General features: G+C 41.0%; 1 protein-coding gene across 1 annotated transcript; it reads left to right on the top strand.

Moving 5' to 3' along the window:
* The first annotated feature begins 46,503 nt into the window (after positions 1-46,503).
* On the top strand, positions 46,504-138,318 carry LOC118009548 (microtubule-associated tumor suppressor candidate 2-like). The gene is made up of 4 exons (XM_035003620.1): positions 46,504-48,699; positions 54,629-54,869; positions 103,059-103,256; positions 138,280-138,318. Exons 1-4 carry the CDS (start codon positions 46,612-46,614, stop codon positions 138,291-138,293), a joined length of 2,541 nt encoding a protein of 846 aa, XP_034859511.1. The 5' UTR covers positions 46,504-46,611; the 3' UTR covers positions 138,294-138,318.
* Positions 138,319-144,179: the final 5,861 nt, after the last annotated feature.

Below are 144,179 nucleotides of genomic sequence, written 5' to 3'. Positions count from 1 at the left end.
GAGGGAGGGCAGAGGGAGAGGGAGAGAATCTTAAGCAGACTCTGTGTTGAGCACACAGCCCAATTCAGGCTCGATCTCACGACCCTGAGATCATGACCTGAGCTGAAACCAAGAGTTGGATGCGTCACTGACTGAGCCACCCACGTGCCCCTACTGACACATGCTTTAAAAAATTAGGCCAAGCAGACTATATCTGAATTTAGTCTGCGGGCTACTGACTTGCAATGTCTCTTTTGGGGGAACAGAACTGTGAAATGGCTTAAAAATTTTTTAAATCATAAAAAGGAAGGTTGATTGCTTATGGCCTAATTTGTCATTTTCCGTGTTTCTAGCTGGATGAATGGGTGTTGAAGGATGTGTGAAATACTGAATTACATTTGTCCTTGTTCTTTAGCAGCTAACAGTCTTGTGTAGTAGGTTTGTCATAAATGTTTGTTGAATGAATGAATAAATGAATAATGAAAACATACAGCTCCTATGTTCTTTTAGAACTGTCTTAAAGTTAAAAGAAGATGTAGTCACTGTTTGTCAGTTTTGTGTTATTTTCTGAGGTTTAACAGCAAAAGGAAATTTCTGCTACATGAGACTCTGCACATGTCACACCCTGAACAGTTTTACTGTTCACCAAAATGCCACATAGCTAATTCATGATTTATAAAGAAAGCTCAGCACATTAATAGATTAGATAGTCAGTAGAATGAATAATAAATGGCAAAGCTATGTATACAAAGAAAATATGCATAGCTCTTGGAAAATCATATAATGGGGATTGGCCCATCTGGAGTCTTTGCTTCCCTAGGGGAAATGAGAGGCCTGAGTGATAATCCTTCCGTCATAAAAGAAGAAAATGAAGTTCCATATGGGGCATTTGATCAAGCCCAGGAAATTGCAGTGCTGAGGAAATTCTAGAACAATTAACACTCTTGCGCACTTAACTCAGTAGGCAGCCCAACTGGATTGGGGGCAGCAGGATGTCACTGAAATTGTTAGTGTTGAGTTTGGAGTTTTCGCCACAGCCCTTTCCAACCCAGCAGTGAGAGCCACCAAAATATAACATGTAAGTGCCCTGATTCTAAAATGAATTCACAGCCATTTTTAGTTCTTTTTCGTCCCCATTCCCCAGTCTCCCCTCCCCCTGCCCGTCCCCAGGACCTGATCCTCCCTGCAGCAGCCTCCAGCCGCTCCTCCTGTTAGCTCAGTTCCCTGCCGGCCTGGGTCACAGAGGTGCCCATGTGGCCAGTGGGACCCTTGCCATCACTGTCCAGCCGTCCTGTCGGTCTCCTCCTGGCTCCTTCCCGACGATCCACGGTGACTTCTAAAGGCCATCCCTCAGCAGGAGTCTCTAGTCACGTGCCCAGCACCACGGCCATCCCTGCAGGCTTGCCTTTAGGCTGGGAAAATTCTTCAGAGGACCATGGTCACAGTTTGGCCAACCAACCTGAAGGTCTTTTTCCAGTCATCCTTCTTCTTCTTGACACCATAACAACATCTGTCGAGTGCTTTCAGTATGCCAGGGACTGCCCAAGTAGTTGATGCATCTTACTTTATTTAGTCTTTATCACTACTCTGTGGGGAAAATGTCATTATCCCCAGTTGTTGCAGTGAGAAAACTGAGGCTCAATAATATCTTGATCACTTCTGCCATTTTGAAACTCAGCTTCTCTCGTTTCCCTGCCAGCTCATTGCAGTGAACATTTCAGTGCCTGTTGCTCTTCAGTGATAAGGTGCAGGGTTCCTTCCTTCCCGCGTCGGACAGTGGAAGGAAAGGTGGGTGGGTAGTGATTTCACTGTGACGTCACACAGCAGAAGACTGAGGAAGGGGCAGGCAGCTACGGAAGCTCTTTGGCCATTCTGAGCATTCAGAGGCGTCTTCCTGGGGAGGTGGTGCTAGCGCTGTCTTGAAAGTTCATGAGATAGATAAGATGGGAGCATGTTCCAGGAAGAGGGCACAGCATGAGCAAAGGCAGAGAAGTGTGAAGCAGCCTGATGTTGGATGTTGTATGTATCAAAAACAGTTTGGTGTTACTAAGCTGATATGACTATGGTGGGTGGGACACGGGAGAGTGCTGATTAGCTTGGTCTTCATGGAGTGCGTAGTGGTGGCTGTTGAAGAATCTTAAGCTTGGAATAGAAATGCACAGCACTGTAGTTCAGTAGCTTGTAGTTCGTTTTGGAGGAGAAATGTGGCTGAGGAATGTGATCCTTGAGTAAGAATCAAGGGGCATCAGTGACATGGTAGTTGGGATAGTAGGGGGCAGGAGATTGGTGAGGCACCGAATAAAAAGTCGGTGGAAGTACATACAGTGAGATGATACAAGAAAGAGTGGATATGAGAAACATTTAGAAGTTAAAGTCTGCAGGGCATGTTTAATAACTCCAGCAGATTATTGGAAATAATCTGGATGACTGTTGTTGAATGAGTGATTAGATTACATTACATATCCACAATGGCCTACATCGAGCTGTTACAAAAAAAAAGGCAGCTTTATATGGACTAGGACAGACCAGCTTCCAAGGTAGTGGAAGAGGGTATGAGGAGAAAGGTGCAGAAACTATTGGCATACTATGCTGTCCTGATTGTGTAAAAAGAGTATGCCTAGACTAACTCTGGAAGGAAGTACCTGCCTCTTTCAGGACAAGTATATGGTTGGGGGAAGGGAAGGAGGAGGGGGACTTGGATTTCGTCAATGCCTGGTGGATCCTTCCATGTTTTGAATTTTGTGCCATGGGCATAGATTTCCTATTTTTTTTTTTTTAAGATTTTATTTGTTAGAGAGAACACAAGCAGGGTTAGGGGCAGAGGGAGAGGAAGAGGGAGAAGCAGACTTCCTGCTGAGCGGGGAGACCAAGCGGGTCTTCATTCCAGGACCCTGAAATCATGACCTGAGCGGAAGGCAGAAGCTTAACCCACTGAGCCACCCAGGCACCCCTAGATTTCCTATTCTTAACAAATCTCTGGTTGTGAATGGGGTCTGAGATGTGAGAGAGAGGAAGAAGTCAAATGTGACTCCAGGTTCCTGAATGCAGGTGAGGAAGCAGGTTTATCAGGTTGGGTTGTGGGTGGAGGAGGGGTGAGGAGACAATGAGTCACCTACCAGGGTATGTGCTATGGTGAGTGCTGTGAATTGTGTAAGACTGTTGAATCACAGACCTGTATCTCTGAAACAAATAATACATTATATGTTAAAAAAAAAACAGTTCCTTCCACTGTTATATGTTAAACATATAACATATATGTTATATGTCATATGTGTTATATGTTAAACATATAACATATATGTTATGTTAAAAATACATTATATGTTAAAAAGATCTTTATGATCAAAAAATCTCATTACTGTGTCTTTTTCATTAAAAATCATGCAATGTATTGTTTTCAGATGTTTCAACCCAATAAGTTGACCTTGATTCACACAAGCTTTATGAAACTAGGAGTTTTAGCTTAGTGAGATTCCTTTTTTTGCAGGACACACGACAGCTTGCAGGGCTGCTCTTTTAGCTGCAGTAACAGAACCAGCACCCACCCCTCCCCGACCCTGCCCCCTTGTAAACTCTGGAATTAAAAGCCCCTCTCCCCATCTTCTCTCTTTCACCCCCTCCTTCCAGAGGTTCTGTGCCCCCTTACAGGCTCTTGTGAAACCTGTAAAAGTTTTTATCTGGTCTGTGAGTTCACAGGTGGAGAGGGGTGGTAGCTGTGACTAACAGTGCTTCCTTAGAAGGGGTGATGCTGGGGCAAACTAAGGTGGTGGCAGCCTGCTTTTGTGGGGGTTCTGAGTTCAAAATGTCTCATTGTAGATGGCTTAGATGTTTTTATTTTTTGTTGCTTATACTTCCTGGAATTCCATAAATTACATAACCCTTTGGGTTAATAATCAATTTTTTAAAAATGCAGTTGTCCTTGGATAGATTATGAATTGATTAGGCATGCTTACATTGGTATGGATTACTTCCGGGGGAGTAAGTTCGGGGAAAAGATTGTATCAGAGGTTCTCTAGGTCCCTCCAGCTCCAGGGTTCTGTGAATCAGGTTCCTGAGGTTGGGATCAAGAAGTTTGAGAAATGGGCCATTTGGCACATGGGCCAGTTTAGGGAAGATGGACTGCCATGGATGGGAGGGCTACCGTGGGTGGTGGAGGACAATGCCAGGAATGGAGGGTGGGGAGGTGCACTTAAAAGTGAGCTCAGAGGAAAACAAAGACACTTGATGCATTTCTAAAAATTTTGCTCAAGGTTAACACCCTTTTTAGGAGAAGGGAAGGAAAATCTTAATAACCAGAACTCAAGCAGTCATTATAATCAGTCAGCTATTAATGAGTTAAATTGACTCTGGGGAATTAACCTGGAAACTTAAAACACCATCTATCCTGTTTTTTATGGGAGACCATTTTCTTAGTTCCTAACATCTTCTATCCAGAATTTTGGAGTATAACCTATTTGGCAAGATGGCAACTATCTTTACTTGCTTTCTGTTAAGCGGTTACTTGACAGAACAGCTTTTGTGAGTAATAGACATTTATGGACTGTTCATAGCTTCACATGAATATCATTCATCGTAATGTTATTTTGCTATCTTATCAGGTGGAGATGAAAACCTTTATTATAATCAAAATGATAAATAAATGCTTATTTCCCTTCACTGGGTTGCAGACAGAGAAAATATAATTAGAACAGTTACTTTGCTGCTTCAGTTGATGAGCGGGTGAAGTTCAGGATTTATTTTTTTATTAATGGTAAATTCAAACATTACACATCAGAAAGTTATCATCTTTGCCTGTTCACTGTTTTTAGTTTACAAATACTAATTTAGAAACCTAGCCTCTCAGCATCACACTTTAATGGCAGTCATAATGTGTCTGCTACCTTTTCTTGGGCTGCCATGCCCCCTGTGGGAGATTCGTGGGGGAACAGTGGTCATGATGGTAGAAAGATGACTTCTAAATCACAACACTGCACAAAGCATGGTGACATTCCTTCATAATGGGGAATTTCTTTGCCACATTCAAGAACTGTATTTTCTCTATTACATTTCTCTTGCCACATCTGCTCTTTCTTTCTTTAAGCATTCTTACAGCACTTGACATTCATTAGAGTATATTAAGAACATAGAAAGTTTAGTGAAATAGACAAATTAGCTAATGTACTAGTGAAAACTCTCCCCGTAGTTTAAAGATCATACATCAAGGGGACTTTCCTAGTTCCACAGAACAGTTTGGACAAAGATGAACTAGACTGAGCCCTGACCCCTCACTTTGTAGACACAGTTTGATTAATAACAAAATAGAATATCCAAGGAAGCCGACTTAGGAATACAAGTTTTGACTATTGGATTAAGCAACATAAAACAAAGAGCTTAACATTATTTGCAGGAAGAAATAATGGGAAGGGGAGCATAATTTATACCTTTGTTTCCTCCCTAAAATGTAGAAATAATATTCCTGGGTTTGTATGAATCCTTATGGCATTCTTGTCTGCTTTCGGCAGGCATGGCCTTCTTACTTTGGAACTTGATGGAGAATTATTGCTCTCGCCTATTGGAAATTACTGTGATAGGAAGGTTGTGATTATAGTCTGTTTTAAAATGGAAGCTCAGGTGTATTGTAGGAATGTAGGTCCTGCGGAGTGTAATTACTCATGATACTATCCTTTTCTTGTAAGATAGCAGCACATCCTCTGGCCCCGATGACCTAATGGGCTCCATTCCTGGTTCTCCAGCCTTGTTTACCAGCCCCCCAACACCCCCCCTCCCATGACTGGCCACATGAACTCTGCACCATCTGCCAAAGTCTTTGCCAGCGACACTAGCAAAGGCTGTTAGGCTCTGAGATCACTGGAGGCCAGCCAGCCAGGGTGGCACCATTCCTGGTATCTACCACCTCAATATGACCTTTCCAATGTGACTGCTTTTCCTTTGGGCTGTGGAAAGCAGCCTGCTCATTAGTCCATGAATCATTCAGAAAGGTAGCAGGTCCCTTCTTCCCCTACTCCCCAGAGCTTCTGTAGATGCTGGATCAGACATTGCCAAGAGCACCAGTAGGCATTTAGGATGACTCCAGATTCCAGGAACTGAGGTTAGAGATGTTATATCCAACTAATGAATTGTTGAACACTACATCAAAAACTAATGGTGTTGGCTAATTGAACATAATTAAAAAAAGGAAGAAAGCTTAATCGAGAGAGACTTTTTTTAGGTAGTTGGATGACCAACCATGGTTGAGGACTTAAAACCTTTGTTAAGTACTCTAAATTGAGAGGTATGACTTCTGTGGCCAACTTGTTACTGGCTTATATTTATTTTTATAAATTCAATGAGAATACTGCCTATTTAGAGCTGCCCTATCCTCTTCCAAAAATCACTATTATAAGCAATAATTATCACTGAAAATTAATAGTGCCTTCTCATCCTGAGAACATTATCTGGCCCTTTCCATTTTAAAGAATAAATTATGAAAATTAAATAATACACTGGCTTTTTAAAGGTATACTGTTTTTTCTAAGAAAATAATCCTTTTTATTTTTTAAAGAGAAAATTTAGTTCTATTATCTGGAGGACAAGATTTAGAAATAAAATTTGGAAGTTAATAGAAGAGTCTAATGGTAAAACATATAGTCACCATCAATTTAGTTTTTTTTGTGGTGATCTTGGGGTCAGCCCTGTTGGGTCCAAAGTGATTCCTGGATTCAAAACGGAAAAGGAATCTGGAAGAGTAGCAGGCTTGGATAAGGCTCTGAGTTTAGTGCCTTGGAAAATGCCCATTTCTCAAATCCCCTGTAGCATAACTGCCCAAAGGATGAGAGGCCTGGGCACAACGATCTCTTCCAGTGGCCTTGTCAGTAGGTGGGTTTTGAACTGGGGGCTTCAATTTTGGCTTCAGCTTTGCAATTCCTGTCTTGATTCCCTTGACCTTATTTAATTGTAGATAGTTGTGGTGACTTATCTCTTGGCATTCATTTCTATCCCATAACCACTGTCTTGACCAGTTGACTCAGTTTAGCTTGGTTTGTGAAGTCTCTCCCCTTCTTGAATTCTCTCTAATGTGCTGGAGTCACCTGTAGAGTTGCCAGATGGTTTTAACAAAATACTGGACACTTGAAAAAAGTATAAAGTATATATAAGTGTGCGCATGTATGTCTATACCCATTTATATATGGTTGACGCACGCATATATACCATACACACATTTAGAGTGCATTAGTGACAACCTGTGTCCCGCCTTCTATTATTCATTATATTTACAGGTTTTCATCACATTTGCATTTCAAAAAATTCTTTGTGGGAAAGTGGAATGGCCCCTCAGAGAGGTACCCCTGAATATGCCGTGTTACATGGCAAAAGGGACTTTGCAGATATGATTCAGGTTATGGACCTTAAATTAGGGAGAGTATCAAGGTGGGCCCAGGCCAATCACATAAGCCCTTGAAAGCAGAGAACTTCCTGTGGGTGGGGTCAGAGATGCAGAGGAGGAGAAATCAAAGATTTAATGCAAGCGAGGGACTGACCTGCCCCATGGAAAGGATGAGGAGGAGTATGAGCAGCCTGTAGGAGCAGAAACCAACCCCTGCTGAGAGCCAGCAAGGAAACAGGACCTCAGTCCTACAACTGCAAGGATTTTAGTTTGGCCAATAATCAAGCAGATGAGCTTGGAAGCTGATTCTTCTCCAGGGTTTCCATTAAGGAACTCAGCCCTTGATTTAGCTTTGTGAGGTTCTAAGCAGAGGACCCCTTTGGGCTATGGTATACCTGGACTTTAGCCGGTACACAGTCCTACAGAACTGTGAGATAATAAATGTGTGTGTGTGTGTGTGTGTTCTTAAGTTGCAAAGTTTGTGGGGGTTTTGTTGTTGTTGTTAAAATAGCCATAGAAAATTAATACATTCATGTTTTACACCCAAGCATACTTAAAAATTAGTTTAGGTCTTATCAAACATTAAGCAATCTATTGTGCTCATCACTTCATAGAACACTCATGATGTTAGAAATTGATTTCATGGTAACATTTAACGCACAAACTGAAAAAAACTAAAGACATGTTTTTAAGTTTGGAGCAACTTGTTGAAAGCCTTTACATTGATTTCATTTATCAAGAAACATTGCTTCCTCAAAAGAATTGAACATGGCATCTAGAAGAAAATTAGGCAAGCAACCTTTTTCTTTTGGGGGGACATGTTTAAATTTCAAGCATATCATCAGAAGGAACTTTCTTGTGCTTAGCTGAACTACATGATGGATTTTGAAAAGGGAGTAATTTTTTAGATTATTTGAGGCCTTTGAGGTACATTCAGTGTTTAACAGGCCAACCTATTGACTTTGTGAATATTGGATATACATTGATTATAACAAACAGTCCAGGCTGTCAAACTTAGTTCTCTTCCCAAGGGACATTTTACCCTCTGTTGTTGTTGTTGTTGTTGTTGTTGTTGTTTTCCCCCGGCTTTTTTCCTTTTAATTATTTGAACCAGCACTACTCTTAGACTACTGAAAAAATTTAAAGAGATATGAGAAGAATTACTGCCACCCCTGTCCTTGCGCTCCATCCTGTAGATAGTTGGGTCAGTGTCTGTCTGTGTATACTCCCAGGATCTTTGGGGGGATTTCTTTATGTGTATGCAAACAAATGCAAACATATATTTCCTACCCTCCTCTTTACACTAAAGGTAGCACACTATACACATTGTTCTTCCTTGTTTTCCTCACGTAAGGGTATTTTCTAGAGCTCTTCCCATATCACAGAGGGTTTCTGCATTTTTGTATAGTAATTCTTTTGGGGTGGGGGGTTAGAGTCTCCATAGTTAATGTGATCTGCTTTCTATGGTTGGCTACTTGGGTTGTTTCTGGTGTTTTTCATTACAAACACTGCTATAATATTGCATGTGCATCTGTAGGATAAAGTCTCAGAAATGCCATTATTGGGTTGAAGGTAAATGTATTTGTAATTTTGATAGTTGTAATTTGATAGACCATAACATTGTTATTTAAATTTTTTCTTTTAGTTTCTCACCAGGAATGTCTGAGGGAAATTATTTCCCTATGGCATGTGTGGCCATGTAGCTTATCGTCCATACTTTTACGAGGGAAAGTGACTCTATTAATAATCGCACTGGGGAAACAGGCATGAGCCAGGACTTCTCTGGCAACCCGGGATATATCTTGAATGTGCTGTGAAACTTTCACATTTTTCTCCAGGGGCCTTGAATGGAATTTAAGTTCAAAAATAATCATTTAATGAGACCAGCCTTTAAAAGTAAAGTTACCAATGATGGCTGGGCAACAGTGTGAATGTACTTAATGCCATTGAACTGTGCACTTAAATGTGGTTAAAATGGTAAGTTGTAGGTTATGTGTATTTTACTGCAATAAAACAATACAAATTAAAAAGATACTGATACATGAAGCCACGTGGGTCAATCTTGAGCAGTTATGCATAATGAAAGAAAGCAGTTTCAAAAGGCTACCTGTCGTATGATTTGATTCATAAGATACTCTGGAAAATGTGAAACATTAGAAACAGAAAATAGATCAGTGGTTTCCAGGAGCTGGGAGAATAAGGAGGGTCGACTGTAAAGAGGCAAATCTTGGAAGGTGACAGAACTATTCTATATCTTGGTTGTAGTCATTGCTATGTACGTACATTATACTGTGTACCTGTTTGTCAGAACCACTCAACTATATGCTCACGGGGGTACATTTTACTGTATGCAAATTATACCTTAATAAAAACAAATAAAAAAAGAAATGGAATTTAAAAAGCAAAGCTACTCAGTATTGTGTCCCTTGAGCTTCGGCAAAGATGTCATGCCCAGTTTGGCATTCTGCTCTGAGCAAGGGTAGCGTGACCTGAGTGGCATTTGCCGCTGGGCCTCCTGCTCAGCGGCCACTTGTGTCTCTCGTAGTTTTCTGGTTGGTGGTGGTCCTGTGCCTCCAGGAAGCCTGGCTCTGTGTGGATTTGTCTGGCCTGCTCAGGGATCTCGCAGATGCCAGTGTCGGGAGTCTAGGGCTGGCCCGGCCTCTGAGTGGGACATTGCAGTGTTCACATGTGTACTAACAGATCTCGTTCTCTGCTCTACGTAGACGGGATGAGGAAGTCAGAGGACTGCTTTCCAGCGCTCAGCCTTTTTTTTTTTTTTTTTTTGCATGATCTGAGGATTCTATCTCATTTCTTCTTGGGGTCGGGAAAAGATTCTTGTGCAGTGAATCAGTCTAGGCTGAGACAGAGGGTGCCTGTTGATGATCAGGGTGGAAGAGGGGCGTGAGGAGTTAGTATGTGGTGGGGACAGAGTCTCAGCTTGGGAAGATGAGAAAGTTCTGGAGATGGATTGTGGTGATGGTTGTGTAACAGTGTGAGTATACTCAATGCCACTGAGTAGTACACTTAAAAATGCTTAAAATGGTAAGTTTTATGTTAACATAACTTAAAATGGTAAGTTTTATGTATATTTTCCCATAAAGAGAATCTTAAAAAAACAAGGCCTAGGGGAGTAAGCTGAAGCAGTTGGGCCTGCAGCTTCACTCAGGTGGTCATGAGGAGGCCACCAGCGCAGTGATGAGGGCAGGTTCCACACCCGTGCAGATCGCCTCTCACTTCCTGCTCGTAGAGGGTCTGGGCTACCAAAGGCAAATGAGCCGCAGCTCCATGAAGGTGGATGTTCTTAGTATCGTGCGTGCTGTCCTAGGAGTGAAGGTAAAGCCAGTGTGCCGAGAGACCTGGAGCCTGAGTCAGTGTCTGCTGGCACGTCTGTCCTTTTCTGTTTCTCTAGAGAGCGGTGATTATCACTTGGTCCTTCTCAAACCCTCCTAATCCCCGCCCCCCTCCAGGGAGGGTCTTGTGAATTACAGATGGTTCTGGGGGCTTTCCTGCTCCTGCTCAGTCAGGTCCTAGCTGGCCGCAGCATGGGTCCTGCCACCAACGCACTCACTCTGGTCTGAGGCTGGGAGGAGGTGAGGAGCCCCAGGCCCACCCCATAGCCATCTAGTCCAGGCCATCCCCCTTGACTTTCCCAGGAGGGAGGAGGCAGCAGCGAGTGGGTTGGGCCTCTCTTGGCTACATGGATCACCTCGAGGGGCTTCCTTGATCTCCTGCTACTTTATTTAACAAAGCCCCTGTTTTAGGGTTTCCTCACTCTCTAGCATAATGCTCTTTCCACCTAGGACTTAGGCAGAGGCCATGGCTGAGCTAGAGAACACTGAGTTGTTGACTTCATGAGGACCCAGGGTGTCCTCTCCTGTCTCACTGAGCCAAGTGTGAGGACCCCCACTCTTGTGTCCTTTAGGATCAGTTTTCCCAGGAGATCCTGTCCACCTCTCCAACCCTTCACCGATGTCTAACTTCTCTCATACATCGGGTGACTGGCACCTGGGCTCAAGCTAATATGCCCCCCCAGCCCCCCGCTGTGTCCATTGTTACTCACATACGATGTCCATCTTCTATGCTGTCCAGTACCTATAGCCAGAAGCCATGTGTGGTTATTGAGTACTTTCAGGTGGCTAGTCCAAATGAGATTTGCTGCAAATATAAAACACATACCAGATTTTGAAGTCTTAGTATGAAAAAAGGCATGTAAAATGCCTCCTTTATTTTTATATTGATATGTTAAAATGATAACATTTTGGGTATATTGGGTGAAGTAAAAAGACATTATTAAAATTCATTTCACTTGTTGGATTTTACTCTTCCAAATGTGGCTGCTAGAAAATATAAAATTACGTGTATGGCTCACATTATCATTCCATTGGTCAGTACTTTTCTAGAGTAGCAGCATCCCTGGAAGCGTGTGAGAAAGACAGATTCTTTGGCCCCATGCCACGCCCAGGAATTCAAACTATGGGATGGGACCCAGGGAGCTTCACTTCACAGGTGATTCTGGTGCATGCTCAAGTTTGAGATCTATGGCTCTAAAGCCATTCCCTCTCAGTGCATTGCTAGGTCACTAGTTATTTTACTGGGAGCATTTATGATGGAAGGAAATGAGTAAGAAGGAAGAGCCAGCCAGGGTCAGCGAATGGTTCCTGGGGTGTTTGTGTAACCACTGTAAGGGAGTGACTGTTTTATCAGCACTGCTAAACACATTGGCCTTGAATCGCAGCTCAGTGGCCCTGAGAATGGCAGCAGTGGTTTGGACTCTTGCTTTGCTCTGGGCTCTCCCCATCTTTCTCTGCTCTTTTACCCATCTAGCCTCTGACCCACTTTGCTTCTTTTCTGTGTCCAGCCCTGTGTTCAGGGGAACTTGACGACAGAATTTGGCTTTCCCTTTTCATTCTTCCTTGAGACAAAGCCTTCCGCTCATCCCGGGCTCTTCGTGCTACTTGTTGCACTTGAGTTTGTGATTGTTGAGGAATCATGTGAATTTGCTGGATTCTGAATGGTGCCTTTGTTCTGCTCAGACCGAAAGGAAGAGAAGACATTTGGAAGACTACATTAGGGGAAGGGTGGGAGTTTGTGGTGATTTTTGAAATCTTACATAGTTGAGTCTCTTGGGGAAAATCAGCGCCCCCTCCCCAATATTCCACCTTCCCTTCATTTCTATTGGGAAAATTTGGTTTCTTCCTAATAAAAGGGGTCTTTATGAGAGTTCTGCCTCTGGTTTTGATGAGACCACATGTATTTGAGCAAATCATTTGCCTTTTCAGTGCTTCTAATCCCCAGTCCACCCAACAGATGAAATGGTTTCCAGTGCTGCATACAGCTTGCCCCTCACTTCTGGATTGAATGTAGAAGTGCATCATACATACGCTACAGTGGTTAAGAATGCCCGTACTACCTTTGACCTCTAATGAAGCTATATTTGGGTTCTTGTTGAAACTTGGTGATCTCATTTGTAAAATGGGGATCATGTAGTAAAATCCTTGGGGCCAAATATGTGCAGGAATTTGCATTTTTTTCAGATTTCTGGATTGTGTTTCTGCTATATAAAACATGACATTTCAGTAGGGCCTCGGGCAACATCCTGCAATCAGATGCATTAATAGTTCTGAAATAAAACATATGGACATCTTCGCTAAGTGGGATCGAAAAGAAGACTATATATAGCTTCATATCAGTTTAGGTAATGTTTTGCCATCAAATGATTTATAAAAACAACGTTTCAGTTTTCAGATCTCTTGGTATTCAGGTTTGTGGATAAGGGGTTGTGGACTTTGGTAGTGACTATGTTGTCTGAAATAACGAAATATGCTCAGATTAGCAAATGCACAGCTTTGGTTTATTTTGGAATGGTTGAGGAATGCCCTGGATTGGGAGGGGATTCCAAAGAGCTGAGGCGTATGTCAGCCTTTAGTGGTTAATACTAATACCAGCAACCTAAGAATACTGTACTTTAGTGTGCAGAAGGATATATGGACGTTCCCAGATATCGGTGACTAATGTTGTGGTTCCCATCTTTAGAAAAAAAAATCACTTGAATTCATCCTTGAATCTGGCTATACATGTGTGCTATGCAAAGTTTTACTTCTATGAAAATATAACCCAAAGTTATTATAAAACACACAATGATGTGATAGGTTTGCTGCGATGATTGAATATGATACCATGTGTAAAGTGGAGCAGAGTGTATGGCCCTTAGTAACTCAATAAATGGTAACTGTGTATAATTTTGTTATTATAATAATAGATGTTCATAATAAGTTACACTGCTTATTCTTACGCCAAATCAGATTATTTTTATCAAAATTTGCTTCTTATGTTTTTAAATACTTTTAGTGAGGAGGAAATGATATTCTTGTATTTCTTAAAGCTTATCTTAGATTTTCCCTGGATTTTAACTTTGTGACCTTGGCAATTTTATGTGCCAACGTAAATGATGGTTAATTTTGTGTGCCAACTTGGCTGAGCCATGGTGCCCAAATACTCGGTCAGACATTATTCTGGATGTTTTTGTGAGGGTATCTTTTGGATGAAATTAACATTTAAATTAGTGGACATGGAGTAAAGCAGATTGCCTTCCCTAATGTGGGTGGGCCTCATCCAATCAGCTAAAGGCATGAATCAATTCATTAAAAGCAATCCATAATCTCTCTTGCTATCCTTCTCCACCTGCCTCCCCCTGCACAAGCACACACCCACACACCCCATTATCCTGTTGGTTCTGTTTCTCAAGAGAACCCTGATGAATATACCCTCTCTTAACCTCATTTGGTTTCTTAACTTATACAATAAAAGGATAGAAGATGATTCCCAAGGTTTCCTTTAACAGTGTGAGAAGATATTTGGATCTAAAGCAGCTGGATTTGGTGTTCGGAAGGTGTCCAAGATGGCTCAGGCCATCAGCTGGGAGGATGGGGCAGGAAAGGGAGTGGGTCTTGGCTGGGGGACAGAGACACTGAGCTCAGAGTAGAGCTAGAGTTGCCTGAGGGGAATCCACAGGGAGGTATCCAGAGGGCACTTGGATTACGGTTATCACAGGATGATGGTGAGTCACAGAGAGATGTTCATTGACACAGGACGTAGAACCTTACCCTACTGCACAGAGCACAGCTCCTGGTGCATGCTCCAGGTGGGAGGAGCCAGGTTGCCAGCCTCAGGCCCCAGAGGGGGAACTCAGCAGCGGGGGCCTCCACCTGATGGATTGTAGTGAAGATGCCATTCTAAGTGTTCTGAAGACTGTGGCCACAGGCCTGCCTCCTTACCAGATGGGAATAACCGGGACAGAACAATTCCTGTGTGTTTACTGTGGCCCCGATGAATGCCGGTCACTTTCCTGAGCGTAGGCTCCTCAAACAGGACTGGCCTCAAGTGGCCTGAGGTCAGTTCCTGCAGAGGCTGGCGCTCAGCTGGGAGGTCTGAGCTGGAGAGGGTTTTTTTGTTTTGTTTTTTTTTTATCATCTTTCCCCTTGTTAATAGTGGCAATAATAATAGCCATGTTTACTGATGCCTGTTTGGTGTTTGGAGCCAGACTGTCCAATAGAGAACCACTGGCCCCATGGAACTATTGAATTTAAGATTAATTACTATTGTAGAAAATTAAAACTGTAATTCCTCAGCCACACTGTCCACATTTCAAGTGTTCAGTAGCCACATGTAGCAGGTGGCCTCCGTGTTGGACAACACAGATAGGGAACATTTCCATCATCACAGAAAGTTCTGTTGGACAGTCATGTTCTAATCTAGAGCTTTGTACACATTCTTTCATGTGTTTTAATGTGGGAATTATCCCTATATATATATATATATATTTTTTTTTTTTTTTGGATGGGGCTTGAGCTGAATAACTGGCCCAGAGTGACAGCTCATAAGTGACAGAGCTGGGAACTCACACCTGGTCTCTCAGACTCTCCTGGAGCCCCTGAGTTTGGATTCATCAGCCTCTGGGTTGTGGTGAACTGCAAACATGCAGGAGTCTTCCCTTGCTGTGGGTCAAGGATGGAAACCTGGGTGAAAAGGTAGAGAAGAGGGGAGAGAGAGGAGGAGAACATAGGAGTTCGAGAAAGATGCAGTATCTGAGACTATCCAGCGCAGCACAGGGGATTAGGGCGGATTGCGGTGTCCCAGGGATTTGGTGGCGTGAGGTCATTGATCTTTGCCAGAATGGACTCAGTGCAGTGGAAGGGAAACAAGGTGGATCTCAGGGCTCTGAGGGATGAATGGGGGATAAGGGAGAGAGGAGAAAGAGACAGAGGTAGCTGGAGAGAGACATGGGATCAAAAGACACAGGGCATTTTTAGGGCTGAGAGGGCCTGGCCCTATTGATAGACCGACTTAAAGCCTGTCTTTAGGAGCCAGGCTAGGAGTAGCTTCAAGGGGATCAGTGGGGACGCTAGCAACCCCAAGACACATGCCCTGCCTAAAGGGGCGGCAGTCACACTATCCCAGGTGACTATTGCTGGGAGGCCATAGTAACTTTCTGCTGCCAGATTCCAGACATCTGGCTTTTTACGTGAAGTGTCCCTAATTCTAAGCACATAAAAATGTGATAATAATTTTTTCCATAAGAAAACATATATCCCATTGCTGAGAAATGTGAGTGTACTTAATGACCCAGAACTGTATACCTAAAAATGGTTAAATTGGTAAATTTTATGTTCTGTGTATTTTACATGCCCCCCCCCCCCCCCCCCCGCCATGTCCCTAGGCCATTTTGACATATAGGCTGGAGTTTGTGACTTTTGGACTAGGGAGAGAGGTCAGTGGAGAGCAGGGCCTCTGTATTTTGGCTGAAGAGTAGAATCCTACAGCGCAGGCCATGCCCTGGGACAGGGAAGTCAGCACTTCTAGGGGTGGGACCCGGGCATCAGCCTTGTTTCAAATGAGCCAGGTGGTTTCTGTGTATAACCAGCATTGAGAGCCTCTGGCATAGAAGATGAAATAATTAGAGGATAAAGACCCTGAAGAGACAGGAAGGGATAGCCTAAGAGCCCAGGTAGAGGGACCCCTCAGCTTCTGGGACTGCAGGGACAGCAGTGAGGATATGTGCACATTGTATGTAAGATTAACAGCCATAGGCTCTTGGCGTAAGAGCACAGAGACTTCCGTTATGTCCAAAATGGGAGTTCAGCTCTTGCTTCACTTCTCCAGTTGCGAAGTGGGATGAAAGATGCACCTGCCCAGCCACATCGTCCTGTGTCTTCGCATTCCTGCAAGTCCGTTTGCTACCTCAGAAATTGGCTTTGGACAAATGTGTTGTATAGCCAAAGTGTTACAGCTCCGCGTGACCACCTTTTAGGAGTCCCTTTACCTTTCAGCGTCTATTGGCGCCACCAAAAAGAAGCTACAAATTCATTTTGGAGAAAACAGCAAATTTGAGAAGAGGATTTGTGAGCAAAGAGATGAATCAGGAAAAAGATTAAAGTCTAAACATAGAGAGCCACTAACAGAGCTCTTAGTGAATGGAACAGTGGAACAATGGGACAAAATATTTATTGAATTTGGACAGTTATTTAAAAAAAAAAATAATTATCACTTTAAGTACAAAAACATTAAATGGCCATTAATGATCAAACATTCAAAGAGGTGCATTAGGAGTAGACAAAGACCCAAGGTGTTCCTCAGAGAAAGCATTTTTATTAAGGGGGAGTATATTTATGTATACTAAAAATTAGAAAAGTTTTTGGATAATTCGGGGGGATGGAGTTGCATTTACCCCCTGAATGGAATGTAGTTTTGATGTAAGCTCATGCCTAAAATACTAGTTTAATATGAGACACAAGTCCCTTTACAGCATGAAGATATTGCTCATTCAGCTTGCCTTGTAATCAAAAGCAATTGTTTGTAGAACAGCTTTGCAGTACTTTGATTCAATTGGTTTTGGACCAGATTCTAATCAAGGGATGCAAATGCTTTCTTGTCAACAGTTTCATCGGCTTAGACGTGTCTGCGAGGGAGATTTATATTGATTCCCTGTAATTTAAGATGCTTTGTCAGGCACGTGTTATAAAATTCTTGAGGCCCGGAGAGCGCGGGGAGCTGGGATTCTGCGGGCTGGGTTGGCTGCTGGTATGAGGAGTCCCAGAGTCTTGGCAGCGAAGGAAAATCCTTGCTTGATAATCAGGGCCTCTGGGGATGAATTCTCATCTTGCCCCAGACCTACCCAGGGAAAGAAGCTTATGGATATGAGGCCAAGATAGTGACACACTTGTAGAAAAGGGGTAAGTGTAGGCAGAAATTTTAGGCAAACACATACAGTTCAGATACACAGCTAAGAAATAAAAAAAAAGGTCTCATGTTCGAGTCCATCAGTAGCTTCCCACACCCAGGAAAATAACCCCTCCTCCCCCCAGCAAACTCTAAGATGTGGATGAGGCTTAGATTTGGCTATTAGTGATAAGACTGGAGGAAGTCAGTGAATTGGAGTCATCACGTGATAAGGGTTGGGTCACCTGCTCCAGAGACCTCTGTGTGGGTGCCTGCAGGGGCCAGTCGGGGTCCACATGCAGGGGTCTGGCTGGGAGGATGAGGATGGGCGGTTGCCACCTTTCACCTTCTGTTGAGGGGATAGTGTGAGGGTGAGGATGGGTGGGCTGGGGAGCGATACTACTCCTAAAGAGGGCTGCTGTGCAGGATCGCTGGGCCTTCCGTGCCTCTTTGCTTTATTTCCAATGTAAGTCAGGAATCTGGATGATTTATGGAGAATTCCCTGATTTATGCTTGTTGATAATGACTTTATATCATTACATTGTGAGAGTCAAATAAAACACCTCTGTATGACAGAATTGGCCCATGGTCTGCACCCTCCGCCCCTGCACTGCTTCTTAACTAGGGGCTTGTGTGGAAGGAGGCTACTAGAATGTTCTGCCCATGAGGCACTGTGAACTCACTGGGAGATGTTTGGTGGTTTGGGGCTTCACTGAGCGATTCATTCATTTGACATTTGTTGACTAACCATTCTGTGCCAGGCACAAGGTGGGTTGGAGGCATGGGGATTCCAGGCAAGGAGATTATAGAGTTCTAGGGCTTTGGAAGGAGCAGGTATGTTCATAGAGTGATGGGTTTCTTTGTGATTAGAGAAAATGCATATGGGAGAATGGAGGTAGGGAAGAGGGGAATGATTGGCAAGGTAAATCGTGGCTTGAGAGTGAAGGGCTTTATGGTTCGGGTTGTGCTGTATGGGCAAAAGGGAGCCCTCCGCAGAGAAGTGACATGATCCCATTCACGTATTTAAAATGGTGCTGGGCAGAGGAGCCAGATGAGACATGGGGCCTGGCTGGCAGTCAGCAGGTGGGCTGGTGCATGCTCAGTTTAAGGGCTCGACTTAAAGATTGGCTTTTGGTTCATTTAAGACTGCAACTATGTTAATATGCACAGTTGGGTTCTGGGGGGCTGTTGGTCATGCAAGATGTCGTGAATATGGCAGAGCCCTGTGCGTGAGCCAGACTTGCCTGTGCTGTCCAGCACAAGCCGGACACGTGTTTTACTTGACTTCTCATGTGTTTTCTCTGGTTTACGTCTTTCCAGGTGGTATACCAGTTATGACACTCAGCTGTGCCTCTTCATTTTCTGTAATTTTGTTTTGACTCTGAGCACCTTTCTTTCTTGCTCTGGCTGGCTGGAGGTTCAGTCTTAGCTCATTTTTTACATTTTCTTCCCTCTTTCCTCTTTGTGCAAATGTCTTGGGGTTGGAGGGAGCACCCAGGCAGGAGGGACATCCCTCTGGGCATGGGTCTCGGGTCCTCAGCAGTCACCTCCGAGATGGTGCAGGGTCGCTTGGGGTTAGCCACTCTGCTCTTTGTCTTCTGCCCTGGGAACCTGTCAACTGGCGGGCCCAGCCTCGGCCCCGCCAAAGCCCTTTCTCCCCGGGCTCTGCTGACTTTGGAGCAAGGCCAGCACAGAGCCCAGCCTCTTCCAGGAACTCAGCCCTCTCTCCTTCTCATGCCTGAGAAATTTACTCTGGGGAAAACGTTCAGTCACCCACCCCCCTTGGCTGTAGATCTCACTGGGGGCTTCTCCTCTGCCTGAAACCTTCTTGCCTCCATGGGTTTAGGATTTGGAAACAGAAGCCAGGAAGGGGAGTGTCTTACAGGCAGCACCAGCTCTCCTCCTTCCGAGTCCCAGACCTCTCCTGAGATAGGAAAGCATAGAGCCAGTGACCTGCCCAGGGGAGGCAGGCAGAGAAAGGGAAAACAGAGGAAAGAAATGCTTTATTTTGACAGTTGTATTTTCTGTGGCATATGGATGTAACCATTTGGCTTCAGATCCAAAAGGGAGTAGATATGAGGACTGTGGAAAGGATGGAGAGGCAGAGGAAGAGGGGGATTCAGGACCTGCCTGGCTGAGCAGCCCTTGCCAGCAGGTGGAAGGGGCAGGGAGGGGAGTGGGCAGAGGGGAAAGGGACAGGAGTGGGGAGAAGATTTGGCCTTGCGCATGGTTGCTCATTAGGAGCACTGGTGTCCTGGGCTACCCACCCCAGTAAGGAGATTTCCTCCCCTTATCCCTGCCCCCCACTTCTAGGGCTTCTGGGAGGGGGATGTCAAGCTCTGAAGGACAGTGTTCATAGCTGTGCATGCTGCCCTGCTCTTTTCTTGAGGGTGAGAACAGGTTGTGAGCTCCCATGGGAGGCAGGAGAGGAATGAGGGCCTTGATACAGCCACCCCCTAGGCTGGGAGTGATGAGAACTGGGTGTTAGCAGCATTGAAAGCTGTAAACAGATTCCATGCCTGTCACATTTCCAGGAAGGTGCTAATGGATATTTCTTTCATATTTGTATTTTCAGTAGTTCATAGCCACCCCACAGCTTGGCTTATGCCTGGATGGCCCCAGGACTCTGTCTGGCTGTCAGCCCCTCATCCACTCGTGCCCCCCTGGGCCTTTGGAAGACTCTAGCCCTGGCTGCTTTTATCACACTCCTGCTGCCCCAGCAGAGCACTTCCCACACTGTGTGTGACATGTCAGCATTACTTGGTTAAGTGGCCTCCACTCCCCTTAACAGCTGAAAGCTCCTTGAAAGTGGAGGTAGGGCATCTCGTTTTCCATTTTATACCCTACGCCTTGCACAGAGATGGGTGAGCTCTTTCACAGTGTCGGGGAGTGGCTTTCTGACAGGGTGGTACTTGGGTAGAGGCCTGAAGGTGACTTTGCCTGTCCATGTTCTGGGTCCCATCTTCTCTCCCCTCTTCAGAGACCTCACACATCAAAGATCTCCTGTTTTTCTCCTTGATAGTTTCCTCCCATCAGAATTTAAACATGAGTCACATTGACATCTTAGAAGCAAGTGAGGAAGAAAGGAAGGAAACAAAGAAGATGGAGGAAGTGAAAACCTCCTTGGACCATTCCCCCCACCCCTGCCCCGTTTTTCCCTGACACTGTCTGATGCCCCCTCTCTCCTCCCGGCCATGCCTGGTGCACAAGTTCTTCTTTTTTGCTTTCTTCCCTTCTCCTTCCATTCCTTGCAGTCTGGCCTGAACTCTGAGAAAACTGCTTTTGTCAGGTTTTGATGCTAAACCCAATGGAACATTTTCAGGACTTTTTTTACTGAGCTTGTGGGCAGTATCTGACCCTGGTGAATGCTCCTCTTACAAATGCTGATTTCCTTTACATACAGCCTACAACATCAGATTCTACTATTTTCCCCATAACCCTCCAGCTGTTCTTTCTCAGTTTCCTTTGTGGACTTCTCTTCCCCTTCAAGAGTTCAGTACTGAGCCCTCTTCTCTTTTCCTTTTATAGGCTCATCTGGGGTGGTTTTATCTATTTCCATATTTAAATAAACTGCTGCAAACCAGAGACTTCCAAATACACATTTCCAGCCAGTATTTCTTATTACCAGATTCCATATGGCCATTCACCTTCCAGCATGTTGACTTGAACATCTCCCACACTTGGTCTCCTCGTGTCATACCCATTCAGTCATGTCAAGACCCACAGGTCATCTCTGACCTCAGATCCGAGCTTCACCACTGTTTGACCTTTGACCTCCTAAATGGCCATGAATCTGCTCTTGCCCCCTTTTCTCTGCCATCACTATCCTCTGCCATGTTCGCCCCAAATCCTCCCTCCTTCTTGCCCTACTCATTCCATCCCATCTCAGGCTGCAGCCAGAGCTGCCTTCCCAAATTGCTGTGTGCCAGGGCTCTGCTGAACACCCATCACCAGCTTCCCATGGCCCTTAGTGTAGAGTCAGGCCACTTAATGTGGGGACCAGACCCAAACAGACACATAGGTCAATGGAACAGAATAGAGAGCCCAGAAATGGACCCTCAACTCTATGGTCAACTAATCTTCGACAAAGCAGGAAAGAATGTCCAATGGAAAAAAGACAGTCTCTTCAACAAATGGTGTTGGGAAGATTGGACAGTCACATGCAGAAGAATGAAACTGGACCATTTTCTTATACCACACACAAAAATAGACTCAAAATGGATGAAAGAACTAAATGTGAGACAGGAATCCATCAAAATCCTTGAGGAGAACACAGGCAGCAACCCCTTCGACCTCAGCCACAGCAACTTCTTCCTAGAAACATTGCCAAAGGCAAGGGAAGCAAGGGCAAAAATGAACTATGGGGACTTCATCAAGATAAAAAGCTTTTGCACAGCAAAGGAAACAGTCAACAAAACCAAAAGACAACTGACAGAATGGGAGAAGATATTTGCAAATGACATATCAGATAAAGGGCTAGTATCCAAAACCTATAAAGAACTTATCAAACTCAACACTCAGAGAACAAATAATCCAATCAAGAAATGGGCAGAAGACATGAGCAGACATTTCTGCAAAGAAGACATCCAGATGGCCAACAGACCCATGAAAAAGTGCTCAACATCACTTGGCATCAGGGAAATCCAAATCAAAACCTCAATGAGATACCACCTCACACCAGTCAGAGTGGCTAAAATTAACAAGTCAGGAAAGGACAGATGTTGGCGGGGATGCGGAGAAAGGGGAACCCTCCTACACTGTTGGTGGGAATGCAAGCTGGTGCAGCCACTCTGGAAAACAGTATGGAGGTTCCTCAAAAAGTTGAAAATAGAGCTACCGTATGGCCCAGCAATTGCATTACTGGGTATTTACCCCGAGATACAAATGTAGGGATCCGAAGGGGTACGTGCACCCTGATGTTTATAGCGGCAATGTCCACAATAGCCAAACCATGGAAAGAGCCTAGATGAATTCATCGACAGATGAATGGATAAAGAAGATGTGGTATATGTATGTGGTGTATGTTTATATATATATATATATATATATATATATATATATATATATATATATAATGGAATATTATGCAGCCATCAAAAAATGAAATCTTGCCATTTGCGATGTGGATGGAACTAGAGGGTATTATGCTAAGCGAAATAAGTTAATCAGAGAAAGACAAGTATCATATGATCTCACTGATAATGAGGAAGTTGAGAAATAAGACAGAGGCTCATAGGGGAAGGGAGGGAAGAATGAAACAAGACAAAACCAGAGAGGGAGACAAACCATAAGAGACTCTTTATCTCAGGAAACAAACTGAGCATTGCTGGAGTGGAGGGGGGTGGCTGGGTGGTGGACATTGAGAGGGTATGTACTTTGCTGAGCACTGTGAATTGTATAAGACTGATGAATCACAGACCTGTACCACTGAAACAATACATTATATGTTAATAAAAAAAAATGGGACCAGACCCTTGCCCAAATGCACACAGTCGACTATCTCTCATTTCCTCTCTCATCTTTGCTCAGGGCACTGACTGGTGTTCAGTTCCTGGAAAACTGTGCTTTCTCACCTCTGAGCCTTTGCTTGTGCTTTTCTTTTTTCCTGAAATATTTGTCATAAGGCCTTTGGCTTTTACTCTGAGTGGGATGAAGAGCCATTGGAGGGGTTTGAAGAGAGGGATGACATGATCTAATTTGTATTTTAAAAGTCTCCCTCTGCTTGCAGGGTTGAGATTAGACTGTAGGGCAGGATTTGGGAGACCTTGTGGGAGGCTGTTCCAGGGATCTCATTGAGAGAAGATGGTGGCCATGGAGGTGGGGAGAGGTGGTCAGCTGCTAGAGCTGTTTTTGAAAGGATACTTGACAGAACTTGATAATGTAGCTGTCTGCAAGTTATCTGTTCTAAGCCAACTGGATGAATGAACATGCTGTCAACAAAAAGGCAGGCGGGCTGTGAATGATGGAGCAAGAGGTGGGCAGAGATGGTGGGGTTGGATGGGAAGAGCAGCAGCTTAGTTTTGTGTGTGTTAAATTTGGGATGTATTTGACACCTCTCTGGATGTGGCAGGGAGAATAATGGCCCCAGGGATGCCTATGTCAAAAGGTACTTTGCAGATGTGATTAAGTCAAGAATGTTGAGGTGGAGAGGCTATCCTGGGTGATGCAGGTGGGCCCTGTGTCATCACAAGGGTCTGTGTAAGAGGGAAGCAGGCATGCCAAAGTCAAGGAGGGAGCTCTGATGACCAAAGCAGAGGTCGGGTGAAATGCTTTGAAGGTGGAGGCAGGCGCCACAAACCAAGGAGTGTGGGTAATCTTTGTGCATTTTCTGAAATCTATTTCCCCGGCTTCTAGCTGGAGAAGGCAAGGAAGTAGATTCTCTCCTGAAGTCTCCAGAAGGAGCACAGCTCTGCTGACACTTTGATTTTAGCCTGTAAGACTCTGACCTCTAGAACTACAAGGTAATAAATTTGTGTTGCTTTAAGCAATTAAGTTATGGTCCTTTGCCTCAGAAGCAATATGAAACTAATACAGTGGGGATGTGGAATAGGTAGCCTTCCATAATGAATCTGGGGCTTGAGGATGCTTGCCTTCCCTACCTTCAGTCGTCACTCATCACTAGTCAAACCCACATGCCCTTTTGGCATCCTCAGCTGTTCTGAACAGTAAAAATCCAGGAGCAGTTTTTAGTGAGTAGGCTAAATAGATTCCACACAATCTACAGTGTAAGTTTCCTGCCTATCGTTGGAGTCTCATGCCCACACCAGAGTCAATGGACAGTGGACCCATTTTGCTTTATACATACCTTTAACATCTATTGCAGTATGGTTGCAGATTGTAGAAAAGTAGGAAAAGTTATATTCTGAGGCAGGAATAGTGAGAGCTGCAAGACATAATTTTTAAGTCATAGCAGGGAAAGATGCAGAAAAACTTAAAGTAAAAGAGATAGTTTTATTTGAGATAATAATTTAGGGGCAAACAGATCTTTAAACCGCGGTGGTTAATCCGTAACACCATCACTGTAATACAGCATTAGCCCAATGACTGATGTTCATTTAAAATGATCAACCGAAGTCCACATGGAAATACTAAATTATTTTTGATGCACTACTTGAAGAAAGTAGGAAAGTATACCATATATTTTACAAGCCGTTAACATAATTCAAACTTTTATGTGCATTGGCTCTTAGATATGCTTCAGTTGCTAGAAAATTAACTTATGTGGAACACCTAAGTTCCCCAGTGATGCCAGGTAATAAGTGTCACTGAACTTTGGCTCTGGATAAATTCACAAATGATAATGTGAGTAAGCGAGATATTTAAAGATTAGGTTCTAAATCGTCCATAGACCCTGCTGTGAAAGCCTTTGCCTACAGAATTTCAAGTAACTAAAAGTAGAGTGAAGGTAGCCCAAGAAGAACAACATACTAGAAGTTCACTCCCCAAATTAGACCCAAAGCAACAGCTTTGCTATAGCAGTTGGGTTGGAGAGGACTTTTTTTTCTTTAAATTGTTTTCAACAAACAATCCTGCTCTGCTTACTGGGTACGTGGCATTTTTTAAAGCCCTTTGCATATATTTGCTAATTTAATTGTATCATAACAGCAACTCTGAGTTAGGTACTATCATTATTCCTGTTTTACAGATGGCAGAACCGAGGCACAGAGAGATTAAATAACTCAGGTTCACCCAGCAGGTCAGTCTAGATTCAAATCCAGAGAGTCTGGCTCCAGAGTTCATGTTCTTAACCTTGCTCTGAGCTAGTCTCCACTGGACCTTTTCAGCTCGTTTTTGGATTGCCTGTCTCATACGCTTCTGCCCCTCTTCCATGAAGTTCATGCAGAAGGTGTCCATGGGATTTGTTTTTTTTTTTTTTAAAGATTTTATTTATTTATTTGAGAGAGAGAGAATGAGACAGAGAGAGCACATGAGAGGGGGGAGGGTCAGAGGGAGAAGCAGACTCCCTGCTGAGCAGGGAGCCCAATGCGGGACTCGATCCAGGGACTCCAGGATCATGACCTGAGCCGAAGACAGTCGCTTAACCAACTGAGCCACCCAGGCGCCCCATGGGATTTGTTTTTAACACCTTTTGTCCTAGTTCAAATCCCGGTCCTTTGCCTGTTCTGGGCCAACTGTTTATTCTGCCCCTGCTGTAGCCCCAGGCACCACCTCTGCTCCTGCAGCTCCTGCTCACAGGGCTGTGTCACATCTGATCTCTCAGTCATCTCTGTCTTTGTGTATTGTGCTGAGATTCAGAGTCCCAAGTGAGAGTGTCCATTTGACCAGGCCTGGCTCACTTTCCCGGAGGTAGCGGGATGGGGAGTTCCCTCCTTTTGCCTCTTGAATGGGATGGAGATTCCCTACCTCCACCAAACTGACAGCACTGAGAATTACCCAAAAATAGGAAGTTGGTTTGGTTCCCAGCAGGCAGAAACAATGACAAATACCACTACAACGGTGTTGCTCAAACATTTTTGTCTACAACCCAGAAAGAATATGCATGCACACACACATACACACGTAGTCTTAACTGAAAAAGTGTCCAGGAAAAAATATTTACCCATGGCTATTACATTCTCATTTTTTAAAATGTAGGTCATGACTTACTAAATTAATTCCACCTTAAAAATCTTGCCCTACAGTATTTTCTGTGCAGTATATTCAAAATACTCCCAATGAGTAGCTTTATGCACAAAATGCTTATTTATGTACTGGACCTTTTTTACAATTGTGGTCTTTAAGTGATTGTCAAGTAGATCCTGGAAGAATGACACTTACTACCTTGACACCAAAATAGGCAAAAAAGAAGAAAGTATGAATCTGTTGTGTAATGAAAAGAAACACTTTGTGGTTTACAAACAGAGTATCCAATTGTATCATCGGAAAGAACCCAATGTAATAGTTCAGAATGTTTGTTTATATAGCTTTCCAGGGAAGTTTAAATCCAGGACAGTTGCTAGAAAGTAGCAGGGCTTTAATTTCTCACACCTATTAAATAGGAATATTCATTTCAGCAAATATGCCTGGGAGCCTGCCCTGGATGAGGCCGTTTACCAGGTGTTTGAAGGACACAGAGATGAGCTGGGTGGGGCTCCTGGTCGCAAGGAGATGAAACTCTAGTAGAGAAGAAAAGACAAGGGTGTAGAAAATAGTTGTACCAGGTAGAAAGCTATCCGGATCATGAGAAAGGAATTAAGAAAATGTGTAGGGATTCAGAGGAACATGGGTGCCTGGTTCCCGATAGAGGTTCCAAGGAGCAAAGGAGTTGGAGTTCAGAGGGTGGGAGAGGGATTTCCCTGCCACCCAGTGTGCCCCTGGGTGCGGTTGATTAGGTCATGGGGACATGGGGACAGCACAGACTTACAGACCGGGAGGGGGAAGGGCATTCCTGCAGTGAGGATGCCCCTCTTTGCCTGTTCCTAGCATCTGTGTGGGCTGAGAGGGATGTGGGAGTTCTGGGCGGGGGTGGGGGGGGGTGGGGAGGAGGGCACAATTCACAAACACAGCCTGGTGGGCAGTGCTCGCCCATCCCCCCATCAGAAATCACAAACTTTATCTGTGATTCAGCAGAGTTTGATGGAGTGCCTATTCCTCAAAAGGTTTGGTAGATGTCTTCTTTGGAAAAATGTCTGTTCATGTCTTCTGCCCACTAATGATGTAATGTATGGGGATTAACATAAAAATAAATAAATAAATAAATAAATAAATAAATAAATAAATAAATAAATAAATAAATAAATAAAAAAGGTTTGGTAGAGGGATTTCCAGATGCTGAAAGGCAAGGACCCTGCCCTACCAAGCCACCGGGTCTTGAGAACAAAGCAGGGTGGGGAGGTGTAGGAGGTGGGACACACCAAGAATTAACTATGCACAATCAGGACAGAAGGGGATAAGTGCCCTGAGCAAGGCAGTGTAGGCCCTTGGCCTCTGGCCACAATCAAGCAGGGAACTTGGCTTTGGCAGGGGCGCATCGGGCATAGTATGGTCTACATGTTACAGTTGCCACCCTGCTTCTTCCTAACCAAAATTAACCTAGTGCTTAGTATATACTGTTCATCAGAGTGCTTGCAGGTACTACTGAGACTCTGCTAAGCACAGAATCTGCTCTCCAGGAATGTGTGCCATGGAGATAATGTTGAAAAGGAATGGTATTATGAAATCTGTTCTTTCAAAATGACACTATTTCTCTGTCCTGGCAGATGGTCCATGGTACCAGTTCTTAATCTGATTATAGCCAATCATTTCAAAGATGGGATTCTGCCTAAGGGACACTTTCACCAGTGCCTTGCTGTACAGGGAGCTAGTCTGTGGAACAGAAACTTAATGTTCACCCTGTGTTGATGGGCTGTGTAAGTTCTAGAGTCGGGGGGGAGGGGGGAAGTGACAACACAGCCAGAGGGTGGGTGGAGGTGGGAGCAGCTCTAGAGCTGAGGTTGAGAATGGGCAGAGAGAGGGAAGAGCAAAGGGAAAAGGGAGGATGCTCAGAGCTGCTGCAAAAGTTAGGTGTGAACCCAGGGCACTCTGCCCAGGCGCTGATAGGAACAAGCAAGAGCACACAGCTCCCAAACTTGTTCTCGTACCTGTGGGCGTTACCTTTTCTGTTGCCTAGGCAACCGCGTAGCAGTGAGGCTGTACGTATTTTTTTCATGCGGTGCGGTAATACCATCATTTCTTTAATCCTCACCCATGTGTTACATGTCTTACTTCCAGCTTCCTGAGAACCTGCTACTACTAGTGGCTATTTTAGGTGACATTAAAATGCAGTTGAGGAAACGGGCTGAGATTGGCGAGCGATGAATGACATAGCCAGAGGATGGCAGAAGCCTATCCAAAGCACAGGGTTCCACACTCCAGAGGACCTTATTCCTTATTCTGGAGGACCTGAGTTATGTTTGTGGTGGTCACATGGCATTCTGACAATAGGCAGATATTTATTATCTTTCTAAGTAATGATGCAGGGGGACTGTGTCTTCTAGGTGGCATGACTCTGATAGAACATGCTGGTAATTCAGAGACATTCTGAGTTGCCACTCCACAGGCAGCTGGAAAATATTAAAATTTGATTTAGATGTATCAAAATCTATCACTCTCTTCTGAAATTCTGACTTCCTCAAACAAGCTGAGCATTCCTTCAAAATCCATCTGTTGAGCTCACGGACAGAAGGAATGCCATCTCAATTCACCTGTTCAGGTCACTAGTGAATCTAGGGTCTGCTGTTCTGTGAGCAAACCAGAATTTTGAGTGTTTTTCCTCCTGCTGACTCAGCTTCAGCTTCAGCTGTCTTGTCATTTTGGTAAGAACAGCCAATCTGTTGGTTTCTGGGCATCCAATAGAGTGATCGCCTTAGATCACTTAATTTTAAATTTAGATCAAAACTGAAAAGTCACTCTGTGGATCTTTTCAATGAGTGTATAACTTTAGTTCTTGATTAAAATGTTCTAAATCTTCACACTTTGCTTCCGTTTTCTTTAAATATTCCATAAGGAATCAGTGGTTTAAATTTTTTTTACTTTTATTATAATGATAAAAAGCTTATAACAAGAAATAGCAGTCCTCTTTCAAATCCTACTCCACAGAGGCTACAGATTTCAAATCATTTTGTGGTTTCTTCTGATCTCCAGCCCCACTGTTACCCAAATATGCTCTACTTCTGGATCTTTTCTTGGGTATCATCCATTGGTTTCTCCTCACAGCAGTGGGGAGTTCATCTCTCCTACCGCAGACTCCCATGCTTTCCCTTTCCCCAGCCTTCCAAAATTTGCATAAATCAGCAGTAACTCTGTACATGATTGCATATAATTTACTGATGATCCCATTAGTGTACTATGATGAGTCTTTTATTTTCTCATGTCATTTTTGCCCCCTCAGATTAATACTTGCCACATGGGGGCTTTGCCAGTTGCTGTCCGACAACCATGTCCTCTTCCTCCTTGCTGGCTGGAGCCTTATTTTGTTCTGATGTTTGCCCCTTTGCACTTGACTCAGTAATTTCTGATATTGCCAAGCCAGTCACCATGGCCCACTTCCCTGCCTTGCAAGGGGGAGCCTGTAGGGGTTGTTTCTGGAGATTTCTTTGTTCTTAGACAAACAGAGAAGAAACGGCCTCCCCTGTCAATTAGAGAAAAGAGTTCTAAGAACCTGCAGAATGCTTAGTAAACACAAATATCCAAACACAACAGGGCCACCAGTTGCATTTTTCTTATGTGATCTGCCTCCTATACCCTTGTGTTGTTCTGTTCCAATCTGAACTGGTTTATCTCTGGACCTGGGTACCCTTGTCTTCTTGGGGCTTCCTTTTGGTCCCCCTCTCCTGGATCCCCTGACTTCTTCACTTATCTGTTCAGTTTTCAGAAGCATATTCTTTAGAGGTTTGGGCAATAAATGTATTTGAATTATTGCATGTTTGAAAATGAATTTATTCTGTACTCACACTTGATTTGATAGTTTAGCAGGATATAGAATTCTAAGTAAAATCATTATTGCTTGGAGTGTTAACATCACTCCTCTGACTTTAGATATTTGTTATTACTGTTCAGAAATCTGTTGCCAGTATGATTCCTTTTATCTGCGATCTAGTTTATCTTTCTGGAACTTCCTTTTATTCCTGGGGCACTAAAATTACATGATACTGTGCCTTGCCACATGCCAATTTTTATTTTCTAGGCTCTTGGTGAGTCCTTTTAAACTTGTGTTCTTTGGTGCCGAAAATTTTCTTATTCTGTTTCTTTGGTAATTTTCACTTTGTGTTTTCTCTGTTCTTCTTTTTTCTTTCTTTCTGCATTTCTATTAGAATTTAGAACTTCTACTTTGGTGCACTAATTATTCTATCTTTGTTAGTTTTTTCTTTTTGGGTTCTAATTTCTGAGAGATTTCCTAGATTTTGTCTTTAAAGTCTTCTATTGACTTTTAGATTTTAATTGTCATATTTTTTTCATTTCTGTGGGCTCTTATTTATTCTCTGTCCCTTTTTTGTTTTATAGACACTCATATCTCTGAGAGAATTAACTAGAACTCTGAGGTGTTTTCTTCTGTTCTCCACCTGGTGAATGGATAAATTGTGGTACAGCCATACAGTGGACTACCACTCAGCAATAAAAAAACAAACTATTGACACATGTAATAATGTGGATAGATCTAGAAAGCAATATGCATCCTATATGAATATTAACAATATTCATATAATCACCACAAATTATATTAATAAAATACTACTATTAATAACATAGTAGTGATGCTGTTATCTACATTCATCCATATTAAAAGCTAAAGAAGCCAGACTTCAAAGGCTACACGCTTTATGACTACATTTGTATAAGATGTTGGAAAAGGCAAAACTACAGGATTGGAGAATAGATCAGTATTGGTGGTTGAGAGGCTGATTACAAAGGGGTGACATGAGAGAATTTCGGGGTGATACAACTGTAATGTATTTTGATTGTGTTGGTGGCTACTCTGTACATTTGTCAAAACTTAGAACTATACACCAAAAAGTGGGTTTTATGTAAACTAAATCAAAATTTTAAATGGTTTTCTTCTGCTTTTGGTATTTCTTAAATGCCTTGTCTTTTTTATCATATGCTTTCTTACATATTTGGTAATTCCTAGCTGCTCATTAATATTTAGGAATGAGATGGGCATCTGGAGCCATGCATTATGTGTTGTATACCTTTCTTGTAAGCTGAGGGTGTTGCTGTAGAATGGGGATGAAAAGCTATAAAACGTTTACAAATGTGGATACACACACACACACACACGGGATTCCAAGCAAAGAAGTAGTGAATCACTGCTCCCTAAATTTTCATTTTCTCCTTTAGTGTCCTTTGGGTTTTCCTTTTCTTTTCTCTTGTCTTTTCTCCTCTGGCCTCCATGGCAGGGAATGGAGAATTGGCAGGGAATGGTGAATTTGTATCAATTGTCCAGTATTACTTTATTTTTTCTCATTAATGAGAGGACCTGTCATAGAGGGGTACCACTCTCCTTGCCTCTTTCCTGACTCAGGCTGCAGAGCTTCGCCTCCTCGGGCTAGTGCCACTCTAACTTCTTTCCCTTGGGGTCGGGCAGGTCTGCTCTTAGGAGCCCTATGCCCAGCCTGTCTGCATGGTCAGGAAGCTGCTGGGGAGGGGTTTTCTGATTTGCTCACTGCATCATGGCTCCTATTGAGGTCAGAGAGTGCTCCCATGAAGAGCAGATTTCTTGTTTTCTCCTCCCCTTCAGAGCTCTCTCCACACTTTAGTTAGGAAGGGGCCCTACCAGTAAAGTTGGAACACATTTCTCTGGTCAGGAGGAGGCTAGTTCGTGCATAGACATGCTAGTCCCAGAAACTGGATGGAGGACTGTCTGGGTTGCTTCTACAGCCTTGGAGAGCTGCTCGGGTCAGAGGAGAAGTGCCCAGGGACACGGGGACAGGGGCCTTTCTGGAAGCTGTCAGGACCATGAGTCAGGGAGGGCATTTTAACACCTTGTTCCCTTTCCCATGCCACACAGGTCATACATAGAAGAGGATGTGATTGTGGATCAATAATAAGCTTCTTGGCAGTTTTATTTGAAAGATAAGCATGAGACTTATGGCATTTCTTTGAAAGTCTTTGATTAAAATAGGTTTGGGGGGGTCTCATGTTATTTAACAGTGAATTTCTTAAGATTTTATTTATTTATTTGACAGAGAGAGACACAGCGAGAGAGGGAACACAAGCAGGGGGAATGGGAGAGGGAGAAGCAGGCTTCCCGCGGAGCAGGGAGCCCGATGCGGGGCTCGATCCCAGGACTCTGGGATCATGACCTGAGCCGAAGGCAGACGCTTAACGACTGAGCCACCCAGGCGCCCCTAACAGTGAATTTCTAAACTATGACTTTAGATCTTTAAAACATGCCCGTTAAAATTCTGCTTATTCAGGTTGGTTCTTTCTGGGAATGTTTGATTTTTGTGCTTATGAAATTTGTCTGTTTTGATCATTAAGATGCATGAAGCCTGTGCCTTATCCCGGAAATGCTAGCAAGCCAGTTTTCCACCCTGGGATTATAGGTTGGGTGCTATTCAAATACACACTGACATGTTACTCTTTAAGAAAGCAATCTTGATTTTTGTTGGGAATATGGGTTTTTTTTTGTTTGTTGTTTTGTTTTTTGTTTTTTACTATTTTTCTTCAAGTTCTGGTGAAATGGAGGATTCCTACAAGTTAACAAAAGCAAATCATTCCTTTACTTCAATTGTATAGGAAAACTACTCATTCTCTTCTGCATATATCATTTATTTCTCTTGCATGTTTCTAGGCCAAATCTGTTCCAAACTAAGTGATATATTCTTTCCTTTTCTGTTTATCTTCATTTCTTTATCTCTTCTTTAAAGATAAAGACATTCCAAGCACGGTCATCCAAAATGCCTTGTTCATTACATAGTGTAATTAATGAAAATACAGAGGCTTCGAACAAAAAGCCCTGGGATGTGAAAGTAAATACCTTTTCATTCAGCTGAAGGTTTTTGCAGTTCACCATGCAGTTGATTTTTTGCTTTCCAGTTGTTTGCAAACTTTTTTTGCTTGGGCTGCATCAGGGTGTTAAATTTTTAACTTCATCATTCTAGCTCTCTAGATCATATGGTAGAAGATAGGTTATGTGCTTCTGATGAAAGAAAAAAGAAATTCACTTTCCAGAAAGAAAATGATTTGAAAGAGCCCCGTTTTTAGTGACCCGGTCCAGGCTTTTGAGCTGGAGGTGATTCTCACTTTATCCCTGATGATGTTAGAAAGGTTTTTTGCTTCCTTTCAGATAGCCAACATTCTGAGGTTTACAGCCTGCACTCCTACAGATAAATGAGGGTCATGTGCCATCCCCATCATAATGCTGACATCCATTTTCAGGGCCTAAACACACACACAGAAGAGAGTCAAGGATGTACAGCTCAGGCGTGCTTACTGGTTTGAAATAAACCCATTTGGAGAAGCTGGGTTGAGTGGGGCCCACCAAAGGAATTTGAGGAAATACCTGTATTGCCCTCTCAGCTTGCATGAAGTCAACTCTCCCCTCCCCCCACCCCTCCTCCAGGAATCAGCCCCACCTGCTCAGATAGATTTAAATATTCTCCTGTAACTCTTTGGCCCATCATCTACATTATAGAAGCAGATTGGGCCATAAGACTAGTGGTAGGAAAGAACGAAGGGAGTGGGTTTGTGGAGAATATTCACATAAGGTATTTGTGGTTAGAAATGAAGCAAGAAATACATTAAGGAATATCACAGTGTTATATCAGTACTTGGGCAGGTAAACAAGAAGAGATGCTCTAAGAGTAGGTCTTCAGTTGCCTTCTGGTGCCAGGCAGTGAAGTAACCAGGTGTGAGTTGAAAGGCCAGATAGCCACTGGAGAAGGAGAAAGTGCTTGCATTGCAAGCATACGCTGGAACTCAATTTTTAAAACACTTCTCCAACAAGACTATAACAAAAACCCTTGTCTGACTGAGCCCTTGGGATGCCAGTGGAAATGCCCATATGTAAATACATTTCCATTTTCTTAAATCAAAAAGTATTTGATTTCATCTAGATTTAATGTCTTTGTCTCTTTTTAGTCTCCTATTAATAAACACCAGTACCTAATAATGTTATTGCAAGAGTTTGGATACTATCTAGTATTTTGTAGATAGAATATTAGTTTTCAGTATATCAGCTTTTCTCAGCGGTCTCAAAGAGCAGCCGAGAATTTATCACCAACTCTTGATAGTGAGATTCAGTTGTTGTTGCTACCTTTTAAACTGCTAGTTTTTTAAACTAGATGACATCCTTTTCTTCCTTCACCAGAACAGATAAGTCCCAGTTTTTCTGGTAAGCAGATAGGAGATCCATGGATAATCCCCTTTCCTCATGAAATCCTTTTTGGAGCAAGCATATTTGAGTTTCATAGAAACTTCTTTTTCTTTTTCTTTTTTTAGACTTGGAATTCTTTTATTTTTATTTTATTTTATTTAAATTCAATTAACATATAGTATATAACTAGTTTCAGAGGTAGAGTTCAGTGACTCATCAGTTGCATAGAACACCCAGTGCTCATTACATCAAGTGCTCTCCTTAATGCCCATCACCCAGTTACCCCATCCCCCGACCTACCACCCCTCTAGGACCCCTCAGTCTGTTTCCTGTGGTTAAGAGTCTCTTATGGTTTGTCTCCTCCTCTGATTTCATCTTATTTTTCTCTCCCTTCCCCTATGATCCTCTGTTTTGTTTCCTAATTTCTACATATGAGTGAAATCATATAATTCTTTCTCTGATTGACTTATTTTGCTTAGCATAATACCCTCTAGTACCATCCATGTAATGGTTGCAAAGGCAAGATTTCACTCTTTTTGATGGCTGAATAATATTCCATTGGGTGTGTGTATGTGTGTATATATACACACACACACACATACACACACACACACACCCTGCATCTTCTTTATCCATTCATCTATCGATGGACATCTGGGCTCTTTCCATATTTTGGCTATGGTGGACATTGCTGCTATAAACATTGAGGGTCCATATTCCTTCTTGCTTTTATGTGGTGCTTAGAATTTGTCTTTGACAGCGTGTTTTATTACACTCTGCCTTGCTTTTATGACCACAGTTATTAGCTGTCTTACGTTATATCCCCTTTCCCTCAGACAGTTGTGGTTTCTCTGAGGATTTGGACCTTTCTTTTATTTATCTTTGATTTCCTGTTGTTCTCTGTCCTGTGTTTTCTATCAGTTGGTGCTCAATCAGTTGGATGTGTCTCAGAGCCCTTTGAATCCTTGTCCGTGTTGCCTTTTTTCTCTCACTTTCCTCTCACCTGTTTTGGGGAGGCCATGGTCTGTAAGAGGGGGACGAGTGCTAGCCTGGACATGGGGAGCCCAGCCCCCACATGGCTGTGACAGGTCTCAGCTGGTGGACTTGGACTCTCTCTGGGCTGCAGCTTCCTCATGTAAAATGAGAGGTTTGAACTAATTGGTGTCTCTGTTTCTTAACATCTCAAATATTCAGTGATATTCTGTGATGGATACATGCTCAGCAAGGCATTACCCAAAGAGCTAAGTAAGTTAGGAAAGATTCCATTATGCTACCATAAGTCAAAAATACTTATTGAGTGCCTACAGTGTGTTGGACACTGTCCTGGTTATTGGGGATCAGTGGTGAGCAGGGTGGATATGATCCTTGTCCTTGTGGAGCCTATGTCCTATTGGGAGAGGAACTCAATGAACAAATAAACACATAGAATAACTAAGGAAGCCTGTGAAAGAAGCAAGGACTATGGCTGTGGGCAAAAAATGAACTTCTAGGAAAGCCTGTCTGGGAAGGGCACATTTAAGACCAACCTGAGGGGCACCTGGGTGGCTCAGTCGGTTAAGCGGCTGCCTTCGGCTCAGGTCATGATCCTGGGGTCCTGGGATCGAGCCCCGCGTCGGGCTCCCTGCTCGGTGGAGAGTCTGCTTCTCCCTCTCCCTCTGCCTGCCTCTCTGCCTACTTGTGCTCTCTCTCTATCTCTCTGTCAAATAAAAAAAAAAAAAGATTTAAGACCAACCTGATACGTAAGAAGGGTCCAGCTGTGTGGAGAGCCAGGCATGGAGTGTGTAAGCAGTGATGAGCCATGCAAAGCCTGTAGGCAAGCTGCAGGGCAGGAGTGTGAGGTGGGGAGAGGTTTTGCAGGGCCACAAAGGGCCACACAGGTCCAAGTGAGGAGGCCATGGGAGGGTTTGTGGCAGTGAAATGACCATTCACATGCCAACATACCACTCTGGATGCCTTGTGAAGGGGAAATGTCTCATTAGAGAAGCAAGATTCGAAGCCAGGAGATCTGGTAGGAGATTTGTAAGTGGTTTATGTGGGAGACGTGGTGGCAGAGAGGGAGAAAAGTCGATGGGGTGATGACCTTGGGAAGTCCATCTGATAGCCCTTGCTGATTGGTGGGGTGTGATTTAGAGGAAAGGGCCAAGGAAGCTTTTAGGTTTCCAGCCTTGGTGATGAGGTGGATGATGGCACCAATAATCCAGAAAGGGGGGGCTTGGAAGGGCTGGGGATGGGCATTGGGAGGTGGGAGGCAGGAGGCAGTCAGGAGGTCTTCTGTGTGGACAGGTTCTTAAACATGACTATCTCATTCTCTTGATAAAAATCAGAATTCTGGAAAGAGCTTATCTCCCATATTTGCTGTTAAAAATAATTTCACTTCAGGGCACCTGGGTGGCTCAGTCAGTGAAGCATCTCTGTACCACAAACTGTGGTACATAGCATGGAAACTTGTTTAGCTATAGAAAGGAACAAACTGCTGATAGACCAACACCGTGTTGAATCTCAGATGCATGGAAGAAGCTAGACACAAAGTCTGCATACTGTGTAGTGACGTTTAAATGACATTCTGGAAGAGGTAAAATCATCAGAACAGGAACCAGATGATTGGTTGCCAGGGGCTGGGGAATCACGGAATGGTTGACTTACACAAGGGCTTGGGGGAGGTTTTAGAGCTTGTGGAACTGTTCTTTGTTTTGATTGTGCTGGTGTTGATCACAGGATGGTATACGTTGGCCAAAATTGCAGAACTGTGCAGTAAAAAGAGTGAATTTTACTGTATAAACATGATACTTTAATTTAAAAAAAATCGAAAAAATTCCTAAGCAAGAAAAAGGTGTCCCTATTTGAATGATAAATGATCTGGTCATTGTAGTTACAAAGGTTTTTTTTTTTTTTAGTTTTTTTTTTTTTTTAAGATTTTATTTATTTGTGTGAGAGAGAATGAGAGACAGAGAGCATGAGAGGGAGGAGGGTCAGAGGGAGAAGCAGACTTCCCCCCTGAGCAGGGAGCCCGATGCGGGACTCAATCCCGGGACTCCAGGATCATGACCTGAGCCGAAGGCAGTCGCTTAACCAACTGAGCCACCCAGGCACCCCGTAGTTACAAAGTTTTGAGAGAGAGGAGATGGAGCAAGAAATAAAAAGGGAGAGGGGTAGAATGAAGACTGAGACTTTTTTTCTTGAGAGCAGTATATATTCATTTCATTACAGGGCATCCATTATGTGCCAGGCCCTGGCATATAGTCTAGGCACAGGAGAGGCAACTATAAAGAGAACAAAACCCCTCATGGAGCTCAGAGTTGTGTATTAAAATGCAAATATGCATTCATGTTTACACAGTGTTTCTACCTTTAGGAATAGATGCTAAGATAAGGAGGGCACGTGATGAGCACTGGGTGTTATGCACAACTGATGAACTGTTGAACACTACATCTGAAAGTAATGATGTACTGTGTGTTGGCTAATTGAATTTAAATTAATTAAAAAAGGAATAGAGCCTAAGAAAATAAGGGATTCAATAAAGATAAACATTCAGCAATTTTCTGTGAAAAATTATTTTAAAAGACAAAAACTGAAAACAATGTAAAGTCTAAACAATAGGGAGATTGGTGGGTAAATTATGGTAAAAGTGACCATTGTTAAAAATGATAAAGAATATTTATTACATGTATTTATGTGAGGAGGTGTCCATGACACGCAAAGTGAAAAACTGGAGTTATAGAACTCATTCCCTGAGTATAAAAAAAAAATCTGGGATACTGAATGTCAAACTCTGTTTTAGGGTGGGAGTAAGGGACTTTGGTATATTTAACTTTTTTTAAAATACAAGATCCATTTTTTTTTTTATAATTGGCAACGTAAGTTTTCCATTTTGGAAAAAAAATCATTTAAGAAAAAAACAAAACAAAATAATTATTAAGCATAATAGGCAAGAAATGAATACCCTATATTTATTGGGTGAAATTCTGTCGTGGAAGGGAAGGATTCATTTTTTTAAAAGAGAAAACAAATACTTTTTGTTGGCAGATGCAAATGAGGCTTATTGTAGAGAAACATGCAAGGTTTTTATTGGAGAAACTTTAGATAACAATTTAATGTTCTACTTAAATGTAAGAATGATCTAACCAATGAAAAGTCATGTTGCCCCCTTTTTTGGCTCTCTATAAAGGGGCACATAGCAGCATTTCATTTATGTGTATATTCTTCTTCACTCTTTTTACTGAAGTAAAATAAAAATAAAATAGCCTGTGCTACTGAAAAAAAATACATATATATTCTTTCTGAGCACAGTCTTGTTTCTATATTAGAATAAAATGTGAAGTACTACTCATGTCATGTACGTAGATAAGCCATGATTCCACAGGCTTTCACAGAATTCAGCACCATAGATAGCTACAGCATCCCTGAACACGTATTTACCATCATTCCTCAACCAGTAATTCAGCTTTTAACCATATTGTAGTGAAACAACTTGTAATGCATTTGGTCTGCTGTGCACCACCTTTTAGGATACATTTACTTGTGCCTGTTGAAAATAAACATAGCCTTATGATAGGACCAAGAACCTGGCTATTGTTAAGGAATTACAATTACAGAAAATGTGGAGGAGTGATTACCACAGAACTTTCTAAAGCAGATGAATATATTGACATATAGGTAAGGATCTGCAAGTAACTTCACATAAAATTAGCCTACTAAATGTGGTGGAACATTATAGACCCCAGATATATGGTCCATAAAAATGTCAAATGAAATCTGAAATTTGGGATTTTGACTTTTTTGCATTGTTGTTATATTTACTGTTAAATATTGGGTTCCTATCTTATATGCTTCTCTGTATCCTGAAGTTCTGAAGGATAATTTATCGCATGGTAGGAGTTGCAGCTGGAGCTTCTTTGGCAGATACATTTTATTAAGTTGGATGGAATTGCATTTGTATTCAAAGGCACAGCGCTTGAACATTTATATGAAAATTCACACACTGATAAAGCATTCCACAGCAGACCTGGCAGCTAAAGAAGGCTGGGTAACACTGTTTTTCAATCTTTTAAAACCCAGCCCCCTTTTTAATAACATGAAAATCCCCTGAACTTTATTTTCAAATTAAATATTATAGCAAATATAAATCAGATAATGATGATCAGAATGTATTTTTGTACATAATCTCCCTTGAATATTCTGGTACAACCTTCCTGGGGTAAGAGTGCCTAATCAGTTACTCAGCTGGGAAGGGTGGCTTTAGAATCCCCATCTTAGAAGACTGAAAAGAAAAAAAAAAAAAAAAGTAGACCCTGTGCTGTCCTGAAAGTGATTTAGACATTTGCCATTTTGAGCTCCAGTTGAGAAGAGATTGCTTCATCCCAAGTGCCTACTACGTGCAAAGTCCTGTCCCAGACACTGCATGGGAAATAGAAGTGTCTGAGCTGTTAGCCTCCAACCTAGTAAGAAATTAGGCATACAGGTGTAACTATAATAAAAGTAAGACACATGTAACTAATAAAAAGGCACACTTAACTATAATAAAATAGGATATACATAACTATAATTTAAAAAGCATAGTTTAATAGTGCTAAAAGGAAAAGATCTGGGGATTCAGGACATGGAGAGACAGTATCTAGCCTCTTCATCTTTTTGGGAGGGGAATGGGAGAGAAAATTTAGGAAAGTCTTTATGGAGGAGGTGGCCCTTGAGCTCAGAAGGTGAAGCTGTTGGGTGCGAGTATAATTTTACGTAGAAGAGTAAGGAGGATTTAGCATATATATGGCTTCATCAGACCTTGAATGTCAGGCTGAGAAGTTTATCATTCAGCCAGGTTCACTCCCGATCATGTTAGTGGGTGGCACAGAGGTGGTGGGTCTACTGAGTTTCTCTTTATCTGAGAATGCCTTTCCTGCTGTGCTGGACAGAACAAACACACTATCAGGAAATTGAAGTGCAAAATGGATGAAGAGATTGCAGATGAGGATGAAGATGTTATCAATAAGTCCACTTAATGATTCAGAAATGATGTATCTGCATTCAACCAAAAGAGTCCTGGATGAGATGGTCAAACCCATCACTGGAGACTGTGAGCGGGGGAGAGCTAAAGCCATGCCTGACTGATAAAGATGGGCAAAGACATTTTGTTTGTTGGCAAGGGGACAATGTAGTGCTCAAACTACATGCTGGTGTACCTGATGCTGAGCCCATGTTGTATTTTAAAAAGCACTGGTAATTGTTGAGTTACGAGTACTGAGAATAATGAACAGTGGTCCTTAGGAAGAACACTGGGTAATGTGTAGAACAGGCTGCAGTAGATTTCTTCACTTTCATTTACTCTCTTTCTCTGTTGGAGAGAGGCAATGTTATAATTATTTCAGCAACACGTTTGACCAAAGTTTCTCCTCTTACAACATTCTTGTGGACAGCGTGGAGACATGTGTAGTAACTGCCGGGCCCAGTGGGTGGGGGGTGCCTGTGTGAATGTGCCCATGGAATGCTGATCAGCAGATGAGGACCCTCATGGAGTGACTTCTCCCTGGTGCCAGGTGCTGCTGCTTTGTCCCCTGCCCTGTTTCGCTGACATTGGTATCAGTGAAATGAATGATAATCAGGAAGGCACATATACCTCTTCAGAGATGGTATGCAAACAGAATGGATTGCAAATATTTTGGATGAAAAATTAAGGATGGGCCCAAAAAGTTTTAAATAGGATAGAACAATGGACCTAGACCAACAAGATGAAGTTCCAGAGGTACATTTTCATGGTCCTACCCGTGGATGCTGAAAGCCAGTTACAGATTTCTAGGATTGAGTCTCTGTAGTTTACCAGTGACTCATATGGTACTTTGGCATTTTAATTGATGATACGGAATTAACAGGGTGATTCATGTGGCCATGGATGGTCACTCTTAGATCATGTGGTTAGAGGTATAACTAAGTGAATGGAGGTCTTGCTTTCACAGGACCCTGGATGATGCCCCGAGAGCTGGAGTATTGTGTGCAGGTGTGAGTATCCTGTTTAGGAGGGACTTCAGTCTCCCTGGGGTGTGTATTTAGATGGTGGGAGTTTCTTAAACCTGCTCCAATAGTTGGGAGAATCTGAGTTCTTTAATAAGGAGAATAAGTTTGGAGGAGGAAGGGAGCATAGTAGTTCTTTACAGATAACCTGCAGGGTTGTTTCTGGTGGGAGGAGAATTGTATTGTACTGCTCTAAAGAGGTGGATCTCCACTCTGGGCTAGTCTGATGGTGGCTCTGCATGGAGGGCTGATGGGCTGTCAAGAAAGCTGACGGATCTCCTGACACTGGGATTTTCACCCTAGCACTAGGAGCGGTACTTGGAAGGCTATTAAGCCTCATATAGCCTATGAACCTATAAAGTCTTTAAATTCCTTTTGGAGTTAATTAATGGATTTTTTTCCAAGCTAAAATACCATCTACCTCTAAGGTCATCATTTGTAACTTTTTATAGTAACAGATGTGAAGCACAATGAAAATTGCATGCCTCACTCTGGGAAAATGCACCTCATGGGGGGCAGTTAACACGGTTGGTTGACATATTTGTATTTCTTATTTAATCATACAGTCCTGTATTATGAGTCTGAATTTGTAGGATCATGTTTTGTATTTTGGAAAAAAGTCTTTATCTTAGGGTAACCTGGTTTGAAGTCCAGATCCAGAAAAAAACATAAATAAAAACTTGTTCATATTGACCCTGTGACTGACTTCTGGCCATATGATGGAACTCTAGGAGGAAGGTGTGAAGCCTGAGAAAGAAGGGAAAGAAACAGGAAACATTACCTCCTGTACATAATTTCGCCTTCTATAATTGGAGAAGGTTTTTAAATGCTTTTCTTTTCTTGTGTGAGCTTTCTCTCCTTTTTTGGTTTCTGGTTTTGCTTTTCTATTCTTGGTCTTTATGATAGTGTCTTTTCCTTTTATTCTTACTGTGTGATCTGTACAGTTTCACCAACAGGCAGCTTTTCCTTTTAAAGCTTCCACTTTCTGCATGGATTTTACTTTCCTATCTCGGTCCCTGCCCTTCCACTTCTTAGCTGTGTGACCTTGGGAATGTTACCCTCTCTGTGCTTTCATGTCCTTACCCAGAAAGAAAAGAAAAAGCAAGGGGATGTTAAGGTCTATCTCTGGAGGCCACTACAAATATTAAATAGCCTACCTTAAATTAAAATTAAAGGCTAAACAAAAATATAATTTAAAATTTAAATTAAAATTTACAAATATGTATTCTAACTGAGAATAATACTTGGTCCTTAGAAGGTTCTAGCTTTCCATTCCCTTACCAATGAGTAACATTTGCTGCTCACTGACAAAGAAAAAAGCATCTATTATGTAATTCATTAAAAATTAAAATACAACTCTTTCTAGCAAGACAGGGATTTGACACTTGTTTGTCAGTCTCTAGCAATCACATTGTGAATTGCAGTGTACCATACTCTGGTTTTATTCGTCATTGTTGAGAAGAATTCATTTCTTTTTTTCTCCCAGCCTTGATAATTCAAACCTGGGAGCTCTTGGTCTCATGCTTATAATTCTGCCCAAAGAGAATTAGAGGCACTCCCTTTCTGTGGATGGCCCATATTTGTGGGATCTCTTGCTCTCCCTGGCTTTCTGGGATACCTGCTTTCTGATCCAGAGTGCACAGTGTTCTTTTAAACTGCTGTCTTACTGATTTGCCTACATGCTTTTTATATCTGTGCCCAGAGGATATGTATATCTTCAAGGAAAACACTTTTTAACTTGAATAAAGAAATAAAGATAGGTTCACTGAGAATCTCCTCTGTGTCAGGGAATTGAGGCTGTGACCAGAGTATGAGCATCTTGGTTAGGCCTGAGGTCTGTATTGGGGTGGGGCTGGACTCAGGACACCCCTGGCTTACTGAAGACAGGCCTAGAAGAAGACAGAGAAGGAGAAGAGGAACGTGGGAGATAGGGATGAAGGAGAGGAGGGGGATGGAGACAGTGCCACAGGGATGGAACAGAAGAGCAGTATGGCAGGAAATGAAAGTGCCTGCTCCTGTGTGGGTGTGTGTATTTGGGTGGGATTAGATGAACGTGGGGAAAGGAATAGAAAGACCCAGATCAGGATGTTAATATGTCTTTGGGTGAGCGGAGAAAGGGGCAAATAAAACACACAAAACCCCCAGCTTATAGGAAATGATCTCATTTATGTAAAAAGTACATGCTTGCATAATAGATGCAAAAGAAATGAAAGAAAAAGAGCTTTATCTGCTGAGGTTCTGGGGGATGCCAATGGTAGGGTGTCCAATGAAAGGTCACATTAGGAGAGGAGGGGGCTGGGCTGGAGAGGAGCATGGAGGTAGCTGCATATTACTGGTGATTTTTCAGTCCTTTGTTCTCAGGTGTTCATGATGTCATTCTGTGGGTCACATCCATCCATATATATGTATGTGTATGTATATACACGATTATGTCTGTATGCATGCACACATAATCTTTTGAATAGATGAAGTTACATAGTAAACAGTGATGAAGGGAGACCAGTGGGTTGCCACATAACCTACTTCAGCAGAAACATAACAGCAGCCTCCCAGGTAATGTGTACATGTGTATTCATGTGTGTTTGTATGGATGAGGAGGAAGGTGTGGAAGACTTTAACGTTGAATCCGCCCTGGGGGAATTGGGGATGGAGCAGAACCTTGTTACTTTTAAACTCTCCCATCCCCAGTGCCTAATAAAATACACTCACAATAGTAGATAAATCAACGTTAGCTTTGAATTGAGTGATTTACTGATGATCCGTGAATCTACTTTGATCAAAATTTAAATACTATATTAGATTTAAGCTCTTTGGGGGCAGAAATAACATTGATCTTCATCATTCATTCATATAGTCATTCATTCATGCTACAAATACATATTAAGTACCCAATACATATGCTAGGTATTGAACAATATTTTCTTCAGTGTCTAGCACATTTAAAAGTTTTTTTTTTTTTTAAGTAAAAATATAGGATGTTGTGACAGTTCATTATAGAAGGACCTAATCTATTCTAGTGGGCCAGGAAAGCTTCCTGGAGGAAGAGGTATTCATACTGCAAACTTAAGACCACAAAGGAGTTAGGTAATGTTGGGAGAAGAGTCCACATTCTGTGCAGATGGAAGAGTATGTGCAAAGGCCCCAAAGCAGGGAAGGAGGTGCCCAGTAATGTAAAGAATGAAGACAGTGTGCCTGCAGCATGGAGAGTAAGAGGATGAGTAGTAGGGGGTGAGGCTGGAAAGGTGTTTGGGGGCTGGACCATGCAGGACCTGAAGGCTGGGATAGGATTTCCTCCAACTTCCGTTTTGAACATTTTCAAACATGTAGAACAGTTATAGGTGTTGTAGAGTGGATCACTGAAGTTTGCAAATTATTATCTTTTGGCACAGTTCCATTCTCTCTCTCTCACAAACACACACACACACACGTGCACAGTTTTCTCTTTGCTGAACCATTGGAGAGTAAGTTACCATGTGCCATGTCTAAAAGCATGTCATGTTTAAAAGCGTGTCTCTTCCAAGAACAAAGAATATCTCTGATATATTCATAATACTATTATACACCTAAGAAAGTTAACACTGATAAAATACCTTGACCTAATATACAACCCATATTAAATCTCTAATTGTCCCAATAATGTCCTTTGTTAACTTTTTTTTTTTTTTTTGAGAGAGAGGGAGAGCAGGGGGTGGGGAGGGGAGAGGGAGAGGAAGACAGAGACTCTTAAGAATTCCACACTGAGTGTGGAGCCCGATACTGTAGGGCTTGATCTCACCACCCCAAGGTCATGACCTGAGCCGGAATCAAGAGCTGGATGCTTACCGGACTGAGCCACCCAGGTGCCCCTAACTTTTTTTTTTTTAATCTAAGATCCAGTCAGGGAGCACACATTATATGTAGATACACATTGGCATTTTGGAGGTAAGTTTAGGCCAGTTATTTTGTAAAATGTCCATCTATTTAGATTTGCCTGATTATTTCCTCATGATTAAATTCAATTTGAACATTTATAGCAAGAATACTACATAGGTGATGTGAAGCACTGAGAACTACCTAACATCAGGAACACATGGAATCAGTTTCCATTATGGATGTTAAAATTGACCACTTGGTTAAGGTGGCTTCTACCAGATTTCTCTATTGTAAAGGTAGAATTTTCCTTTTGTAAGAAATAAAGTAATCTTGGGGTGCCTGGGTGGCTCGGTCAGTTGGGTGTCTGACTCTTGATTTTGGCTTAGGTCATGATCTCAGGGTCTTATGATTGAGCCCTGCATTGGGCTCCATGATGAGTGTAGAGCCTGTTTAAGATTCTCTTTCTCCCTCTCCCTCTGCCCCTCCCCACCCCCAGCTCCCGTGCACCTGTGCTTCCTCTTTCTCTCTCTCTCTCCCCCAAAAAATAAATAAATAAAAATAAAGTAATCTGGAGAATGGTACCTTAAGATTCTGTGAATATCCTATTCCCTAACAATCTTTCACCTGGTGTTTTTAGCAACCATTTGTTGCAAGATAATTATTACTTTGGTGATTGCAAAATGGTGATTTTTTTCTAACTGTATGATTTTTGTTAGGTTAGTTGGTATTATTCTATGAAGAAGAGCTTTTTCTTCTCCTCCAGCCTTTTAAATCAGTATCAACATGAACCTGTGGGTTTTTAAAATTTGAATTTAAGATTTAATATGTTTTATAATCCATTTCTAACATTAATCATTTTTATGTTTTAATTTCCCCATATTTGGCCAGCAGGGACCCTATCAGAAAGGTTTTTGAGAAATTTAAGGGCTGAGTGAATGAAATAATAATATGAAAGTGATGAATAAATCTGTGTTTTCCATGTTTTTTTCCCCTAAGAATCTCTATTTGTCAGTGCCAACAACATGATTTTATTTTTATTTCTCTCTAGGTCTTATGGACTAATTGGCTCTCATTCAGCAGGAACCTAACAGATAAGTCATCCCGCTGTATGTCAAGACAATGCTTGGTTTTAAGACTGCTCTGAAAATGATTAAAGTAGTATTGCAGCGTGACATTGTCAGGGGGCAACGAGCAGCTTGAGAATTTCCTATTAATCAAGTAGCAGCTTGAAGGAAGCTCCTTTCCATTAAGTGGGACTGCATGGCCAGCAGCCCCCACTGAAGGGTTGAAAATGAGTGTCCCAGGGGCTGCAAAGAAATCATGTTACGCTCAGTTGCGGGACAACAGAAATGGAGTGAAAAATAATAATGAGAGTATCCTAAGTCTGGGAGATACAAATGCCAATCAAATCATGTTGGAGGTCAGTTCCTCTCATGATGAGTCTGAGACACGTGACCGGACAGATGAAATTGGAAATGCAAATTCAAGCGAGCCAGAGAATAGTACCCATTTCAATAAGGAATCTCACCAACTTCAGGGCTTTGGGAAAGGATCGCAGTCTGGCCCCACCAGCCTGAAAGATTTTAAATTTTCTTCGACCGTCCATGGAGGACTAAATGAAGAGCACACGGTGGAGAGAGGCACAGATATCCTACAGACCCCTCGCAGTGTTCAGGGACCAAGTCTGTCAAGTTGGAGGAACGTTATGGCGGAGGCCAGTCCAGAGGTTTTGGCTAAAAGGGATGCTGAACTTCCCCGGCATGCTCCTAAGGATAAGTTGGCAAAGACCCTTGACAATGAGGAATTGAGAAGGCATTCTTTGGAAAGAGCAAGTGGCTCTGCTGTTGTCGTGGACATGCCCACAAGGGAACGTGGCGGGAGCCTGACCTGGCAGCGTCTGCAGCCCACGCCACTCGACTCCCCTGAAGCCCCGCGTCATGAGCTCAGTGGCGGGGAGGGGCCGCAGAGGCTGTTGACCGCCCCCTCTCCAGGGGCAGCTCTTCCTCCAGCTGACAGTACCTCAGAGGGAAAGAGTGTGCGTCATCCTAAACCATCTACCTCAGCAACCAAGGAGACCACCCCCTCAGAGACCCAGATGGAGGGGGGACATGGACCGAAAGTCAGCAGTGAGAGCACATCACATTCGGCCCTTCCAGAGCCTGGTCTGGATTCAGCTTCAGCACTGAAGGGAGTCCTGAGTAAGCCAGAAGCACAGTTAGGTCAGGGAAAGGGAGAGCTCAAGCCAGAGCTGAAATTTGTCCCACCCCAGGCTGGGCAGGAGTTAAAGTCAATCCAGGCCGAGGGTCTGGGATGCCCCAAGGAAGGTAGTGTGTTACTCCTCGAGAGAAAGGAGCCAGGTGGGAAAGCACAGCAGGAGGCCGCCACTGGTGCCCTTAGCCTGTCACACAGCAGTGGCCACCACACTCGTGGGGGAAGAGGCAGGAGTGAGCAGGACAAGAGAGCAGTCCACCTAGGTGAGGAGGGTTCTCTTCAGACCAGCCCCACACAAGGCCCTGCTTCCTTGGAAGCTGCCGAGAAGCAGCCCACTGGCAAAATTTCATCAAGTGCAGCTAGGAAGTTGGGCGTTTCAGCGGGTGATGGGCATGTACCTTTCATTCCTTATGACCCACCAGACAGCAGGCCCTCAGATGTCAGTGAGGAGAGCGCACTGGACAGTGGGAACATGGACAGTGTGGCAGTTTGTACTTTAGATCCTTCTGTTGGAGAGCTCAACACTGGGGTCCCTGAGCCCCTCGGCCCTCAGAGCAGCAACTCAGAAGTAGGGGACAGCAAAGAGATCACTACATCTGTCGCAGAAGATAGGAACCTCCTAGAAAATACAGCTAAGACTGAAAGCACCCCAGGGGGAGCAGGTGCTCTTCTCAGTGGCCTGGCACCCCTCCATCCAGAGACAACTGTGAATGTGACCCACCAGCCTCCACCACCTAGTAGCAGTGTTCAGGACCTTGGCGCGTTAGGTGTGGATGCCAGGTCAGCCTCGGCTGCCACACCCCCCACTGATAGTGTGCGGTTGTTGAACACACCCCCGAAAGTGCCTGACAAGAGCACCTGCCCCAGTGGGATCCCCGAGCCTGTATTCCCACATTCTGAGGATACCCCTTCCTCACAGGAGGGAATGGAGAGCCACCAGGTTGAAAAAACAGAAGAAAGGACAGAACCCAAGCCCATCATTCTGCCCAAGCCCAAGCACGTGAGGCCCAAGATCATCACCTACATCAGGAGGAGTCCTCAGGCCCTCGGCCAGGTGGACACTTCGCTGGTTCCGGTGGGCCTTCCTTATGTTCCGCCCACATGTACCATGTCTCTTCCCAAAGAGGAGAAGGCAGCAGGTGGTGAGCTGAAGCCATCTGCCAACCTCTATGAGAAATACAAGCCAGACTTGCAAAAGCCACGGGTCTTCAGTTCTGGGTTGATGGTGTCTGGGATCAAGCCCCCAGGACACCATTTCAGTCAAATGAGTGAAAAGTTTTTGCAGGAGGTAAGAGAATGTCATTCTGATATGATCTTTAAGTCAAACACTGTAAAGTTTGTTATGTGTTTTCAGTGTGAACTGTGAAAACAGAATATCCTCTGTTAGCAAATTGCAGATTTTGATGGATCCATGTGCACAGAAATGGATGTTCTTAACTAGAGGAGTTTATAGACAAGTGGACATTTTTGACCGGAAGAGCTTGCCGGTCATGATGAGATGTAGCTAACATCTAAGGAGACTCATTTAAGTTCCACTCAGTGTAATACATGAGAGGTTAGATAAGTATGCATTTAAATTGGTTTCTATGCTTAAATAAGTCAGCATAAGTCTTTTATAAGCCAGATCAACAGGGGGAAAAGTCCAAAATAAATACATTGTTCAAATTGGTCTGACTTCATCCTCTCAGGGGGAGTATTTTCCTTATGGGAGAATCTCATATTCATACATGGGAAAACCACAGTGAATAGCAAATAATGTGTTAGGCATGGGCTCCTTGAGTCAGAATAATAATTACAACTAACATTTAGTTGAGCACCTACTATGCCTTGAGCCCACATAACATAACATTTCGTCTTTATCAATCTTTACTAGTCCTTGCAGTATTTTCTGGAGGTTGGGATTACAGTTTTTATCATTGTATAAACCACTTTGGAGGGATTTGAGTAACTCAGTTAAAGCCACAGAACAAGGACAGTGCTGAGATGCTCCTCTCGCCCTCCCAATTCCAACACTGTGCTGCCCCTTTCATTTCTGGGTGTGATGGCGAGTTGTCGTCCCAGAGCTCAGAAGGCAGATTTATCTCCTGAACCAGTCTCCTCATGGCGGCCACAGTGATCATTTAAAAGCTGGGGTCAGATCACTCCTCTCCATAACATCCTTCAGGTCTGCCCAGGCCATTTAGAACACAGGCTTAAGCATGTAGGATGGCTCAGCTTTTAGGATGGACTCAATCTGGCTCCATAACCTCCCCAACCACCTCTCCTTCCTCTGCTCACCCTCTCTCCTTCTGCTGCCTCGGGGTCTTTGCACTTACCTCTGCTTGGAATGTTCTTTTTCCATAGACCCCCAGTGGCTGTCTCCTTTACTTTCTATCTCTGTTCAAATGGCACTTCATTGGAGAGACACTTCACCTTCCCTGAGACCCCCTTTCTCTGGTTTATTTTTTTCTTAGTGCTTATCTCCATCTGGGGTATATACTTTTTCTGTTTTTGCGGCATCAACTAGAATGTAAAATCCATGAGAACAGGGACTTTTTTTCTGTTTTTGTTGTTGTTGTTGTTCTCTGCTGGGTCCCCAGAGTTTACAGTGCTTGACATAACGATGTTGTCAGAAAATGTTGAATGATGGCTGAATTATGAACTCATATATGTTGGATCCAAACAAAAGTCAACCAAAGCTTCTTAGAGATAGAAGGGCTAAGTCCAACGTTGGACCTTAGGTTGACTGAATATATTGACATATTTGCTGAATGTACTGATCAGAGTGGAAGTTGTCAGCTTTGGCCCAGCAAAAGAGGTGAATCTATCCTAAGCAGCAGACCTTGACCAAAGCTATCACTGACAGGTGCCCCAGCAGCTGACCGTCTGTTCTGCCTTGAGGCAGGCTGTTAGCTCCAAGTCACACAGCTCGGTCACTGTCTTCTGACTCTGGGCCTGCTTTCCCACCTCACATCTCTACAGAGAGAACACCAACTAGAGAGTCTGAGGGTCCAGTCTTTTCAGCAGGGGCTCATTTCACTGTTCCGGGCTGCGTTCTGTCCTGTTTTAGGTGGGCTTCTCACACAGAGGTCTGCAGCGAGAGGATGTTCTAGCCAAAGGACATAAAGAGTCTGGCCCTAGGCCGTGGCATCTCACTAACAGTGGACAGATTGCCACTCTGGTCTTATACATCAGTCTCTGAGCTTGGTTAATGTGAGTCTTTCTCAAATTTCTAAAACCTTATCCACCTGGGCCTCCAAGGCTCAGGATCAGGCTCTGACCTTAAGCTCCTTGCTAAGGCAGGGATGCTCCTTCTGAGGCCTCTCAAAGGTAGCCCTCTGACCCTCCCCAGGCTGCGGATACCAAAGCTGTTTAAATAACCAAAGACTCTTTTTCTTCTTCTTCTTGGGTCACTGCAGAAGTAAGCAACTTGTGCATGATTGGGTCCCCAAATCTGGCATGGCAGAGTATCTCTTTGACAAGCACACTCTGGAAGACAGTGATAAGAGCTCACCCTTGGGCTGGTTTCTCTGTGGCCACTGGGATGGCTGCCCTGGTCACAACACATGTTGGGGTTACCTTTACCTTGTCTGTAAGTCGTACCAGCGCATCCACTTCAGTTCATTCATTTGTACCATTTCTTCAAATAGACTAATTTGGTTCCCCACCCACCCCAAAAAAGATCCCCCAGACTTTTCTCTGCAAGAACACATTCATGAGAGAAATTTTATGTGGAGAGGTCGGCAAACATGCTGTTACTGTCTGCATTTCTTTCTCTGTGACCCTTACTGATTTTGGTTTTGTGTATGTCTTTTCTGCATTGCTTTGGCTCCCTCCATAAAATATAACTTCTAAATTATATGCACATTTCCCCCCAAAATAGTTCCTATTCTTAATCCTCTAGAATCCACCCTGAGTCTCAAGGAAATGGGATAGCATGAGTGTTTGTGTGGTGTTAGTAGTTCTGAGGGGTTTGGAGAGGCCCCATTGGTGGGGGACAGCAGTGCCACTGTGCACCAGCCCCTCTGGGGACTGTTTTCTGCCATAATCAGGTGTCCAAGGCCCTGTCTTCCAGCTACAAGACGGGGCAGAGAAGCCCCAGGTGTTGTACTGGGCCAATTTCTGCCATAATCCTCTTTTAATCAATAGGCTGGCCCTTGGCCTTTGCTCCTAGAGCTGCAACTTGACGAAATCCAGTGGGTTGCCTTCCTGCATTCTGGCTTGGTGCAGGGAGGTCCCAAGGCCACCTCCCCTGCCAGTGAGCCCTGCCTTGCCACAGGATGGCTTCAGCCAATCTCCAGGGAAAGAACACATTTCTGACCAGTTGCAACAGAAGTATTTTTCAATTGTAGAAGTCCTATATCTTTTTAATAAATGGGAAAGTCTTAACAGTACAAACCCAAACCAGCTTCAGACTCTTTCATCATTATTGACAGATTCCTGCTGGGTTAGCATTAGTAGAAATGAAGAAGTCAGAGGAAGGGCTCTTCTGAGAGAGGGCATCCTTTCTCCGTTGACAGGAACAGTACAGACATTTAGAGCTTCCGGAAGCGGCTTTGAAGATCATGGCAGGATGATCAAATATGCTTCCTGGTTTAGACTGTTTTCTCCTTGCACCTATCCTGAGGTCTCTGGGACACTTCTTCCTACTGATGCCTTGGGGAATCCCTTTGCATTTTTAGTATAAGGAGGTGGGAAGAGGGGAGCAGGGGGGAGAGGACACGGGTGAGGTCGTGTACTTGCAACATACAGATGTCTGATCAGGGCTGGTCTCCCTTCCTACTCCCATAATACAGGGACATATGTATGTATTATGTAAGTATCTATCCAGACTTGAAGGGATTGGCCGGTGCAATTGTGGAGGCTGGCAAGTCCAAAGTATGCAGGGTGGGCCAGCAGGCTGGAGACGTAGGGAAGAGGTGATGCTGCAGTTCAAGTCCAAAGGCCACCTGCTGCAGATTTCCCTCTTCTTTAAGGGAGGTCAGTCTTTTTCCATTAAAGCATTCAACTGATTAGGTGAGGCCTACCCACATGATGAGGCATAATCTGCTTTATTCAGGGCTTACTGATTTAAATGTTGATCTCATTTTGAAAACATAAACATCTAGAATAGTCTTTGACCAAATATCTGGGTACCATGACCTAGCCAGGTTGTTAAGATTAACCATCACAGGTCCTCTGCCAGTGGCTATCTGGATCAGTGACTTCTCAATGAAGCCTCCACATTTACTGTGTGTCTGCCCAGTTCAGCCCATTCCACTGAAAGCAGGACGGGGCAAATAGGAAGAGTGGCAATTTAGTAAGAACTTAACCTGTTTGTATACCTTGATTGACTTTTAGGAGTTTGAGATCACAAGGATCTTTTAGTTTGCTTTCAAAATTATTTCTCTAAAAGTACTCCATTAGAGAAGGAGGGGAAAGAGTCATTTGGGGTTCAGTGCTATGTGTTCGTAGCTGTCAGTGACACCTGCTGTATTGTCAGTAAAGATGAAAGAAACGAGTGTGGAATTTTTTTGTAGGTGCCCTTGCCTTATCAGAAACACCAATTAGGCATACTTTTCACCGTCTTAAAGAATTTGTTACATCTTACCAGAGACAAACCACCCAACAAAGTGACAGGCATTGCAGTGACTGAAATCCTTAAGGACACTTCCAAGTGACAGCATGTTGGGTTTTGGACTCTCCAGTTTCAAAGGACTGAGTAATTACTGAGATCAGCATATTGCAGTCCTGAAAACCTGACAGATGTGGGATAGAAGTCTTTTCTTCATGAGCACACTTGCTAGAAGCAGTGAGCAGGGGCACCGGAATTTTAGAAACTGCAATGAAAAAATAGAGGAACATAAATATAATAGAAAAGCCAAAGGTTGATAGTAAGAGGGTAAGCAGGGAATGGTAAAAATTTTATTAGAGAGCAGGAATAGAATGTCTTTCACAGGAATATAACTTGCTGTGGCCTGAATTCAGCCTGTCTACTAGAGCAATCATGCATATGTTACAATGTGATTATGATAAAACTTTAAAGGCCTAATCTTTTGTTTGTTTAATAATGTCAGTTTAAGGAGAAAACGTTAAACATTAAAAGAGTATCACATTGAGAGTTTTTCTCTTCAACAGCTTGGATCAAAGCTTTATAGCCCCTATTAAAGAATATTGTTAAATGCTTGTGATTCCTGAATAGATAAATGTTTGACACATAAAATTGTGAGTTAGCGCAGAGTTCACAGATGTATCTTTTCGTTCATAGCCTCTGGCACTATTTTTTTTTTTTAACTTAAAGGAAATAGAGATAATTTAGTTGTCTTATTTTTTTCATTTTTAATATGAAGAAACACTGATAATATGAACAGGCTTTGTGAGTATAGAATTACCTATATAAAACGCATATAGGTTGTGTTCTAGCCCAAACTTTAACTATAGGGGAAAGTCACAGGATTATTCTGTTATTAAATTTAGGTAAGAATGGAAACATGATTCCTTTATTGAATAAATATTTATTGACTTTATGTACCAGACACCATTGTAGGTGCTATGGATTTAGCCGTCAACAAGATTCTGCCCTAGAACTTTCACTGTAGTGAAACTTATCAAACATTCCTGGACACCCCACCTTACTAGGGGAGACAGATGAGGAGATTCACAGTCTCTCATTTTTAATTATGTAAACAGATTGTAGAGGCCTGAAAATGTATTTTTCCATCAACTGCTTTGTTCTTCCAAACAGCCTTTTCTCCCACATTAACAATGCTTTTTTATTGCCTAAGTAGCCCGGTAAAGACTTAACAGAAATTGGTAAGGTTCACCTGCTTATCTTAAGAGTAGGTTACCATAAACATTGTGCCTTTTCTCATTAGGAAGAACGAAACTTTCATAATTCTATGAACATTGGCTAAACTCTTTTCCTGCTTCATTGAAATTATGTATTTATAGATTGGCTACTCACACAGATTCCAGTGATTTTGTAGCAATCAAATTTAAAAATCTTGTACAGTGAGTTGTTTTCCCAGTGAAATGTGGATTCTTAGTGCATTAGAACTGGAAGAGACCTGAGAGGTCATCCAGTTGTATTGTTAACTTAGGGATGAAGACCCTGGAGCCCAGAGAAGGTAAGTGGTCAGTGATGGAGCAACTCGGTGGGGTCAGAGTGGCCATTGCTGGAGCCTTGGTCTCCTGACCACATTCCATGCTCATCCTGTGATGGGAGCTTCTCTGATTAAGCTTCTGGTCATTTATCACAGGTTACAGAACGCCCGGGAAAAGAAGAATTTTGTTCTCCTTCCTATACTCATTATGAAGTTCCTCCAACTTTCTATCGATCGGCCATGCTCCTTAAGCCCCAGTTGGGATTGGGTGCAATGTCCCGTTTACCATCTGCAAAGAGCAGGATCCTGATTGCGAGTCAGAGGTCCTCGGCGAGTGCCATCCACCCGCCAGGACCCATCACGGCAGCTACCAGTCTCTACAGCTCTGATTCTGCGGGTAAGTGACCCAGCTGTTACTGTTTTTTCCTGCTGCACTTGTAAATAGTAATTCTCTAAAACGGCAGTAACTGTCTACTACATGAATGCCTTACTCTCTGAGAGGAGCCTTTTTCTTCTCTTCCATCTGACTGTCAATACAGATACTTGTCAAGACTCCTCCGTCTGCACCAGTCATCCTTCACGTTCCCTTTAAAAGGGTGGCCTTTGCAACCACCTCCTCAATTCGTGCGATTTCTCCTTTCTCTGATACAGCCTGTAGACCAGGGGCCAGTGGGGTTTTTCTGTAAGGGGTCAGATGGTAAATATTTTAGGCTTTCTGGGCCATAATGGCCCGTGTGGTAACTGCTTCGCATGAAAGCAGCTGCAGACCGTACATCAGTGAATGAGTGTGGCTGTATTTCAGTACAGCTTAGTTCACAGAAACAGAGAGGGGGCTGGGTTTGGCCTGGGGGTTGTAGTTTGCCAGAGAGATCTTTCTACAGCCCGGCACTGACCATATCACTCTTCATCTGCTCACAAATCTGGACCACTCCATAATTGCTTATGAAAAGGCTCTGCTGCCTCTCCCAGCCCTGTCGCCCTGCTCCGCCATGGCTGGCCAGTGTCCCCTCCTGAGGTTCTCTGCACTGGCTTGTTTGCTGTCTCCAGTCTTCCACTCCTGTGGTTTCCTCTGGGCTTTATGTATGATTTTATTATGGACATAATACATCCCCAGTGTAAAACATTTTGAACATAGAAAAATATGGAAAAGGAAGTAATAATACTTAACATATTTTAACACCCAGCCAGAGTTATTATTATGGAGTTTTATCTTCCACTGTGATTTTTTTTCTGTGCATGTTTCAACAGTTAAAATAATTTTGAATGTGAGTTTTGTGTTTTTCTATTAATACATTGTAGACATTTCCTAGGTCATCCGTGTTTCAGAAATATTTTAATGGCAGCATAATATTCTGTTTTGTTCACTTATTCATTTATTCAACACATTTTGGGTGGTTATTATGGGCCAGAAGTTGTAAATTAAGGACTGCAGCAGTGAACAAACCATAGAGCTCCTGTCTTTATGCGTCTTACCGTCTAATGGATGAAATAGACCAAAAAAGCAAAAAAATAAATACATAATTATAAATATGAAAGCAAGGAGCACAGTGTTTTAAGAAATTACAGCCAGAAGAATTATATGGATGGGATGGAGGCACTTCAGGGGCAGCCTCTTGAGGAAGTGGGAAGAATGGGAGAAGGTGGAGAATTGTGTCAGAGTTGATTCATTGCCCAATCACTGGCAGTTGAGTTCTGCTTACTCTACACTATTTTCAATAGTGTTGTGATTTGAGTCTTTGTGTATACTTATTTGTCTTCTTTCTTATGTTTTCTTAGGCTCGATCATTTGAAGTGTAATGATTGGATAAAAGCATATCCAAACATTTTTTTAAGGCCAAGGAATTTTCTAGAAAACGTGTAACAATTATTTTCATACTAGTGTTTCTTGGAAGTGTTTCTTCTTGCCATACCCTTGCCAGTGTTGAATATTATCACTCCTCCATCTCCTCCTCCTATTATTATTATTATTGCATTTCTTTTATTATAAGTGGAAAGGAACTTTTTAAAACCTATTTTCCATTACATTACTTCATGAATTGTCATTTACTGAAATAATTATTGATGAACAATAACTTTTTAAAAAGATTTTATTTATTTATTTGACAGAGAGAGAGATAGAGCAGGAACACAAACGGGGGGAGTGGGAGAGGGAGAAGCAGGCTTCCCACCAAGCAGGGAGCCCAATGTGGGGCTCAATCCCAGGACCCCGGGGATCATGACCTGAGCTGAAGGCAGATGCTTAATGACTAAGCCACCCACGTGCCCCGATGAACAATAATTTTTAAATGTTTTTTCTTAGTTTTTTTTTGACAAGCACTTCTATAAAAATCAAATTATTTTTGATGGCTCTCATGATATATGTATATTGTGATGGACCTACATGTTATTATCAAAGCTGCTGCAAGGTAATTAGGTGATTCAGTCCCTCATTTGAGAATTATTACTGAGGGACTGTTACATATCAGCACTGTTCTAGGTGTGGGGGATAAAGCAGTGACAACAGACAAAAATCCTTGCCCCCATGGAGCTTGAGTTTTAGGATGGGGGTAGCCTTTTTTGTTTTTTAATGAGCAAATAAATTACATCATGTGTTGGGAGAAATAACTAGTATTGAAGGAAATGAAACATAGAGGAGGAATATAGGACATCTGGGAAAGAAGGAAGGAGATTATGATTTTTAATAGGGTGGTTGGGAGGTCCCCTTTAAACCAATCCCCCAGAGGAGGTGAGGGAGGGAACCACATGGATATCAGGGGTGGAGCATCCAGGCAGAGGAAGGAGCCAGGAACAGCCCCTGAGGTGGCAGGAAGGCCAGGAGGCTGGAGCAGAGTGAGCAGGGGAGGTGGGAAGCTAGGAGGTTGGTGGGGTGTGGGCGTGTGTGTGTGTGTGTGTGTGTGTGTGTCGGGGAGGGGGGAATTGCATAAGCCTTAAGAACCATTCTAAGGATTTGAATTTTCCTCTGAATGAGAAAAACATTGAAGGCTTTGGAGCCAGGGCAGCGTGATCTGGCTTTTGTGGACTCAGGATCCCTCTGAGTCTACAAGGACAGAGGATGAAGCAGGGGGAGCAGCCAAGAGGTGAGGCAGTGTCCGGGTGGTGATGGGACACAGTGAGAAGGTAGAACACATCGGGGCTCCTGACTGACTGCGCATGGGCTCTGAGAGAAAATGTGCAGTGGAAGGTAGACTCCTTGAGAATGGAGTTGCCACTCAGAGAGTAGGGGAGAAGCTGGTTTAGAAGGGGAGGATAGGAGCTAACTCAGGATGTGTTGCAGTTGAAATGCCCTTAGCCATCCTATGGGATGAAGCGCTACATCTGGGAGACCAGCGTTGAGAGGACAGGACTGGAGATCTGAAAGTGTTAGTTGTCAGCAGATGGCTGGTCTTTAAAGCTATGATGTTCCCCTCCACTGGGCCACCATTCTCTCCAGCATGATTTCACCTTCACCAGTAACTTATAAATTTGATGTGGATTTGAATTACAAGCTTTGAAATAGCATGATGTAACAAATGTTAATAGTTTTACTTTGGAAAAACTATAAAATAGTTTTAATTTGGAAAAACTTAAAATTACTAAAAATGAACTTAGCTGAGATTTATTTAACAGTAGTCAAGTTTTGGGTAATGAAAAGTCTTTAAGTGTATCCCACGTGCATAAAAATACCACTACCCAGAAGAGGCAGGCAGTTCGAGCTCTTTCTGAGGATGACTTGCTTGTGTTCACACATTTGTGATGAGGGTGACACTTCTTTACAGATCACCTCAGCCCCCAGAAGTACACATATAAGGGACTCCTCCACCCCTGCTCCTCCAAGACTCCCAACTATTTTTCTTGGGCTCCTGGGTATCTTAATTTAGAGAGATATGTGTTCACATGGGTAATCATTAGGGACCTAACAAAGCCTTGTGACAATGGTTGTCACTCCTACAGGACACTGAGAATGTGAAATCCTTTCTTAGTGCTGTTGGAAGGACCACTTGGCATAGGCTTTGAGACCGACAATGAGACGTTCTTATTGCAGAGACTGGGGAGCTTTGGTGGGATGGCTGTGCTCCCACTGGCCCTTCCCTGGACCCAGGCCCGTGGCCCTTTGCTTGGCCTGCTTGACTTATTCCAGGCAGCAGGCCCTTTCCCTTCTGAGGCAACTTTGCTAGAGTCCCCCAGGCTACCAGGACCTGCTCTGGCAATATGCCGGACTCATTTATCTCTTTTCTTTCTGCAGAAATCCTTCTGGTTTTCTTCATGTTTTCCTAGGACATACTACCGTTCTCCTCAAACACTATCATTTTTTAAATTTCATGAACGTCCATTAAATGCAGAGCCAAAGTCGTTATCTGCCAAAAAAACTACTGATAGCATCTCTTAACTTGAGAGGCAGGAGGGCTTAACTTTCAGACTCTCCCAGGAAATGCAAGGAAATAGCTGCATACCATCCTTCTGGAGTAAAAAGGAAAAGGAAAAGCCAAACAGCTAGGATTCCATGTTAAAGCAGTCTGAAAGCTCACCTCCTGTCATGCACTCCTGTTGGCCAGCTCTTGGAAGGAGTCTCTCGTTTTGTTCCTTCCCTGAAAGAAATCTTCCAGCCAGGGAGAGACTAGGATTCACAGTGCTGTGGAGGAAAAGAAAACCTCATTCCTTTGCTCAGTAATCCCTGATTGCACATTTACTGTGAGTTAGCCCAAATCACAAAAGTAAATGTGGACAGATTGGGCTACATTAAAATTGACTTCTCTTTATTTTGAAGCACTACAATTAAATCAGGAAGAAAAACATCAAGATTCCAATAGATTGACCATGAAAGGGCATAAACAATGAGCTTAGGGGCGCCTGGGTAGCTCAGTCCTTTAAGCGGCCAACTCTTGGTTTCGGGTCATATCATGATCTCAGGTCCTGAGACGGAGCCTTGTGTCAGGTTCCGTGCTCAGTGGGGAGTCTGCTTCAGGATTCTGTCTCCCTGTGCCCCTCCCCCTGCTTGTGCATGCGCATGCTCTCTCTCTCCCTACAATAAAGAAATCTTACAAAACAAAACAAAACCACAATATAACTGATAAATAAATACAAATCTAAAGATCCCAAATACATTAATTCTGAAAATTAAAAACCTATGAAAACAAAAGGTTTTCATTCGATGGCACTACCTGACCATAACCCTTCTGAATATTTGTATGTCCATTCATACTGCTTCGTGTGAATATCTATGCTTCTCGCTGCAGAAGTGTTAATGGGGTTAAGGGGTGCTGCTGGAGAGTTATACAACACATGTTGTGCCTACCTTGAGTTAGGTACAATTGTTATTTTTGTATTAGAAGTGAAGGGAGTGAAACTTAAGTGAAATAACTTACGCCATGCAGCTTACAAAATATAGACTGGAGATTTGACTTAAGACTGTCTCCGTGTTCATGTTTTTAACCCCCATGCTAGACCACATCATTGAACTGCCTGTGTTAAATCCTACTACATTGCAGTATCTTTACTTTATAAAACAAGGATAAGACCAATGTGTGTGGATTTTCTGGCAAACCATGGTCCTTGGACTAGACAACTATTTTTGTAAATAAATTTTAATGGAACACAGCCACACCCGTTTGCTCTCCTTTTGCTTATGGCTGCTTTCGGAGTTGGGTCATTGTAACAGAGACAAGGTATTGCCCAGAAGCCTAAAATGTTTACTGTCTGGCCCTTTAAGAAAAAAGTTTGTCGACACTTGCCTTATTATAATGCCAGTTACCATTTACAGTGATACCATTTAGACTGAAGAAGTATATGAAAAAGTTTGTAAGGTTTTGAAACTCTTTGCACAATGAAAGTCTAGGTCTGGGAGGCATGGTGAATTTAAATTTTATTAATGCATTTTATCAAAATCTATTTTCCAAGGACATCCAGTGTATTTTTTTGTTTGCTTGTTTTCTTCTCCCTGGAGGATTAGCTGGCCCTGCATGAGGCAACAGGGACTATGGTGGAGTACTGATGCTGGGGAAGCCCTGAGAAGGCAGTGGGGGTTTCAGGGACTGTAAACGTTAGAGTCTGAAGTTCATGCACCTCTGGAGAGCCCCAGGATCAAAGCTGTGTAGATGTCAGCCTTACACATCCTTTGGCTTATATGCTTGGCAAAGAATCTAATGAAAGAACCATTAGAGGAATCTCTAGGGCTATTCTCCTATCTCTTTCCTTTTTCTTTCTTTCTTTTTTTCTCCTATCTCTTTTCAACACCTGTAGATTTCTTGAGATGACCTTAATTAAGATGGTGGAGTTAAGTTTGACCATTTTCTTTTCTCACAAGTCTCCCCCCTCAAACACCAGGAGGATAATGTAGATACTGTCTTTAACAAATGTAGAAACATCTGTGAATCTAAACCATAATAATTGAGGAAGGGCTGTCAAGTATGGAAAGCCCCTAAAGAAAATGCCTTTAGCTGTGGGTGGGGGACAGGTCAGTGGAGCCCACAGAGCAGGGTCTCATCCTGGGGAATCTGTGCTTGGAGTAATGGGGTGGGGTACATATGCAGGAGTCAGGAGTGTCCATGGCCCCAGTTTTCACCACAGAACAGCAAGGAGGCAGGGCTAAATGAGAAAATAGACATCTTTACAATCAGTCTGCAAGGTTGGGTGTCATGAGACTCTCAAATACAAGCAGCTCTACAGCTGCCAACCTTCTTTGTCTGGAGAGAAACAGGTTAAAAAAAGAGCCTGTGTTCACATGCACAACCTCAGAGAGCTAGACAGGAAGAACTCACCTTATGAGAAGATGAGTGCACATTAAAATCCCCACTTGCCCTCATCCCCTCTCCTCTCCTTACGACCACATGCTTACTGGGCCCTGGTTGTGGAACCTGGATCCCTAGGGAACACAGAAAATATTTTCTTTCTCAGTTTATCTCCATTCCTCTTATTATATTATTATCATTATTCTTCTATTGCCATAATTAGGTGCCACATTCCACCTGTTCTGGCTCAAGACAAGCACAGAGCCTGGATCTCTCCCTTAAGTAAGCCCTGGGACCCAGATGGACCAGTCTTGGTACAGTCATTTAAAGAAGCTCATTTCCATTACCAAGAGAATAATAAGGCATTCTAGTCTATGTCTGCTTCTTATAAAGCAAGTGATTCAATTCCTAACCACTTGAACAATCTCACTTCCTTTTTATCTCCTTGTCTCTTCTATTCTGCAACTCTTCTGGAGCTCCCTTCTTTCCCCCCAACTCTTAAATATCTCCCAGGAATGCTCCCGATCTCCCCAGTGCCCACCCTAGTCATTGCCATCAGAATATTTTCAACTCCCCATGCTGCATATGCAGCCTCAACACTGCTGGACCCAGAGTAACTGCCAGGCCCTCCCTTCTGGTTCCACCCATGTCCTGGGGAAGGATGGGAAAGCTCTGGACTTTCCAACATTATTTCTTGAGAATCTTTGAATTTATGACATTTGTTTCTTTCTGGACTCTTGCTCATCCTCTTGTGAGGTGATGTCTTCCTGTCTAGCTGCTTGCACAAAAAGTGTGTTCCAAGCAGAAGAAACAACATATATGAAGACCCTGAGATAGGAATGAGCTTGGCATGGTCAGAGAACAGAAATAAAGTCAGCATGGCTGGAGTAAGTGGGAGGTGACCAGCAGGTAAGAAGTTGGGAGATAGATGATGATCAGATCACACAGGGTCTTAGAGGCCCTGACAAGGAATTTGGGTTTGAACCCAAGTGTGATAAGTAGCTCCCAAAAGCTTTAAATCTGATCTGACTTATGGCCTACAAAGATCATCTTGGGGGACTCTAGAACAGAAGAGGTGAAACTAGAGTGGGAGACTAGTTAAGAGCTGATACACTTGTACAGATGTGAGATCCTGGTAGCTGGTGTCAGAGAAGGAAAAAGGGATGGAATTGTTGGCATACATGTTGGGAGATAGAGCCAGTAGGATTGGACATTGAGTGTGGATGATGGGCAAAAAGTGGAGCCAATGAGGACTTCTAGAATTTTGGCTGGAGCAACTGGGTAGATGGTGATGCCATCTATTAAGAGAGATTGACTAGGGGTGCCTGGGTGGCTCAGTCGTTAAGCGTCTGCCTTTGGCTCAGGTCATGATCCCAGGGTCCTGGGATCGAGCCCTGCATTGGGCTCCCTGCTCCCCCAGAAGCCTGCTTCTCCCTCTCCCACTCGCCCTGCTTGTGTTCCCTCTATCGCTGTCTCTCTCTGTCAAATAAATAAATAAAATCTTAAAAAAAGAAAGAGAGAGAGAGAGATTGACTAGCCAGGGAGGCAGTAGAAAGAGTTCTGTTTTGGTGAAGCAGTCACGGAGGCAATTAGATATGTGAGTCAGAGTCTCCAGGAGAAGTCAGCACTGAAGGTTAAAATTTGGGGTTCAGCAGATGCTACTGAAGTCAAGGGAGTCAAGCCCATATTTGAAAGTAACCAGGAGAGTGGATCTTAAAAGTTCTTATCATGAGAAAAATAATTGTAACTATGTATAGTGACAAATGTTAACTGGACTTAACTGTGGTGACCTTTTTGCAACACATATAAATACTGAATCAATGTTATGTCATTTACACCTCAAAAAAAAAAAGAAAGAAAAGAAAAAAAATCAAGGGAGTATAGCTAGAGAACAAAAGACATCCCAGAATGGGTCCCTATATTCCAGCATTTATAGAGTTCTAGGAAAGGAGAGTGGGAAGCAGCAGCCAGGGTAGAAAGTGGAAATCCAGGAGCATGTTTTGTCCTGAAAGCCAAGAGAAGACGGTACATCAAAGAAGCAAGGAATGGTCAATAATTTTGATTGCCACTGAGGAACTGGGTAGTAAGAGGACAGAGAAGGGATGAGTGAATTTGACAATGTGGAAGTCATTGATTATCTTTACAAGGGCACTATACATGGAATAATGGGGACAAAAGGCTGATGAGCCAGAGAGACAAAAGGAAGTTGACCCTCAAGTGTAGCCAATTCATGCTTATGGAATGTAAGAAGCAAATAGCAGAAATGCTAGATGACACTTGCAGTTATTTCATGATTTGAGAGAATGTGAGTGATTTTTGATTTGTTCAGAGCTTCTGAAATATATTTGTGATAGTTTGGAATGACTGTGCGCTAATGTGCAGAATTTCCCATAAAACTGCCTCTTTATTGCATACAACCCAAAGAGAGACAACACTGTCAGCTGACCTCAAATGTGTTATGGATCACAAAAAAAAATCTATTAACTTTGCAGGTAATTGATACTTTTATTGCTGTCAATACACAAAATAGTATCTGGAGTTATTTTTAAGGTCTGTTTCCTCAGCTTTAAGAAAATCAAAAATAGCTGCTCTGGAAAAGGAAGGCCTAGATAAGAAAGTTAAATGAAAATGGTCCAGACAAATGAGTAAAGCATCTGAATGCCATACTGCCACATTTCAGAAGGTAAATAAAAGTTAAGAAAGTGGGATGCCTGGGTGGCTCAGTTGGTAAAGCGTCTGCCTTCGGCTCAGGTCATGATCCCAGGATCCTGGGATCGAGTCCCGCATCGGACTCCCTGCTCAGCGGCGAGCCTGCTTCTCCCTCTCCCTTCCGCTCCCCCTGCTTGTGCGTGCTCTCAATCTCTCTCTTTCTCTCTCTCTGACAAGGTTGTGGGGAGAAGAGTTACTGTGTCATGACTTAGTGAAAGGAATGGCTTATTTTTAAGGCTGAGCTTGTATACATAATTATTTTGATAACCTAAGTATAATGATGACAAAGATGATAATTACAATTCCAGAGTGATTATTATATAAAACAATATTTAATGTGCAAACAAACTTATGAAGTAGGTTTGGTTGTTTTTCGTTTGTTTGTTTTTCATTTTCTTCACTTTTAGTTTTTTTGTTGTACAGATAAGGCTCAGGTGATTAAGTAACATTCACAAGGTCAAAATCTAGTAATTCAGAGTAATAGTACCCAAATTGAGATCTTTGTGGTGAACAATACACATTATTAATCCACAGGATGACAGAGCCTTACCATTCAGCTGCACCTAGAGAGCCCATTTCACTCTTACCCCTGAGCAAATGCCAGGATCCAGTTTTGGGAGGTTTGCATGTCCAGCTTTATATACCTGTTATATACTTTTGTAACCACAGTTGATGACACAAGAGTCTTTCCATTCACCCTGAAATTTCTCTTCTGCCCCTTACCAGATAATCCCCCCTCCTACTGCTGCACCCCACACAAATACTGGCCTGTTTTCTGTCATTGTAAATTATGTTTTTAGACTTTCATATAAGTGGAATCACACAGTATGTGCTCTTTTTGTATCTGTCACTCAGATTTTTGAGGTCCACCCGTGATGTTGCCTTTATCCATAGTTCATTCCTTTTATTGCTGAGTATTGAATGGATGGATGTGCCACAATTTGATTATCCATTCACTTATTGATGGACTTTGTCGGTTATTATTTATAACAAATGAAAATACCATGAAAGTTCATATATGGATCTTTCTGTGGACATATAGTTTCATTTCTCTTGAGCAAATACCTAGAAGTGGCATTGCTTGTTTTTATAGTATGTCCAATTTTAAATGAAAATGTCAAACTGTTTTTCCAAAGTGGTTTTCCTATCTTACATTGCCATGAGGAGTCTATAAGAGTTCCAGTTGTTTCATATCCTCACCAGTATCTGGTATTGTTAGTCTTTTTAATATTTGCCATTCTAATGGGCATGCAGTTATAAAAAACTGTTTGGTTTTAATTTGCATTTCACTTTTAATGCAAGTGATCTAGTAATTCAGAGTAATAGTACTCAAATTGAGATCTTTGTGGTGAACAATACACCTCCCCTCTCCCTTCTGCTCCCCCTGCTTGTGCGTGCTCTCAATCTCTCTCTTTCTCTCTCTCTGACAAGGTTGTGGGGAGAAGAGTTACTGTGTCATGACTTAGTGAAAGGAATGGCTTATTTTTAAGGCTGAGCTTGTATACATAATTATTTTGATAACCTAAGTATAATGATGACAAAGATGATAATTACAATTCCAGAGTGATTGGCCATCTTTTAATGTTTTTGTTTGCATTCATATGTTTTTTGGTGAAGTATTTGTTCAAATCCTTTGACTATTTAAAAAATATAATTGTTTTTCTTATTCAGTGATAAAAGGTCTTTATATATTCTGAATACAAATATCCTTTTACATATATCTTTCGAAAATATTTTCTTCTGCTGTTTGTCTTGACTTAATTTTCTTCACACTGTCTTTCAAAACAGAAGCTTTTAATTTTGCTAAATTCCAGTTTATGAATAGATTTTTCTTTTATGATTTGTGATTTTTGTTTCTTATCTAGGAAACTTTGCCTAACCCAAGGTCTCAAAAGATTTTTTTTCTGTATTTTATAGAAGTTCCATAGTTTTAGTTCTTATTTTTAGGCCTGTGATCCATTTTGAGTTAATTTTATATGTGGTGTGAAGTATGGATTAAGGTTAATTTTTTTGTCATATAGATGTTCAATTTTTCCAGTACCATTTCTTAAAAGTATCATCCTTTTTCCATTGAAAAATAAACTGACTATATAAGTCTAAGTCTATTTCTAGACCCTATTTCTATTCTGTTCCATTGATCTATATGCTTCTCCTTATGCCAATAACACTCTTCTGGATACTATGGATTTGTAGTAAGTCTTGAAATCAGGTTGTATAAATCTCACAACTTGTTATTCCTTTTCATAATTGTTTGCCTATTCTAGATAATCTGTTTCCATTCATATTTTAGAGTCAGCTTGTCAGTTTCTAAAAAAAAAATATACTTGCTGTGGTTTTGATTGAAGCTGTGTTAGATCTAGAGATTAATTTGGAAAGAATTGAGATTTTTAACATTAAGATTTCCAATCTTTGAACATAGTATATCTTTTAATTATTTGGATCTTCTTTAATTTCTCTCAGCATGACTTTTTAGTTTATTGTGGACATTTTGGACATTTAAAAAATCCCTGTGTATTCATAGCAGCATTATTCACAATATCCAAGAAGTGAAAGCAACCCAGTGTCCCTGTATCCATGTACGAATGGATAAACAAAATGGGGTATATGCATACAATAGAATATTATTCAGCCTTAAAAAGGAAGGAATTTTGGGGGTGCCTGGGTGGCTCAGTCGTTAAGCGTCTACCTTCAGCTCAGGTCATGATCCCAGAGTCCTGAGATCGAGCCCCGCATCAGGCTCCCTGCTCCATGGGAAGCCTGCTTCTCCCTCTCCCACTTACCCTGTTTGTGTTCCCTCTCTCACTGTGTCTCTCTGTCAAATAAATAAATAAAATCTTAAAAAAACAAAAGGAAGGAATTTTTGACACATGCTACAACATGAATGAGCCTTGAAGACATTACATTAAGTGAAATAAGGCAATAATAAAAAGAAAATTACTAATGATTCCACTTATATGAGGTACCACTATATTCATAGAGACAGAAAGTAGAATGGTAGTTCCCAGGGGCTGGGGAGAAGGAGGAAATGGGGTGTTGTTGTTTATTGGGTAGAGAGTTTCAGTTTTGCAAGTTTAAAAGGTTCTGGAGATTGGTTCCATAACAGTGTGAATATACTTTAACACTATAAACTGTACACTTAAAAATGGTTAGGATGATAAATTTCATGTCATGTGAATCTTACTACAAGTAAAAATCCTCAGTATATTTTATGTTCTTTTATATTATTACCAAGGTTTTTTTTGTTTTTATAATTTCAGTTTCTAGCTATATCCTATGGATTTGGAGTATTTATATTTGTTATCACACAGTTAAAAAGATTTTCTAATTTTTCTTGTGACTTTTTTTTGACTCTTGTGACTTTTTAGTTTGTGTTGCTAATTTGCCCCAAATTTGGGGATTTTTCAGATACCCTTTTATTGATTATTGATTTCGTTCCATTATGGTCAGGGGACATCCTTTATTTGATTGAGTCCTTATAAACTCACTGACTTTAATTTGATGACCAAAAATAGGCTTATGTTTGGTGTATGGTTCTATAAATGTTAAGAAGGTCTAGTTGATTGATAGTGTTATTTAAGACCTTTATATTTTTACCATATTTTATTCTATCAATTACTTAGGAGTGGTGAAATTAATAAAGGTAATCATGCATTCTAAAAATTCTCCTTTTAGTTATATGAATTTTTGCTTCATATTTTAAAGCTCTATTATTATTTGTATAAACTCTTTCGGGATTTTCATGACTTTTAATTAAACTTACCCCTTTTCATTATGAAATATACGTCTTTATCCCTGATAATATTCCTTGTTCTGAAGTCTATTTTGTCTGATAATAATATGGCACTCTAGCTTTCTTTTGATTAGTATTTACTTGGTAAATCTTTTCCCATTATTTTATTTTATTATTATTTTTTAAAGATTTTATTTATTTATTTGACGGAGAGAGAGATAGGGCAGGAACACAAGCAGAGGGAGTGGGAGAGGGAGAAGCAGGCTTCCCACTGAGCAGGGAGCCCGACGTGGGGCTCACTCCCAGGACCCTGGGATCATGACCTGAGCTGAAGACAGATGCTTAACGACTGAGCCATCCAGGCGCCCCTATTTTATTATTTTTTTTAAGATTTTATTTATTTATTTGACAGAGACACAGCGAGAGAGGGAACACAAGCAGGGCGAGTGGGAAAGGGAGAAGCAGACTTCCTGCAGAGCAGGGAGCCTGATGTGGGGTTCGATCCCAGGACCCTGGGACCATGACCTGAACTGAAGGCAAACACTTAACTACTGAGCCACCCAGGTGCTCCTCTTTTCCCATTATTTTATTTTTAATATATTTATATTTAAAGTGGGCTTTTAAAAATCCAACGTACTGATCTTTGCCCTTTAATTGGAGTATTTGGATCACTTACATTTAATGAAATTATCAATATGGTTGGGTTAAATATACCATCTTATTATTTGTTTTTTATTTGACCCATATCTTCATCATTCATTTTTTCTTCTTTTACTACCTCTATTTGGATTGACTATTCTTTAGGCTCTATTTTGTCTCCATTGTTGGCTTATTAGTCATAGTTCTGTCTTTTAATTTCTTTTAGTGACTGCCCTAGGCTTTTGGTTGACATACTGTTTGATGGGTAAAATCAGGCTTGATAACTGTTTACCTGCTAACTTGTTACCTGTTATTGGACTTTATTTTCTGGTAAATAAAGATTTGTTGGAACATAGCCATGCTTTTTCCTTTGTATACTATCCATGGCTGCTTATATACAACAATACAAATTTTAGTGGTTGCAGCATAGATGTTTGACTCAAAAAGCCTAAAATATTTACTGTCTTGCCATTTACAGAAAAAGTTTATCAATCCATACTCTAAGAGTTTGATATACATCTTTAACTTACCATAATATTATGCCATTTCATGTATAGTGTAAGAATCTCAATACAGTATACTTCCATTTCCCCCTTCTGTTCTTTGTGTTACTATTTTTATACATTTTATTTCTACATATATTATAATCCCCAACATATGTTGTTATTAATTTTGCTTTAAACAGTTATTATCTTTTTAAAAGATTTCAAATGTAAGAAATATTGGTTATTTTTAACTACGTATTTTGCTATTCTGTTGCTCTTCATTTCTTTGATTCATATTTCTATCTGGTATCATTTTTGATCTATCTTAAGGATTCCTTTAACATTTTTTTGTGCAGGCTTCTAGTGATCAGTTCTCCCATTACTTAATAAGTCTATAGAAGTCTTCCATCTTATTTTTTAAAACATTTTCACTAGGTATTGAAAACTATTTGAAAATTTTTTCTCAACACTATGAAGATTTTATTCCATTGTCTATTGGTTTGCATAGTTTCAGACAAGAAGTCTTCTCTATTCCTTTGTCTCTAGTTCTCTCTATCACTGGTTTCCAGCAGTTTGCTTATCATATGCAGTGGGTTAGCTTCCTTTGTATTTTCTGTTTGGTATTTATCAATTTTCTTTGATACATGCATTTCTAGTTATCAAATGTTGAAAATATAAAATATTATAAATTATATAATAATATTATATATAACATGTACAAAATAAAGTATACATAATGTAACCAATATAAACATATCTTATACTGTTACAATATATTATATACTATATTATATTTTGTATTTAAATGTAGCTATATATGTATGTATATATATCTACTTAGAAATATATAGATACATATATATGTTGGCTTGATAAGTCACTGGGGCTCTGTTAATTTATTGTCATTCTTTTTTCTCTCTGTGCTTCATTTTTGATAGTTTTTATGGCTGTTTTCAAGTTTACTGCTCTTTTCTTCTGCAGTGTCTAATCTGCCTCTGATTTCTTCCAATCTGTTTTTTCCATTTCAGATATTTTTTATTTCTTCTCTAGACATCCCATTCAGGTCTTTTAAATATAATTCACTTCTCTCCCTGTCATGCTTAGGTTTATATTTACCACTTTGATCATATGCAGCCTGTTTTTAATAACTTTGCATGTCCTTTTCTAATATCCCATCATCTTTGTCATTTTTTAGTCTCTTTCTATTAGGTTTTTCTGTTTATGGGTAACATTTCCTTCTTATTTCTAGTAATTTTGATTTGATTCTGGACATTTGGATCTTACCTTGTTTGATGCTGCATTTTGTTCTGTTTTCTTTAAGAGTATTAAACTTTTTTCTGGCAGGCAGTTTGGTTACTCACTGATTAGTTTGATCCAGTAAGGCTTGTTTTAGGTTCTTTTGCGTGGCTATAAAGTCATCTTTATTCTGAGCTAATTTCTGGAGTCTCTGATGAGTACTCATTGTTCAACAAGGTCTCTCCATTCTGCCTGTAAGGAAGTAGAACAATTTCCAGCCTGTGTAAATTCTGGGAATTCTCTTTCTTATAGATCCCTAGTAATTGTTTCCTCACATTTGTTCTTTGCTTCATACATGCACAGATTGGTATTTATCAAAACCTCAAGGGGAGGTTCTAATGCAGATTTTTGGAACATTTTGTTTGCTTATCTCCCTCTGTACATTCTCACTGTGTTGGAATTTCCAAACTTTGATCTCTGTGTCTTCAATCACTGTGGTGGACAGACTCTCTGAGTCTCTCCTTCCTGTGCTATGGTGTGGAAAGTGCTCCTAGGCAGCGAGGTCAGCAATGATAGGGCTCTCCTCATTTGTTTTCCTTTTCTAAGGGATCACAGTCCTGTGCCAGCTGTTGTATAATTTCTGAAAACATTAGTTGCATATATTTTGTTTTATTTTTTAGTTGTTCATGGCAATTTCCATATCAATTAAAATTTCACGGGTGTAATTTTTTTTACATATTCATCAAAGATTCTTAACATCACATAGTGTTTGTTGTATCTAATAAAAGCTTTCTTTTCTTTTTGTGTTTACTCTTTCAGTTCCAGGTCATTTATGTAATGGTTCTTTGGGGCTTTTTTCCCTGTTATTATTTTAAGAATACTTTAAAAATGTGTCTGTATGTGGTTGTATTTTGTCTTTACCTGATATCACGTATTCAGCAGGTCAGGATTCTCTGTTGTTCTTATTTTGGTTATTCTCATATTTTTATTTCACATGGTCACTCACCATCACACTAGCAAATGAGACTGGAGATAGAAACAGCCCTAATGCTGCACCCTGTAATTTAGCATTTGTACTTTTCCAACCTCAAGTGATCTCCCTTATTCTGAATTCTAAGACCTGATTTGATACAGGAATTGCATCCATTACATTTATTCAGTTCTCAGATAGGAAAACTCTTGGGTCTTTAATGGGCAAGTAAGCTGTGACTTAGAATTTGGGAAGAATTCTGGATATTTCCACTCCTGTGTTGGCTCTGTGGGTACCATAAGGTGCATCAAGGCTTTAAAGTGGCCCAAGAACTGGACCTGCAATAAGTATATACTACCCCCTAGTACAGATTCTTCCAGAGTTTCAATGTCATAAGTTAATGCTATTTCCTAAGACTCTTAAGTCTTACAGATCTTGACGTGACTCTGTCTGTGGAAGGATAAATGAACCTAAACACTTCCTTACTTCTTACATCATTTCTGTGTTTTTATGTGCAGTGCTTTCTGACTTCACAGTCATGCATAAGACTATGAAGTTTTACTGTCATCAGGCCTGGGTATGAAAGTGAAGATACTGTTTTAGTGCTTGAAGTACAGCAGGACTATTATCTCCCTTCAGGTGGACATAACATCCGTGTTAGTAAAACCAAAGATCATGTATAAAAACAATTTGTTATTAGCTCTCTCACTTCTAAGGACTAAAAGGGCAGTACTTTTCTGCACTGCCTTTTTAGTAGACCTATATATTTTATGTTCCTTCCTCAGAAAAACATCTCTTATGACCTAAAACATTATGTAAAATATGTTAACTTATACAGTCTACAGCATGTCAGGATGTAATTTGTGCTCATGGAAATAAATATACCCAGTGTTGCTGAGAGCATGACATTTTTTTGTGTTACTCCATTCTCTAAATAACCAGAGGAGTTCAATCAGATAAGAGAACTTGGGAGGAGTTTTCTCAACTTACATGCTGTTTTGTTATGAATTCTGCTTATTAAAATAAATTTTATTTTAGAATTTAACATACTGTGTAAGCTTTTCTCTTTAATTTTTTTTAAAGGCAGGATGAATCATACCAAATTTTAAAATGCAGATAATGAAGCTAATGTAACATATCTTAAAGAGCAAGTAAACTTGATCAGAGCAATTAAAAACACAAGCACAGTTAATACTTGTTGAAAAGTCTGTATGGTCATGTAATGTCAGATATTTAGCAAAAATTTAGGCTTATGCTCAGTATTTTGAAGATAAGAATTCTAAGGTGATGGCATTATTTTTCCTTTATGATTTTTGCCTTTTTGGTGCCAAAACATATAATAATTCTTAATCTTCTTATTTGTGTTAGAAGACTAGTTTTAATTTTTAATGAATTTAGTGTCTGTGAAGAATTATTAGTGTGGAGTCCTTTGGATACCCCAGAGAGCAACAGAACCTTCTGTGCCTCTTCTCATTCTAGCAGAGTTAGTAATAAGAAGAATGAGGCCTGGTGAAGCATGAATTCATTCAGCAAACATGTTCCAGTATTATTAACACTCTAGCACTAATAGAAGTAGAATGTTGATAGTCACTATTTTAAGCTTTGTAGGCCATACAGTCTCTGTTAGAACTCCTGAATTCTGCCTTTGTAATGCAAAAGCAACCACAGACAATATGTGAATGAATGAGCATAGCTGTGTTCCAATAAAACTCTTTGCAAAAACAAATGACTAGCCTATGGTAGTAGTAGTAGTAGGCTAGTTTGCTGACCGATAGCTGTTTTAGAGAACTGCCAATCTTTGAGATGATCAGATTCATTCCTTTATTCACTATATTATTCACTCAACTATTCAACTATTCAAATATTTTTCTGAGGACCTATTATGGACTGTGGACTGCTGGTCTGTGTGTATCAGGATGCACAGATTAAATGTATAGTCCATGACTTTGGGGGGATACAGGTGAATTTGTAATTATAATAGGAGTTGAGGAATGCTTGATGGAGATGTACAGAATACACATGAGGAGGGGTACCCAACTCTGCTCATGCAGATTGGGGCTCTGGAAAGATTTTCTAAATGAGGTGAGTTGAGCTGAATTTTGAAGGAAAATAGGAGTTTGCCAGGCTAAGGGGTAAAGGTAGTATGTATACCCATTCTAGATCATCAGTTGAGTGATTCAGATCCTTTATAGGGACCAATTACTCAGTAAGGAGCACTAGGGGATATCTTGTAGAATGAGAAGTGGTGATGGATAATTAGTTATTTGACATATGCAGAGTTTGAGGTTCCTAGGGGATCTTTAGGCCAAAAATTACAAAAGGCATAAATTGGGACTGGAGAGAAATCTGAACTTAATATAAATGTTGGGGGTCATTACCTTTAGATATGAGCTGAAGCTATGACAATGGATGATTAGATTCAGGGAAAGAGAGAGGGAGACTAGAATGAAGAAAAGGTCAAGAGGGGACTTTCTGCCCACATTTGAAGGGTAACTGAAGAAAGAAACCTACAAGAGATAGAACACTGTGGGGAGTGTAGAGGGGCTCCAGGAAAATGTAGTGTTTGAATCTAAGGAAGAGGGAATTTCCAAAAGACAAAATGGTCAAAACTGTCTCACACAAGAAGGCTAAGTAAAAATGCAAAGAGGCTGTTGGGATTGGAAATTAGGAAGCAGTTGGTGACCTAGTTTTGAATGAGCAATTTTAGTAAAATGTGGGGGTGGAAGTCACCTATTCGTAGGCTGAGAAGTGAATGAAAACTGAGGAAGTGGAAGCAATGAGAATAGACTCTGCTGTTTCTAAAAATTTGCTGGTGGAGAACGGAGCCATGGGTGCTCTCTGGAGGGGGAAGCCAGGGAGGGTTTTGTTTTGTTTTTTAGAGTGTGGTGGAAGAGATTGGAGCTAGTTTGAAATGCAAGAGATTGGCCTGTGGAGAGAATTGGTGAGAGGTGGTGATAACTGTTAGAACAGGATCCCCAGGAGGTGGCAAATAATGAGATCAAGGTCTCATGCATATGGGTAAACCTTGGAAGAGAAGTAGAACATTGGTTCTTCCAACACAAAGGAGAGGAATAGGTGAAGAACAGAGTGGGCGAAGTGTTGATTCCCATGTTAAGAATGAGAACAGCTTATCGACCTTGCTTAAGTGCCACTTAACTATTTTTATCACTCTTTTACTTAATTTCATGAGAACGATAGCATTTACCAAGGAAGGTTTATATCAGATGGGAAAGCATCCCCACAAGACGAACTGGTGAATTACTGAGATGGTAAAAGAGAATATGGCCTAAATATAGTTGGTGTCTTAATGACACTGGATGACTCTGGGACTTATCTTGGACTGCAGAAGAGCCATTTGTTTTGAACCATTCAGTTTGTTCTGCTGTTTGTCTTCATATATCTCTCAACATTACCCATTTCTACCTACTATTGAAATGGACATTGACAATGGCTGTATTTTCATTGTGCATTCAGCAAACAAAGCTGTCCTAGCTTTGGCTTACTTTCATGGCAACTGAGCAAGCCTAATAATGCCCTGGAGACATTTATTCAAAATTCAAGTTTCCTTGGCCCAGACCTAGAAGTCAACTATTGGCTCTGGGTTGGAGCATAACAACTGTTTTTTCTATTTATTTGGACAAACACCATTTGTATATTTAATAAACATTTATTGAGCACTTACTGGGCATCAGGTTGTTTTAGGCACTGAGGATACAACCCTGAACAAGATAGAAGAGATCCCACAGGCAGTTATGATACAGTGTGAATGAATGCTGATGATGGCAGTCTTCTGAGCTCAGAACATGGGAGGGGAATCTAACCCTGAGTGCGTCCAAGAGGGTGAAGGATTTGAGGTGTGGAGTGAGGGTTGCAGTGGACAATGGTGGGAGTGGAAGAGAGGATATTCGAGGCAGAGGGAATGGTACATGTGAAGATGGGTGTGACTGGAATGCAGAGCGTCAGGGGAAGATGAGAAAAAAGATGTTGGTGCAGACCTGGCAAGCTGTGTTAAGGAATTTGCCTTTTTAAATAATTTTTTTAATTTTAATTTTATTATTTTTTAAAGATTTATTTGTTTGTTTATTTATTTGAGAGAGAGAGCACACATGAGCAGGGGGACAGAGAGAGAGAGAGAGAATCCTTAAACAGATTCCCCACTAAGCACGGAGCCCAGCACAGGGCTGGATCCCATGACTCTGAGATCATGACCTGAGCTGAAACCAAGAGTCAGATGCTTAACTGACTGAGCCACCCAGGAGGCCCTCTTATTTTTTATTTTTATTTTATTTTATTTATTTTTTTAGAGGGAAAGAGGGGGGTGGAGGGGTAGAGGGAGAGAGAGAATCTTAAGCAGGCTCCATGTGGGGTGTGGAGCCAGATGCAGGGCTTGATCTCACAACCCTTCACAACCCTGAGATCATGACCCAAGCAGAAATCAAGAGCCAGACGCTTAACTAACTAAGCCACCTGGGCGGCCCTAGGAATTTGCTTTTTATCGTAAGAGCAAGATGGTGCCATAAAGAGTATTAACCAACGCCTTGATATGATCCTATTTCATTTTTAAAAATATCAGTTAGACTGAGGTTTGGAGAATGGATTGAGGGACAGGGATGGGGTGGAGTGGGTTAAGAGGGTTTAGAGACAGAGACCATTTAAGGAGGCTGTTGTGCCAGAAACAGTAGCCCATATCAGGTGGTGGTAGGTGGGGGATGGAGAGAAGGAGATGGGCTTTAGGATTTGGATTTGACTAACTCACTGACCTGTGCGTGAACTTCACACCAGAATAGACCCGGAGGAGAAATCATTAAAGAACAAAAAGCAAGGAAGAGCGTGCCAACCCTGGCTCACCCCTACAGGCAACAAATCCACTACTGATTCTAATGAGCCTCAGCTGAGGATATGGCCCTTGTGATTACCTGATGCATCTGTTTGCTTTTTAAAATGCTGGAGTGGAGGGGGGTGGGAGAGATGGGGTGGCTGGTGATGGACATTGGGGAGGGTATGTACTATGGTGAGTGCTGTGAATTGTGTAAGACTGATGAATCACAGACCTGTACCCCTGAAACAAATAATACATTATATGTTAATTAAAAAAATAATAAATGAAAAGTACATACGTAAAATGGTCAAAAAAATAAAATGATAGTGAAGATGAGGATGCAGAATCTAGATTTTATTGTTCTGTTATCTTTGACCTTTGTTGATCTGGAATCTCAAGACGTGTCTGATTTATCATTGTGTATGAGCTCCTAGCACAAAGCTTGTCTTCCTAGATTTTATATAGTATGGCAAGGATTTATACATCTTTATATGTGTCCTCATCTTTATACATTCTTCTCTTCAATCCAAACCCATATAAAAACATGACTTCAAAGCACAGGTTCAGAAGTTGGAGAGTCCTGAGTTGTATGGGTAGGTAGAATCTCAAACTGGAGTGAGAGAAGGAATCATGCAATAAATATTTTCTGGATACCCACTGTCTGTTTCAGAATGTCTGTTTCTGTTTCTCCTGCCCCCCCCCCGCCCCCCCCTCCACCCCAGAGACTTTCAGTCCTGCAGCTCTGTTGGCCCTCTCAGCTAGATGGTCTTCTTCTGGAACTTCCTGTCCTTTTTGTTTTTCCTTGGATGGATCCATTTGCTCTGCCTCTTTGGTTTCCTTGTTTGTTTTGCTAGAATAGATCCTCAGTAATTTCCTAAGAGAGAGTTGAAGGAAAGCAAACTAGCTGAGTCTTTGCATTTCTGAAACCATCTTTAGTTTGCATTCACTAGATTAAAAATTATTTTCTAGGTTGAAAATGATTTTCTTTCAAAATAGACTTCCAGTGCTGCTCAAAAGAAACCTAATGCCAGTCTGAGAAATACCCTTTTGTAGGAGGCCTGATTTTTTTTTCCTCTCTGAAAGTTTTAGCATCTTCTCTTGTCCTTGGTGTTTTAGAAATTTCCATGTGTGCACGTATGGGTCTACCAGAGAGAAGGAAGGAGGGAGGGAGCGAGGCAGAGATAGAGACAGATGGAGAGACCGGGGCAGAGAAAAGGAGAGAGGGAAGGAGGGATTGATTTATCTTGCAAAACACTTAAACTGTCAGTTTGAAGACCTGTGTCTCCCTTCTGCTTTGGGCAATCACCTTGTGTTGTTGTTGATTTCTACTGCCCTGTTTTCTTTTTCTTCCTGGACTTTCTACTACTTGGTTTGGGGACCTCCCAAAGGGATAACTTGTGTCTGCTTTTCCTTACCTGTTTTCTCTTACCTCATGCTTTCCTTCTTCATTTTAGACAGCCTCTCTGGAGTTTTTTTCTAACCCTGCTATTAAAGTGTTCTGGTATTTTTTATTTCCAAGAATGCTTTCACGGTTTCTGATTGCTGCTCTCATAGCATATTGTTCTTTGTTTTATTGTTGTAATATCTTCCCATATTTCTCCGAGGACACTAATTAGATCTTTCTTAAAAGAGAGATTTTGTTGCTTGAATTCTCTCTATCCTTAGGGCCATTTTTTTCTCTCTTTTGTTAATTTTTGTGGTTTGTTTTATGCTGGAAGGTTTCCTGAAATTCTTTGTGATCACTCTTTTTTTTTTTTTTAATTTAATTTTATTATGTTATGTTAGTCACCATACAATACATCATTAGTTTTTGATGTGGTGATCCACGATCCATTGTTTTCGTATAACACCCAGTGCTCCATGTAGTACGTGCCCTCCTTAATACCCATCACTGGGCTAACCCATCCCCCCAGCCCCTCCCCTCTAAAACCCTCAGTTTGTTTCTCAGAGTCCATAGTCTCTCGTTCATTATGGAATTGGATGACCTTGAAGTTCATTTGCTCAAACTCTTTAGCAGTGTTTTTCTTCTGCCCCTGGGGCTTGGCAGGGGTGGTAGGCAGGAAGGGGCTCAGTACCTCGGTCTTGGACACCGCATGCCCCCTGGAGGCAGCTCCCTCACTCTCTGTCCAATGTCCCGTTACCCCCCCCACCCCTCCCACCCCACCCCACCCCACCCCACGCCACCCCACCCCACCCCCCGGGTCCTGGGATCTGCGTCTCTGTGCCCCTGGCAGTCCGGGCTGGGAGGTCAGCAGGCTGCTTCCTCCACCACAGCACTGCTCTCACATCTGCTGCAGGCTGTGCTTCTCCTCCTCTGCCCAGCAGCCGGGGGCCTCCATCCCTGCTCTGGGTCCCAGAATTGTTGAAATAGCTGGCTTAGTAAGTACCTGTCTCTTTTCTGTCTCTAACATGCTAGGTTGAAATATGTAAAGTGCTTAGTAGAAAGAACTCACTAAATTAAAGGTTGGCTGTTGTTATTAATTGTACCTCTTGAAGTTGAATTACTCTCATCTCAAGGCATCTTTAATTGAAGGGGGTAAACATCCCTGTGTCCTGCCTACCACCTCGAGCTGGCAGTCTCCTTAAATCTGGTCCGTGTGGATGAGCAGCACCACTTAGGGTGCCGTTCAGGACTGTGAAATGAATCCGTTTCATCAGTACGGTAAAAGCATTATGAGGACTGTGTTGTTAAAGGCACTCCATGGAAAAGACATGTTGTGTCATCACATTATATTTTCTGAGTTTTGTTCCTTAGCAGATAGAGCAAGTGCTTTAATTTTTCCTCTGTTTTGAAATGCTAAAGCCTTCCATCAGGAAACAGATGATTCAACTGCATTTGCTCATAAAAATATTGTTCCTTTCAATTAGCTTTGAGCCTCTGCTCATTTCCCTGAGAATCACTAATAGAAAGAGGATCCAAGGACATTATCAATCCACATTTATAATCCAGCAGTTGAGTAGCATTAGATTTAGAATCAGTTAAAAATAATTAACTCTTCTACATCTGTAAGATGCGCTAGTACAAGGTCACCTGCATTTGACCTCCCTTTTCAAGTAGCTTCTATTTATAAGCAGATCTGTCCAGCAACAAAAGTATGACATTTGTAGCATTTATGTTACTTGTCCCTTCTGCTGATTTCCTTCCTGTTTGTAGCACTCTTTTATGACTGTTCCTGACCCTACCCCTTTGCAAGTCCCTTTTCCTATGCAGAAGCTCTGACTCATTTATGCACCGACCAAACGTATACGTAGGTTAACTTTGCGTAGTGGTTGTTTTAGTCTAATAAAATGGAAAATACGTCACTGGATATTTGTGAATCTCTTAAATGCAGTTACTTTAGGTGGTTGAACAACATCTAGACAAATGCATATGCAGATACTCAGATCCTGGTTATCCTAAGAAGGCAAAAATGCTTAGTCCCAGTTTTTTGGATTATTATAAGAAATTAAATCTTGAGATTTGGGCCTCAATTAAAGACCCACTGCATATCTAGGATGGATCATTTGGTTTTGTGGAATATTTATTGCTCATTTAGCACAATGTTCTGTTTTTACCTTCGACCAATCTCTTCATAATTCCAAACACATTAAGCCGCCCAGACCAAGCTGCTTGGAGTCATTGCACTTTGTACCCCGAGTAACAAATAATGCCAGTTACATTTTTCGTCTCACCATTCCCAGATCATGGACACATCTGTGATCTTGTGCTTTTGCCCTTTACCCCTGGTGAGACAGAGTTTTTGTATAAAGTGTAAGATCTGAGCGTCCCCCCCACCCAATCTGTCCACATCCTTGCCTGTTCAGGCATCATGTGTCCACCGTGCTCTTCATTATGCACCTTTCTGGGGTTTGCTTTGCTGAGCACAGGGAGTAACCCCATGGACTGTGCAACCAATCTGTAGGAAAGCCTTCCATTGGGCTCCTCTGGCCAGAGCTGGCTTATATTCTTTTTGAAGTGAGAAGGATTTTCCTAAAGTTCCTATAAATTGTTGTATTTTCAGGTATACATGATCTCAGTGGGGCATGGCTTCACTACTGTGGTTCCCTTAGAGATTTTGCAGGTATGTAGGTCTTTTCTTGTTCCTGTAACAAAGAGGATCACTTTTTCCTCACCCTCCCCATGGCCCCCCAGCTAATCTATCAGCAAGACCTGCTGGGTTTGTAACTTGAATATATCCACTCTACTCCTTTCCTGCTCTCAGAACATCAAGACTTCTCTCCTTACTTACTGCCTCCCAGCTGAGTTCCTGTATCCAGTTTTGCCCATCTCCAACCCAACCTCCATACAGCAAATCAAACCCATTCTCCTTCCTTTAAAATACTTTACTGGCTCTCCATTACTCAGGATTGGTCAGGAGAACGACCAAGCCCAAACACCTTAATGTCATTCAAGTTCCTCCAGCCTCCCTCTCCACCATCAGATCTGACTCCCCCTGCCTTGCTCAGCAGCCTCCTCCCTGAAATGCCCTCCTCCCTTTTCCTGTACCTAACTCAACTTGCTCCTGTTTACCCTTTGTGAGCCAGCTCGAGAATATCTCTTCCAACAGCCCGATCTTGGTGAGCCCAGGCCGGGCTCAGGACCTCATCCCCTTTGTGCTTCCACAGCTCTGGGTTCTTGCCTCTGTGGTACCACTGAGCATGTTTCATTGGGATTTTCTGCATACGAGTCTCGTGCCCATGTTAGTGGGGACTAGGCCTTACTTACTTTTATTTTGCAAGAGATAGCAGGACACCTGGTGTATGTTCAGTGGGTGTTTCTTGAGCTCAGCTGAACTGAGTGAAGCCAGAGGCTACGCAGCTCTCTTCTGCTTCCCCAGTTTTACCCTCCTTGAGGCAGTTTTCCCTGGCCCTTCGTGCTGGTGGCAGGTGTCTATGCTGCTGGCTGATGCTACAGATGCCTCTGCATCACTCATCTCTCCTTTGGGTCGCGAAGGTCTGATCTAGTCATCCATCTTCTGCCTCATTTCCTGTATCTTCTGTCTTACCTCTTTATTCTCCTTTCCAGAAGCTAGTTAACTAGCTGGCTAGCTCTCGTGCCCTCTGTCTCTGTCTCTCTGTGTTTCTGTTGATAACAACTTAAGTAACATCTTTATTGCAATATAATTCACATACCTTACAATTCACCCATTTAAATTGTAAATTCAGTGGTTTTAAGTCTGTTCCCAGTGTTGTGCAACCATCTCTGCAATCAATTTTAGAACATTTTCATGACTCTAAAAAGAAAGAAACCCTATACTCATTATCAGGTCCCCCTCACTTTCCCTAAACCCCAGCCCCTGGTAACCATTAATCTGCCTTCTGTCTCTGTAGATTTGCCTATTCTGGACATTTCAAATAAAGGAGTCTTTAATATGTGGTCTTTTGTTGTCTGGTTTCTTTCACTTGCCCTAATGTTTTCAAGGTTCATCCAATTTGTAGCATATCTAAGTACTTCCGTCCTGTATTGGTCTGCTTCAGCGGTCATAATTTTATATCACAGACTGGGTGGCTTAAACAGCAGAAATTTATTTTCTCACAGTTTTGGAGGCTTCGAGTCCAAGACCGAGTGCCAGCCTCTGATGAGGCCTCTCTTCTTGGTTTGCAGATGGCCGTCTTCTCTCTCTGTCCTTGCATGTGCAGAGAGCTATTTCTAGTGTCTCTTCCTCTTCGTGTAGGACACCAGTCCTATTGGATTAGGGCCCCATCTCTATGACATAATTTTACCTTAATTACCTCCTTAAAGGCCTATCTCCTCATATACTCAAACTGAGCATTAGGACTTCAACATATACATTTGGGGAGAACATAATAATTTTATTGCTGAATAAATTTCATTGGATAGGTCACAATTTATTTGTAAACTCATTAGCTGATGGATATTTGGGTTCTTTTAGCCACTTTTGGCTATTATTAATAATGCCACTATAAACATGTGTATACAAGTTTTTGTGTAGATATTTGTCTTTGCTTCTCTTGGGTGCATGCCTAAGAGTAGGATTGCTGAGATATTGTAGGTAACTCCATATTTAACATTTTGAGGGAACACCAGACTGTTTTCCAAAGCTGTTGTAGCATTTTACATTCCCACCATCAGTGTCCAATTCTGATTTCTCTACAACGTCTCCTACATTTGTTATTATCAGCTTTTTAAATTGTAACTCTCTTCTTGATGTGAAGTATATTTTGTTGCAGTTTTGATTTACATTTCCCTAATGACTAGTGATGTTGAGCATAGGATTATATGCTTGTTGGAAGATTCACATGCATGTTAGCTATTTGTGTATCTTCTTTGGAGAATTGTCTACTCTGATCCTTTACCCATTTTTTTTATTATGTTATGTTAATCACCATACATGACATCATTAGTTTTTGATGTAGTGTTCCATGATTCATTGTTTGCTTATAACACCCAGTGCTCCATTCAATACGTGCCCTCTTTAATACCCATCACCAGGCTAACCCATCCCCCTACCCCTCTCCCCTCTAGAACCCTCAGTTTGTTTCTCAGAGTCCATAGTCTCTCATGGTTCGTCTCCCCCTCCGATTTCCCCCCCTTCATTCTTCCCTTCCTACTATCTTCTTCTTTTTTTTAACATATAATGTATTATTTTTTTCAGAGGTACAGGTCTGTGATTCAACAGTCTTTCACAATTCACAGCGCTCACCATAGCACATACCATCCCCAATGTCTATCACCCAGCCACCCCATCCCTCCCACCCCCCACCACTCCAGCAACCCTCAGTTTGTTTCCTGAGATTAAGAATTCCTCATATCAGTGAGATCATATGATACATGTCTTTCTCTGATTGACTTATTTCACTCAGCATAATACCCTCCAGTCCATCCACGTCGTTGCAAATGGCAAGATTTCATTCCTTTTGATGGCTGCATAATATTCCATTGTGTATATATACCACCTCTTCTTTATCCATTCATCTGTCGATGGACATCTTGGCTCTTTCCACAGTTTGGCTATTGTGGACATTGCTGCTATAAACATCAGGGTGCATGTACCCCTTCAGATCCCTACATTTGTATCTTTGGGGTAAATACCCAGTAGTGCAATTGCTGGGTCATAAGGTAGCTCTATTTTCAACTTTTTGAGGAATCGCCATACTGTTTTCCAGAGTGGCTTCACCAGCTTGCATTCCCACTAACAGTGTAGGAGGGTTGCCCTTTCTCTGCATCCTTGCCAACACCTGTCCTTTCCTGACTTGTTAATTTTAGCCATTCTGACTGGTGTGAGGTGGTATCTCATTGAGGTTTTCATTTGGATCTCCCTGATGCCGAGCGATGTTGAACACATTTTCATGTGTCTGTTGGCCATTTGGATGTCTTCTTTGCAGAAATGTCTGTTCATGTCTTCTGCCCACTTATTGATTGGATCATTTGTTCTTTGGGTGTTGAGTTTGATAAGTTCTTTACAGATTTTGGATACTAGCCCTTTATCTGATATGTCATTTGCAAATATCTTCTCCCATTTTGTCGGTTGTCTTTTGGTTTTGTTGACTATTTCCTTTGCTGTGCAAAAGCTTTTTATCTTAGTCCCAATAGTTCATCTTTGCCCTTGCTTCCCTTGCCTTTGGCGGTGTTTCTAGGAAGAAGTTGCTGTGGCTGAGGTCGAAGAGGTTGCTGCCTGTGTTCTCCTTTAGGATTTTGATGGACTCCTGTCTCACACTGAGGTCTTTCAACCATTTGGAGTCTATTTTTGTGTGTGGTGTAAGGAAATGGTCCAGTTTCATTCTTCTGCATGTGGCGGTCCAATTTTCCCAACACCATTTGTTGAAGAGACTGTCTTTGTTCCATTGGACATTCTTTCCTGCTTTGTCAAAGATGAGTTGACCATAGAGTTGAGGGTCCATTTCTGGGCTCTCTATTCTGTTCCATTGATCTATGTGTCTGTTTTTGTGCCAGTACCATGCTGTCTTGATGATGACAGCTTTGTAATAGAGCTTGAAGTCCGGAATTGTGATGCCGCCAGCTTTGCTTTTCTTTTTCAACATTCCTCTGGGTATTCGGGGTCTTTTCTGGTTCCATACAAATTTTAGGATTATTTGTTCCATTTCTTTGAAAAAAGTGGATGGTATTTTGATGGGGATTGCACTGAATGTGTAGATTGCTCTAGGAAGCATTGACATCTTCATGATATTTGTTCTTCCAATCCATGAGCATGGAACGTTTTTCCATTTCTTTGTGTCTTCCTCAATTTCTTTCATGAGTATTTTATAGTTTTCTGAGTACAGATCCTTTGCCTCGTTGGTTAGATTTATTCCTAGGTATCTTATGGTTTTGGGTGCAATTGTAAATGGGATCGACTCCTTAATTTCTCTTTCTTCTGTCTTGTTGTTGGTGTATAGGAATGCCACTGATTTCTGTGCATTCATTTTATATCCTGCCACTTTACTGAATTCCTGTATGAGTTCTAGCAGTTTTGGGGTGGAGTCTTGGGTTTTCCACATAAAGTATCATATCACCTGCAAAGAGTGGAAATTTGACTTCTTGGCTGATTCGGATGCCTTTGATTTCTTTTTGTTCTCTGATTGCTGTGGCTAGGACTTCTAGTACTATGTTGAATAGCAGTGGTGATAGTGGACATCCCTGCCATGTTCCTGACCTTAGCAATTTTTCCCCATTGAGAATGATATTCGCTGTGGGTTTTTCATAGATGGCTTGTATGATATTGATACCCTCTATCCCTATACTCTGAAGAGTTTTGATCAAGAAAGGATGCTGTACTTTGTCAAATGCTTTTTCTGCATCTATTGAGAGGATCATATGGTTCTTGTTCTTTTTTTCATTAATGTATTGTATCACATTGTTTGATACACAGATGTTGAACCAACCTTGCAGCCCAGGGATAAATCCCACTTGGTCGTGGTGAATAACCCTTTTAATGTCCTGTTGGATCCTACTGGCTAGTATTTTGGTGAGAATTTTTGCATCCATATTCATCAAGGATATTGGTCTGTAGTTCTTTTTGATGGGGTCTTTGTCTGGTTTGGGGATCAAGGTAATGGTGGCCTCATAAAACGAGTTGGGAAGTTTTCCTTCCATTTCTATTTTTTGGAACAGTTTCAGAAGAATAGGTGTTAATTCTTCTTTAAATGTTTGGTAGAATTCCCCTGGGAAGCCATCTGGCCCTGGGCTTTTGTTTGTTGGGAGATTTTTGATGACTGCTTCAATTTCCTTAGTGGTTATAGGTCTGTTCAGGTTTTCTATTTCTTCCTGGTTCAGTTTTGGTAGTTGATACATCTCTAGGAATGCATCCATTTCTTCCAGGTTATCTAATTTGTTGGCATAGAGTTGCTCATAATATGTTCTTATAATTGTTTGTATTTCTTTGGTGTAGGTTGTGATCTCTCCTCTTTCATTCATGATTTTGTTGATTTGGGTCATTTGTCTTTTCTTTTTGATAAGTCTGGCCAGGGGTTTATCAATCTTGTTAATTCTTTCAAAGAACCAGCTCCTAGTTTCGTGGATCTGTTCTACTGTTCTTTTGGTTTCTATTTCATTGATTTCTGCTCTGATCTTTATTACTTCTCTTCTCCTGCTGGGTTTAGGCTTTATTTGCTGTTTTTTCTCCAGCTCCTTTAGGTGTAGGGTTAGGTTGTGTACTTGAGACCTTTCCTGTTTTTTGAGAAAGGCTTGTATTGCTATATACTTTCCTCTGAGGACTGCCTTTGCTGCATCCCAAAGATTTTGAACAGTTGTGTTTTCATTTTCATTGGTTTCCATGAATTTTTTAAATTCTTCTTTAATTTCCTGGTGGACCCATTCATTCTTTAGCAGGATGCTCTTTATCCTCCATGTATTTGAGTTCTTTCCAACTTTCCTCTTGTGATTGAGTTCTAGTTTCAAAGCATTGTGGTCTGAAAATAGGCAGGGAATGATCCCAGTCTTTTGGTACCGGTTGAGACCTGATTTGTGACCTAGGATGTGATCGATTCTGGAGAATGTTCCATGGGCACTAGAGAAGAATGTGTATTCTGTTAGAATACTTGGTTAGATTTTAGTTCTTTTATTTCTCCAGAAAGGGTTTCTCTAATATCTTCCATGCTTTTTTCTAGCCCAGCAGTATCTTTATAATCATCATTCTGAACTCTAGTTCTGACATCTTACTAATGTCCATATTGATTAGGTCCCTGGCAATTGGTACTGCCTCTTGTTCTTTTTTCTGAGGTGATTTTTTCCATCTTGTCATTTTGTCCAGAGGAGAAGAGATGAATGAGAGAACAAGATGCTAACAGGGTAACAACAACCCCCCCAAAATATACACTAAACAAATCAGAAGAGACCTGAAATGGGAGAAAAGAAAGGGAAAAAAAGAAAAAAAGAAAAAGAAAAGAAAAAGAAAAAAAAAAGAATATGATCAAATATGATCAGGCTGGTGAATAGATCAGTGCCACACACTAGATTTTGGGCATATTTTGGTCTGTTAGAAGAAACTGCCTCCCAAAATTTTAAAGAAAGAAAAGCTTATAGATGTACAAAGATAAGGGTAAATATGATGAAGGGATGGAATATGACTGTAAAGATGAAATTTATATAAGATTCTGTAAAAGGAATCGATAAGATAAGTTGGTTGAAAAAGGAAAGAAGAGAAATTAAAAAAAAAAGGTGAGAGAATGTGATCAGGCAGGAGACTAGAACAAAGCCATACACTAGAGATTTAGGGTATATTTTGGTCTGTTGGAAGAAACTGTATCCCAAAATTTTAAAGAGAGAACAACTTATATATATATATACCAAAAATAAGGTTAACTACAATGAAGGGATAGAATATGACTCTAAAAATGAAAAATAAAAAAGATTTTTAAAAAAAGGATTGATAAGATGTTGGTTGAAAAAGGGAAAAAGAACAATTAAAAAAAAACCCCTTAACTTTGAAAGACTAAAGAATCAGGGGGGGAAAAAGCCATGAATTCTCTGTGCATTATTCCCCTAGCGCTAGAGTTCTGCCATTCTCATTGATGGGTAAACTTGGTCTTGGCTGGCTGTTCTCCGTGATCTTCTGGGGGAGGGGCCTGTTGCCATGGTTCCCAAATGTCTTTGCTGGAGGCGGAATTGCCCCACCCTTGCCGGGTCCGGGCTAAGTAATCTGCTCGGGTTTGCCCTTGGGAGCTTTTGTTCCCTGCAAGCTTTCCATACAGCTTTGGAGGCAGAGAGTGAAAATGGCGGCCTCCCAATCTCTGCCCTGGAGGAGCCGAGAACTCGGGCCCTGCTCCTCAGTGCGCCCCCAGAGAAAAGCCATCAGTCACTCCCGCCTCCCCGGTCTCCAGCCGCACTCCGTGCTCACCCGGCCTGTGACCGAGCATTTCTATCTCTGGCACCCGACCCCGTGTGGAGTCTCCAAACCCAGCAGATCCCTGCGGTGCGCTCCCGCGCCGCTCCCCCCAGGGGAGGAAGGGGAGTCTCCCCGGATCTGCCACTTGTTGGGTCCCTGCTGGAGGAGCAGTGGCCCGACTGTGCCGTGGATCACGGTTTATGACAACCCGGAGCTGAGAGCCCACGCCTGGGCTCCGCCTCTGCAGCCGGCTTCCCTGCTCCGTTACCTGGGAGCTCTGCCACACTCAGGCACCCCCGGTCTTTCTGTGACCCCGAGGGTCCTGAGACCACACTGTCCCGTGAAGGTTCCAGCCCCTGCTTAGCCACTGGAGCGACGTCCCTCAGTGGAGGCGACTTCTAAAAGTTCCGATTTTGTGCTCCGCGGCTCTATCACTTGCTGGTAGCAGCTGACGGAGGCCCCCTCCCCCACTGTCTATCCTCCTGAATATCACCTCAGATTCACTTCTCCACACGTCCTACCTTCCAGAAGGTGGTCGCTTTTCTGTTCAGAGAGTTGCTGCTATTCTTTTCTTTGATCTCCTGTTGAGTTCATAGGTGTTCAGAATGGTTTGATCCCTATCCAGCTGAATTCCTGGGACCAGACGAAACCCAGGTCTCCTACTCCTCTGCCATCTTGCTCCTCCCCTCCTTTACCCATTTTTAAATTGGGTTGAGTTTCAAGAGTTCTTCGTATATTTTCGATACAAGTCCCTTCTTATATATATGAGTTGTAATATTTTTCCCCGTTCTGTGGGTGGCTTTTGGCTTTCTTGATTGAATCCTTTGAATTAAAAAAGTGTTAAACCTTGTTAATGTCCACTTTCTCTGTTTTTTCTTTTGTTGTTTATGGTTTTGCTATTATATGTAAGAAGGCTCTGCCTAACTCAAGTTCATGAAGATTTATGTCTGTGTTTCCTTCTAAGAGTTTTATAGTTTTGTCTCTTAAATTTAGATCGGTTATCCATTTCAAGTTAAGTTTTGCATATGGTGGGAGGTGAGGGTCCAGCTACATCCCTTTGTATGTGGCTCATAAGTTTCCCAGCACCAGAACTTTTTAGTATTAATTATTTGGTTTTGCTGAGATGATTTTAGTCATCAGAGTAGAGAATTTACCCTCCCCTCTGTCTGGCAGCTCATTCCATATCTTTCCTATTGGCATATCTTCCTTATTTTCATCGTACTTCACACTCTGGGATTCCACTTATATCCCAATTCACAGCTGTACTATGAATGCTGAAGTTGCTACTTAAGCCTGGGAGCTATAAATCTAGGGTGATCAGCCATCTTGGTCTGCTTGATGGTGCTCAGGGGTTTCCTAAGATGTGGGACTTTGACAGCTAAAACTGGGACCATCCCTATGTAAAGCTGAGGCATCGCTGAGCTGGTAGAGAGAATGCCGCACTGAACTGAGCCTTGTCCTCAAATCCAGAGGGTCAGATGGCAGCTAATCTGCAGTCATCTGAAAGCTAGAAGCTAGAGGACCCGTTTCCAAGGTGGCTCACTCACACAGCTGGAAAGTTGGTGCTAGCTGCTGACAAGAGGCCTCACTTCCCCCCATGTGGGTATCTACACAAGGCTGCTTGAGGGTTATGACATGGTGGTTGGCTTCCCCCAAGGGCAAGCAGCCCAAGAGACCGAGGAGCAAGCTGCAGTGTTTGTTACAATATAGCCCAAGGGGTCACACCCTCAGTGTCCTCCGAGTCACACAAGTCAGTAGGAGGAGACTCACTGTGGAAGGGGACTACTACGCAAGGGTAGGGATGCTAGGAGGTGAAGATCATCGCAGGAGAGGGCCATTTTGAGAGGCTCAAAGAATTTGAGTCTGGCCTGAGATTATACACTTGATAGGCAACTGTATCAAACCCAGATCTTGAGTATAATCCTGAAATATGCCACTTTCCTTGCTTTGTTTAATTGTGTCCTTCTTTTCTCCTATGGGAGAGTTGCACCAGCCTTCATACTAAAGAGTTTTGTTTACAGCTTCCCCCGTGAAGGAAACTTGGTAAAAACAGCTGCTGTTTTTGCATGGTCCCCAGCAAGGTGAGAGAGGAATTGTTTCTGAGCTGTCCGAACAAAGCAAACCAACTTTCTACAGAAGGTCTGTGAAAGAAGAACCTATTTATCAAAGCAATTAGGAAGATCTAGTAAGGTCTTAAAAAAAAATAGTTTGGTTCAAATAATGCCTTGCCCTGGGTATATAAATATGCCTGAATAAAAACCCACTTCTCCCACATAAAATTATAAGGAAGAAATGGGCCTTGAAGAAAAACTCTGAATCATTCTACTAGATTTTACCTTCATTTAGTTCTTTTGTTCCTATAGCACTAGGTCCCACCTCTGTTCTGGCCTTGTTCTCCCTTTTCTCTCAGGCTGTGGTGATTTGTGAGCGAGGGCCTCTGCTTCAGTAGGTTGTAAGCCCCACTTGGGGAGCACTCCTTCTTTGTTTCTGAACTTCCCATAGCACCTTGTGAAGTGCTTGCTCATGGTAGGTGTCTATGAATGCATATTGAATTGGATTAATATGTATCTACTTTCTTTTCTTTTTTTTTTTAAAGATTTTATTTTATTTATTTGACAGAGAGAGAGACAGCTAGAGAGGGAACACAAGCAAGGGGAGTGGGAGAGGGAGAAGCAGACTCCTGGCCAAGAGGAAGCTCAGTATGGGGCTCGATCCCAGGACCCTGGGATCATGACCTGAGCTGAAGGCAGATGCTTAATGACTGAGCCACTCAGTCGCCCCTGCATTTACTTTCTTAAAGTCTGTTTTACTGCCTGGGATATCAAGAATGTTGGACAATGATGGATGGGCCTTTATCAATATAATATTGAACCTTAAAAATACTCTAATCTGGTTCTAGCTGATTAAGATATTTCTAGCAGAGATATTTATTTAAATAAATACTCAAAGGAGAATCAGTACACAAAGGGAAAAGGTAAGAACAAATCTAGTTCTTCAGTTTTTGTTGAAATGTGAAGATTTGCATTCTTCAAAAGATTTATCTTTCAAAAGAAAAACTATTACTTTGAAAGAGCAACACATCATTTAAACATTCAGTAGCAGCAAAATCTCTTGTTGTTCAAACAGGAATTTTTATCTTTTTTCTTGTCAAAATGTTGCAAGAATATAAAGCCTTGATAAACCTAAGTGAGTATACCTCAGCTTCTATGCATGGGATTTAGATACTGGATCCTAGAAAGGATTTTTTTTTAGATGTTTATTAATTTTGAAGTTATTTTAATTAATTTCTCAATTACTGTTATATCCATTGGGAAGGATCTTTGATCTGCTATTCCAAATATGTCATTCACTTGCCTATTTTTCTGGGGAGAACTCACAGTGATAGACCAAATTCTGTATCTGATACAGGTCCCTTGACAGTGAAGATACTGGTAGAGATTGGAACAATAGCCATTGCCCTACCTTAGTGTAAGCCAATTACTGAACCAAAGACAAGAATTCTCTATTCTTTTTTAAAAAACTTGTTTTGATATAACAGCTTTATTGAGATATACTCATATGCTACATAGAATTCACCCTTTTAAAAGGATACAGTTCAGTGGTTTTTAACATATCCACAGAATTGTGCGACCATCACCACAATCAATTTTAGAACATCTGCATGACCCCGAAAAGAAAGAAACCCTGTACCCATTATCAGGCACTCCTCATTTTCCCAAACCCCAGCCCCTGAACCACTAATCTTTCTCTCTCTATAGATCTGCCTATTTTGGACATTTCACATAATAGAATCATACAGTATGTGGCCTTTTGTGTCTGGCTGCTTTCACTTGCTTTCAAGTCCGTATTGTAGCATGTATCAGTACTTAATTCCTTTTAATGGTGAAAAAAATACTCTACTATATTGGCATTGGCATTCCACATTTTGGTTATCCATTCGTTAGTTGATGTACATTTGCATTTTTTCTGCCTTTTGTCTGTTATGCACAGTGACACTATGAAATATTCACGTGCGAGTTTTTGTGGGGGACTTATGTTTTCATTTCTCTGAGGGATATACCTAGAAGTAGAATTGTTCTATCATATGCTACCTGTATGTTTAACTTTTTGAGGAACTGCTAGATTGTTTTCCAAAGTGGCTGCACCATTTACATTCCTACCATCCATGTATGAGGTCCCACTCTCTCCATATTCTTGCCAACACTTGATAATGTCTGTCTTTTTGATTATAGTTATTCTAATGAGTGTGAGGTGGTCTCTCATTATGGTTTTGTTTTGCATTTTCCTGATGGCTAAGAATATTATGCATCTTGCCATAGGCTTATTGGCACTTTGCATATTTTCTTTGGAGAAATATCCACTCAAATCCTTGGCTCATTTTAAAATTTGGTTATTTTTCTTTTCATGGTCAAGTTATAGAGTTATTCGTATATTTTGGATACTAGAAAGCCGTCAGATACATGTTTTGCAAACATCTTCTCCCATTCTTAGGTTGGTGCCCCCCCCCCCACTTTCTTGATAGTGTCTTTTGAATATAAAAGCTTTCACATTTTTTCCCCCAGGTTTACTGAGAATTGACATATATCACTGTATAACTTTGACGCATACAGCATGATGGTGTGGTTTACGTATATTGTGAAATGGTTGCCATAAGAGGTTCAGCTAACATCCATCTTCTCATATAGATACAATAAAAAGAAAAGAAGAATAAAAGAAAATATTGTCTCCTTGTGATAAGAACTTTTAGGATCTACTTTCTTGGCAGCTTCCCTGATATCATACAGCAGTGTTAGCTGTAGTCCTCAGGGTGTACATTATGTCCGCTAGTACTTATTTATCATATAACTGGAAGTTCGTACCTTTTGACCATCTTTCTCCAGTTCCCCCTCCCCCAGCCTCCTGTTCCTGGTAACCATGAGTCTGATCTTTTTTCTGTGAATTCATTTTGGGTTTTTTGATTGTTTGTTTTAAGATTCTCTATGTAAGTGAGATCATACAGTATTTGTCTTTCTCTGTCGGACTTATTTCACTTAGTATAATGCCTTCAAATTCCATCCATGTTGCTGCAAATTTTCTCATTTTTTAATGGCTGAATAATATTCCAATGTGTGTGTGTGTATGTGTGTGTGTGTGTGTGTAAAATAACTTCTTTATCCATTCGTCTATTGATGGACACTTAGGTTGTTTCCATGTCTTGGCCATTGTAAATAATGCTGCTGTGAACATGGGGGTGCAGATATCTTTTTTATGTTCTTTGCCTTTGGATATATTCCCAGAAGTGGAATTGCTGGATCATTTTAATACTTTGAGAGTTCTCCATGCTGTTTTCCATAGTTGCTATGCAAATTTCCAAACCCAGCTGCAGTGCACAAGGGTTCCTTCTTCTCCACTTCCATACCAGTATTTGTCTCTTATCTTTCTGGTGATGGACATTCCAATAGGCACGAGGTACTATCTCATGGTGCTTTTAATTTTGAAAGCTTTTACTTTGGTTGAAATTCAGTTATTTTTTTCTTTTGTTGCTTACGCTTTTTGTGTCACACACAAGAAATTATTGCCTAATTTGAGGTCATGAAGATACATAACTATGTTTTCTTCTAAGAGTTTTATAGTTTTAGTATCTCTGTTGAAGTCTCGAATCCATTTTTGAGATTTTTTTTTTTAATATGACAAGAGGTAGTCGTCTAACATCCTTCTTACACATATGTATACCTAGTTGTCCGATCACCATTCGTTGACAAACCATTTCTTTCCCCCATTGAGTGGACTTGGCAGCCTTGTTGAAATTCAGTTGACTATAAGTGTTGGGTTATTTCTGCAAACTCAGTTCTCTTACATTAAGCTGTGTCTGTCCTTATGCTAGTACCACACAGCCTTGATTACTCCAGCCTTGTACTGAGTTTTGAAAAATAGACCTATGAGCCCTCTAACTTTGTGTTTATTTTGCAAGATTATTTGGACTATCCTTTGTTTTTTTTGAATTTCCACATGAATTTTAGGATCAGCTTGTCAGTTTCTGCAAAGAAGCCAGCTAGAATTTTGATAGGGATTGCATTGATCTGTAGATCAGTTTGGGGAGTAGTGCCATTTTAACAACGGTGAGTTTTCTAATCCATGAACATAGAATGTTTTCCACTTGTTTGTGTATTCTCTAATTTATTTTAATAATGTTTTGCAGTTTAAAGAGAATAAGTTTTACACTTTGTTTGTTAAGTTTATTCCTGGTATAGCCACCTTGAAAATATAGATGAACCCTCAAATTTGTTCAGATTCCCATTTAGTATTAGGAAAATATTCAGGTAATTTGGATTTATAGTAAAGCAAAATGAAATATTACAGAGTAGCCTTTTCATGAAATAGCTTTATAGTCTAGAAGCAGTGCATTTCATACTTTCAAGCACGCTGGTATAAGTAAAATTCATACAAAGCAAAACCCCCAAAACGTCTACATTGGTTCTCACACACAGTTGACCCTTGAACAATGTGAGGGTTAGGAGCACCAATTCCCCTGTGCAGTCAAAAATCTGTGTGTAACTTTTTTCTCCCCAAATCTTTATTACTGATAGCAGTTAACCTGAAGCCTTACTACTGACCAGAAGCCAACATACAGTTGATTACCACATATTTTGTATATGTATTATGTACTGTATTCTTACAATAGAATAAACTAGAGAAAAGGAAATGTTATTAAGAAAATCATAAGGAAGAGAAAATACTTTTACAATACTGTGCTGTATTTATTGGAAAAAAGAAAACACCTATAAGTGGACCCATTCAGTTCAAACCTCTGTTGTTTAAAGGTCAACTATAATTGGAACTTTACCAGGGAGGTGATTGCATAGTTACCTTAGACAATGAAATAGAAAGTCCTCATTTGCTTCTCTTTCCTAGTGGAGATTGATAATGGCACAAACATAACTCAAGAGGGTGTAAAAAGCTTTATTATCTACATATTTCATGTTTCTGGGGAGAGCAGAACAGGTCTTCCAAGGAGGTCCAAATGGCTTGAAAGAGAACAAGGAAAGGAGATTCATTTGGAGTTTTTTTTTGTGGGTAGGGAATGGGGTATGGGTGATTGTTCCAAACTCAGGCAGATGTTGGAGTGGTTTGACTTTCCCACAGGTGCCAAGAGGGGAATACCACACTTGCTTGTGAGCTTTCTCAGATGGGAGGAGCCAGAGAGCCCTGATGTTTGATGATTAAAATGTGCTATATTTAATTGAATTTGAACTTATTTAGTAAGCCATTATAGTGCTCTACGAAACTTGCAGCTTAAGGTCATTAAGGAAGGTAAAGTTCCAGTGAATGCCTTGTTCAAGAGCCCAGCGTTGTGTATTCTGAGAAGCGAAATGATTGCCTTGTTCGCTATCAGTAATGTTTGGAACTCCAAAAGTGGATAAGGACTGTCATGGTGAGAGCTTGTATTGTGGCTGTAGGGAGTGTAGAAACATGTGTGACTTTAATTTTATTGCTTGGGTCTCTATAGCACAAAATGATTCTCAAACTTTTTTTTTTTTTTAACCTTAAAGAGCACAACCCTGAATAAGGAATTGTTCCTGCCACTGGCTGGACCAGACAGCCAGGCCAATGGCAATGGCCCAAGAGTGTAAAAACGTGGGGATGGGACTGACTTGGACCAGAGCATCCAGTGTTAGATGACACTGAAGTTTGTCTAATTGTGGGACGCTTGGGTTGCATCCTTTTCAGGAACATCTTGGCTACGGGATGAAAACAGCAACTCTCAATGAGCTCCATCATGTGTGACAGTTATGGTTCCAACCATATAAAGTGCATAAACTCCCACTGCTGTTCATCGGTTGATCCTAAAGGGGCTCCACGGGTAGCCAGTGGGTCTGGGAAAAGAGTGATGTCCTCTGGCACTGTGACATCAGGCAAGGGACTGAGGACAGGGAGACCACCCCCTTCTGCAGGTGGGCTATGCCATAGGGCCCAGGTTTGGTTCCATCCTGTAGCAAGAAGTCCAGGCTACCTCTGCTGAGTTTGTGAGTTTGTGGGATGCTACTTTTATAACCTACGGCATATTGGGGACCTTGGTGCACAGGGTAACAGGTTCAGGGCAGATGAGAGCTTTACTTTTCAGGAGAGACCAGCAGGGGCCCAGCCAGTGCCACTCTAATATTGTATATTGCAGGGCCAAGGAGGTCAGTTTCTTAGAGCAGAAACCCATGAGCAACTTATAACCATTATTGGTGGTCTAGAAACTCCAGAAGGCATGAGAGGGGTTGCTAAAGCCTCTACAGTGAGAGTGTCTCTGAGGGCACTAATGGAAGTCTGTGTTGATTGCAATTTGGACAGATTCTAGAGCCTTTTGTTGGAGGGGATCCCACGAAAGGTGAGCCACTTTGCAAGTAACAGCATAAATGGGCTTACATATAGTTTGCAAATGAGGAATATTTTGCCTCCTGAACCCAAAGGAGTCTAAAAGACCCCAGGTTTCTTTTAATATTTTGGATATTGAGAGAATCACTGTTTCTTGACAGTATCAGGGATAGAGTACCCCACAGCTTATCAAATAATTTGTAGGAATTTAATTAAGGTGGCAGGGCCTTGCACACCTTTGTGTTAGGCAGTGGCCCATCTGTTTTTTATGGGCGTCTTTGTATTTGTACGTCCTGAATAAGTGTGTCATATAAATGTCCTCAAAGGAAGATGTCGTCATTGTAATGTCAGACCTATGCTCCTGGAGAAAGGTGGATCCAGTCAAGATCTAGCCCACAAAGATTTTGTGGGTAGCCGCTCTTTAAAGGTGTTTTGTGTCCCTTCAGGAAGTGAAGGAAAACTGTGACTGAGGGACTAAGAATGGGCCAGATTGTCTTGTTAAATGAGCAGTAGGGGTCTTGTAGTAATGTGTTTCAGTTCTTGCAGGCCTTGCTTTAATTTATAGCCAGTCCTGTTAACTGCTTTAACTGGAGGTATGGTCTGTAGGGTCCCATTTTGTCAAGCTAAGTTTTTTATGTGTCAAAACTTTAATTTTCTCTAAATGTATTAATCACAGAGTGTTCATGTCCACTATGGGATATTTTAGGGCAATGGATGCTCTGACTCTGGGAAATTGAGGCAAGATGATAATTCTCATGGTTAAGATGAAGCATATCTATGTTTCTTTTATTTCTCGTTCAGTAACTCCCTCAAGATTATAGAATACTATAGGGGATATAGTATTTAAATTTAATGAGATCCCCACGTATAACTATAGTTTGAGCCCCAGTATTGATTAAAGTCATAAAGGTTTGTCAATTAGTACATTTAAGGAGATGTTAAGATTAATTCAGAAGCTACGTTATAGATACACAAAAGTCAGTGCCCTTTTTATCTTTTGGTGTATAAATTCTTTTAGGAAATTTTCGATTTCCAATTGGGTCCAACTGTAGACCTCTGTTTCAGTTTTTTGTTTATTCTGCCAAATCCGGGCTTCTTCCCTTCTCCTTCCTCCACCCCTGTATTCCTTTTTTTCCCTTGTTGGTTTTACTGGGGGTTCTCTCTACTCCCCTTCTATTTGTAGATTTCCCCCTGGGAGAACGTCCAATCAGTATCATCAGGGTTGGAGGCCTCTCCCATGACAGTGTTACTTTATAGGACTTAAGGACCTCAGGCTTAAGGAGGATTTGAGTTAACCCCTTTTGCTATGCTATAGAGATGCCATGGGTGTTTTTCTCTATAACTCCGAGGATCAGGATTTTTGTTGGGACAGAGGCATAGACAGCAGCAGCAACAGAGGTATTTAAGGGACCTGCGCAGCCATTTGCTTTTAGGAATGCAGATCTCAGCATTTCACATACTGCTTTTTCTCTTTTGTGTGTGTGTTTTTTCTTCTAATGACTGCTTTTTCATGAGTGATCACCCAGGGGACCTGTATGCAGCAAAAGGTAGTCTTTCCCCTGAGCCTGGCATCTGTTACAACTGCGTTCTAAGATACCTGTGCAGGACCCCAAGGCCACACTTAGGACCCCACCCCAATCACATTCCTGTCTCTGAACAACCAATTAATTATTGAAACTTCCAACATGGGTCAGGTTAATCTATGACAGAGGCTCTGTCGGACTCACTAATGCAGAGCAGAGCAGCACAGCTCAAAGCATGAGCTAGCCCATCAAGCAGCAGCTCCAAGGCCGTGCTTTCCTTCTTTCCTGTTCTTGTTTTCTTTTTTTTTTAAGATTTATTTATTTATTTTAGATAAAGACAGCACACAAGCAGGAGGGGCAGAGGGAGAGGGAAAGAGAAACTCAAGCAGATTCTGCACGCAGGACAGAGCCCAACATGGAACTCGATCTCATGACCCTGACATCATGACCTGAGCCAATACCAGGAGTCGGAAGTTTAACCAACCGCGCCACACAGGCACCCCAGTGTGTGTTTTCTATTAGGCAGCAGAGTCAGCTAGCAAGTGAAACACGAAGAAAGGCTCCCGGTGATGGCGGTCACTGTCTCAGCATCCTGGTCATACCACCTATTGTTGTGGTCACCCTGAAGAGATAGGATGGACCTCCACCCAAAATTTGGTTTGGATGTCAAGACCGATGATGCCATACACAAAGCAGCTTATGAGGGAGTTTATTACTCACATGACTGAGGCGTCTGGGGAGAGCAGTGCAGGCCTCTCAAATACATATGAAATGACTCAACTTACTTTATTGTCGTCAGGGGTGGGGGGAGGTGAAATTCTTGTGGATGTGGGAAGGGGCTTGTGTAGTTTGACTTGCCTGCCTGCGCCAAAGGAGGCCGTCCTGGGCTTTCGTGTCAGCTTTTCCAGATATGTGGGCAGTCTAAAAAGAGGTGTGGGGTTTGAAACCTGATAGCTGTTAGCAGTCAAAGATAAAAAAAAAAAAGGGAGTCCAACCCTTTACCACATTTCCTAAATATTCTATTTTGTTGATGATATTGTAAATGAAACTTTATTAATTTCATTTTTGGATTAGTTATTGCAAGTATATAGAAATACAATTGATTTTTGTATATTGAACTCATTTATTACAAGGTTTTAGTTTTCATAGGGTTTTCTATATACAAGATTGTGTGATCTACAGATGGAGAAAGTTTTGCTTCTTGTTTCCAATCTGCGAGGCTTTTAATTTTCTTGCCCAATTGTCCTGACTTGAACCTTCCATAAAATATTGAGTAGAAGTGGTGAGAGCAAACTGCCTTGCCTTGTTCCTGATCTATGGGGGAAGGATTCATTCTTTTTCCATTGAGTATGATGTTAGCTATGGATTTTTTTTCCATCCCCTTACCAAGTTGAGGACATTTTTCTATTCATGAAATGCTCTTGGAAGTTGTCAAGTGATTTTTCTGCATATATTGAGATGATCATGTGATTTTTCTTTGTTCTATTCATATGACATAGTACTTTGATTTCCATGTTATACCACTCTTTCATTCTAGGGATAAATCTCACTTGGTTATGGTATGTAATACTTTTTATATGTGGCTGATTTCAGTTTGCTATATTTTGGTGAGAATTTTGCATGTGTGAGAGTTTTCTTTTTTTTCGTGATATGTTTGGTTAGGTTATCAAGTAACACTGGCCTCATAGAATGAGTTTGGAAGTGTTTCTCTCTCTCCCTCCCTCCCTCCCTGGAATAATTTGTGAAGAACTGGTATAAATTCTTTAAATGCTTGATAGAATTCCCTATTAATGATATTTGGGTCTGGGCTTTTCTTTGTAGGAAGTTTTTGGATTACTAATTCAATTTCTTTGTTGTAAGTATATTCAGATTTTCTATTTCCTTTTTTTTCCTTTGTGTTTTTCTGAAACATGTTCATTTCACTAGGTTGTTCATAATATTCCCTTATAATTTTTTCTACTTTTGTAAGATTAGTAGTGATGTCCCCTCTTCATTCCTCACTTAACAAATTGAGTCTCCTCTCCTTTTTTCTTGATCAGTTGTAACTAAAGGTTTGCCAACTTTGTTGATCTTTCTAAAAACCAAATTTGATTTTCTTGACTTTTTACTTTTCCATTTTGTTATATTTATTACCATTCTAGTATTTATTATTTCCTTCCTTCTACTTATATTTGGTTTGCTCTTTTTTCTTCAGTGTCTTTAGATGGGAGATTACTTTATTGATATGACATCTTTCTTCTTTTTTAATGTGGGCATTACAGAGTGCCTCAGTGATTTTTGTTCTTATGGCCTATCTCTGCCTTTGGGCAAACCTCTTAGTTATGACTCTGCTGGGGGATGTGGCAGGGACACAGGTCTGCTCCTCTAGGATTGGCAATCCTGATTTACAGGTGGCTGCTAGGCAGGGTCGGTAGCTTCTGTTCTTCTCCCTTTACCTCTCCTGATATTGAACATCTAGCCTACAAGTAAGCCAGGGCAACAGTGATTAGGGCCCCAGTATTTTTGGCCTGCTGTGGTAAGAGGGGGTAGTGCCTCTGCCCTCTTACTTGGGGCCGGGCGAAGGGAGAGTCTTCTGACCTCTTGGCCTCTTGCTTGCATGTAATTTAGTTTCTGCAACATGGACCTGAGGGGAGGGCATAGGGAATGGGAAATGATGGTGGCCCGCCTCTCCCAGTGAGATATGGTAGTTCTTGAGCAGGGGGAGAGAAATCCTGTTGCCTTGGTCCCAGCCACCCAGAGTAGAGCTTTCATCATGCTGAGATGGACAGGGTTGCAGAGGAGGAAAGGAGTGGGTCAGGCTCAAGTGCCATCCAGTCTGACTATTCTTACTGGGATTTAGTAGATTTTCATTTATAAATGTTTATTTGCTGTATGCCCTTAGAACAATTTCTAGAAACTTTAAATGATTGTTGTTTTTTAAAAATGATTTTTACTAATTATGGTTGGTTTACTGGAGAAAGTGTCCATGAAGCTCCTCGTGCCACCATTGTGGAAGAAGATGTCTCTCTTATGTGTCTGCTCGGTTTTATTTAATATTAATTATTATCATTTGTTTATTGAGGACTTACTGTGCACTTTGATATGCTATTTCCATCAAAGTCTGTATTCTTGAATAGTCCAAGGACACTACATAGTTGAAAAAAATATATTCTTCTGACATGCTGCACTTGAGAAATAGTAAGGAGTGCACATTTTTATAAGTAAATTCCTTTTATGAGAAACCAAGATTAAATTAAGGCACATTCAGTCAGTATGTAATGCTGAAGAGCACCTTTCCCAGGCTGATATGGCATCTTCTTTGACATTTTCACCCCAAAGTATGCTCCATGGACTACCTGAATGAGAATCACAGAGGTGCTTGTTTAGAAAGCAGAGTTTAGAGCCCCATTCCAGCCTAGTTCACATGCAGAGAGACCACTGGAGGTGTTCAGCCCACACAGCAGGCTATATTCATGTTGTGCAAGCTTGGCTACTGCAGACTTCAGCTAAATTTGATTGAATAATTTGTCAAAACCACTGTGCTAGGCACTGATGGTTTCCAAAGAATGAGACCTGTTCTTCCAAACCCTGAAGGTACGTAAGCTATTTGTGAGATGTATCTGGTAGGAGGAGAGACCACTGGATACTAACTTGATGTATGGATTACATTAAATTTAGAAAAAATTATGTACACAGAGAGTTGGTGTAAGACATACTCCCACAAGTAGCCTACACCCACATACACTCACAGTATGTGCCTTTATTCAAAGGGAAAGATGGACTAAGGGAAAGTGAAAGCCTAGAACTCACTTAGAGACCTACGTCATGTCTGCTTGGAATCCTGTGTTGTTGAGTTCCCTCTCTGCATGTACATGCTACCTTTCTACTGACGACATGAGCAATCCTTAAATATAGGTAAGGGTAGAATAGGGTAAATTCCTCTTTGAACATTTTCAGTGCTTTTATTGTCTTATGTAATGATTTAATAAACTAGTTTTAATTTTTTTAAGGAATTTATTTATTTAGTTAGTTATTTTAGAGAGAGAATACACACGTGCAAGTGCCTAAGCAGGGAGACAGGTAGAGGGAGAGGGAAAGAATCTTGAGCAGATTCTGCATTGAGCATGGAGCCCTGTGTGAAGCTCAATCCCACTACCATGAGATCATGAACCTGAGCCAAAATCAAGAGTTGGATGCTCAACTGACTGAGCCACCCAGGAGTATCTAGTTTTCATTCTTAAATGAATATTAAATGAATGTTTATTATATGCCAAGGTGTTCTGTTAGGAATTCTGACCTTTCCTTCATTCTGAAATATGGGCTTGTTTACTAGGAAAAAAACCCATTTATTCATATTCTTCTCACTTGATTTTGTGTAATCTTAAATCAGTTATTGATTAACTGGGTTGGGAAAGAGGTTATACTCTTACCCTCTATAACTGAAATTAGTATCAAAACATGATGGATTTAGTATACTTATTATTGAAATCACATCTGATTTTTTAGAAACTGTTTTACAGGCGTTATCCAAAATTGCTTTAGTTTAAATTTATTGCGAAAATGTATCTGATTTATGGGGACACTTTCATTGTTCTGGGGATATCATCTCAGAGTATGCAAAATGATAGAACAGCAATTGAAGGCATTGATCTGACATTTAATTGCTGATACAGAAGGGCCATTACTACTTATTCAACAATGACTATTTCTCATCATATTTGAACATTTTTTTCCCAAGCAGAAGGACAGAACTGAATTGGGACTATTGCAGCCCCAGATCCCTGTTCCCTCGTCCCTCTGCACTCACCTGATTCCTCCTCCTCCTAGTCCTGACCCAGAAATCAGGAAACCATAGTTGTGCATATTCTGCTTTCATCTGGATGTACAACTGGCTACAGCCTCACTCTTAGGGGGAGCTCCTAGTAGAGGAAGAGGCACCACTGGACCAGATTGACATCTGTTGGTTCTCCACAGATTTCCATACATAGATTTATTTCTATTATAGATTCTTCATTGATTTTTAGGCATCAATTAAAAAAAATTTTTTTTTATTATTATTAGTCTGAAACCCGGTTAATCTTTCAGTAGATAATAAGGAGTGAGGAGCATTGCTGAAGGATCTGTATATAAGCACTCACAGTAAATATGGCAGGTAAAAGTTATAAATGGCTTCACTAGGACAATTATACAGAATATTAGGACTTTTAGCCCCTTTTCCTTTTAAGGAATATTAAAGAGCATTTGTGTGTGATAACATCCTGGTTCTATCTGATATTGAAAGACTTCTTATAGTGTGGAGATGATCATTGCAGTGGCCATGAACAGAGCCTGGTTCAGATATCATCATGCTGAGATGGTGGATTTATAGCATGATGTTTTATTATTTCAAAATTAGCTGGCTTTGCACATATCTGGGAACTAATTTTGAAGTTTAGTTTGTTTTTTGAATTTTAGTTTAACACAAAACCAGATCATGGAGAAAGGAAAAAAAAACTAGCATTAATTGGAGCACCTATAAAGTTCTGTTACAAGCAATAATATTTATATTAGACCTTTGAGGCCAGTTTTATCATCCCAGTCCTTCCATGGGAGGAAACTGAGTTATAAAGTGTTGGGTCAAGTTTCCGAGGTTACACAGCTAATAAATGACAGAGACTGGATTTCCACCTGGCCAGCTCCATAGTTTGTGCCCACCTCATTCCTACAACCAACAGAATGTTAGCAAACGATTCTTTGTACATGCTTCCATGAATTATCACATACTGTTTAAAATTGCTGATGAATTATTTGCCACAAGGGCTCTTTGCCCACTGCATGTCAGATTTTAAGGTGTATGTCTATTTCACAATTCTAGGGTAACGTGCAACAGTAAGTGTTCATTCCATTCAGCTTCCTAAGCACTGTATACCTTTGTTTATGGTCATATAATAGAACTAGTTGTCTGTTCTTGTCTCATCTGCCCCACTGCCTCTCCTCTTATTTGAATTCTCTGAAACCCCCAGCCCACTGCGAGGGGCCTTTCTCATAAAGATGTGTATGTGAATGTGCTAAAGCACACCCTGCAAGATTGATTGTGGCCTGTTTATGATAGAGCTAGATTAATATTCATAGTCCATGTATTCTCTATCTTGTTGTCAACGGATTTTTTTTTGTTTTGTTTTGTTTTGTTTTGTTTTCGTTAATTATAGCAGATTTAAAGAAAGCCTCCAGTTCAAATGCTGCAAAATCCAATCTACCCAAATCTGGACTTCGTCCTCCCGGATACTCGCGTCTCCCGGCAGCCAAGCTAGCGGCGTTTGGGTTTGTGCGGAGTTCCAGCGTGTCTTCGGTCTCCAGCACCCAGTCCGCGGACAGCGCACAGCCCGAGCAGGGCCGGCTGGCCAACCGTAAGTGGGCGGGGCCGGCGTGCGCTACTCCCCTGCGGGATACGCCCCTCGGGCCACACTGGGCCGGGTGGATCCGCATGCGGGTGTAATAGTTTCATTCCTTTGTGTATGAAAGATTTGATTTGACTACTTTAAGCTACCATTGTTAGGACTTTAGAAAAGAATCTACTGAGGAAAAAAAAGCCTGTTTGGCCCTATCATTTTTCAGTTATGAGTTAACGTGCTAGAAAAAGATGTTGAAATATAGAAAATGACTTATCCAGGGGCTGACTCCAGGAGCCCTTTGCTCCATGGATTCTATGTAAGAAGTCAAAGAAAGATCCAAAACAGGTGTTACATGAAACATGTATTAAATAGTGGTGGTGAGAATCCTTTTAGTCACCTGGGATTACCTGTAATGCCTTCATTTTGATGGAACACTTGGTTGGATTTCTAAAAGTTAACCAAATGATATTGAAAATAAAAAAAAACACAGCTGAACTTCTTCAACTCTGTGTCCAGAAAGATCCCCATTAGCTGAATGAGGCTACTCTAGGCCTGGTTCCTGAGACTGATGTTATAAGCTATATTTTATAAAGTCTGAATTAATAGTCTCAGAGTAAGTCACAAACAGCCACTGTTTCTAAAGAAGATCTGGAGGTTGCCCCATTTGGCTGTGCCTTTGATGACCAAAACTTATCTCAGCCTATCAACTTCAAAGTCATTGTTATTGGATCTGAAGCCATGACATCTCAGATGTTGGTTAGCAAGAACTTGCCGGAAGGCCAGGAAAGTCTTAGAGGTTTTCATGTGCAGGGCTGTTTGGGAGGGATTACAACAGTTGAATCAGGCTGAAGTAGTAAGGGAGAGACAGCAGGATGGGGTTTGGGGGGTAGAGTTTGAGAATGAGATTGATTCATATTATTTTTTTTTAAATTTCCTTTCTCTGAGCTTGCTCTTTATCCTTTCTTGGGTTTGGAGAGCTGATGTGCAGCACATTTGTACTTTTACAGTTCTAAATTTTGGTCTACCTAGTTATTCCTAAAAGTAGTACCTTACACTTTCCTTTATGTTGAAGTGTTTGTAAGCAGTTTCTGAGAGGTTTTTGCTCACTTGGTTTCCTAAAGGCGCTGCATCTCTGAACTACTTTCACACAGGATTCATGTTAGGGGCACCGCTGTCATTATGGATTCCATTAGGGCCCAGTAGATGTCTCAAAATCTGAAATATGAATATAATAAAGAACTATTTGCAAATGTGGAACTCCTATTTTTAGAATATGTGTGTGCATATTGACAGTCTGAAGATTTTTAAATATAGGAGCAGCTATTTGTCATAGTTTTTAGTAGTAAAATTCCCAATGGCATGTTTCTCTTTTGGAGGGAGCACGAGAGTGATTAAAAAAAAAAAAAATCTCACATGGTATATATCTTTCTAAGGAAGATGCTAAAGCCTTGATTTCTTAAAGAAATAATAGTAATTTCAAGATGAATTGAGCTTTGTTCTTGTGGCAGCAGCTTTTGCTAAAGGAGAGCTGACAGGTGTGGACATAATTTCAAGATGAATTGAACTTTGTTCTTGTGGCAGCAGCTTTTGCTAAAGGAGAGCTGACAGGTGTGGACAGAATCATTCCAGGTGTGCTTAGGGTATTTCTTCTCACCTCTGCTTCATAGGACACTAGAGAGGGATACCCTGAGCACCCAGAGGGACAAGAGCCATAATGTGCCAGGGAAAATAACTCCTACTTTAAAGACTTCATATTAAAAGCAATAGATATTCACACCAAAAACTATTACGATACCCAGGAATCAACCTAACCAAAGAGGTAAAAGATCTGTACTCTGAAAACTATAAAACACTTATGAAAGAAATGGAAGAGGACACAAAGAAATGGAAAAAACATTCCATGCTCAGGGATTGGAAGAGGAAACATTGTTAAAATGTCTATACTACCCAGAGCAATCTACACTTTTAATGCAATCCCTGTCAAAATACCACCAGAATATTTCACAGAGCTGGAACAAACAATCCTAAAATTTGTATGAACCACAAAAGACCCCGAATAGCCAAAGCAGTCCTGAAAAAGAAAAGCAGGGGTGCCTGGGTGGCTCAGTCAGTTAAGCATCCCACTCTTGATTTCGGCTGAGGTCATGATCTCAGGTTTGTGGTATTGAGCCCCACGTCGGACTCTGTGCTCAGTGCAGGGTCTACGTCTACCCCTTTCTCTCTGCCCCTCCCCCTGCTCACCCTCTCTCTCTCTCTCTCTCTCTCAAATAATTAAATCTTTAAAAAAAAAAAAAAAGCAAGGCTGGAGGCATCATGATTCCGGACTTCAAGCTATATTACAAAGCTGTAGTGATCAAGACAGTATGGTACTGGCACAAAAATAGACACAGAGATTAATGGAACAGAATAGAGAGCCCAGAAATGGACCCTCAACTCTATGGTCAACTAATCTTCGGCAAAGCAGGAAAGAATGTCCAATGGAACAAAGACAGTCTCTTCAACAAATGGTGTTGGGAAAATTGGATAGCCACATGCAGAAGAATGAAACTGGACCATTTCCTTACACCACACACAAAAATAGACTCAAAATGGTCAAAAGACTTAAATGTGAGACAGGAATCCATCAGATTCCTAGAGGAGAACGCAGATAGCAACCTCTTCGACCTTGGCCATAGGAACTTCTTACTAGACATGTCTCCAGAGGCAAGGGAAACAAAAAGTGAACTATTGGGACTTCCTCAAGATAAAAAGTTTCTGCACAGTGAAGGAAACAATCAGCTAAAAGGCAGCCTACAGAATGAGAGAAAATATTTGCAAATGACGTATCTGATAAAGAGTTAGTATCCAAAATCTGTGAAGAACTTATCAAACTCAACACCCAAAAAACAAATAATCCAGTTAAGAAATGGGCAGAAGCCATGAATAGTCTTCCAAAGAAGACATCCAGATGGCTAACAGACACATGAAAAGATACTCAACATCACTTATCATCAGGAAAATACAAATCAAAACCACAATGAGATACCATCTCACTCCTGTCAGAATGGCTAAAATTAAGAACACAAGAAACAACAAGTGTTGGTGAGGATGCAGAGAAAGGGGAACCCTCTTGCAGTGTTGGTGGGAACACAGACTGGTGCAGCCACTCTGGAAAACAGTATGGAGATTCCTCAAAAAGTTAAAAATAGAGCTACCCTATGATCCAGCAATTGCACTACTAGGTATTTACCTAAAGGATACAAAAATACAGATTTGAAGGGGTACATGCACCCTGGTGTTTATGACAGCATTATCAACAATAGCCAAACTATGGAGAGAGTCGAAGTGTCTATCAGCTGATGAATGGATAGAGAAGGTGTGGTATACACACACAAACACACATCACTCTGTAATTTGTAAGGCACACAGTCCTAGATCACTTCCCCTTTCACCCTGTTTTGATTGCTTCATGGTGCCCCTGTGCTTGCTTCTGTTCCTTGTTGGATATTCCAGGTCCTCCATGACCTGCCCGGTTCCCTTCTTGCCTCTCCTACATCCCGTCCCCTCATGTACACCCTCAACTGGCCAACCAGAATCGTTCATTTTTTCTTCTGAGGGCTTTGTGCTTTCCTGCCTTTGTGGTCTTGGTGTAAACGTCTCTGGAATGCTCTCCCTCTTTCCCTAGCCAGATTTCTCTGTAGATTCTGCCATTTTCAGGTGCAATTCAAATGCCACTTCCTCTAAAAAATTGTCCTTCATCTGTGAACCCGAAGCGATCTTTTCTCCTGGGAACTCCTGTGGCTCCTTGCTTGCATCCCTTTTGTGGATTATCACATTCTGTCTCATTGTACTTATTTATTTCTCTGCCCTGTCTCCCCTACAGATTATAAACTCTTCGAGGATAGGGGCTATGTCTTTTAATAATTTTAGTATCGCTCATGCCACCTAGCATGGCCTTTACAGTAAGAGAGTTTCAAGAGAAATTCTTTGCCAATAGAAATTCTCTTACATTTTCTCTTATGTAAGAGTATGGAACAAGAGAGAGCCCTGAGAGTAACCTGAGCAGCTTTCAGAAGTATTTTGTAGAGGGAACTTATTTTCACTTTATCAAGGCTTTCACAGGTCTTGATAGTTGGTGGAGTTCATCATCATTGTGATTTTCACAGTTTTCTAGAATCTCTAAAATGTTGCTTCTCTTGACTATGGTATACCTATAGATATTTTATACAACTCAAAGAGTAGAAAATATAATAGGTCATTTAAAGTATGATTATATTCAGAGATAAATCATCATGTAGACTGACCTAATAGTCTCACAGATATCTAATAACCTATGTATCTCCTTGCATGTAATTAGCCACTTTCAAAGAATTGGCCTAAACCCTACCATTGTGGCTTTTTGTGAAAGAATTTCAGAGTTGTCAAAATTAGACCTCTCAATTGGAGAGATTAGATATTTTCATTAAATTCTAGAGTTTTATTTCTTATTTTAATACTTAAATAAGTAGATGTTCTTTTAATTACCGAATAGGATTTGGGTTCTGGGGATAATAATCTGAAATGGAAAATCACTAGCCCTTTTGGAAGGTTATTCAATGAAAATAAGGATTAATATGAAAGCTTTTTGTAATGTTAACTTCAGCATTCATGCTCATGAATAACATAAAATACATTTACATAAATAATACATTTGATTTTCTGTATCTGACATGAATTTTAATTAAGTTCAGAGTTGCCAAGAAGTATTATTACCAAAACAACCGTTAATCTATCTCATGTTCCATTGGCAAAGAGGGAGTCATTTTTTATTCATGGAAAAAGGAACCTAAAGGGACCTGTGAGGTCAGATTTCAGAGAAGCTCTTGTGTATTTGAGATTAAGCCTTATTGACATTGTACATTCCATTTCAAAACACTCCGGATAATGATCATGTCCACCCAGAGATGGGATTAGAGTATGAATGTCTTTTGGTTTTTTTTTTTTTTTTTATTTTGTTTTGTTTTAGTTGACCATTTTTGGTTGAAAGTAAGATAAACTGAAATTTGGGGGATGATAGGTAGGTAGGATTATGGTAGGGGAATTATGGTAGAAACCATGTCTAGTTGAACTGTCTCATTTTTCTTGGCTGTCTGGTTTTGTGACTATCAGACTGTCCATTTCCCTTCCCCAATCCAGCCCTCTTTTAGCATCTGTTTTGAGGTAAGCACAGAGCTCAGTGTTGCAGCTGTTGTGACCAGGACACCAAAATTTCACTCTTGCAAAGTTAGAATCCAGTGGGGAGATAGGAGTGTGAAAAGAAATCCATGTAGGGAACTGTGAGTCTGGCTATGGCTGAAGATTGCACAGCATTTGGTGGGTGGGAAGGGGAAGGAGATACATGAAGAGAGGAGCACCTAACCCCCTTGAGTTGGGGGTGAGGGAAGTCCTCACACCCTTTAGATCCTCTCCTTGCTATCTCAGCACTACTGCATTATGTCTGCAGACCTAATTATTCCACATTTTAAGTAATGACAGTGTTCTGGCTTTGCTGTAAAATAATCTGGCACCACCTCCTCCCCTCCAAAAAAGTGAGAAAAGATAGGTAAATTTTTTATGATCTTGAAGCTGGATGATGGAACTATGAGGGTTTATTGTACTATTTACTTTACTTATTTTATATGTTTGAAAATTTCCATAAAAGACAAATAAAATCCCATCTTCTCTCTGTATTGGCTTTCATTTCTTAAGAGACCATATAGCATAGTGATGAAGGATGTGGTCTCTGGAGGTAGGCTGCCTGGGTTTGCATCCTGCCTCTGCCATTTACTAGCTCTGTGACTTTGAGCAAGTTACTTAATCTCTCTGTGCCTCTGTTTTCTCATTGTAAAATAAGAATAAATAAAAATAAGTGTAACAAAACACAGTAGGTTTGGGAATATTAAATGGAATTAATGAATGCACAGTGCTCGGAAAAGAGCCTCGTATAGTCATAACGACAGTGGTTCAACGCCATTTCTATTCATTGGCCATGTGCATTAAGTTCTTTGTGGAGAAGGATTTTAAAGATTTTATTTATTTATTTGAGAGAGAGAGAATGAGAGAGAACACATGAGAGGGGGGAGGGTCAGAGGGAGAAGCAGACTCCCTGCCAAGCAGGGAGCCCGATGTGGGACTCGATCCAGGGACTCCAGGATCATGACCTGAGCCGAAGGCAGTCGCTTAACCAGCTGAGCCACCCAGGCGCCCTGGAGAAGGATTTTAAAAGCTCAGTTGGAAAAATGACCATGATGGATTAACTGTGTCTGGCATGGGGTAAGGTGGTAATGATTATATATAAGTCAGGGAGATGATGTCTGTTTCATTTCTTAATTTTTATACTCCCCTCTGTCATGTATGTGAATGCCTCTCTGAACATTAAGATGAAACATCTATCATTTATGTAACATGAAGGTGGCAGTTCTAGAAGTTGATTTTCATGGGGGTCTCTTTTGGGCTGTAAGCTTCAGGCTATTTGGAAATTTATAAAATATAGGCAAAGAAAGTCATATTTTGTTTTCTTTATCTAAAGGGGTTCTGCCATGCCCTTAGCATGTTATCATTTGAGGCAATACCTTCTTCAGTTGGGTTGCCTTTAAATGAAACATATTTATGCAAGGTGACTAAGACATAGCACATTAATCGAAGCTGATGGCATATAAAACCTCTGCTAGAAATAGAAACTGAGAGTTGGATCTGATTTTATTTCTGTGCCTTTCTAATGTCTGTAGGAAAAAGTGGGAACATTTAACTTTATAGTGTGTAAAGAGCTTCACGCAGCTTCAGCTTCTCATTTTGCTAGAGTCTAATTCCCATTGTACTAGGGTTTTACTTTGTCAGATATCTCAATCCGGTGTAGGTGGGTGGGGGAAAGAGAAGAGTGAGAACAAAAACCAAAATAAGCTTCTGATTTTCTCTGGAAATGAGGAAGTCAAACACATGTCACTGATGGATTTAAATATCTATTTCCCTGGAATCTGTAATTATGTAATTTAAAGTATTCTTTATAAGGAAAAAATAGAATCATTTTCACTGCATCTTGCAGTTAACTTTCCAGATTCTTCCCACACGTTCAGTTCTCTTTCTTCTTTCTTTGCTTCCTTCATACTCATGTACACAGGAGGACATGGTTCTTCTGTAAGTGAAAATAATTTCTTTATTGCTTAAGTAACACCTACTTTATCCACCTAGACTCAGATATGTGGGCAACACTATTAGAAATCACATTGTCCCTCAAAGATTTATAAGTGCCATAGTCTAGCATGTTCTAGCTTATTCAAGATATTTAATGAAAAATGGATACTTTGAACTATGGAAAAAGGGTCAAGATAAGAAAAGAAGGGCCATATGCACCCCAGTGTTCATAGCAGCAATGTCTGCAATAGCCAAACTGTGGAAAGAGCCGAGATGCCCTTCAACAGACGAATGGATAAAGAAGATGTGGTCCATATATACAATGGAATACTACTCAGCCATCAGAAAGGATGAATACCCAACTTTTATATCAACATGGATGGGATTGGAGGAGATTATTAAGTGAAATAAGTCAAGCAGAGAAAGTCAGTTATCATATGGTTTCACTTATTTGTGGAACATAAGGAATAGCATGGAGGACATTAGGAGAAGGAAGGGAAAAATGAAGGGGTGGAAATCGGAGCAGGAGACGAACCATGAGAGACTATGGACTCCAAGAAACAAACTGAGGGTTTTAGACGGGAGGGGGTAGGAGGATGGGTTAGTCCAGTGATGGGTATTAAGGAGGGCACGTATTGCATGGAGCACTGGGTGTTATACGAAAACAATGAATCATGGAACACTACATCAAAAACTAATGATGTACTGTATGGGGAATAACATAACATAATAAAATTAAATTTAAAAAAAGAACAGAAAAAAAAAGAAGTATGCCACATTTGCGTGCATAATATGCATCAAAATCAGCATTTATGGTAATAGAGTAATTTGGGGAGAAAGTCAGTTAATCTCAGTAGACTCAGATTTTTATTACAAAGTTGGAAGAGATTGAATTAAATGAATTGACCACTTTTGGCTCTCAACAGCTAGTATCCTGTGACTTCATTCTGTTAAAATTATAGAACCATTTATGCTTCTTAAGTGGTGAATAATCAGAAGTATATTTGAGAACAATTACTGTGACAATTGTGAGCCAAGGCATTTGGACAAGGGAGACTGGGGATGAGTGATCTTAGCAGTGCCAGAATTAGGGATGCTTTCCTTCTGGCCAGACCTTACTTTTGTTATTTTTTCTATCATGTGAGAGAGAAATTTCAGAACACTAACAGAGAGCAGCTCAAAGGTTTTATTGCCCTGCTTTTTATCTATAAAATGCAGAGCTATGAAGTTCTTGGAAGTCCCCTTCTTGCCCCTGCACTCTGCCTATTGCTGCACCTCTTGGATTATTGGTCAAGGGCTACAAGAGATGGGAAGTGTGGGGTCGGGTGTTTTCATACCTTTGATTGCTTTTAGCTTTCACAGAAGCAATAGGTCAGAGGTAACATTCCATCACAACTCTAACACCACCAGGGACAGTGACAGAGAAGAAATAGTAAAAAGCAATCGAGCATAACTTTTAGACTCATACTGACTTCCTGCAGGAACTTTGCCAACAGCGCATGCTTTCTTGTATTGCCATAACACGCACAGGCTATCTCCTGGGAAGGTTCATAAAGATTCTTGTAATAATATCTTCCTCAAGGCAGTAGACAGGGGTCACAGATTGGTAATTCCTTCAGCTTTCAGTGATAAAGAGGATAAATTTCATGATGTCAGTGAAATAACAGGCCGCAGTTGGGAGGAGAGGGTTAGTGGGAGCCTGAAACATAGGGGTCAGTGGTAGGGATGGAAAGGAAGGGCCAAATATGAGAGAGAACTGACAGGTCAAGAGCACCTGTGAGGGAGGGGTGGCTGGAAGGATGAGGGCACCACTTGCAGAATTGTGAGCTCGGGAACGGGGTCTGAGGGGCTCTAGTCATGTCAAGGTCCCAGAAAAGCATTCATATAAGTTCATCCAGATTTACAGACATACTGGACTGACATTAAGGAGAGCAGCCATGACTGACCTCACTGGGGAGTGTGAGTAGGACGAGATGGGAAGAGGGATGTGACACATGCAGGATGGGACCGACTAGATCCCAGGGAATACAACCAGAGAAGGCATAGTCAGTGAGGAGGGGGGAGCATCAGGAGAGCCCAGGGAGGAGAGACATTCATGGCAAGGAGATGGTCAGTCACTGCAGTCTGTGCTTCACAGACTGACCATCTCAACATGAAGAAGAGTGGGAACACAGATTTAGTATTAGGAGGCCACTGGGAGCTTTGAACAAGATGTATGAAGGCAGGAATCAGGTTACAAGGGGGTAAGGCAGGTGAGGATGGAGAAAAGAGGTGAATGTTAGGATGTTCGGTGGAGAAAAATGAAGACTCAGTAGAGGAGCAGAGAAAGTTGTTTTGTGTTTGGTTTCACCCCCCCCTTTTTTTAAAGCACAGATAGGAATGTTTATGATCCAAGAGGAAGATTCCAGTGATGAAGAAGCCATTAAAGATAAAAGCAGATGAGGATGATAGATGGAGCAATTCCTGGAGCAAACAGGAGGGGATAACATCAAATACAAGTTCAGAAAGGTAGCCATGAAGAAAGAAAGAAAGGGGTGAAGGTTGAATGTAGAGAAATACTGGACTCCTAGGAAGAGAGAGCCCCAGGAAGTTTCACATTTGGTAGCTTCATTTGTCCCAGATAATTACAAAGTAGGGTTTTTGCAAAGAGCAAACATGGTGCAACTGGGATTTCATAAAGTAGAAAGGCATATAATGGTTGCCTGGAGTAATAAAGTATGAGTCAATAAGAAGTGGAGGGAGAATTGCGGGGCTGGCTAAAGGTTAACTTGAGGTTGGAGAACACGATTGTGTACTGGAAACAATCTACCAGATTTTGGGACTGTCTCCAGTGATGTGATAGATCACACTTCTCTCTAATGTGTTGTCCCTATTATACTATAAGTTAGAGCAATTCAAATTCCAGAGTGAATATATAATGATTTTCAGGAGCTTTGAGTCATAAACTGATATTTAAATACAACTCCTTGGAAACAGAGGTGCTGGTTGACCAGGGTTGTAGGGGGCGCCCCCTCAAGCCCTCTCTGCCTCTCCCCTTCCCTGTCCAGTCTTGCTGTACCAACCCTAAGAGATTCCATAGATGACCATCAGAAATCACTGGTTTTATGGCAAATATGTGCAGTTGGCTCAAGAATCAGAGACAAAATTCACTACTATGGTCAAAAGGGTAAAATTTTCTTCTAAAATTAAAAATCCTAATTATTATTGCCAAGAAAGGCATTTTCTTATTTGCATGTTTATAATAGGGTCCTCACGTGTCTCTAGAACATTGCTGCCTAGTAGAGCTTTCTATGATGATGACATGCTCAGTATCTATGCTCTCGGTACAGTAACTACTTGTCATATGGGACTGCTGAGCCATTGAAATATGGCTGGTGAACTGAGAAACTGACTTCTAAATTTTCTTTAATTTTAATGACTTTAAATAGCCACATGGCTAGTGGCTATCCTATTGGACAGTGCCATTCTAGATTGTATTATCACTTTGGATTTTCTAAAAGATATAATAATATTTCTGATGCTAACATCTTTGAGATTTGTAATGACTAAAAAAGATCTCCTACTTGATCCCTTCAGGCTGAGGAGACCTTTCTAAAACCATAGATGCTGCCTGTTTCATAAGTTCATACCACTGATCATAAAACCAGGTCATAGAAGATGGAATAAATCATCCATAGTGATGGGGATCAGAGTCATTATCTTAATGTATAAAAATAGTAGAGTATGTGTAATTTAACATTTTGTTTAAAATACCTTCATGGAATATAAATATATTAACTTATCCCAGTATATCTAGAAAGAATTGGATAGGATCCAAACTAGAAGGAAAAAGGGGGGTGGGGGAGATAAACATATTAAGTCAAAGGAAAGCTGGAAGGGAAGGGAAAGGAAGGAAGGTAAAAGGGATGAGGTGCAGATGGTAATATAGCTGTGGTGGGGAGTAACCAAGAAGGGGATACGGAACTGTCAGTGCTCCATCAGCCTCTTTCTGGTTTTCTTGGAGACTTCCGGTTCAACTGCTCTCCTGCCCTGCCTCCCCACAAGGTGGAGACACAGTGAGAGCTAAAGCAAAAGCCCAAGGTTCAGGCAGCTTTTTGGATCTCTTGAGAGGCAGAAATTTGTATTTTCAAGTAAGGGATATGCTGGACTAGCAATGAAATACTGATCAGAAAGAATTCTGAAGTGGGTGCTTATAGATAAAAAGAGAACTTCATTTCTGTGAAATGTAGATCTCACCCTGTGGAATTTTCTGGGCAGATAATAGAACTATTAAATCACTTTAGGCACCTTGCACTGTACATTCTTGAACAAGAGCAGCCTGAATTGAAAATAAGACAAAATACGAGAGAAACATACAGTATAAATGAAGTATAGATTTTATCTGCTGGCAAGTACCAACAGCTAAAAGGGAATATTATCGACACTATTAAGAGTACCTAGATCCCAATAATGCTATTACTGCTGTTGTTATGTGTCTATTCAACCAATAGACATCAAAATTTCTGTCTGGTGGCCGTGATAACTTTTGGGTGCTAAACTGAAATTTTTGTTGAATGTTCTTACACAGTTGAATGTACATAGGTTTGATATGAGACAGTTTTGGTTCCTTTGGTGATTTCAGTAAAATAGATTCACCAACTGGGGTTTGAATGTCATTGTGCAGTATATGCACTTGTGAATTTGACATTGGCATTGAACTTTCCTTTCTATGTCACCTAAGAATGATTTTGACCAGGCTGCATGCCTCCTAGCCACATGCTTCAGGGTAACCAATAATCAGAGTTATAAGACCAAGTATTGTTCTTTGTTTTCCTTTAAATTTAGTTGGTCTTGGCAAAAATCACACACACATACACACACACACACACGAAAGGAAAACTGGTTGAAATGTTGGAAAGATTGTTTGTATACCCTGAAGTTAATGTATCTCTGGTACCCTTTAATCTATCTTTCATAATTATATATGAAAATTTATTTCATTGTGCTTTTCTCATCCCCTTTAATTAGCAAGGTAGTGACATGTACAGGGACCCGAAGGGTAGCCGGGGACACTGGGCCCTAACCTCAGCTCTCTTACTAAGTAGCTGTGTGGTCTTACGCTTGTTCGGGCCTCGGGTTCTTCAGAAGTAAAATGAGGCATTTATGGTGATATTCAACACTCTCCAAATGATTTAAAAAAAAAAAGTCTCATAATGTTAAGCTGAACAACAGGATGCGTCTATTTATTCCACTGAATGGTTGTGGGGCCATAGTAGGATATGTTATCAACCAGATCAAGCAGACATTATAACGTCATTACTGAGTCATTACTGTTTTAATATATAGGTATCTGTGAATAATGTGCTGTTTTGAACTTGGAGTACATCAAGGCATAAATAAAATGTGAGCCAGCCTCCCATAAGTCTGCTTCCACACCTGGCTGGCTGACCCCCGGCATCTCTGCTGTATGGGGTTTAGTTCAGACATTCACTTTTTAAGCAATTCAGAACTTTGTGAAGACAACAGGGATGTGTTGAGAATAATTATATGCATAAGATAGGATTAGATGCTTTACTATGTATTCTTTTTACCCTAAATATATGCAATAAATTTAGATTATATGTGATAGGTTTTGATATAAATGTCTAGTTCTTCCTCTGTAAGGAACTGGTGAGAACCCTCTCCCAGTGTAGCTAAGATATTGCAATTTTGGTTTCTTATATTAAGGCCCTTAGTCTGTGGTTTATTTATGTACCTATTCAAAGCTGACCCAAAGCAAAGTGATTTGTTGCGGTATTGCTAAGGAAAGTTACTTCTCCAATAAGTTCTGAAAACCCCCCTCTTCTTTTCCACATGAAAGCATTTCTTTACTGTGTCCATGACGTTTTCTCTAATTTGAGTGTTTTTTCTCTTTCTGTGTATTGGAGTTTCTGTGGGCAAAGAATGAAATATTTTACAATCTTTTCTTATGTAGCTTCTTAATATGGGTCTGAGGTAAAGATGAATGGATTTCTCTGACAGAAACATGGATGCTGTGGCCACAGCATTTTGCATCGCCCTGTTGTCAGTCAGGGGGACTTCTGGTTAAGCATGCTCTTCCCTGGCCTGAGCCGGCTCAGGGCCCCGTCACTCTAAGCACCCGTGTGTGGCAGTGGAGGGCCACCAGCAGCTCCAAGAGCAGAAGGGAGGGCTGCCCTGCTCGCCTCCGCATCTGTGGGTAACTGCCCTGCTGGTGTGCTGAAGAGATGGGGGGCTAAGTATTAGTAGATGCTGGTGCCCCCCGCTACACACTCTCCTGGTTTTTTAGGGTTGTCTACCGAAAAGGTGACAGCACTAATACAGGGATCTCACTTGTATTCTTTTTTTTTTTTTTTTTTTTTGGATTTTATTTATTTATTTGACAGAGAGAGACACAGTGAGAGCAGGATCACAAGCAGGGGGAGTGGGAGAGGGAGAAACAGGCTTCCCGCGGAGCAGGGAGCCCGATGTGGGACTTGATCCCAGGACCCTGGGATCATGACCTGAGCCGAAGGCAGACGCTTAACGACTGAGCCACCCAGGCGCCCCCTCACTTGTATTCTTATATGTGTAGGTGTGTCTGTGTGTTTGCAAACGGACATACCTGTGTATGCGTACACCCTCACCACAGGTTTGCCGAAAGCCCTAGTGAAGGCTCCCCACCCCCGCCTCTGGCCCTGGCCACGTGTAAGAGTGACCGGAAAGCGACCACCCCAGAATCCCCTACCACAGCCACTCAGAAATCTGAGGCTCAAATCTTCTCCCTACACTCTATTAGAAACCATGTGTGGCAGGGAGTTGACACCACAGATGGCCCCAGCTGTCGACTGCCAACACCTATTCACTCTGACCCCTTCGATTAGAAAGGGAAAAAGGTCAGCCCCAAGGTGGGCCTCTCAGATTGGTGCCGACATCGGAGACTTCTGTTGCCGCCAGTACGGCTTGTTATTGACGGCAGATGAGCCCGGATGGAGCCTGTCAGAAGGGTTTCCCTGAACAGATACGCTAACTAAGCCAGAGGCCAAGGAGCAGTGTTTGCAGCAGGTGCTATTAGTTTGTGTCTAACCGTGGTTCTGAAGGCGCATGAGGAATAGTCCGTGTCTTTCTATTTTTTTATTACAGTTGAAGGAAGATGTGCTCAGTGGCTGGAGACTGGTTATTTTTGCAGGAAATGTTTGTTCCTTTCGGATAGTCCTTTCTATCCCTCGGGCACCTTTGTACATAGCAGCACCCGCTCCCTTCCCCGCCTGTCCTCTGCTGTCTGTTCCTCGTTTACCATCACAGAAGCCCAGAATGTCCACACTGGCACCTTAGGTATCATCCAGGTGATCACGATCACTCCTCAGAGGAGGAGATGGATGTCGGGAGAGGAGAAATGACTTTTATCACCATCCCAGGCTGAGTTAGTCATGGCCCCAGGGCTGCAACTTAGCTCTGATGTCCTCTTCCCATGATGCACACCAGGGCGAAAGGTACTAAATGTTGCTCTGGGACCTTCTGGAGGAAGGTACACTTGGTCCAGGAGTAGCTTGAGTCTAGGGGTCAGGAGATTCCATCATTGAGGTCCTACAACAGGAATTGGCAGTGACTAGAATCTACCTTTCCCATGATGTTCCCTTTGCCGAGTACCAACCGGAAGCTGAATGTAGCTGCCCCCGGTGCATGGGAGCCCATTGGCGGTGTGGTTCCCTGGGAACGACTCCCAGAGGCCAGTGAGTGTTGTGTGCTAAGTACAGAAATCGGGGGGCTCTGTGCTCCTCAAAGACTTCTGGGAAGTCAACAAGGTGGGATGAACCATGACTAGTTCAGGAGAACACGAATCTAGGTATGGACCTGGGCTGTCCCCTTGGACGAACCACATGATCCCTGTGGGTGCCCAGTGTCCCGCCTGTGAAGTGAGAGGTGGGGCCATTGTTTCTGAAATGCCTCGTGGGTTCTGTGTCTCTGGTACCAAGACCCAGAGCAGAAGGTTCTCAGGGTTCCCGTGCCTCTAAAACATGAGTTTGTTTCTTCACACATTTTCATTCAGGAACTGTAAAGAAATACCTTTATGTTTCCTGTATGTTTTCCTTTATCACATTGGGAGGACGTACAAGTTGTGTTGTCTCTATACAGTACTGTCAGTAAAAATTAATAATTATAGAGCTATATCCCTAAAACACACAAAAAAATGTTGCATTTTCCCATGTAAGAAAATCTAAGTTCTTTTGGTAATATTGCTAAGAGGATAAAGTCCTGAGTCTCAGTATATGCATATACAGTAGGCCACTTTAACTGAGGAAAAAACAGCTCAAAAACTAACTTAAAAAAATCTAAATAGTGGTAGGATTATATTGATAGTTTTCTTTCTTGCTGTATCTTATATGTATTTCATAAAAAAAAGGTGTGGGGGTTAAATAGTCTAGTATATACTGTGACGTAATGAGAGATCTAATGTTACAAGATTTGAATTCCAGAAACATGTATGACAAGAAGTTTTCATATATGTTTTTATGTGGTATCTTGAAAAATACGTCTTTTGTGATAGTAACTTTAAAACTTTATTTCTGGGACTCCTAGGAGGCTCACTTCTTTAAGCGTCTGCCTTTGGCTCAAATCATGATCCCAGGGTCCTAGTATGGAGTCCTGGATTGGACTCCTTGCTCAGTGGGGAGCCTGCTTCTCCCTCTGTCTGCCACTCCCCCTGCTTGTTCTCTCTCTCTTTCTCTTTCTTTCTCTCTCTGACAAAGTAAATAAAATCTTTTAAAAAAATAAAACTTTATTTCCTTAAGCTTTATGAACTTACATGTTTGACACATAGAAATTATATTATGATCTTGTTAATGTAAAAAGCTAAGTAAAATCTGTAGGAAAATCAGAAACCGAAAGAAATGTCCTTATTTCTAATTCAGTGTTCTCTCCCCGAGAGCCCTTACTTGCCTCTGTGACTGATGATAGGCCAGCGTCTGATACTGTAAAGTACCCTCAGGCTTGCCACTGTGGTGTGTTGTCTAGTGTTTACACAAGCATATGGTTGTGTAAAATTTTATCCAAAATATCTGTCTATAGTTATAGCCCTAAGAGATGAAACAAGTTCATAAAGATATGCAATTAGCAAATGTCAGAAGAGGGCCAGATCATTCCTATGAAGGTTAAGAATGAGGCAAGGAAATCTGCCATTACCACTGTTAATTTCTATTGTTTTTAAAATGTTGGCCAAAGCCAATTAGTTAAGGAAAAGGCACATGCTATAAATACTGCAAAGGAGGAGACAAATAGTCATTTTGATGATAATAATCCTGTTCATGGAAAGTCAAAGGAACTGAAAAATTTTCAGAACCAACAAGTAAAGAGGCCAGTTGCAGCATTCGGGGTAAAAAAAGTCATAGCATTCCTCTGTAACTGCCGAAAAAGTAGAAGGTGGATAAAAGAGCCATGAACTTTGGTAACAGACAAAAATCCAAAAAGTAAGCTAAACAATCAGTAAGGATATGTGAAGGAAACTGTACAACTGTGCTGAGGGATAGAAGAGAAGATTTGAATAAGTGGAGGCCTAAGTCTTGTTCCTGGATGGGAAGACTACGTACTGTCAGGAGACTGTGGAAACTTTCCCCCTCTGTTAACCTAAGGGATGTATTAACCACAGTGGCAATGATAATTCCCAATGGGACTGAACAAAAGCATTCTAATATTCATCTCTAAGAAAAAGTGAACGAATATTACCAGAGAGAACATTTAAAACTGGAAAGTAATGAAGAGACACTTGCCCTTCCAGTTTAAAATGTTCTGAAAAGTGAGGCACCTGGGTAGCTCAGTTGGTTAAGAGTCAGACTCTTGATTGCGGCTCAGATCATGATCTCAGGGTCATGAGATAGATCGAGCCCTGCATCGGGCTCTGCACTCAATGTGGAGTCTGCTTGAGATTCTCTCCCTCTCCCTCTGCCCCTCCCCTGCTTGCACATACTCTCACTTTCTCTCTAAAATAAATAAAAAAGTAAATTCTTTAAAATCTTTTGAAAGAAGGGCGCCTGGGTGGCTCAATTGATTAATCGTCTCCCTTTGGCTCAGGTTATGATCCCTGGGTCCTGGGATTGAGCCAGCATTGGGCTCCCTGCTCAGCGGGGAGTCTGCTTCTCCCTCTCCCTCAGCCACTCCCCCTGCTTGTGCTCTCTCTCTGTCAAATAAATAAAATCTTTAAAAAATTTTTTGAAAAGTGTTTTGAAAGATTTGAAATTTTTAAAATATAAACAGTCCTCTCAGTGGAATGGGATAACAGATCCAGAAATAAGCCCAGGTCAGTCATTCAGTTAATCAGTTGGTCTCTTCAGTTATATGTAGTAGATACGGAGTATCTATACCCATTTTATATGTTATATATTTAGTATGGAAAAGTCAGACTTTTGAATAAGTAGAACTGGGAAAAGAAGTTAGATCTCTATACCTATCATATCACAACAAATAACTTCAGGATGAATCCTAAGTTTAAACATAAAAACAGAAAGAGAGCACTGGAAAAGAATATAGACAAATGCTTGTGTAATCCTAGGGCAGAGAAAGTTCTTTCAATCATGACACCAGAAACATAACCCATACAAGAAAAGATTAAAAGAGCATTTCAGTCACTTCAATCTATATAAAAAGAGAGTTCTTTTCAATTTTTTAGTCCAAATAAAATTAAGAACCTCTGTAGATGGTAAAAAATATTATGGGACAAGCAGTAAAGTGGAAAACACTTGTAACCATTGTGAAGAATGATTATTATCCCTAGTATTTAAAGAACTCTTGTAAATTAGTAATAAATCATGCTCAGTAGCAAAATGGGCAGAGGACATAAATGGACATTCATAAAAAAGTGAAACCAATAACCAACAAACTTTTAATTTTTTTCTTACCCTCACTGTTGGTATAATAAAACAAAAACAATATCATTTTCCCATTATTAGACTGATGATGATTGAAAAGAATTGGTAAGAGTAATAATAAGTTTGTGGGAAATTGGGAGTCTTATACACTGCTGCTGAATTCACAAGTTGGTGTAATATTTAAGGAAAGGTACTTTAATAATATTTAAAATATTTAATATCATGAATACCTTTTTTCAAGCAATTCCACTTACAGCATTATCTTAAGGAGGTAATCCAACAAATATATCTAAAGCAATATCCATTATTCTTGTTATAGCAGCAAAATATTATAACAACTAAAAGAATATTTGGTTAAATAAAGCATATACATACATATGGTTGAATACCATGAAAATTTTAAAAGTGGTGTTGTAAATACATATTTATTCATAAATATCCAAGATTATTTAAATGGAAAAAATCAAATCAGTATGTATGCACGAACCTATTTTTTTTTTTTTATAAAACAAAGGTAAGTATACAGCATGGCGATGATAATTAACAATACTGTGTTGCATATTTGCAAGTTGCTAAAAGAGTAAATCTTGCGGTGCCTGGGTGGCTCAGTCATTAAGCATCTGCCTTCAGCTCAGGTCATGATCCCAGGGTCCTGGGATCAAGCCCTGCATCAGGCCCCCCGCTCTGTGGGGAGCCTGCTTCTCCCTCTCCCATTCCCCCTGCTTGTGTTCCCTCTCTCGCTGTGTCTCTCTCTGCCAAATAAATAAATAAAATCTTAAAAAAAAAAGAGTAAATCTTAAAAGTTCTCATCTCAAGAAAAAAAATTATGTGAGGTGATGGACGTTAATTAGACTAATTGTGATGACCATTTCACGATACATACATAGAAATCAAAAACGAAAACAATGTTCTATGTCAATTATATCTCAATAAAAAATTTAAATGCCTAGATTCATTTCAACTTTAATGTTAATAGGATTATTGGAAACTTAAAAATGTTTGTTTACTTATATTTTCTAAACATGGGGAGCGAAGTGAGAAGAAAAGAAAGAAAACAAGGGAAGAAAAGAAATATACCACCTCTTTAAAAGAATACAAAGAAAGCCCCTCCCCTAAAATGGTGAATTGACCCCTCATTGCAGGGGACCTGAGAGGAAGTTCACATTTCAGTATGAAGTAAGGGGGTATTTATCACCTAAGGATGGCCTGATGCCCCAGGGGCCTGCTGTGCATTATAATTCCCTCTGTGATTGAATTCAGGTACTTCTGGCAGCAGAGATCAAAGTGGGGCAGAAATAATCTCTACAACATTCTGACGAAAATTAAAAGATGAAAGAAGACTGTATAAAATAATATAGCAAGAAAAAAGCAGAACCTGAGTATGTTCAGAAAAGACTTTGACAAAAGCCTCTTTTATAAGTTATGTCATCTTCTGGAACAGACAGTACATGGAACAAGATGCCACATCACTTCCCTAAGAAAATGTAAGACTGAGATTTTCCCATCTTTCTCTATTTCTCAAGGGAATGTTATTTCAGTGACGATAAAATTCCCCATAATTCCTTATTACTTTTCAGGAGGTAACAATATAGATATTTTATGAGACATCGATAAGAAATAACTCTCACTTAACCCTAAGAAAGCTACCTCTGTACAGGTCTGACAGATATCGTCAGGCATGGATCCCTGAAAATGTCTTTGATTGCTCTCATATTAAAAAAAAAAAAAACAGGGGCACCTGGGTGGCTCAGTTGGTTAAGCGACTACCTTCGGCTCAGGTCATGATCCTGGAGTCCCTGGATCGAGTCCCTCATCGGGCTCCCTGCTCGGCAGGGAGTCTGCTTCTCCCTCTCCCACTCCCCGTTTGTATTCCCTCTCTCGCTGTGTCTTTCCCTGTCAAATAAATAAATAAAATCTTAAAAAAAAAAAAAAAAAACCTCTGGAAATATTAAGAAATATTAAATATTAATTTCATCCTGTGCTGGGTGCTTGAGCAACAAGGCAGAAATACATGTAGAAGTTGAGGTCTAGGTATTAAAGAGATCATATTTATGTTGGTTTTTTTTTTTTAGAAAAGATTTATCTATATAGAATTCATTCTATGTAAAGAATTATATATATTGATTTTGTACTGGCATGTCGTATAGATAAATATGGAAAATTTTGTAAAGAACTGTAGTAATAATCTTAAATTCCATGCAAGGTGTAGTTCGTGCTATTGTAGCAGCGTGGAGAGAGCACGGAACTTCCATGGAGAAAACCCCACTCCGCAAACCTGCCCTAAACCTCATTCCCCACTGTGTTGTGGGAATGAGAGCATGAACTGGGGGCTCTTTGGGGGCCAAAAGATATAAAATGTAGTGCAGATACAACTAAATTATACAATTATGGTCTGAGCAGAAATTTGCACTCATTTGATGCCACAGTTGCCCCTGGATTGAGCCCTTGCCCCTGAGTGTGAGGCAACTATCCCAGCTAAGCAGTCAAGGCTTTTTGGAGGCAGAAGGCGCTGAGCTGCCCTGGGTCTTAGAGGACAGTGGGCTTTGGGTGGATGGAATGGGGAGAGCACTTAGTGAGGAAGGGTGTCTAGGTCACCCTTTGGGGTTGTCACTGCCTATGGCTACATTTCCTCTTACTTGCTGATCACTAAACTGAGAATATGTTTCCCTACTATTGAGTGCAAAACACACTTTTCACACCCATATTTGTAGCTACTTTGGGAAAATCTAGGTTGCTTTTATTTCCCTTCTCAGTGGCATCTGTTCATCGAAACAAGACATCATGTTTTTATAATGTGTAGAATCCACTTCATGTATTTCCACTTTTTTTTTTAAGATTTTATTTATTTATTTGACAGAGAGACACAATGAGAGAGGGAACACAAGCAGGGGGAGTGGGAGAGGGAGAAGCAGGCTCCCCGCGGAGCAGGGAGCCCGATGCGGGGCTCGACCCCAGGACCCTGGGATCATGACCTGAGCTGAAGGCAGACGCCCAACGACCGAGCCACCCAGGTGCCCCATATATTTCCACTTTTAATCTCTGTGTCTAGCTGAAGAAGGGAGATGGGTAGGTTAGTAAAGAATCAGGCCCCAAACACAGCTCTTTAATTACCTCTAAGAGGTGCTTATAGGAGTTGAAACTCCCACCTGCCTAACCATCAGAAACAGAGCAAAGAACCTAAATAATGACACTGTTTCTTTCCTTCAGTCCCTTTAAGCTGTGTCACCGGGATTTATCACATGTAGCTTTTGTGGCCAGTATTTGACTGTCCTCCAGCTGCACTGTCAGCTTCTCAGTCGCTGGGTCGGCAGTGTCCCCGCTGACTCATTCCATCCCTGCTTTATTCTAGGTGCTAAGTAAATATTTAAAAATTGGAAGTAATTTTTAAAAACTGTGGTAAGGATCAAAATTACAATTTCTAACCTATTTTCTTTATCTTTGATCCTTATATGGCTCAGTTTTTTAAAGCCTCCTCTTTTATGTTAATATTCTATCAATACTTGAAACATTCAAGTTTACAGTCAGCATTCATTGATTTAGTTTCTCTAATAAGTATCTCTTCAGCTTCCTTTCACTGTACTTAATATTAAATGATTGTTTCTTGTTTATATCATTTACCGATTCCATGTTCTTATTTTTCATGGATAATTTGATTACATTGTGATACATCATGTACTTAATTTCAATTTCCATTGTTTCTTCTCACTTTGAGGTTTTATCATCGTTTAGTAACTTATCACCTTATTATTTCTACTTCTAATATTCAAAAACTAAAAATAGGAAAAATATATTTTTTGAATCATGAGTTGAGACCCTGTATGTTAAACTGGAGGTTTCCTTTAGAGAATAAAACTGTAGTTTCTCAGGATACAGTCTTGGTCCTCCCCTGGAACCTTCTGCTTCATTCCCTAAGCTGCCATCTGCATCCAGACACATATTGCCCCCACCCGAGATGTGACTGCATAGCTAGGTAATTAGACTCCTTGACTCCAGGTGCTCTGGTCACTACCCCTTCACCAAACAGTTGATTATAGCAACCTCTTGCAGAAATAACAAATAGTTGTTTGTGCTTATTGATAGAGTAAACATCTTGGCCTGGAATTCAAGATCTTTCTCAGTATCCTGTGAATTTATTACTGAAAACTATATTCCATTGGTAATGAGGAATGGGGAAGATATTCAGGAAGTTTATATTTCATAACCAGTCATGTTTTTGGCTTTCTGTTTTGAGTGAGGGATATTTAGGATAAACACAACTTGGTTCCTGTGATGCAGGAGGTCATAGATTAGTGGAGGAAACAGATATTCCATTTAATATAAATTCTTACAATAGAGTACAATGCCTGCAGAAGTAGAGATATGAAAAGATAAAGCATATATAAAATCCAGTAGCCACCTCCCACCCATTAGGATGGCTACTTTAAAAACAAACAAACAGAAAATAAGTGTTTGTGAGAATGTGGAAAGATTGGAACCCTCCTGCTTTGCTTGTAGGATTGTAAAATGGTGCAACCACTATGGAAAACAATATGGCAGTTCCCCCCATAATAGAATTACCCCATGATCCAGTAATTTCAGTCGTAGGCATATATCCCAAAGAATTGAAAGCATGGTCTTGAAGAGATATTTGTATATTTCTGCTCATAGTACCATTATTCAAGGTAACCACAAAGTGGAAGCAACCCAGATGTCCACTGATGGTGGAATGGATGCCCAAAATGTATACATATGTAAAATATTTTTCAGCCTCAAAAGGAAGGAAATTCTGCAATATGCTACAACATGGGTGAATCTTGAGGACATTATACTGAATGAAATAATCCAGACCAAAAAAAGGACAAATATTGTGTGATTCCACATATATGAAGTACTTAGGGTAGTCAAATTCATAGAGACAGAAGTAGAATGGTGGCTGCCAGGGGCTGAGGGGAGGGGATGGGGAGTGGTTGTTGAAGGAATACAGGGTTTCAATTTTGCAAGATGAGAAGAGTTCTGTGCATGGATAATGGTGATGGCCACACAACAATGTGCGTGTATTTAATACTACTGCACTACACACTTAAAAAATGGTTAAGATGGTAAGTTTTACGTGTTCTACCACAATTAACAAAATAATCTGGTGAGAGCCAGTGATGTAGGAGCTACTAAGGAAATAGAAAACTAGATCAACTGGGCCAGTATGTCATTTTGATGATTTTGGGACAGCTTGTAGGGCCAATGGAGCATCATTATTACATCTAATAGTGGGAGCATGTTAACGTATAAATATTCTGTTTAATGTGAGATCTGGGTATGTGATAGGCATCACATTCAGCTTCTTGAGCAGCTTCATTGGTTTAAAAATGAGTAGCTGCTCCAGTAGTTTGCGTTTCAACCCAAGAAACACTTGGGGTTGCCAAGCAACGTATCACTGCTGTCAAGAGGAGCAAATCTGACATTAATTTTATATCTCTTACGATGCTAGAAGAAATGTTGAATCTAAATGTTTTCATTTCTACCTACTCTATTTAAAAATATAAACACTTGGATTGTCCAGAACAGTGCTGTGCTGTTTCTACAAGAAAAGTGTTCCATGCAGCTGCCCCCATGTTTTGTTTTCTTTGCTAAAGCACACTCAGTCTTTCAGGAGACCAGGGGTAACATGTGGACTTACACTGTGAGGACTAACAGCTTTATATGAGAAGCTCTAAAATCACTCAGCAAAATAAAGCCACTAAATGGCAAACTTCCTTTAAGCTTGGATTTTTAAATCCAGAGGACTTCTTTTTGGTTAAGGTTAGGGGGAAAAAAAGATAATGCTTAGATTACTCATTGTTCTTCCTGTGCAGAGCAACATAATAGACTTAAAAGAGCGAACATTCCTTTACTAATGCCTGTGATCCACAAAAATAGAGCCTGTGGGAAATGTACAACATTGACGTTACTCAACTGGATTGGCCAAGGGATACCTAAATAAGAAAGGGGATTCTTTTTCCTTCTAAAGCAAGAGCTGTGTGTTTTGCTCAGACTACAGTCTTCACTGTATTTAAATGACTGTATCTAGAGCAGAACAGTGAGGGATATAGTTAAGCATGTGACTAGTTTTGACAATCACTTTTTTTTTTTTCTCTAAATGCCAAAAATCAGGTTAGTGGGAAGTCCTAGCACCAGACCCTTTCCTGGGAGCCTATATGGTTGACCCATCCAGCCCCCAGTCTTCTTGGTTCCTTGCCTCTGTGATTCCAGTAAATTTCAATTCCACACTAACAGCTCCCACCTATGGGCACACCAAGAAGGGGCCAGCCTCTGAAATCTTTGCTCTCTATGCTAATTTGTGGCCATACTTCCCCTCCTTTCCTCCCTCACCTCATTTAGCTGTAGTGGCTACTCCAAACCTCCACCACTCTCTGGAATCCTCCTTAACTGCTCTCCACCTCTCTCTTTGTGTATTCATCTTTAGCTCTTTCTTTCCTGTTTTTGTCCAAAGCTCAAGTACTTTCTCCATCTGTGCCTAGTTCCTTCTACAACCCAGAGACCCTTTCTTTAGTTAGAAGGCCTGGATTAGGATCCTACCTATATGCTTCGATGCTGTGTGACCTGTATACCAGCTTCTTGCCAGCAAAAGGTGGTTAGTAATGTACCTACCTCCTATATTATGAGGAGTCAAAGAAAGAATGCGTGTAAAGTACATTGAGCAGTGCCTGGCACATAGTTTTCAATCAGTGTTCAATGCCATGATTCTCAGCTTCAGCATCTTCACTTCTCTGCCTCTGGTGCTGGTTCTGGGCCCCTGGGGTCCCATTCATGTGCCCCCTTGCTTCCTGCCCAGGACCTTAGCAGTCGGGCTTTCCCCACACCACTTCTTTACTTGCTTTCCAGCCTTTCAGTCTCCAGTAGCTCTTCCTTCAGACAAGCCTTACTTGATTTTACACCCTCCACACATACACCAGCCCAAGTGTGAGAGGTCACTCCCATCCTCCTGTAGCTCCCCAGACTTCCCCTCTGTGATAGTTTTATGTATCAACATGGCTAGGCACCCAGTTATTCCCTCAAACACTACTCGAGGTGTTGCCGTGGAGGTATTTTGTAGGTGTGGTTAACATCTATAATTGGTTGACTTTAAGTAAAGGAGATTATCCCCTAAAATCTGGATGGGACTCATCAGATCATTTCAATAGCCATAAGAACAAAACTGAGGGTTCCCTGAGGAAGAAGAAATTCTGCCCCATGGCTACAACATGGACTCCTGCCTCAGAGTTTTCACCCTGCAGGCCTGCACTGTGGATTTTGGACTTGCCAGCCCCCATAATGTGTCAGCAATTATGTCAGTTCCTTAAAATTGTGTCAGTTGTGTCATAATTGTGTCAGTTCCTTGAAATAAACCTCTCCCTCTGTACATGTGTATCTCTCTGTATGTGTACATATAGATACACATATATGCATTTGTATGAAAACATATGCATGAATACACACACATGTATACATGTGTTTATTTTTCTACTGGTTCTGTTTCCTGGGATAGGCCTAACTGATCCAGCCTCCCCTAGCATGCACATGCTGCATTGCACCCTGTTTGTTTTTTTAATCTCTGCTCTGACAGCTACATGCAGGCAGGAGCCACATCCATCCGTATGCCTGTCCCACAACTCAATTTCTATTGAATGAATGAATGAATGCTGGGGAAAGTCAGTCAGAATGTATAATGTCATATCCTTGAGCATAATAAAAATGATTATGTATAGAGAGGAACTCTCCTCATTGGCAGATGATTTCTCATCATCCCTACAGATGGAGTCCACACAGAACCATATCTGTCTTACTCCTTGTCTTGGCCATTATGGGTTGAAGTTGTTACCTTCACCTTCCACTTTGCCCACTGGCCTCAGAGATATTTGAGATCATGATTTATCCTTTTCTCTATGACTCATGGTGGGATTTAGCTCTTTAATTTTCCTACATATGCATCTTTTGGATAAGAACAGTATATAAACAGCTGTTAAAAGCTGGATGACTTTTTCATACTTCACCCTTCATAAGAATTTTTCTCTTTCTATAATAGGATTCTTTGAAACTTTTGGCAAGAGGTTTGTTTTGAAACCCAGGCTGAGGCCAGATAAGCTCATGAGGATGCTGGTGTAGATTTGTGATGTGTATTTACTTGAAGGTTCAGATTTCTCTTTAATGTTATTGTATGACATTTTTATTTTCAGTTTGGAAGTTGTATTGCACTGATAATTGTTTCTGCTATTTCTTAGTTAATTGGTCTGTCTAGTACAAACCCAAATGCTGTTCTTCCTGATACTTATTGCGAGGGGGCCACCAGGACTTAGAAATCATCTTTAGACACTGCTAGCACTGATAAAGATCCTATTTCTGAGGTGGCATTGTGGGTCTACAATTAGGACTGGTTGGATCTCTTTCTGCATGATGTAATGTATTTTGTCAAAGTTGGAACACGTTGAAACTATGAACTTGGGCAGTTACTTGAATTGTTTGGATTCAGAGACACTTGAAGAACTAAAAATAACTTCACAGGGAGAGAAATGTATTGGGTATTTCTCCTTTTGGAAGGAGTTCCATTCTGCCTCCTGATTTTTGGGAAACAGTGTCTTTGGTTCTAGTCCAAGGGGAACCCAGTGTGATCAGGCAGTGGAGGCCAGTGTTCTCTGTCTTCCGAGGAGCCTGTCCAGTCTTTGTGCCTCTCTGGCTCTGAGAGAGAGGGGCTCAGCACCAAAAAGGGGTATAGGGGACTGAACCAAAGGGAATCATTAGAGCTTTAGAGTGATATACTCAACTGAGGATTGAGAAAGAAGGAGGTGGGGTTGTACTACACAGATGAGGGCAAAGGGAGGCTTAGGATATGGAGGTGATCTAGATTTGAACTTAAGTCATTTAATGGGACATTAAGCAATGTTATCCCCACTAGAATGTAAGGTTTGTGCACTAATTGTACCATGCAGATTGACAAGGCATAGATGTGATTGTCACACAAAGCCCGGAAGAGAGCCAGGATATTTTGTTGAGTTTCCCCATCCTAATAACAGCTTAGGCTGGCTTTGGTCGCATAGAAAGAATGTGAATTTAGAGCTAAGCTCTAAGTGTGAATCCCTACTTTGTAAAACAAGAGTTATGAAGTCACCTTGTGCTTTAGTTTTTCCATGTGGAAAATGGGGGTAATAATTTCATCCTTCCTGTGACGTGGTGTGGTTTTAAAGATGGGAGCCACAAAATCAAACTATTAGGACTATACCAAAGTGAAAAAATGTGCACAGTGGAGGAAACCATCAATAAAACAAAAAGACAACTTACTGAAAGGGAGAAGATATTTGCAAATGATATATTTGGTAAGGGGTTAATATCCAGAATATATAAAAAACTTATACAACTCAACACCAAAAAATAATACAATTAAAAAATGGGCAGAGGACCTGAATAGGCATTTTCCAAAGGAAGTTATACAGGTAACCAACAGACACATGAAAAGATGCTCAACATCACTAATCATCAGGCAGATGCAAACCAAAACCACAATGTGATATCACCTCACACCTGTCAGAATGGCCAAAACCCAAAACACAAGAAACAACAAGTGTTGATGAGGATGTAGAAAAAAAGGAACTCTTGTGCACTGTTGGTGGGAATGCAGCTCTTACAGCCACTGTGGAAAACAGTATGGAGGTTCCTCAAGAAATAAAAAAACAGAATTACCATATGATCCAGTAATTCCAGTACTAGATATTCAGCCAAAGAAAATAAGAGATAAATACCTCTTGAAAATATTGCCAAACTCTATAAACTTGAGTTCTCAAGTTTTCATGGACATAAAATAGAATAAAATAATCTAAAAAGATTTTTTTTTTCACAGGTACTATTCTTTGAAAGCTTCCTCTGGATGGACAAAATAAATATATATAAAGAGTTTTTTGTTAAATATTAAACATTTGCTCAACTATTAATTATCTACATCAATTCCCACTGTTAATAAAGTACACCAGATAATTGTAAAAACAAAAACAAAAGCAAAACAAAAACAAAAAACGCTGATTTTGAAAAGATATATGCACCCCTTGTGTATTGCAGCATTATTTACAATAGCCAAGATATGGAAGCAACCCAAGGGTCCCTCAATAGATAAATGGATAAAGAAAGTATCATATATATACATACACATATACATATATACAGTGGAATATTGCTCAGCCATAAAAAGAATAAAATCTTGCCATTTGCAATGACATAGATGGACCTAGAGAGTATAATGCTAAGTGAAACCAGTCTGTCAGAGAAAGACAAATACCATATGATTTCACTCATATGTGGAATTTAAGAAATAAAATAAATGAACAAATTAAAAAGAAAACCCAGATTTAAATATAGAGAACAAACTGGTGGTTGCCAGAGGGGAGGTGGGTGGGGGCATGGGTGAAACAGGTGAAGGGGATTAAGAGTACACTTATCATGATGAGCACTGTACACCCAAAACTAATATAACACTGTATGTTAATTATAGTTGAATAAAAAAAGAAAAAAAGATGGGCACCACAAGAAGATAAAATTATAGGCCAATATCCCTGATGATGATAGATGCAAAAATCCTCAACAAAATACTAGCAAATGGAACTCAAGAGCATATTAAAAAGATCATACACCAAGATCAAGTGAGATTAATTCCCAGGATGCAAAGATGGTTCCACATACCCACATCAGTAAATGTGATATGCCACATTAACATAATGAAGGATTAAAAATTATAAGATTATTTCAGTAGATGCATAAAAAGCATTTGAAAAATTCATTCATTTTTGATTAAAAATTCTCAACAAATTATAGACGGAATGTATCTCAACATAATAAAGGACATGTTTGGCAAGCCCACAGCTAATACCATAATTATGAAAAGTTAAAAGCCTTTCCTTTAAGATCACAAACAAGACAAGGATGCCTACTCTTGCCATTTCTATTCAACTTAGTACTGAACTCCTAGCCATAGTAATTAGGCAAGAAAAAGAAATAAAAGGTCTCCGCATTAGAAAGGAAGAAGTAAAATTATCTGTTTGCAAATTACATGATATTATATATAGAAAGGCCTGAAGAATCCACCAAAAAACTGTTAGAACTAATGAATGAATTTAGTAAAATTGCCAGATACAAAATCAACATACAAAAACTAGTTGCAGGGGTGCCTGGATGGCTCAGTCAGTTCAGCATCCGGCTCTTGATCTCAGCCCATGTCTTGATCTCAGGGTTGTGAGTTCAAATCCCATATTGGGCTCTAGGCTGGGCGTGGAGCCTACTTTAAAAAACAAATGAACAAAACAGTTGCATTTTTATACACTAACGTTGAACTGTTCCTCAAAGTGAAATTAAGAAAGCAATCCCATTTACAACACCATCAAAAACAATAAAATACTTTTAGAATTAAATTTAACCAAGGAGGTGAAAGACCTGTACACTGAAAACTTAATAAGACACTGGTAAAAGAAATTGAGGAAGACCCAAATAAATGGAAAGATATTCCATGCTCATGGATTGGAAGAATTTAATTTGTGAAAATGTTCATGCTACCCAAAATGATCTGTAGATTTAATCCAGTCTCTATCAAAATCCAATGACATTTTTGTCGGAAGTAGAAAAAACTATCCTAAAATGTGTATGAAACCACAAAAGACCCTGAATAGCCAAAACAGTATTGAGAAGAAGGACAAAGCTGAAGGCATTACACTTCCTGATTTCGAGCTATAGTACAAAGCTATAGCACTAATCAAAACAGTATGTTAGTGGCATAAAACAGACACCCATGCATATATGATCAATTAATTTAGGATGTAGGAGCCAAGAATGTACAATGGGGGAAAATATAGTTTCTTCAGTAAATGGTGTTGGAGAAACTGGACCCCTATCTTACACCATACACAAAACTCAACTCAAAATGGATTAAAATCTTAAGTTTTATGTCTTAAGCTTAAGACAACAAAAGAAAAAAATAAGTGGTTCTACATCAAACTAAAAAGCTTCTGCATAGCAGGGAAGCTATCAATAAAATGAAAAGACAGCCTACTAAAGATATTTGCAACCATATGTTTGATGAGGGGTTAATATCCAAAATATATATGGAACTCATACAACCCAATAGCAAAAAACCAAATAACCCCATTAAAAAATGGACAAAAAAATATGAATGAATATTTTTCTAAAGAAAACATACAGATGACCAACAGGTACATGAAAAAGTGGTCAACATCATTAATCAGGAAATCAAAACCACAGTGAGATATCACCTCATGCCTATTAGGATGGCTATTACCAAAAAGACAAGAGATAGGATGACAAATGCTGGTGAACATGTGGGGAAAAGGGATCCCTTGTACGCTGTTGGTGGGGATGTAAACTGGCACAACCACTAAGGAAAAAGTAGGGATGTTCCTCAAGAAATGAAATATAGAACTATCATGTGATTTAACAATTCTACTTCTGGATATATATCCAAAGGAAAGGAAAACAATATCAAAGAGATATCTGCACTCCCATGTTTACTGCAGCATTATTTACAATAGCCAAGATATGAAAACAACCTAAGTGTCCATCAACAGATGAATGGATAAAGAAAATGCACTATGTACACACACACACACACACACACACACTGGAATATTAGAATATTATTCATCCATAAAAAAGAAGGAAATTCTGTCATTTTTGACAATATAGATAAACCTGGCTGGCATTACGCTAAGCGAAATAAGCCAGACAGAGAAGACAAATATTGTACGATCTCACTTATATGTGGAATCTAAGGGAGGAAAAGGTCAATTTCATAAAAACAAAGAGAATGATAGTTGCTAGGAACTGGGGGTGGGGGTAAATGGGAAGATGCAGCTCAAAAGGTACAAATTCTCAGTTATAAGAATAAGTTTTGAGAATCTAATGGTGACTGTAGTTATTAATATGGTATTGTATATTTGAAAGTTACTGAGACTGGATCTTAAGCATTCTCACCACTAAAAAGGAAAGAGTTATCTGTATGAGGTGACAGATGTGCTAATGATCTTGACCTTGGTAATCATTCCACGATGTATACATATATCAAATCATCATGTTGTACACTTTAAATATATGCAATTATACTTGTCAGTTATTCCTCAATAAAACTGGGGAGAAAACATTAATCTATTCAACAAAGGCTTTTATTGGCTATTTCCTGTACGCCACATGCTTAGTACAGCTATGCATAGCAACCTGAAAAGACCTCATCTCCAGTTTCTGAGAGCTGCAGTCTGCTGGGGAGATCAACAATGAAGCAAACATTTGTAAGATCCTATAATGGAAGTGTGTACTGAGAAAGTGACCCTGTTGGAGAAGTGTGTAGTTTGCTTGGGACATTGGAAATGTGGTGGAAGAAGGGGAGGCTAGCTTGAAAGAATAGCAGAATTTATCAGATGGAACAGACAGAGAGAATAGCAGTGTGAATTTACAGAGGGCTGATGTGTGGGAAGCCAGAAGGACTAGACCCTAAGGGGCCCACTGCCATGCAAGGCATTCAGTACTAAAGGTAATGCAAGAATCCAGTGGATGAACCTTCATGAAAGAAGGTTCAGCAAGGAATGACTCAGATTTGTGAATTAAAGAAGACCACATGAATGGCAGTATAGAGAGTGGATTGGGGAAGGTGAAACTAAAGGAGAGGAGACTGGAAAGTAGCCCAGGGATAGGAGGAAGGTGCCATAACAGGACAGTGGCCAGATGAGAAAGAAGGGCTGGGTATAAGAGATCTTCAGGATTATCACATTTTCTAAATTATAAAATACCCTACAATGTAGGGATAAAAACATATCATTGCATATCAATGAAATCTCAATACTGTTGATTTTTTTTTAAGAGAACTACCTTATGGTATGTTAATTATATCTCAATAAAAAGGAAAAAAAACCAAACACCTGTCAATGTCTGCATGAGCAAAGATGAAGAAAAATGTCATATACCCAAATCAGTAGTGAATATCTCTTAATCTGTGGTAATTTTAATTTTTTCTTCTTTTTCTTACCATTATTCAAAACTTTTGATGACAGCTATGTAATACTTGTGCAATTAGTACATATATAAAAGAATGCCACACTGCATTCATCTGTGTTTATCAAAAAGGACCATCTTACAGCTTTGATTCTTCTGTGTCTCAGTGTTTCACTCATACATAAAAATGATCAAGGACTAAATATATTCAGTGATTAAATGGGAAATTCAAGAAAGAAGAAACCCTTCCTCTTTGATGCCTTTATATTTTAAATCAAAAGGTGACTCCAATTTGAAAGGAGATTGGAAGTGATAAAACAAAGGCTTTGTTCAAACCACTGCCTAAACATGGGACCTTGTAGAGCATTTCTTTATTCCAAATGTTGTGGCAAGCACAATTTTACAGAATGATGGACACTCTGTACACTTTCCCTGGTTTGTAAATATTTAGTACTGTGGTTACTCATAAATCCAGGGATTGCCATGGAACTATTTTTTGCTGGCAGTCTGTTTTTTCATCTGGAATGACATTAAGATTCAGAAAGGACTGGCTGTCATTTAGTTCTGTTATTGGGGAGAACTATAGTTCTGTTTTTTGGCATTGGACCAGGGCCCAGACTTTGCGGGATAGTACTCTATTATTCTTTTCACAATTGGAGTTATAAACCAAAAATTTTGGTTCATGATGGGAACCTTTTCTGAAGACCAACTTCCCTATGCAACAGAATGCAGGTGATCATCTATTTAGAATGTGTTTCCCCTGTCTTCCCCATATCATCATTGTTTAAACAATGAGATTCCACCTGTTTGGGAAAGGATGCTCTTTCAGTGGCTGGTGGAAGGTGACTGTGAGTGACAGGAGGATGAAATGAACCATGGCTAGTAAAGGAAGGTATACTGTGCCCAGGAGGATAGGTCTGGCAGCCCCTTTTGCTTCTGTATGCTGTGGGATGCTAATTTTGTGAAGCAGAAAATAGTCTCTTCAGAACACAATGGAGTCATATGTGGTCATTTAAATTATGATGAAGGAGCCAAGAATATACAATGGGGAAAGGATAATCTCTTCAATAAATGATGTTGGGGAAACTGGATAGCCACATGCAAAAGAATTCTGTCTTACACCACACACAAAAATTAACTCAAAATGGATTAAAAGACTTGAATATAAAACCTGAACCCATTAAACTTCTAGAAGAAAACATAGGAGTTAAGCTCCTTGACATTGGTCTTGGCAGTGACTTTGTTTTTAATTTGACACTAAAAGCAAAGGCAACAAAAGAAAAAAAGTGAGACTACATCAAACTGAAAAGCTTCTGTGCAGCAAAGTAAGCTATCAACAAAATGAAAAGGCAACCTACAGAACGGGAGAAAATATTTGCAAATTATGTATCTGCTAAGGGGTTAATATCCGAAGTATGTAAAGAACACATACAACTCAGTAGAAAACAACAGTTTGATTAAAAAACTGTATGGTGACTAACGTAACATAATAAAAAAAAATAAAATGAAAAAAAATGGGTAGAGGAATTGAATGGACATTTTCCCAATGAAGACATACAAATAGCCAACAGGTACATGAAAAGGTGCCCAACATCACTAGTCATTTGGGAAATGCAAATCAAAACAACAATGAGGTAATCACCTCATATTTGTTAGGACGGCCTTCATCAAAAAGACAAGAGATAACGTGTTGGTGAGGATGCTGAGAAAAGGGAACCCTTGTGCACTGTTGGTGGGAATATAAATTGGTGCAGCCACTATGGAAAATAGTATGGAGGTTCCTCAAAAAATGTAAAATAGAACTACCCTATGATCCAGCAATTCCATTTTTGGGTATAAATCTGAAGGAAATGAAATCACTGTCTCAGAAAGACACCTACACTCCCCTGTTCATTTCAGCATTGTTTAAGTAGCCAAGACAGGCAAGCAACCTAAGTGTTCATTGATAGGTGAATGGATAAAGAAAAGTGAGATACACACACACACACACACACAGAGGAATATTATTCAGCCATAAAAAGAAGAAAATCCTGCCATTTATGACAATGTGGATAAACATTATTTTAAGTGAAATAAGTCCGACAAAGACAAATACTGTATAATCTCATTTATATGTGGAATATTAAAAAAAACTGCTTGTAGACACAATAGGTTGGTGTGATTGTCAGAAGCAGAGAATGGGGGATGGAGAAATGGGTGAAAGTAATCAAAGGGTATAAAATTCCAGTTTAAGATAAATAACTTCTGGGCATGTAATTTTTAGAAAAGGAAAGAAAATGGAAGTCAGGAATAGAGGAAGTTGGGCCATTACAGTAAGAACAAGGAGGGTTGGTTTTATTTTTACACTTAGATGAAACCCTAGGACCCTTGTCAATACTGGGGCAGCCCTTTCTGCTGGTTGGTTAATCACTGCTATCATGGAACCTTTGCTGTTCATCTTTTCAGAGTGCTCTGTGACCATGAGTTTTGCTTAGCCATGGCAGGAGGATCAGGATAGGGTCTTGCCCTGTCATAAGGTGAGCAAAATGAAGTCCCAAGAAGAGAGCAGGATTTGAGCATTCCCTGGAAGCCCCTATTGAAGGGAACAGGAACATGCTTACATTTTGAATTCAAGCATACCTCGGAGATATTGCAGATTTTGTTTTGGAACAAGCGAATATCACTAATAAAGAGATGAATTTTGTTGGTTTCCCACTGCATATGAAAGTTGTGTTTACATGATACTGTGGTCTATTAAGTGTGCAATACCATTATGTCTAAAAAATGTACATACCTTAATTAAAAAATACTTTATTGCTAAAAAATACTAACCATTATCTGAGCTTTCAGTGAGTCATAATCTTTTTTGCAAGTAGAGGGTCCTACCTTGATGTTGATGCTGACTGATCAGGGGGTGGGTGCTGAAGGGTGGGGCAACTGTGCCAGTTTCTTGAAATAAAACAACACTGAAGTTTGCCACATCATTGGACTCTTGCTTTCATGAATGATTTCTCTGTAGCATGTGATGCTGTTTGGTAGCATTTCACTCATAGTAGAACTTTCAAAACTGGAGTCAATCCTCTCAAACCCTGCTACTGCTTTATCAGCTAAGTTGATGTAAGATTCTAAATCCTTTGTGGTCATTTCAACAGTCTTCACGGCATCTCCACCAGGAGCAGATTCCATCTCAAGAAACCACTTTCTTGGCTCATCCACGAGAAGCAGCTCCTCAACCGTTCAAGTTTGATCATGAGATTGCAGCAATGCGGTCCCACCTTCAGGCCCCACTTCTATGTCCAGTTCTCTTGCTGTTTCCACCACCTCTGCAGTGACTGTCCCCACTGATGTCCTGAACCCCTCCAAGTCCTCCGTGTGGGTGGGAAACCAACATCTTCCAAACTCCTGTGAATGTTGATAGTTTGATTTCTTCCCATGAATCATGAATGTTCCTAATGGCATCTAGAGTGGTGAATTCTTTCCAGGTTTTCAATTGTCCAGCTCCATCAGAGGAATCACTCTCTATGGCGGCTATAGGCTTACAAAATGTATTTCTTAGAGAATAAGACTTGGAAGTCAAGATGACTCCGTGATCCAGGGGCTGCAGAATGGATGCTCTGTCAGCAGGCATGAAAACAACATTCATCTGGTCCGTCTCCGTCAGAGCTCCTGGAGGACCGGGTGCATGGTCAGTGCGCAGTAATATTTAGATAGGAATCATTTTTCTCAGCAGCAGGTCTCAACAGTGGACTTCCAATATTCGGTAAACCATGTTGTAAACAGACGTGCTGTCATCTGGGCTTTGTCGTTCCATGTATAGAGCATAGGCAGAATAGGGTGAGCATCGTTCTGAAGGGCCCTAGGATTTCCAGAACGGTCAGCGAGCACTGGCTTCAACTGAGGTCACCAGCTGCGTTAGCCCCTGACAGGACAGTCAGCCTGGCCTTTGAAGCTCTGAAGCCGGGTCCTGACTTCTCCTCTGGAGCTGTGAAAGTCCTCGATGGCATCTTCTTCCAGTAGAAGGCTGTCTTGTCTACACTGAAAACCTGCTGTGGAGTGTAGCCACCTTCATTGCTCTCGTAGCTGGACCTTCTGGAGAACTTGCTGCAGCTTCTCCACCAGCCCTCGCGGCTTCACCTTGTGCTTTCTGTTGTGGAGCTGGCTTCTTTCCTTTGACCTTGTGAACCAACCTCTGCCAGCTTCAGACTTTCCTTCTGCAGCTTCCTCACCTCTCTTAGCCCTCACAGAATTACAGAGAGCTAGGTAGGGCCTAGCTCTGGATTAGGCTTTGGCTTAAGGGAATGCTGGGGCTGGTTTGCACTTCCCTCCAGAACACTCAAACTTTCTCCATATCAGCAGTAAGGCTGTTTCTCTTTCTTATTTGTTTGTTTATTGGAGAAGCATTTTTAATTTCCTCCAGTAACTTTTTCTTCCATTCATAACTTGGCTACATGTTTGGTGCAAGAGGCCTAGCTTTGGGCCTGTCTGGGCTTTTAACATGTCTTCTTCACTAAGCTTAATCATTTCTGCTTTTCATTTAAAGTGAGAAACGTGCACCTCCTTTTTTCACTTGAACACTTAGAGGCCATTGTAGGGTTATTCATTGGCCTAATCTCAATATTGCATCTCAGGGAACAGCAGGCCCAAGGAGGAGAGAAATGGGGGAACAGCCAGTCGATAGAATAGTCAGAACACACACAACATTTATTGCTTAATTTCACCATCTTATATTGGTGCTTTTGTGGTGCCCCAAAACAACTATAGTAGTAACAACAAAGATCACCATTACAAATAATAATGAAAAAGTTTGAAATTGCAAGAATTGCCCAAATGTGACATTGAGACACAAAGTGAGCAAATGCTGTTTAAAAAATGGCACCAATGGACGTGCTCAACACGGGGTTGTCACAGACCTTCAATTTGTAAAAACTTCTGCAAAGCACAGTTTTTAAAAAAGCGCAATAAAATGAAGCATGTCTGTCTGTAGTTAATTTCTCCACAGTCTCTCATCCTAGAATAGCTGCGGTTAGCTGACAGATCATAGACCACTTCTTGAAGAGAAGCTGCAGTTTTGTTTTTTGGTAAAAAGGCAGATGTAAAGCTCTTAGCCAAGGAACATAGCAGCCAGAGTGATCATTTTTAATACATTTGAGTCAGATCAGGTTCTACTCCAGTCTCAGATATCCAAAGTTTTTTCAGAGTCAAGCCAGAGTCCTTTTTTTTTTTTTAATTTTTATTAATTTTTAAGTAATCTCTACCCACAACATGGGGCTTGAACTCACAACCCCAAGACCAAGAGTCTCATGCTCTACTGACTGAGCCAGCCAGGCTCACCCCAGCTGTGTGTTGTTGTTTTTTTTAATTTAAATTAAATTTAATTAACATATAGTATTATTAGTTTCTGAGGTAGAATTTAGTGATTCATTGTTGCATATAACACCCAGTGCTCATTATATCAAGTGCCCTCCTTAATGCCCATCACCCAGTTACCCCCTCTCCCCACCTACCTCCCCTCCAGCAACCAGAGACATTATTGAAATGGCCGCCATCTTATGGGGCCCTCCTCCTCCCTGAGTGTCTCCCTCGCTCACTCTGCTCTGGCCACTGCAGCCTCCTTGCTGTTCACTCCGCCTCCACATCAGGCTCACTCCTGCTTGAAGCCTCCTGAGCTCTTTCTTCCCCCAGACCTTCAAGTCCTCTTTTCCAGCCTTTGTCCAGTTGCCCCTTCCCAATGAGGCCTGCTCTGATCAACCCCCATTAATGACAGCCTTCACCCCCCAGCACACCCAAACCTCTTGTCGTTGCTTAGCTCAAGCATGTTGCACCATCTGACATACTTATTCATTATTTGTATTTAATTTATAACTTTAATTTACTTATTTTTATGTGTATTGATTGTCCTTGTCTCTTTTCTTCACCGATGTATCCCAAGTGCCTGTGACAGTGCGTGGCACATAGTAGGCCCTCAAATAGGTGGTGAATGGAATGCACTAAGCCCTCAGTGTGTCAGTTATCACATCTGCTTTTGTGATATTCCTTGTGTGTGTCACAGGGATGCCAGGAACAGAAAAGCACGGTGATGTTTTTGGAGTCCTTGAGGCCCCAGGTTATAATTTTGTAGATTAAGTAATAGTAACAATAACAGCATAATTAATAGTAATATTGGCTTCTTATTACATGCCAGGCATTGAGCTAAGCGCTTTTAGGTCATGGAGGTAGCTGTTGTTATCCCAATTCTATTGGTAAGGGAAGCTGAGGCCTATATAGTTTGGAAAATAACAGTACCATTTGAACCCAAGTCATATGGACTCAGAAGCCCAGTTTTGACCAGTATGGCATATGTCTCCTGCTCTGGGTTGATGTTACACCTGAGTCAACAGGAAGGCCTGCTGGCAGAGCTCAAACAGCAGGGTAGGGGCACAGATGCTCAGATCAGGACACCGATGGGGTCAGGCCAACTGCCTCCATGGCCATGGCAGGGCAGAGAGGTATCTTTCAGAGGGACACAAGCCACCCTGAGGCATCTGGAGCACCCACAGCATCAAGGGCTGGGGCCCAGCTCCCTGGGAGCTCCCAGGGCCAAGGGCTCTGAAAGATGCCCGATTGCACTCTTCAGCTAGAGAAGCCTGGCTCCCCACTCACTTCCCACTCGCTTGACCATCCCTCTAGATGACTTTAAACAGTTTATTTTTCTTATTTCACCACAAAAGTAGTACATGTTCACTGGAGAGAGTTTGGAAAATACCAGTGTGCACTTAGCATAAAATAAAATCCTCCCTCATTCAACCCTCCAGAGATGTGGATGATGAACGGAATGATTACAGCTAATATTTATGGAATGCTTATTGTGTTCTAAATGCTACACTGAGCGTTTAATGCAGATTTTCTTGTTTTAAAGACCCTCATCATGAGCCTATGAGGTAGGGCATCATTTTCTCCATTGTACTGATGAGAAAAATGAGGCACAGGGCAGTTATATGACCTCCCAAGACTACACCACTGGTAAATTATACACGCAGGTTTCAACCCAAACATTAAAGTGACTCCAGAACATGTATTTTAGATGTACATGTGTGTGCATACTTTTAAAATACAAATCTAAATGTAAACTTCCTAATTCAAACACAAGAGAAGACTAGAATAACTGACAAAAATTAATTGGTGGGTGGCTGTGGGCAGTGATGAATGAATACAGGGTTTCCTTTAGGGACCGTGAAATGTTCTAAAATTAGGTTATGGTGATAGCCCGCACAACTCTGTAAATATACTTAAAACCATTGAATTGTACTACAAGTGGGTGAAGTTTATGGTATATAAATTGTATGTCAGTATAGGTTCTTAAAAAACTCAGCCAAGGGGCGCCTGGGTAGTGCAGTTGGTTAAGTCTCCTACTCTTAGTTTCAGCTCAGGTTGTGATCTCAGGGTTGTGAGATGGAGCCCTACGTAGGGCTCCTCACTCAGCACGGAGTCTGCTTGAGTTTCTCTGTTCCTCTTTCTGTCTGCCCACCCCCCGCCACTCTCTCTCTTTCTCTCTCTCTGTCAATAAATAAATCTTGAAAAAAAACAAAAACTGGGCGCCTGGGTGGCTCAGTCGTTAAGCGTCTGCCTTTGGCTCAGGTCATGATCCCAGGGTCCTGGGATTGAGCCCCGCATCGGGCTCCCTACTCGGCCAGGAGCCTGCTTCTCCCTCTCCCACTCCCCCTGCTTGTGTTCCCTCTCTAGCTGTCTCTCTCTCTGTCAAATAAATAAAATAAAATAAAATCTTTAAAAAAAAAAAAACCAAAAACTCAGCCAAAGTCAACACAAATCCCTTAAAAACTAAATGCGTAAGCAGTTTTGCTAGAAATAAGCCAAAAGTGCATGAATAATATTTTGGAATAAGAATGAAAATTATCAAAGTTATGTAAAAAGTAAAGATTAAGGTGGTATTAAGATGATAATAATACGTGTTAAGAGTCATTTAATTCTTTAAAATAGAAAAAGGATCACCCAACTGTTTTGGAAACTGATTTTCTCCTTCCTTCCACCCCCAGTGATATATAGTAAATATTTGTCCATATTAATAAATATATATCAACCACACAACTTTTAACAGATGCATTATGTTTACCAAATAGATGGAGCCAAATTCCAGCTGTAAATATTAGGCCATATCCAATTTCTTCCTGTCACTTTTTTTGCTAGTATTTATTGAGTGATTCCTATGTGCCTGGTCTTATGCTGGTACTTCCCATGTATTGTCTCATGTAAGCTGCATCCATGTATGTGCTCACATAAGAACAACCCTAATGAGAGGGGTTCTTTTACTATACCCCATCTTGCAAGTGAGAAAATCCAAGTACAAGGCCCACAACCACACATTAATATTTTTCTTTCTTGGATTTCATGGTGGAGTAATGCTCAGAAAGCTCTTTTCTACATCATTCACTTCTGTTTTCTTCTAGCATTTTGCATGCTTTATATTTAAATTTTTCAGCTCTCTAGAATTAGAGGGTATAGTTAGGTAAGACTAATTTTAATTTATAATAAATGATAGGCCGGGGATTCTAAAACGGTATGTAAAATGATCCATTTCCTTCTCTACTGATTCAAGATGTTTATTACCATCATTATGACTATATTCTTATATCAATTAGTATATATTTATTGACTATGGTGTTCTTTTTTATTAATGCATTTTTTTATTTCTTCAAAATAGGAAAAGGTTGGTAATTTTATTAATATTGTATTTCACATTAGTCCTGATTGTGTTTATTTTAGTTTAAATTTTACTACCAGATAAAGTGGCAGTGTTTTTTATTTTTATCTTAATTCCAGGTAGTTAACATACAGTGAAATATTAGCTTCAGGTGTACAATCGAGTGATTCAGCACTGCCATACATCACCAGGTGCTCATCACTGACAAGTGCCCTCCTGAATCCCCACCACCTGTTTCACCCATCCCCCCCGCCCTCCTCCCCTCTGACTGCGGGGTTCTTACTGAATCAGTCCTACCTGAGACAAAGAGTT

Source organism: Mirounga leonina, unplaced genomic scaffold, assembly GCF_011800145.1.
Source record: "Mirounga leonina isolate KUSES-001 unplaced genomic scaffold, KU_Mleo_1.0 Mir_127, whole genome shotgun sequence".
NCBI lineage: Eukaryota > Metazoa > Chordata > Mammalia > Carnivora > Phocidae > Mirounga > Mirounga leonina.
Note: the sequence above shows the minus strand (reverse complement) of the source record. Positions and strands in the feature narration are given on the sequence as shown.

Excerpts from the sequence above, each read along its gene's own strand:
- LOC118009548 (XM_035003620.1), top strand. The coding sequence starts at position 46,612 with ATGTTGGAGGTCAGTTCCTCTCATGATGAGTCTGAGACACGTGACCGG. Across the intron at positions 48,700-54,628 it reads GTGAAAAGTTTTTGCAGGAG|GTTACAGAACGCCCGGGAAA; the intron begins GTAAGAGAATGT and ends CATTTATCACAG. Across the intron at positions 54,870-103,058 it reads CTACAGCTCTGATTCTGCGG|CAGATTTAAAGAAAGCCTCC; the intron begins GTAAGTGACCCA and ends CGTTAATTATAG.